At 43.7% G+C, this 101,743-nt stretch overlaps 1 protein-coding gene and 1 pseudogene across 2 annotated transcripts in view; one reads left to right on the top strand and one right to left on the bottom strand.

Moving 5' to 3' along the window:
• LOC148506519 (uncharacterized) overlaps positions 1-2,863 on the bottom strand; it is a 42,666-nt gene extending 39,803 nt beyond the window's left edge. For both annotated transcript variants that reach the window (XM_088446534.1, XM_088446535.1), the window contains exon 1: positions 2,826-2,863. The gene's annotated coding sequence lies outside the window, so the exon portion shown is untranslated. The remainder of the gene's footprint in view (positions 1-2,825) is intronic.
• A 21,228-nt stretch (positions 2,864-24,091) lies between these two features.
• LOC148506518 (major histocompatibility complex class I-related protein 1-like) lies at positions 24,092-99,619 on the top strand (annotated as a pseudogene).
• Positions 99,620-101,743: the final 2,124 nt, after the last annotated feature.

The following is a 101,743-nucleotide window of genomic DNA, read 5'->3' as shown; positions in this document are numbered from 1 at the left end:
TAGGGATACGTTCAATATCCCAACAACGGGGATGGCAGCAGTCAAAATACAGATGCCGGAATCCTGGAACTTGTCAGAATCCATGCGCCGGCATCCTGAAGGAAGTAGCGGGGTTAGGGGCAGGTTTAGGGTTAGGCACTAGGGGGAGGGTTAGGTTTAGGCACTGGGGAGGGGGAGATTAGAATTAGGCACTGGGGAGGGGGAGATTAGGATTAGGCACCAGAGAGGGAAGGTTAGGGGTAGGGTTAAGGGTTAGGATACTTACCACTAGGCATCGGGATTGTAACCTGGCTAGGATGCCGGTGTCGGTATTCTAACCGCCGGCATCTCATCCCCATTGGAACTTACAGTCTATATTTCGTAACACATATAAGACAGACTATAGAAACTAGGCACCAACATGGTCTTGCGCCCAGAGTTAGCAGTATGCAATAAGGCAGACTGAAACGTTACACAGCCAGAAAGGAAAATATCCTCATATAAAACTGCTCCACAAATTCAGAGACCTAATGAAACTAGACGAGGCTGAAATCCATGGGGAAGCAAGGAAACCACTCTCCTAACTATACAATGACTCAATACAGGAGATATGACATGGAATGTACTGGTGAAAGCACATAAATGAGGACATGTGGGACTACTGTTTCCAAATGGTGTTAGGGAAAAATTGGATTCTAGCAAATGTTTTGTACCTGTGTGTGCACCGAATTTCATAGATGAATTCAGCCAGATAACAAAGGCATATACAACGCCAAACATCCTTCCTCCCTCTCACCTCTTTGTCTGTCTGTAATCACCCAGTGTTTTATTACGGTTATAGTCCTAATGTTAAAGCACAACGGAAGATGCTGGCTTTATAAATAAAGGGAGAGAAACATATAAATCCTTAAACCCAATGTTTCATGTGTGAATGTTGCTGGATGTCCCATTAAGGTGCCTACAGACATAGCGATGTGATCACAATCCCACAATGTGTACGATTTCCCCCGAACTCTCCCCAGGCAGCTCCCCGCCAGGCGTGGTCACGATCTGGAGTAAAAAATGTCCAATCTGACTTAAGATCTACAGTGCATCGTGTCCCAGATTGGCAAATCTGCCCTACAGCACGGCAGACCTGAAGATGCGATGTACGAGCGGGGACGCGCATTGGCATCGTGATCGTGAGTAGAAACTCACGATTTGGGCATATTTTACACGATTTGTCTTAACGATTCGTCAAAATCAGGCAATAATTATGTGTGTGGGCAGCTTTACTCTGCATTTTCTTCAGTTAAGGATTAGCCAAATGACAGCTAGTGTAACAGGCCAGTGTGGTTATACCAGTCTGAGCTCTGACACAACTGGGAACTTGCTATTAGGGCTCGACCCACATTGGGGCAAAACATCAGTGCAACGGCACAGCGATTCAACCCACCTCCCCACCAGATCTCACCCTAGACTCGCACATTTTTGTACGCAGCCAAAATATGTGCAAGTCTGGAAGTACCATAAGTGGTGCATAGAACTGCCCTTACTCGCATGGAAGTACCATAAACGGTGCATAGAACCGCCCTAAGCAGCTCGCAGCTAATGGGATCAATCCTTAAAAGTATTTTTTCTAACATTGTAAATATTCCAAGTACATGGAAAAAGACAAACTTAAACTGGATACACACCATCCAATATAGATCGTCCCGACATGGACCGGAACAATATATACCGTACATATCGTATGTGTGTGCCCTATCCGTTATTCCTGACTGTTGTTTACTGTATCGTCCCATCTGTGCTGCACATGGGAGGATTCAATGAACAATGCGGTGGTTACAAGTACAGCGCTTGCGATTAATCCTTACATCGCACCATTGTGTGTACCCAGCTTTAAGGCCCCCATACACGGTGCCATATACCAGCCGATCCAACGGATTGGATCGATATCGCTACTATATCGTACCGTATGTGGGTATATCGGCCAGTGCACGCTTCCGTGGGACCGGACATCGCTCCTCCAGATCCTACTGCAGGCTCACTTTATCTGGGGATAGGATGTACGATTCCATGCAGCTCTATGAGGGTGCCGGCATATCGGGCGGTCGCCCCCCCCCCCCCCCCCCCCCCCCCGATTGCTCCGTGTGTGGGGATCGCCCGATATGTCGGCTGTCGGGTCACAAGGTGCATATCGCACCGTGTATGGGGGCCTTTAGTCTGTGGCTCTCCAGCTGTTGCTGAACTACAAGCCTCAGCATGCCCAGAAAGGCTGACAGAGCATGCTGAGACAGTGTTTTTTTGTCTCTTTTTGGGGTGTACGCAGTACCCACATCTTGGTGTAATCTTTAAATCTTTTAACCAGTTCCAGAGTAAGGAAGAAATCAGTGAAACCATTTCAGAAATTAATAAAATAAGTATAGGAATCTTTTTCTATAGACTAAAAAAAGCCCTGCTGAGACTTGTAGTTCCACAGCAGCAGAATATCCAGTAATATATTAGTGACTTCTATTCTCTTCCTGCACAATCCACAGAGATAGATAGATGGGTGGGTAAGTAGGTACAGGGCATGCACAAGGGGCAGCAGCAGCATCCTCCCCACGTCACACACACTCAGCTCATCATGTACAATAGAGCAATCTCAGCCCTGGAGTTGGCTACTCCCGGCTCCCGGCTGGGGCTCCTGCATTGTTTGCAGCTGCTGGCAGACCCCCCCTCCCGGCAGGAGCAGCCAGCACATGGCGGACACCAGGCAGCGGTGACACTATGAGGGAGGATGCATGCGGCGCACATACACAGCCTTATACACACAGACACACATACACAGCATTTTATGTACCAGAGCACAGAGGCCACATTACCTTTATTCTGCTGTTGCCACTGATGAGGGCATCACGTGACCAAGGAGAGCCGCAGTTGGCTGACCGTTATGTGACGTCATCCTCCGCCGCTGTGACCCCTGGGAGCGGTAGTGTCAGCGGCAGAGGAGTGTGCAAGCTCAGGCGGGCAGCGGGACTGCAACTCCCAGGGCGCCCAGCGAGTAGCGTGGTCAGGTGACCGCCCCAGCCAATCAGCGCCGAGGACTGGTGCTGCCGGCGCGCGCATGTCCTCCTGTCCTGATGCCCTATTAATCCCAGTCACACAACACGCAGTGCCAGTCACACAGCACACAGTGCCATACATAGACAGGGGGGCAGCAGCTGTGACTGAGAGAGTGGTTACGCGTATTATTGTGGAATGCAGAAGCTCACAGCAGGGGTGGGAGTGTAGTGTACATTTAGCCCCATCTGTCCTGTTTAGCTACATATCCCCCATAGCACCATAGTGTAACCTCTCAGGGACAAGCACAAGATTGTAAAATGAGGCTTTTACTTTGTGTTCTATGTATTACGAGGGGTGTGCAATAACTTCCCGGATGCAAAAATAGTAATATAGATACAAAGTGAACTTTAAACATCTTTTTATAGCATTCGCCAGACGAGTCTGTGCAAAGTTGCATGCGCTCAAACCACGGCGGTGAAGCAGCTGGACCAGTCCAAAGCAAGTATGTCGTCTACACGCTGGCTGAATGTCTCCTCAGCAGCTTCCGGTGACTCAAAACAAATCCCAGGCATCTTGGGCTTGATTTGTGGGAACACGAAGAAGTGATGGGGGGCCAGGTCTGGACTGTACGGTGGATGACCCAGCTCCTGGATCCGTTCATGGGAAAGAAGATCCACCAGTTACCTGGACTTGAGGGCTGGTGCATTGTCGTTATGGAGAAGTGTACCACGAGCGCCAGTTCTTGGACGGCGCCTGGAAATGGCTTCCAGCACTTGTGGCAGGCATTCATTGAGTACCAGTCCCCACTTACTGTGCGCTGCTGTACGAGCGGTACAGTAGCTACATGACCAGTCTTGGCTACAAAAACAACCACCATCTGCTTGGCCACACTGCGCTCACATAGGTACTTCTGTTGTAGTGCAACTCCAACTGTGGTCTACTGGTCCGACTGTTGTTTGATCTTGGAGTCAAAACTGTAGATTGGATCCATTGCCACTGATGATCTCCCAGGCAAAGTTTGAGCAACCATCATCAAACCTGACCAGCATGTTGCAGCACCAAGTCCCCCAAGCCTCCTTCTGCTCTCAAGTCAGCTGAGTGGGCACCCAGCGTGGTGTATCGAGTGGACAGATCCCAATGAGATGCCTAGCTCCTCTAACTGGGCCACAGTCATCTTGGCATCCACGTCAACTATGCCCTGCACAGCAGCAACATTATTCTCGGTGATAGCAGACACATGTCAGCCACATTGCTCCTAGTCTTCCAGGGACCATATGTGTGTCACGATTCTGGGTAATGTTTCCAAAACTAGGCCCTGCTTATCTGTTCGGCCGCTTGTCAAACGCCAGCGTGCTCTGGCGGTCAGGTGATCTGATTCAGGCCAATCTTGTACAGTCAGGTGCTCAGCTGACACTTCCAGCAAGTCTACCCATGGATATAGAGCTTCTAAGTCAGCAGGGCCTGGGTTGCCAGTGCCATGAGTTACATAGCTCTGCGTCTGAGCTTTGTATCTGTGCTCTCTTGTACTCCCAGACAGGTCCAGTGGATCCTGACTGCTGCTCTGAATCTGGTCGCGATTCTTCTGGTGTTACCTCTGTCTTGGCCTCGGTGCAAGTCCTAAATTCCTCAACCACCGGTGCAAGTCCGATATTCCTCAACCATCGGTGCAAGTCCGATATTCCTCAACCATCGGTTTAAGTCCGATATTCCACAGTCATCAGTCACCCATCTAGTGGTAGCCCAGGTGACCCAGTCAGGGAGACGCGACCGGCCCATCGGGCGCAGCTGAGCCCTTATTCATTTGCGGGATTCTCTGGTGAAGACCACCGGTGGGGTAAGACTCCGTGCCCCTACTCTGGGTCTTTGCCAACACCTAGGTGCTAGTTTCAGTTCCCCATTGTATCCTCTTAGTATTCACCTTTGTGGACCAGCTGAAAGTATTTTATTTGATCCAAAGGAATTACATCAAGCCTTCCAGCTTCTCACATTCAGACAGCCAGATTGTGTCTACTCTACCAATGCATTGCACATGCAGAAACTACACCCCTCATACAATGACAGCGCCAGTCGTTACAATCTCAGTCTGTGGAAACTGTCTTGAGCAGTTGAGTGCTATCCTTAGTTCCTGCCTTGCTGTACCCACCCAGCTGTAGATTTCTTCTCAGGACTCTATGGGCTAATCACTAGGTAACAGGGATCACTGCACAAACAGGCTGATTGGCACTGCAATGGTGTAAATGGGCAATTTAGTCATTTATATACATCTTTCAACATCACTTAGGTGTCTGTTCATGCCTCACCAGTAAAAAGCCCTGTTTCATTAAGCACTTCCTAAGACGGGTCTTTTCACTGCTTCCTCATATTCAAAAAGGGGAGAGCAATTCAGAGAACATCATGTTTCCGTTTCACTTCTCCAATTCATTAAGCCATCTGGAAATGGCGTAATGAGCTGAAGCTTACCTCGGTAGGGGGAGAGGAGCAGTGAAGTTTGCTGCTCCTCCTTTGCTCTGCCCCTTGTGTCCAGTTGTCGTGATCGCGAAGGGGCTGTTTATCGGAGGAGGTCGCCGGACAGGTAAGTATTACTGAATGGCTATAAAACATTACTATATATAGCATCGATATGATGCAATATATAGTGATATTTTCTGGCAGCCATTTTGTAATGTACATGAACAGAGGGCCTGATTCAGACCCGGTCGCAAGCACTGAGCGCTCGCAACCGGATTGATGTTTGCCCACTGGGCATGTGCACGACGGAGCCAGCTCCATTGTGCGCATGCGCGAGACCCGGCTAGCGACAGGTGCTCCATCGCTCCGGGTCTCGCACCAAAGGGGACGAGCTGTCGATGGTGATTGACAGCTCGCCCCATTTGGTAGGCAGGCAGGGGGGGTGGCTGGCCAAACGGAGGCGTTCCCGAAGGAACGCCTGCCGTTTGGGGGCGGCCACACTGACATGTCAGTGGGAGAGATTCCGGCTCTATTAGAGCCAGAAGCTCTCTGGGGCTTGCGGCCACGAGACCCTACCACAAGGGTGTCGTCGCAAGCGTGATGGTCTTGACCATCGCAGCCAGGAGGCCGAACAAAAAAAAACGCCCTGATTCAGAGCGAGCTCTCATTCAGAGCGTCCGTCTCTGAATCAGGCCTAGAGCCCTTAGTTACATGTGGCAGTGTTATCTCTCATGTCGTAAGGGTTGACACTCGCTCTGGACATTTCCCAGGATACATTTGCTGTCACACTATCATACTCACACCACCAGCTGCCCGCTGCATGTCACCACATTCTTGGATGTCACTTGGGAGAAGGTTTTTTGAGGGGAAAGAGCCCTAACATCAAACAACTTCTTTATGACACCTACGGGGACCCAGTGAAATAACATCTAAAGGCTGGCATGATTTTGGTAAAAAATGATGTTACAGATGTGTCACTTGCAGAGAAATGAATACTGGTCCTTTAACCATCCAGGGTGTGCGGTGCACACGGACCCAGACCCACACCGCGCATCCTGCACCCATATCATTAGAATGCTTATATCTCTGGAGTCCCGCTTCAACCAGTTCTGCAGACTAATGACGGGAAAAATGGTGCAGTGGTTATTTTTCCAGTGTTCTTGCGCATGCGCAGTAGTGAAGTCCTCGGGAATAAGATTGCACATGCCATGTTCCCGGAGACCTGCGCATGCGCAGTAGACAAAGCCTCAAACCATTCCTCAATAATTTTTACAATGTGGCAGGGCACTTTATTATGCTGCAAGAGGCCACTGCCATCAGGGAAGGGTTGGGATGCCGGTGGTCAGAATACTGACAGCGTCATACCGACAGTCAGAATCCCAGTGCCCAAATGTAAGTTGCCTAACCCGTCCCCTAACCCTAACTCACCTTTCCTGCATCCTAACCCAAACATTCCCCCCACCCCCGTGCATCCTATCCCTCCCCCTAGTGCCTAACCCTACTACTTACCTTCGAGATGCCGGCGGTCGGATTCTGGTCCTGGGATTCCGACTTCTTTCGGTATTCTGGCGCCGGTATTCTGAGCACCAGGATGTCAACTACATCCCTTAGGGAATACCGCTGCCATGAAGGGGTGCTCTTGGTCTGCAACATTGTTTAAGCAGGTAGTACGTGTCAGAGTAACATCCACATGAATGCCAGGACCTAAGGTTTCCCAGCAGAGCATTGCCCAGAGTATTTATACAGCTAAGTGAGTGACCGATAATTACAGGAGCATGGAATGACCCCGAAACCAGCTGGGAATTACTGGTATCTATAACTTTAATAAATTCCATGATTAATTACATGAATCCTGATTAATACACTATTATTTTTATTTTGCACTATTCACAATCTTTTGCACCCTATAAAGAAACAGCTAACAAAAGACCTGTCAGTAGAAGGACTGAGGGCCTCATTCAGAGGCGGTTGTAGGATGCAAGTGGTCGTTCTGAAACAGGGCGGCCGCTTGCATCCTGAACGGCCGCCTCCATGTCGGTCGTTAGGCTGTGGGTTAACACCCACAGCTGTAACGACCGCTAAGGGTGATGGTCGCGATGGAAAAGACTATCGCGACCATCGGGGCTTACGACGAGACCCTAAGGTAGGGTCTCGTCAACCTTAAGCCCAGGGAGCTTCCTGCTCTGTTTGAGCAGGAAGCTCCCCACTGACATCACTGATGATGCCAGTAGGGCCACCCCTGAACGGCAAGCGTTCCGACAGGAACGCCTCCGTTTGGCCGGGGACGCCCCCGGCCCACCCAGCAAACGGAGCGAGCTGTCACTCAACATCGACAGCTCGCCCCATCTGCTACGAGACCCCTAACGACGGATCACCCGTCGTTAGCCGGGTCTCGCGCATGCGCACGACAGAGCCGGCTCCGTCGTGCGCATGCGCACTGGATCAACATCGACCCGGTTGCGAGCTCGTAGAGCTAACGACCGGATCTGAATTAGCTCCTGAATAACTTGTTCATAGTATTAAACCTTGGATGACATATCGCAACAGTTTTTCCCTTATATAACTGGTGTCAAGAGCTGCACCTTTGTCTTATGAAATACAACAGTTTACTTTCATTATCTCTTTAGTAAAGGGCACTAAGAATGGTGACTTCATAAGCAAAGTAAATCTCCCATATTTCTCACTGCAACAATCCCATCACATTACTTTTCTAGTTAACACATTTGTTCAAACAAAGTTAGTCTGCCCAATACGTTAATTTTCTGGAATTTTAATTTCACTATTTTTTTTAATTTTTTTTTATAAAAATTGTTAGTATTATAAATATGAATGTAACCTGATGATTGTAACTATAATCCCTTACATAAAACACTGGCAAGATCTCACATGTCAACAGAATGATAATGTTCTCCATGTGCTCTGCGGGATAAAATGAATGGTTCTGTCCAGTGGTGGGCAGTAAGATTACTGTGTATATGACGGTCACCAAGAGCCCGCCAGTGTATTCTAATAGCAGATGTGCGCCGACCCCCGTGTTTTGTTTTTAGTTCTATTTCATCATCGTGTTTTACATGCAACCGAAAACATGAGTTCGGTTTTTAAATCCGAGTTCCAATTGACTGCAGAACTGAACTGGGACTTGTGGTCTGATTTTGAGCCGGACGCTATTTGCGCTCGCTCGTTCATAAAAAGGGGTTGGCTATTTAAATTGAGCGTTCGCTCTTTTCGGTCTGTTGACGCCTCCATGTCTGAACGAGCGAACAAAACATGCGGTCGTAATTTTGATAAAAACGCCTCCTGGCCGCTCGCATCATACGTCATGTCCGCTATTTATTAGATTAATCGAGTACATCAAAAGGCGTATGAACTGCTCGCTATTCTTGTGGTTGCATTTTCCTACCGCAATCATGCGAGCAGTTCTGGCTAAAAGACACCCAACTGACGTGGTCGATGACGCTGCTTTGTTAATTATGCACACACTTAAAATGCCCGTTTTGACCTTTTGGCACGCCAGCGTTCAGATCTCCACTCCCCGTTTTCAAGCACCTTCCCCTGTTACCACCCACATATGCCTCATTCTGTCACTCAAATTAGCAGGTATTCGCTATTTTGCGAGCACACAATTTTCAGCCGCACTGACTGGTTCGCACATGCATATTACAACCCGTACGCATGCGCAGTTGTGCGAACATCGCTCAGAGCGAACGAGCGGCCGCTTACGAGCGGCTCTGAATCAGGCCCTTGGTTCCACTCGGAACCACAAAATGATTTAGAACTTTGACTCCATTTAATTCGGAACCCCTAAGTACAGGTGTGTTCGTATTTCAGGAAAACCAAACCGTACATCTCTATTTCTAATGATTTGTTTTATGACAAAGATGGGTGAGCTTCCTAAATGGAAAATATTATTCTGAAAAAATACTTTCAGAATAATATTTTCCATTTAGGAAGCTCACCCATCTTTGCGGAAATGGGGCATTTGTCACTGTAATATATTGTTTCGCTGTGACACTTTGGGGAATTTATAGTTGGAGTGTTGAGTAATCTGACAGGTGGTTTCTTAGTTATGTGATTACACTTCACCTCACTAGGGGGAATATTTATCAGCCCTTCTATAAAGGACTAGTAGAGATATTGGCCCTCATTTAGAGGCGGTCGCAAGAAGCGACCGCTCGCTCTGAATGAGGGAGGCCGCTTGCTTTTTCTAGTGCGGCCTCCTGGTCACTAGCTAAGCTGTGGGTTACCACCCACAGCTTAGCGACCGACCAGGTCGGGGCTTGCGACGAGACCCTAAGGTTGGGTCTCGGTAACAGCAAGCCCCAGGGAGCTTCCTGCTCTGATCGAGCAGGAAGCTTCCCACTGACATCACTGCTGATGTCAATGCGGCCGCCGTTTGTGAAACCACCGCCCCGCCTACAAAACGGACCGAGCTGTCGATCAACATCGACAGCCGGCCCTTTTGTAGTGAGCTCCAGAGCGTGACAGTTTGTCCCTCGCTCCGGGGCTTGCGCATGTGCAGTGCGGCAGCTGCGCGTGCGCAGGACCAAAACATCGACCCGGTTGCGAGCACTCAGTGCTTGCGACCGGGTCTGAATGAGGTCCATTGTCCATAGTACCTATTTACATTATAGTGTAACCCCCTTTCCTCTCTATAAAGGGACCCTAGGTCTAGGGTGCACCCACCCTAATATTATCAATGCCTCCACCCAAGTATCAGTAGTAGGTATGGGTCTACTTGGGAAGACCCAGAATAAGGTACTTAGGTTAATGAGGGGTATTTGTGTTTCCCGGCTAATTACTAATTAGATTTTACACTTTTAAATATAGTTTTATCGCCTTTATATGAGCATAGATGAGAACATGCATTTATTACAGAATTATGAAATTCAAAAGTCAGGCGTCTGCCACAGGTTGGTAATAACTCTGGAGAAAATACAGTATAACAAATTATATATGTTTTATATATTGTAATAAAACAGATTAACTTTACCAGCATACATATATACCTAAAAAACAGTTGGTACTAAATGACCAAAGTTAAGTACTCTACACACTGTGCTTTGTTCAATATTACATCACTATTAACTCTACTACCTTACCCTTTGTCATAAATATACTGTTCTTCTAACTATAAAATACTCTATAGTCAGATGGTGGAGAGGTAGCTCCCTTAAAAACACAGGGGTCTATGGGCCTGATTCAGAGCTGAACGCTCTGAGCAGAATGCTCGCTCTGAATCAGGGCCCTCCTACCTGAAAATGGAGCGGCCTCCTGGCCGCTCGCATAGCTGTGGGTGACCACCCACAGCATATGCGAGCGGCCAAAAAGATGGTCGCGATGGTCTTTGACCATCGCGACCATCGGGCTTGCGACGAGACCCTGCGGTAGGGTCTCGCTTCCGCAAGCCCAGGAGTGATTTTGGGCTAAAATCACTCCCACTGACATCATTACTGATGTCAGTGGGGCCGGCTTCAGACGGTAGGCGTTCCCACATCGACCCGCTTGCGAGCGTCATTTGCTCGCGAGTGGGTCTGAATGACCCCCTATGTAAAAAGCCGTGGAGAGAGATAAAGTACCAAACAATCAGCTCCTAACTGTCACTTTACAGGCTGTGTTTGAAAAATGACAGCTAGGAGCTGATTGGTTGGTACTTTATCTCCATCCACTTTATCTCTCTCCAAGGCTTAGTACATTGGGCCTGATTCACTACCGATCGCAACTGCGATTGCAATAGCGATTACGCACGTGTCTCACTGCGAAGATATGCTAATCCACTGCGATCGCTATGCCGTCACAGCACAACATAAGGATGCCCACTTTACCTTACACACATCCGTAATGTTCAAGACTGCAAAAACATCGGTAACATCGAGTACCATCGCAGCCTCACGCACACCTGCACAGGCTCTGACCTTACTCAGGAATTGCTAACCTTATCACATGCTATGAGTCCTCAAGCTGCGTATGGCATCGCAGTGGCTAATTTATGCACACTGCTGCAATGGCGTTCATACGCACTGGCACGCCTGCGTTTTTCCGACCACCCCCACGTCACCACCCCCAAACGGTGCTTCCTGTCAATCATTCTGTGATGAGTCTGCGTAGTCACTGCAATTACAGTCCCGGTCGCAGTGGAGTGTTCACGACTACTTGGGCTGGCGCGCGGGGTAATCCCCGCTAATTTTATTGCTCCAGCGTGGCAATTAGCAGCGGGGTAAACCCCGTGGCCAGCAGCGGCTCCTGCTCTCTTACCTGAGGGGGCTGCTGCCGCTGATGGCTTGGGTCCCGGTGCCTGCTCAGTTAATCTAGCAGGCGTCGGGACCTGCTCATGAGCGGCGGTGGCGCCCTGCATGTGCACGCCTAACACCAGCTTCTCGGGGCTGCATTGTTTGCAGCCCCAAGAAGCCCTGTAGGGCTGCCCGAAAAGCAGAGCAGCGGTTTCCACTGGAAGCCTCTCTCTCTGCTTATGGCAGCTCGGACTGGCAGTCCTAGGGGGAGGAGACACCTCCCCATGGTTGCCTGTCTTCAGCGTGACTGGCAGGTGGCACTTCCAATGGGAAGCCACCTCCAGTCACAGTGAAGCCAGTGCAGTCACGGACTGCACTGGCTCACTGAACAGTGGAGGATTTTACTGGGGGGGCTGCATTGAATATCCCCGTAGATTTCTGTTATTTCTCAATAATATGTAGTTAAATATATGAATATTTGTCCTGAAAGACTGTCAGAAACTATAGAGTATCTAAGTATAGTTGTGGGCAGCACATACGGTGTAATTGTTAGCATTACTGCCTCACAGCACTGAGGTCGTGGGTTCAATTCCCACTATGGCCCTAACTGTGTGGAGTTTGTATGTTCTACCTGTGCTTGCCTGGGTTTCCTCCCACACTCCAGGTTAATTGGCTCCCAACAAAATTAACCCTAGTGTGTATGTGTGTGTGCATGTGATGGGGAATATAGAGTGTAAACTCTACTGGGGCAGGGACTGATGTGAATGGCCAAATATTCTCTGTAAATCGCTGCGTAATATGTGTGCGCTATATAAATAACTGATAATAAATAGTGATACTGTATGAAGTGAATGCCTCTGTGGAGGTGCAGTGTTCTGCCTACAGACCTCTCAGCCCTCTTCTATCCCTTGAGCTGCTACTGTGACTGCTACTTCACCTTCTCCAGCCTGAGGCACCTCTTACAGGCCACTCCGAACGCCAGCACCACTTTTAGCTGCCCCTGCCACGGTTACTGCCAATCATCCGCTTCTAGGCATGGTGAGTACTGCTGCCCTGCTCTCCAGCTTCACAGCTCCTGATATGACAGGCTCCCGGCTCCCTCTCTGGCCCGTCAATAGGTCAGCTGCCGTACAGGACACATGGGGGTGAGCACTCAAGGAATTCTTTAGGGATGGGCATTGACCATTGATGATTCATAATCATTGATGGTTTATGGCTGAAGTCGAATGCTTTTGGCATTGATGGGGAAGAACCAGATGGTTTCCCTCCATCGATGTCTAAGCATAACCAAATGTTTTTTTTGTTTTTTTTACAAGGTGCCGGGACATGGAGCATAGCTCCGCCCCATACACTTGTGAAGCCCCACCCCCCGGTTCTGATTGGCCCAGTCAGTCAAAAAACAGGGATGACCATCGGCTGGTGAAACCATCTATGGTCATCCATAGAATCATGTGTTGCCAGTGGCGTATCTATCATGGGTGCAGTATGTGCAGGGTACACGGGCCCCCGAGTCCAGGGGGGCCCCGCACCGCACACACTGCACCCATATTTTATTTAAACTTACCTGTCTGAGGTCCCGCGTCGAGTGTCACTGCTGCTCAGAACACCGGAAAAATGGCCGCCGCGACCATTTTCCGGTGTTCTGCACATGCGCAGTAGACTCCGGGCACTAGAGTGTGCCCGGAGTCTACTGAGCATGCACAGAACGCCGGAAAATGGCCACCGCGGCAATTTTCCCGGCGTTCTGCGCATACGCAGTAGACTCCGGGCACACTCTAGTGCCCGGAGTCTACTAATACTCCGGTGGCTGGCCAGCTGCATCAGTCGGCTGCCAGCCACCAGGGAGAGAGGAGGGGGCCCCGCACGAGGAGTGCACACGGGCCCCCTCCTCTCTTAAAATGCCCGTTTGTTGCCATCGATGGTTACTTGCTGTTTTGCCATCGATGGTAACCATTGATGGTAACACCACCGATGGCCAGTGTTGCCAACTTTAAAATGACAAACAATCAACCGATAAGTAAAAAACAAGCCCAAATCAATCCAAAAAAGCCCCAAAAGAAGCCCAACTTAATGTGGGGGTACATGAGTGGGGGTAATTTAATTAAAACCACAAACTTTATTGTTTTTTGTTAATTTTATTAAAATACATATAACAATTTATACAATCTGCTAAAAAGGCCAAACAAATGTTAATAAAATTAAGATTGATAGCTTTGGAATGTATACAGGGGGTGTATGTATAATGGGTGCAGGGTGTGTGGGGCACACAGACCCTGGATACAGGGGGGCCCCACACCGCACACCCCGCACGCATAATGTACTTACCTCTTCGGAGTCCCACGTCGGCGAAGGGGGTCTGGCGCTGTAAAAAAACATCTGGAAAATGACTGCGGCGGCCATTTTCCCGTTGTTTGGGCACAACAAGGAAAATGGCCGCCATGGCCATTTTCCCGGTGACCTGCGCATGCGTTATAGACTCTGGGCACACTCTAGTGCCCAAAGTCTATAACTCCGGCGCTGGCCGTGCACAGCTCAGTACGCTTCCGGCTGCCGAACGGAGACTGCACACGGACCCCCTCCTCACTAGAAACGCCCCTGAGTGTATACCCAATTTCTTAGTAGACACAAGCGCAGACATATCAACTTTTTTTCTACATTAGCATTAGGGCTGTCTGGTATAAGAGAAAAAAAAAGACACATTGGAAAATGTAACTTCTATTGATCATTTACAACGATGTAACTAGATATGCCGAGAGATAGATAATACAGAGACAGATAAAAATAAATCGGTGGGTGAAGAATATAAGTAACATGTGTCTGTGACTGCTCAGTGTGATCTCAGGTGCTTCTAATACTGCCCATCCACGAGGCGATTAAACCTAGCGATGGAGCTATAACGACGGTCATTATCGCTCCATCGCTTGGTAATCACCTGCAAATCAGGCAGTAAAAGGTTAAAAACGACCAGCGAGGCCCGGCGCCCGCTGGTCGTTTTTAACATCAATCATCGCCCGAACATGACGGTCAACCTGACGACCACCGTCAGGTTGCCATGTTCGGGGATGATTGATCTGCATACACTGAACGTCTGAACGTTCAGTGTATGCACTTCACCCCACGGGAGACGACGGCGTCGTAATCGTGCCATCGTCCCCCACATCGTCAAGTGGCTGGGCAGCATTATACTGCTGCTGGATGGATTTCTATTCTCTTCTGTCTCTCCAAGTCTCGTATTAGTTAGACGCTATAAACACACTTCTATGACTTTGTGAACAATCACAAGTCACAACTCCTACCTGACCTCCACTGCAGTCTGCACGGTGTCTGGGGAGCAGCAGGAGATAACATAATTACTGAATGACTTATTGCTGCTGACCGGAGGAGCTGATGATTCATCCACAACAAACACCTTACAGTAAGCCCAAAATAAAGCAACCTACAAAAAACAAGCCCAAAAGCAAGTGACAAGCAACTTAGGGAAAAAACAAGCCCAATTCCACTTGTTATAAGCAGACTTGGCAACTATGCCGATGGCCATCCCTAGAATACTTGCCAGTCTGCTGGGAGCTCCTTTTATACCTTTCTGTCCCTGCCCTTCTTTCCCTGACAGGAACCCAATCACTCCCAGCCAGATCACTCCACCCCTTCTTCAAATCTATAGTTTATTATGTGTATCCCATACACTGGGGCATCCTCACCACAGAGAAAAAAAGTACCACATATAACTATATGTAAATACATGAAATACACAAGCCTACACATAAATTACCTCATACATAAGGAATACACACTTTTTAACACCACTTACCACATGAGTTTTAGTTCACAAGTTTTTACCTCATAAATTGTACATACATGTATCTGTATATACCAAACACTTCCAATTTACACTGCCAGTATAGATCCAAACATATTCCACCTCAGGGAAGTGTACAGTTATGAATTATACATACATTTTTTTATATGGTTTTTTAAATGTATGTATTTAAATTGTCACCTCATATATAAATTTAGTAATACAGTATTTCCTTTAGCCATTAATCAGGGTTACAATAGCATACCTCTCAACAATTGCATCTTCTCATTTGAGACTTCCGAAAAGAGAGCAAGGTCTGACAGTAAAGGGGGCGTAACCTGTCAGTAATGGGGGCATGGCATGGCAGCACGCCCTGTTTGCATCACTCAGGGGCGTGCCCAGCACTCTCCGAGTTGCTGGGCTGTCCCCTGGTTTCCCCCATCATATTTCCTATAAAATGAAAGCTAGAATCAGATTGCCTCTAAGGGGTATATTTACTAAAGTGCGGGTTTTAAGAAGTGGAGAAGTTGCCCATAGGAACCCATCAGATTCTAGCTATTATCTTCTACAAGGTACTAGATAAATGTTAAGTAGAATCTGATGGGTTGCTATGGGCAACTTCTCCAATTTTATTTTTTTTTAAACGCACTTTAGTAAATATACCCCTAGCAATCTGTAATCAGGGATCAGTGACACATTCACTTGATGTTAAAAAAAATATCCTCCTCCAATCTGCTCCCATCATTCTCTCTGACATACCTCCTAGCTGCGGGATGTAGATTGAATCCCGGTGGTCGGGATGCCGGCACTCAGAATGCTGGTGCCGGTATCTCAACACCAGTCAGATCCCGGCGCCGGGATCCTTATCGCCAATGGTAAGTATTGGTGTTAGGGGGAGGATTAGGGTACGGTTTAGGGGTAAGAATTAGCCATTAGGGGGCGGGTTAGGGTTAGGCTGTTTAGGTTTAGGCTGTGGGAGGGTTAGGTTTAGGGGTAGGGTTAGGGTACCTACTGGATGGTGTTTGTATTTTAAACCAGTCGGGATGCCAGCATCGGGATTCACCACGCCGGGATATTGAGCGCCGACATCCTGTACCCAAGCCTTAGCTGCTGGGCAGGTTGGTACAATGAAATTGATATCTTGATGGCAGAAGAGAGCCCTGAAATTAATTCTGTCCTGCTAAAATTGAGATGGTCGGGAGGTATGTACTTCCTCTATGATCACGTGATCTCGGTGAAAAAGAGCTAATAGTTTAAAATATTTGAAATTAAGTTGTGATTGCAGGGCAGGCAAATACTGTTGCCACACACATCAAACTGCAGCCCACGGACAGACACTGCAGCCCACGGACAGACACTGCAGCCCACGGACAGACACTGCACACACCTTCTGTCCTTTTACACCACAAACAGTGCTCGAAGTGTGCCGGTATAAAATGGTATGATATACCGGCACTTCCAGCACTGAGCCACCTGCCGCCGAGAGGCAACGACGCTGCTTTCTCCATATGCCGAGCACCTGTAGAGATTGCGTTACCAGCGGGCACCCGGCGTGTGGCTCCCTCCCTGCAGCTGGAGACGGAGCTCACTCCTGACTCCCTCTCCCACCGTGCAGAGTGAGGAGCTGTCAGATGGCGGCGGGCGTAGGTGCAGGGCTTCAGGTAAGTGTTTTTTGTGTGTTTGTCTTTGTGTGTCTTTATCTGAATGTAAGGTGCACTGCTACTACTACTATGGGCACTACTACTACTATGGGCACTACTACTGCAGGCACTACTACTACTGTGGGCACTACTACAAGGGGCTCTACACTTACTGTGGGCACTACTACAAGGGACTCTACTACTATGGGCACTACTGCAAGGGACACTACTACAAGGGGCTCTACTACAAAGTGCAGTATTATTATTGTGGCCAATGTATTGGGGGCACTAATACAAGTGGGCAATGAATAGGTGGCACTACTACAATGGGCACTATTACTGTGGGCAATGTATAGTCGGCTCTATTACAAGGAGAACTACTACTGTGGGCAATATATAGGGGGCACTACTATTGTGGGCCATGCATGGGGGCACCACTAGAAGGGGCACTACTATTATTCTAGGCAATGTATGGGGGGGCACTACTATTGTGGGCAATGTATAGTGGGCACTACTACTATTGTGGGCAATGTCTAGGGGGCACTACAATGGGCACTACTACTCTGGGCAATGTATAAAGGACACTACTACTGTGGACATTGCATAGGCGCCTTCGGTGTGCACATAAGTGAAACCTTGGATTTTCCACACCCCCACTTCAAAATTCACACTTTGACCACTGACCACAAACAGGTTGATAACATTGATTGCACGTAGATACATAGTAAATGCAAATAGGATGTCCTCTCATTTCATGTTCTCTCAAGGTATGGGAACATTTACAGTACATATATTTCTGTGAATGTTATTAGTAGCTCTTTAGCCATTGTGTGGGTCCTTTAATTGGATAAAACACATGAAGCATCAGGAGATTTAAATTGAACGTACAATTTATTTTGTTTGTCTCTCTTTTTTTTTTAATTCAATTAATTTTTATTGATTATATAAACGATTACAAACATAAAATTAAATTGACAGTGCTGAATTGTTATAAAAAAACAACAACAATATATTGACATCTGTTGATTCACAGTAAAGTTATATATTTTTTCCCAAAGAGAACATGGACGTGGTCTCATATTTTGTTATAGTTGAAACATCAACATAAGATATATAGAAAAAAAACAATTTCTGAGAGGATCAAACATGGTCATTTGCATTTGATTACAATCAAACCAGCCTCAGGTACATATGTCATTAGAATCTCAGATAAACATCATACATAGAAAAAGTTATTATATCGGACATTTGACACTTATCATCGAGACTCAATAAGCAATCACTAATCACCGACAGACTGTTAATTAACACGACGAGCATGTGTCGATTCAAGCCACCTAGACCATATTTTAAGGTATTTTCCGATTTCCTGGCTATAAATACATATTTTTCGTGTGAAACTACTTTATTTACCAACGATAGCCATGTGTTAATGCACGGGCCACGAGGTGCCATCCATTCCCTCGCTATGCACACCTTAGCGAGCATACACATATTGTTAAGAAATAGAGTCATCTTCAATATTAGCCAGAACACAGGACACCGGAGTGAGGACATCGTGTGGTATACCTGTATCTGATATAATACATTTTTGCCAAAAAGTGTTAATCTTTGGACATTGCCATATAAGGTGTCAAAAATTTCCCTCTGTTGAGTTACATTTGGGACATTGGTTTGCCCTACCCCCAATTGCGTATAATCTAGTAGGTGTCATATATACTCTATGAAGTATAAACAGCTGTATCTGTTGAAATCGAGCAGATACTGTGGCATTGCGCAGACTGGCCAAGGCCACACTCCATGCCTCGTCAGAGAGTGCACCAACATCATTTACCCATTTTTGTCTGATATGCGCTAGGTCTGATACATGATGCCCGTTCAATAATTTATTATATAGAATAGAAATCAGGCGGCAAGAACCTACAGACTTCATCATTGTTTTGAGCGGTGAGTCACGGAGAAGCAGAGGAGCCCCTCTGAATTGAGCATTAAGTGCATGTCTAAATTGAAGGAATCTGTAAAAGTATTCCCCAGGGACTTTAAACTCAGCTTGAATTTGCAAAGATTTCAAATATCCTTCTTGATATAATTGTCCGATAGATGTCACTCCCCATTTCCCCCATACTTCCCCAGCTTGCAGCTCAGAAAGCTCAGTAAATGCCCTTGTGTGAGGTAACGGGGTATCTGGATCTAATCCCTCCACCTTTAAAATCCACGAGGCCAATCTCCAAATCATTACAGCTTGTTTAAAGAGAGGAATTTTGACAATTATCAAGCTATCGCTAAGGATTAGTTGAATTGGAGACAAATCTGTGCCACTCCCGGCCATAATATGGTTGAGCATTGAATCTGCCTGTAGTACTTGAATCACTCCCATAAATGAGCCAATTGCGTGGCATAGTAGTACAATTTGAATTAGGGCAGTGCCAGACCACCTGAATCTCTACATCTAATCAGTGTGTCAGTTTTGATTTGAACTCTCCCATTAGACCAAATTAAAGAGGAAAGCAGGCCATCGATCTGTTTGAATATTCGCTGTGGAATATATATTGGGGAATGGTGTAAAACATACAGTAGTTTGGGTTGCACGACCATTTTAACTATGTTTACCCGGCCTGTCATAGTAAGTGGTAATTTGCCCCAAACAGAGACTCGAGTTTTGATAAACTCCAGCTGAGGGTTGATAGTAAGGGCCAGATACCGTGAGGGATCCTTTGCAATCCAGATCCCAAGGTATTTAAAAGAATTTACCCAATGTAACGAGAAACGTATAAGTGGATCAGCTGGGCCAGGATCTACAAATGGAAGCACGTAGGATTTGTCCCAGTTTACACATAGACCGGAGTATCTACCGAATGTATCTATAGTACTCAAGACATGTGGGATGGAAACTGTATATTTTGAAATGAACAATAAAATATCATCTGCGTATAGCGCAATCTTATCTACTTTAGTTCCCACGGTAAGTCCTATTATATGAAGGCATGCTCTAGTCTTGCACGCCAAGGGTTCAATGGCAAGGGTGAACAAGATAGGAGACAGGGGACAGCTTTGTCTAGTACTTCGGAACAGTGGAAACCGGGAAGCGACAAATCCATTTACCGCAACTCTTGCCACTGGAGCCGAGTACAGTAATTTAACCCATTTTATATATCCCGGACCAATTCCAAATCCCTCCAGTGTCTCCCACAAGTATTCCCACTCCACCGAGTCAAACGACTTAGCAGCGTCAAGAGACATTATGACGGATGTTGAGTCATCACCTTGGAGCACTTGCAAATGGGTAAACAGGCGTCTGAGATTAATGGCAGTTGATTTGCCAGGCATAAAGCCCGTTTGATCCGGGTGAACTAGTTGTAGTATAACTTTGTTAATTCTAGTAGCTAGAATTTGCTATTATCTTTACGTCAGTGGGTAATAATGATATGGGCCTGTATGAATCTGTACATGTGGCATCCTTACCAGGCTTGGGTAGAACAATTATAAGAGCTTCTGACATAGAGTCAGGGAGTTTGTTATATTCATATTTTTGGTTAAAGAGTTTAATCAAACAAGGCAAATACAAGGCTTTATGTTTCTTATATAACTCAAGAGGGATCCCATCCACCCCTGGAGCTTTTTGACGGTGGGGAAGGAGTTAATGGCCAGCTCAATCTCCTCTTCGGTTATGGGGGATTCTAAAAGATCACGGTCTTCTGGACTAAGTCTTGGAAGAGATATATCTGTCAAGTAATTACGAATATCTTGTACCCCATCTTTCAAACGAGAACTATACAATTGACGGTAGTATTTTGTAAATTCTTTGGCTTGTTTGTCTCCCTTTAATAAAATGTTCATTATTACATCCTAAAAGTTGATCAAATGTTTATCTTGTGCCTGAAGCACTACAAGAGACTGGATTTCACCTGTGGCCCAGTACATTCTCAATGCACAATACACGCGTCTCCTGACTGACAAACAGGTATAGCAGCAGGGCGGTGGGTCCCTTAATTGTGGACAGAAAGGGAAAGAAGTTCCTGACGCCTGAAGAGTACATTCATCTCACTCCAGGTGCCCTAAAGGCATTAATCGCACTAAAGGTGCACACACACTAAACAACTCACAAACGATGCAATGTCGTTTACCATTTCCCTTGAACTCCCCGGCAGCTCCCTGGCAGTCCTGGACAAACAATATCGTGCATAAAGTGTTCATTTTGACTAGCGATCTACTAACGACCTATCGTGCGTCCTTAGCAATTTCCAGTGCATTGTTAAAGAGATTGCCAGATCTCACCTGTAGCAGGTAAGATCTGAAGATACGATTAACGTCCCGCGGGACCGCGCACTGGAATCATTATCGTTCATGGAGACTGCACAATTTGCACAAATTTGAATGATTTATCGTTATGATGCATATCCCAAAGTGTTCTGTGTATTTCAGCAAGCAAATCAAACAGGTTTATTAGTAAGACAAATAACATTTATGCAGTTTATGCTGGTGTCAATAAAAGCCTAAGGTAAGCCGCCCTCATAAACACTGGTACAAGTGAAAGTATTTATATAAATAAGATATATTTTTATTTAAATTAGGGACTTTTTTCCATGTGGTTTGCATATACGGTAGGTAATTAAGAGTTACAGTAAAACACACCCAGACTGTGAAATGGAGGATTAAGTTCTTATAAACCAGCTCTGCTAGAAGGAAACCTGGGGTCAATACAAACGGACATTGGGCCTAATTCAGCACGGATCACAGATGCGATTACGCATGCAGATGGATGATTTTCGCGTTCTGCGCATTCGTATGCTTCGCAGTGTGCGAATGCACCACTGTGATCGCAGGCACCACGCAGACCCATCGCAACGTGATTGACAGGTAGTGAGCGTTTGGGGGTGGTGACAGGGGGGTAGTCAGCGAAACGCAGGCGTGTCACCATTACAGGGGCGTGCATAAACTTAGCTGCACGCAGCCTGAGCGCTCGCTGCATGCAGGAAGGTTAGTAATTCCAGAGTAAGGTCTGATTTTGTGTTATTGTGCTTGAGGCTCCGATGTTACTCGATGTTCCCGATGTTTTTCGCAGCTTTTCCTACAGGATTTTTAAAGTTGCAACAGGGAAAGTAGCAGGGCGATATGTTTGCTGCACACTTATTTTATTTTTACAGGGTCGCAGATCCTTCGATAATCGGCCATCTGAGTAACCCTTTGGTCGCACAGAATGGCCACGGGAGCTGAGACTCTGGCGCCATCTTTTCTGCATGCAGGATCACAGATGATGGCAGCTACACGCGGTCATGACGCCCCCGTATTTTTGCCGTCACTCCCTGTTACCTCCCAGAAATAATGATATATTCTTTTGAAGAAAATGTGGCACATTTAGAGACATTTATATACATAATTGTGATTTTAATACATTCGTGTTTTATTACTCGTAACCGTCCATCATATAAAGTTAATTACTTTGTAAAGTATAGCGCTGGTACACTTTATATTTGGAGTCTATTGACCTTTTTTAAGGGCTGACAACCCTTATTTTCAGCTGCTTTTGGCAGCGCGTTAGACTTTCTATAAATATTGACTCACCCATCCAGAGTCCCACATTGGTTTGCGGCATGTAACTTACCACTTACGATTTTCGCACACAAAGAGTTATCCTCCACTTCCACTATAGGATGAGGAATGGGAAACAGCCCTGGAATATCCCCATAAGGCTACCGCGTCTATCCGGTTTCAGCAGATCCAGTTATTTCTTTTACACAGAACGTTCGCCTGGTGTGCTTCAGAGGCTGAAAATCTGACCTTGTGTGGTACTAGCTCAGGGACCTTCTGGCATTTACTTTGGGAGTGTTCTGTGGTCCAGTTATTCTGGTCTCAGGTGAAATCTGCGATGTCTGATACTGGTATTCCCATCGCGGTTTTTACACCAAAATTCTGTACTCTGGGAGCAAGGGAGGATGATGAATTGGACCGTTACAGTGTTCAATATGCTACTAAGTTATGTGCACTAGCCAAAGTCCGCTTGGCCTGCTACTGTTCTTCTGGTGCAATCTTCCCAGCGTGGGTTGCATTGGTAAATGTTACATTATGTATATCTTTCTGCTGTTTTCCTGGTTTTGATGTCTGCAGTCAGGTGTTATTCCCCGTGTTCTCTTATTCTGTTGTGTTCTGTTCCATTGTATTTACTTTCATTTTGTACAACAGGGTGTTTGGTATTTGTACTGGGCTTAATTGCTTTAAGACCTATTGATCTCTTAGACCATATATACATATAAACGGGGGCAGATTGGGCCACCGGGAGATCGGGACAGTTCCCGCTGGGCCGACTGAAATGTATCCCTGCCCCCCTCCCCAGGGCCGTCCGCTAGTACTCAGTGTCCTGGGGCCGGGCTGCATGTAAACAAGCGCAGGCTCAGTGTCTGACTAACACTGGCCGCGCTGGAAGCACCATGGCAGGCTACATTTCTCTGCAGAGCTTAAGTTCAGAGGGCTGCTGACTGCCGCGTAAGCCCTGTCTGCTGAGTTGGCCGGGGGGGGATGGCGGACTCCACTCTGTGTATTGAAGCAAGTACACAGTCCCGTCCCCTGCCTAGACACTGTGCAATGAGAGCAGCAGGAGCACATAGGATGTGTGCATTGTGCAGGGATCTGTGTGACAGGAAGGGGAGGAACCAGGCAGTATCTGGGCGGAAGAGTATAAACCCCTTCAGTAGCTGTACCTGGAAGTGACGTGAGTGAGGGCGGAAGTGGATGTTTTTGCCCACACTTTCCAGGAAAATAAGAAATTTGGCCACTTGCCGGGTCGCTTCTCTCACCACAGTGCAGGCACGGTGGCCCGCTTCGCTCGCCACAGGAATATATTCCCCCTCTATGCCCACTTGGATGGTAGGAAATGACGTTGAACACTGGCTGATGATGTCATCGCACACAAATGGAAGGGGATTTATCTCATTCCGTATCTGGGCCCGGGGTCAGAGCCAGCTTCAGCTGCAACACACACAGAGGGAATGAATCTTCTCTTCAATTACGACATCCTGGCAGCATCTTGTGTGGCTGGTGAGTACAGCAGGTGACTGTCACTGCTGTTATAAAGGGGCTGTGTTGCTATATAGGGGATGTAGTGTTATGTAGGGGGATCTGTGTTATATTGGGGTCTGTGTTGTTATATGGAGGGATGTAGTGTTATGGGAGTCTGGTATATGGGGGGCTTTGTTGTTATATAGGGGGCTTTGTTGTTATATAGGGGGTTGTGGTATATTTAGAGTAGAACTGGATTTTACTGTATAGGGGTTGCATCTGTATATAGGGAGCTTTGATGTTATATAGAGCTGTGCGTCAGTATACAGGGGCTTTGGTGTTATATAGAGCTGTGTGTCAGGTAAAGGGGCTGCGGTGTTATATAGAGCTATGTGTCAATATATAGGGGCTGTGGTATTATATAGAGCTGTGTGTTGGTGTATACAGGCTGTAGTAAGTGTATAAGTGTATATCACTAAGGGGACCCCCATGCTGTATGTCTGTGCTTTCTCCTATAGTTTCCTATCAGGGGAATTTTATCGCACCCTAACTCCGATCTAAAGTGACGGGAGACCGGGATGCTATATTCAATTGTTTTTGGGCGATTATGCATATCGCACATGTCGTGCCTAAATAGATAGGGTGTAGCCACGTAAAATGACTAAACCCATCTGTAGACCTGCTTTGGGCGGCCAAACTGCTAACTTATCGCATATTCCTGTTCACCTGCCGGGAGACTGTGTGAAGAAATGTGTTCTCCTGCGGCTATACGTGCCCCAAACAGAGAAACAGTTGCAACCCCCATTATGTGGTAATGTTATTGTGCTGTAACTATGTGCTGTGCCTTGAGTTCGGAATTGTTAGATACACAGGGGCAATATCCTGTGCTCCTCTCAGTGGCCTATCAAAACTAGGTCACCTTTCGCAATTGGAGCTCAGATTGGGCAGCGTTTGGAGGTGCTGCGCGTGCGCAGAGGATCATTGTATGGTGTTAATGAAATGGTTGAGGGGGATCTGCTGCGCATGCCCAGCCGCCGCAGCTCCTGTCATGGTCCTTTGCTGATACCTGAGAGTCACTCCTCACAATACGCAGGCCTGCTGAGAGCAGCGGCGGGCCCGGGTAATAGGGGGCATGGCCTAATCGGGGGAGGCATGGCCATGCCCTCTTCCCGAGAAAAAAAAAAGCTGCTCGCTGGGGAGGGGGGCGCTGTGAGCCCCCTCAGCCCGGCGCAGATTAGTGTGATCGCTCCCCCCCACAGGCATAGTCAGGGCCGCAACTAGGGGGGGCTGAGGGGTCATGTGCACTGGGCGCCATCCTCCAGCGGCACCGGCCACACACTTCTCTGTGCCGGAGGTCTGCAGATAGAGACCTCCGGCAGTGGTGTGCGCCGGACATTGAACATCGGCGGAAGAGCCCGCCCTCCCTCCTTCCCTCGGAAGTTAGGGTAAGCGCTCAGGGGGGGAGGAGGGGGCGGAGAGGGAGTGAGGGGGCGGCAGTGCTGCACAGGGCGCACTGCCGTCTAGCTACGGCGCTGGCATAGTAGACTGCTGTGGCTGCTGCTCAGCAGCCACGTGCAGTCTCCCACTGCAGCTCAGTACACACTGTGTTCTGGACTGCTGTGAGGGGGGGGGGCGGCATCGGACCCGGGCCCCCGCCGTGCCCCTCAGGAAGCCCGGGCCCATGTAATCTGTACCCGCTCAGCCCCCTCTTGGCGCCCCTGACAATACGCCTCCAGCAAGGAGGTGAGGGGCAAATTCTCTGCTAAACTGTTCTGACTGCATCAGAGAATTAATAATGGTTTTAAAAATGAGTATTTCAGTGTCTTGGGGAATTTGCTGCATTGCACAGACACCACCAGAGCACTGTTAAAATGAGGTGAGCGTTAATGTTTTTTCCCCTTAAGATACTGTAGGTGTACTGAAAAAATAGATGTACATTCTAAATTCCAAGATTGCTTTATTGTTTTGGTGCAGCTATCCTGGAGCCCAGAAGGGAACAAATGTGTTCTACTGTTGTCTCGGGCGTGCTGCTGACCGTGGTAGCGTACAGGGCTGGTGCAAGTTTTGATGGTGCGACCAATGTTGGTGGTTAAAGATGCTCTAAGCATAATTGCAGAGTCTGTAGATGCTGTACATGGGCATCTCAGTACTTGCACATTTGGACACACGGCTGTACACAATGGAAGGGGTTTATAATGACTGCAACTGCATCCGACTCAGTATAGGGCAATAAGAATAGGGAGTATCCCGCCTACTCCACAGATCCACACCCCCAGGGCTGCTTCCAGAAACTTCCCGGGCTGGTTTTCCATCCCAATCTGCCCCTGCATATAAATAAAGTATATATACAATTGTATGTATTATCTATAAAGAAAAAAAAAAAAAAAACAGTATGGTTATAGGATCAACGAAAATCAAGCTCCACGGTTTCATTGAGGTCCCCTGGATGCAGACTACTAAGTCTGTGCATCCAGAATACCTACCTAACGTACAGTTCACGATCTTCTCGTCAGGGGGATGTATTCAATACCAGTAATAATGAATTAAGCATAATTTGAATACTGTTTGTTTTGTTTTAATATTAATATTTTGATGGTTTCTCTTGTGATGCCTAATGTGCTTTTATAGTGATTACATTTGTTTCATAGATTGATTGTATATTGTGCATTCTAGTTCCACTAGTTCTGTATCCTTTGTTATCTGCTGACACCTACCACCAGACATTAGATTTTATTGGGGCACATAGTTCTTCATAGAGAGACTTTAAGCCCCTCCCCCATCTTTTACATTCATTGCTATATAAAAATATCTCTTCCCCACAGGTCGTCTGAACCAGTGGGGGAGGGATATTTTTATTTATTTTTTACTGACTTATTTTATCCTGTACCTCTGGCTTCTAGGTGTCATTATCGATACATCTTTTTGCCTTTATTCCATAACTGAAAAAATACTATTAGAAATGCCATTTATACATAGGACCACAAGGACAGAACACAAAATACATTGATGAAACATAAACATCCAACACAGATGGATTTAGTGCATATGTGGGTTTTATTTCTGAATAGAATGACATACTGTACTTCCTTAGGATCTGGCGACAACTGTAAAAGGCGTTTGGAAACCTAATGCTACCTAAGGATTTTCTGTCCGCTGTGTGAAGACTATATGCATGCATTTCATTGCTCATTGGCTTACTTATTCAAACTGCAATTACTAAGAGGCATTTCATAATTTACCTGAACCCGTGGGATAATTGCGAGTTATGCACCTTATCTTCTATATTAAGATGGGACTTTTCCTGGCATTACCTGGCATCTGGAGGCACACCCTTAATCTGATGGATTGCACCACACAGAGGGTGGGAGAAGTGATGCCAGCCTTAGGATACACCAGTTTTATCATAGATCAGAAGCATCGGAGCTCTATGCAGAGTATGCAGCTACTTGAAGATGGAGATATATAGATTGTTTAGCGTTCTTATGTTTTTCCTATTACCTTCCTATGTTTTTGCAGGTAAGGCCACAGAGCTAACACTCAATGCATTTTATTAACTCTTCTGCACTTGCTGTGGTTTCAGTTTGTTTAGATTTACCAATCAGATTTTAACTTTGATCAGTCTAAGCTAATGCAAATTAGCTAAATGTAAGAAAGCCTGATTGGTTGCTATTGGTTACAACAAAAAGGTTTTCTGCTTGCACCATGTTAAATAAGCATTACTTAAGTACATATATTTCTTCTTTAGATTGTAGTCACACCTTCCAAATGTTGTCATAAGATTGAAATGTAATATTATGGAAACAACCTGCTATATGATTGGTTGTTACGGGAGACAGGACATTGTTACTTTTTGCATTCTGTTATCAGTGTTTAACAAACCCTGTCCAGCGCATGTTTTCTATACCACATGTGGATCAATGAAAATGTAAACAGTCCCAGAAAAGAGAACTCCTCCTGGGGAATTCTTGTGAAAAATATTTTAAAACGTAACTTTTATTAACTTACTGTAGGACTTACAGGACAAACAACAAAAACACATTTAGAAGTACCATATGGGCCCTAGGCAATAATGATATGAAAAATTGGTTTGCCCCATTCCACTTTATCCCTCCTAGTGAACAGGATACAACAGCTGCATTTCAGCGGGGTTACTTACTATGTATCAAGTTCTAAAACCCGGCACTTCCCAGTGTGTTAATGCCTGAAATTTAATTTGGAAAAATATGACTAGTAAAAGTCTTATATTTCAGGCATAAACATAGTGTGAGGCGCCGGTTTTAGAGCTTGACACTTAGTAAATAAACCCCTAGGTCTCTTAGGCAACACCTCATCAATCATAACCATGTCTGGTAATCAGGGGCTGGCTGGCAACTTTTAGCCTGGGGGGCAAATGCATGCAGGTGGCCCTGGCAGAAGAGTAGCGGGTAGCCAGGGTGCCCGGAGCACGTGCCTGCTTAGGCGCCCCCCCCCCCCTCAAGTGTTCCAGGGAGGAGGCGGGTCCATATGGAATTAATGTAAAGTAAAAATAAAGATATGGGGCAGCCCCCTGTAGTGGTGCCCATGTGCAGTGCCCCATGTGCCCCAGGAGAGGACCCCCTTATACAGGCCACCAGTAGTAATCCTCCTATGCAGTGCCCCTTATACAGTGCCCCCAGTAGTGGTCCCCCCTGTGCAGTGCCCCTTGTGCCCCCAGTAGTAAGGCCCCTATATAGTGCCCCCAGTAGTGGTACCCCCTATGCAGTGCCCCCAGTAGTAGTCCTCCCCTTGTAGTGCCCCCAGTAGTAGTCCCCCCCTTGTAGTGCCCCCAGCAGTAGTCCCCCCTTTGTAATGCCCCCAGTAGTAATCCCCCTTGTAGAGCCCCCAGTAGTGCTCTCCCCCTTGTAGTGCCCCCATTAGTAGTCCCCCCTTGTAGTGCCCCCAGCAGTAGTCCCCCCCTTGTAGTGCCCTCAGTAGTGCTCTCCCCCTTGTAGTGCCCCCAGTAGCAGCCCCCCCTTGTAGTTCCCCCAGTAGCAGCCCCCCCTTGTAGTGCCCCCAGTAGTGCTCTCCCCCCTGTAGTGCCCCCAGTAGTGCTCTCCCCCTTGTAGTGCTCCCAGTAGTATTCTCCCCCTTGTAATGTCCCCAGTAGCATTCTCCCCCTTGTAATGTCCCCAGTAGTGCTCTCCCCCTTGTAGTGCCCCCAGTAGTAGTCCCCCCCTTGTAATGTCCCCAGTAGTAATCCCCCCTTGTAATGCCCCCAGTAGTAATTCCCCTTGTAGTGTCCTCAGTAGTGCTCTCCCCCTTGTAATGCCCCCAGTAGTGTTCTCCCTCTTGTAGTGTCCCCAGTAGTAGTCCCCCCCCCTTGTAGTGCCCCCAGTAGTGGTCCCCCCCTCCCACAGTACACACATGTAATAAATAAAAAAACACACTTACCTGAATCCCCGCTCCCGCCGCCACCATCTGCTCCTCCGTCTGTCCTTCCCGGGCCCGGCCGCTCTGCATAATGGGAGAGACGTCATATGACGTCATGACGTCTCTCCCATTACCCACTGCAGGAGCCGGAAGATGGAGCGGCTCTGGCAGTGGGCGCAGCAGCAGTCAGTGAGAGTCTGACAGACTCTCATTGGCTGCGATTCAAAACAAACACGCAGCTGCTGGAGCCGGCGACTGTGTGTTTGTAACTGTGTAGCGCTGACCGAACTCCATCTGGTCAGCGCTACACACGCGGTGCAGCTATGTCACAGAGACACAGACTGTCTGCGGCCCGCCACTGCTGGTAATCAATGCATATGTGGTAGACATTTGATACAATTTTATAATTAACAATAATATATATGAAAAAAGGCATAGTACAAATGGAAAGTATATATAGTATGCATACTAGATTTCTACTTTTAACCGTGTGTCAAAAGACAGTGAACGGTTAATGAGAGTGCCTTCTTGCACGCAAAATAATTTATAAACTGATTCTGTATCTGCTGTTAACCCAAACTGTGTCTCTAAGATAGGGAGACCCCCTGTAGGGTTAATGAGAGTGCAGAAGAGGTAGAGTGTGTGGAGAAGATGACTGTTGGTGAAAGTGGTTCTATAAAACAACGAGGAGAAAAGGCAAAGAGTGCCTCAGAAAAAGTGTTCTCTTTTCTCAGACTGTTAATCTATTACTATAACTCTAAGGGGCATATCCAATTACCCGCGGGACTTCTCCCGCGAGTAATTGAGGCATGAAAGTCCCACGGCGCGGGGTTCAGCTATTCAATAAAATAGCTTTTTCCCCGCGCTGTTAAATCGGCTCTCGCGCGCGGGAACACACTGTTTCCGCGAGAAATGCGGAAACAGTGTGTTATTGCCTCTCCCGAGGTCGATTAGGACGGCTTCATGCAGATTTTACCTCGCACCTACATGAGGTGCGAGGTAAAGCCCGATAGCGGGGACTCGTGCGCGGGGTCTCGGGGACACCCGCGTGTGCAATCCCCGCTAATTGAATTCTGACCAGCGCGATAATTAGCCGCGGGGTAAACACGCGGCTAATTGGATATGCCCCTAAGTGAGCACCACCAACCATCCTTTCTGCATTCTGTTCAGCCTGCATGTGACATGCCCCCGAAACGTTTTGTGCCGACACTCCCAGTCACCTCCCCCAAATGCTTCCTGACTACCAATCACACTGCAAGTAAATAGTCGCTACAAGCGACTCGGTAATGTACTTTGACACGCGCAGATTGCCGATTATCAACTTGCGAGGCCCCTAGATTGTAAGCTCCACTGGGGCTGGGACTGAGGTGAATGGCTGAGATATTCTCTGCAAAGCGCTATGGAATATGTGCGCTCCCCCTCCTCTCTGCGCCCCTGAGCATGATACATACATCACACAGCTGGACTTATGTCCATCGTTTACAGCCCATAAAACGACTTACCAATGCCGTAGCAAAGAAAACAGAAGGCGTGAGGACTTTGGGGTCGATTCAGACCCAGACGCTAAGCTGCGATCGCTCGCATCCAAAAGGGGCCGGTAATGCAAATTCCCTCTCTCTGGTGTAAGGACGCCCTTTATGTCTTAGAGAGCGACGGCAGTGAGTGCACGCTGGAGTTTAAAGATGCCCACCTTTCTTTCTTAACACACGTCAGCAGTCGCGGGCTGGGCCAGGGGGCAGGGTGCCATGTGCCCCCCGGGCCGCAGCGTCATGAGGGCCGAGGGCCGCGGGCAGTCTGTGTCACTGTGACACAGACTGCATCGCGTGTGTAGTGCTGACCGGGCGGAGTTCGGTCAGCGCTACACAGCACAAACAGCTGTGTGTTTGCTGTAATCAGCAGCCGCTGAGAGTCTGTCAGACTCTCATCGGCTGCCGCTGCTCCCACTGCGGGAGCCATCTTCCGGCTCCCGCAGTGGGTAATGGGAGAGCCGTCGTCATGACGACGTCTCTCCCATAATGCAAAGCGGCCAGAGGAGCCGGTGGAAGCGTCGGGACCAGGAGCGGGAGTTTCAGGTAAGTGTTTTTTTTTTTTTATTAAGTCTCCCTCTACTGGGGGGGGGGGGGGGATTACTATGGGGGCACTACCAGGGGGGATTACTATGGGGCACTACCAGGGGGGGATTACTACTGGGGGCACTACCAGGGGGGTGGATTACTACTGGGGGCACTACAAGGGGGGGACTACTACTACTGGGGGCACTACAAGGGGGGGACTACTACTACTGGGGGAACTACAAGGGGGGGCTACTACTGGGGGCACTACAAGGGGAGGGGACTACTACTAGGGGCACTGCATAGGGGGAGGGGACTACTACTAGGGGCACTACATAGGGGGAGGGGACTACCACTGGGGGCACTGCGAGGGACCACTGCTGGGGGCTCTATATAAAGGGCAATACTGAGGGTACTGCATAGGGGGGAGACTACAACTGGGGCCACTATTTTAGGGACATTGCATAAGGGTTACCACTACTGGGGGCACTGCATGGGGAGGTGGACTGCTACTGGGGGCACTGCATAGGGGGTACCACTATTGGGGGCACTATATAAGGGGCTTACTACTGGGGGCACTGCATAGGGGGGGATCACTACTGGGGGCACTACTGGAGGCATGCATAAGGGTGTTATCTCTTGTGGCACTCGGGGGCACTGCATATGGGCACTACGACAGGGGGCTGCCCAATATCTTTATTTTTACCTTACATTAATCCCGTATGGACCCGCCTCCTCCCTGAAACACTTGAGGGAGGTGCAGCGCCGTAGCACGCACGTTCTTCGGGTACCCTAGCTACACGCTACTCCTCTGCCAGGGCCGCCTGCATGCATTTGCCCCCCAGGCTAAAAGTTGCCAGCCAGCCCCTGCACGTCGGGCAAAATTTACTAAGTGGCGGGTTCTAAACCCCGCAGTTTGGTGGCGGTTAGACGGCAGGTTCTCTTCTGTTCTAAACCCCGGGGGTTTGGTGGCGGTTTTGCAGCAGTTTCTAAATGTTAGCCCTTTTCTATTCTATTCTAAATGTGTTTTGACTGCGGTTTGGTGGCAGTTTTGCTATCTGAGGATTTACTAAGGCCAAAACCGCTGCAAAACTGCTGTAACATCGAGAGCCATCGGAGCTGCACGCAGCTCTTGAGGTAGACCTCACCCCACCGCAAGCACTGCGATCACTACAGGCTGAAAAACAACCAAGTGATGTGTACAATGGCGCTTCCTTGCTAATTATGGACACCCATTAAATGCCGTTTTGCCGCCTGCGTTTGCACATCCACTCCTCCGTCTTCCAGGACCTTCCCCTGTTATCACCCACAAACGCACTCAAACTAGCGCTCAGTCTTGGTGCTACGAGCGCACAAATCCTGATCGCAGTGACTGGCATGCGCACGCACACTGCAATGCGTACACATGCACAGACGAGCGACTATCGGCCATAGCGTGCGTCCGCCGCTTAGCGAACGGGTCTGAATCAGGCCCATTGCTCTCTGCAGCTTACAGTCTAAAGGAGATGAGGGAAACGTGGCATAACACAGAAGTGCTATATGTGATCGGTATAATAGTTACATCTGACCAGTGTATTATAATGATGTACATGCCCAGAAAGTCAATATTTAAGCACAGAAATAAAACCCATAGATAAAAGGTTTAAAATATAAAACAAGTAATGGTCCGCCTAGTTTTTTTTATTAAAATGTGAGTGGAATATTTTGTTCCGGTGAGCAGAATTGTTGGCACTGCAGTGATTAGCGCTGAGCAAAATACGATCCACGTGGTTTGTAGTTGTGTAAAATTCTATGTGTGACTTTATCTGTGATGTCCCTCTAAGTTTTGTTCATCAAACTATACTTTAAGTGTACACATACATATTCTAACTAGGTATACGTACACCATGCAAATAGTTAACTAGCCAATATGTCTTACTGAGCCAAAGACCACCAGGCAGATAAAAAAACAGCTTGCCTATAAGAATCTTACTTAATATCATTATCCTACCTGCAATTTAGTAGCGACAGGAAGACGTGCAACTTTTTTTTTTTTTTATAAACTCTTTTTATTGAGCAAATCACAAAAAAAACCCAGTACATTCCAACATTCAAGAATAAAGTACAGCACATAACATACTTTTATAATGGGATCTGCACTATTTCAGAACCATAATATAATATAAGATTTTCTCAGTATAAGAAAATAGGGAATATAGAAGCAAGAGAAATATCTTGCAGCAACGGTGTGGCAATCCGTTTGAAAATAGAAAAAAAAAATAAAGAGTAAAAAGGAAAAGAAAGACTTTAAGAAAGACAAAGAAGAATAAGAGGAGAAGAGGATGGGTGGACTCCATATAGAATCACTCTCTTTCAATCTAAACATAATAGAGAAAAAAGATATAAGAGAAGAATTTAATTGTTAAATGGAGAGGAAATATTTTGGTATGTCATCCAAGGGGACCATATTTTATCAAATGTTTTGGATGTATTACGTAATAAAGTTGTCATGTATTCCATCTTGTATATATACCAGATACGTGATAATATTGCCTGCATTGGAGAGGGGTGAGGGTCTTTCCAATCCGCTGCAATTTGGCAGGTCATAGCAGATACTATATGTCGGAATAACCTATTCTGAAATCGGGATAGAGAAGGTGGATTCAAGGGAAGTAAAAAATGCCAAGGATCAGAGGGAATCGTAATCTCGAAGAGGCGCGAGAGTAGATCGAGAACCTCCTGCCATATACTAGCGCAACTTTTATTTTTTTACTGACGGATGTCAATTTTCCCATGCAGCGTATAGGGAATATTGGGCCTGATTCATTACCGATCGCAACTGCGATTACGCACGCAATCGGCCATTTGTTGCATTCTGCACATGCGTATACATTGCAGTGCGTGAACTAACTATTGCGATCGGGACTGCGATCGCAGAGGTTACGCAGACTCATCGCAGAGTGACAGGAAGTGCCGCTTGTGGGTGGTGACAGGGGGGAGGGGGGTTGACAGGTGTGCCAGTGCATTCACACTGCGTTGCAGGGGCGTACAAAAATTAGCCACTGCGATAGCCAACACAGTCTGAGGTCTCATAACGTGCGTAGTTGTTAGAAATTTCTGAGTAAGGTCAGAGCTTGTGCAAGGGTGCGTGAGGCTGCAATGGTACTGATGGTTTCGCTATTCTGCTAAGTATTATGGATGTGTGCAATGTAAAGTGGGCGTCCTTATGTAGTGCTGAGTTTGCATTGCGATCACAATGGATTAGCATGCTATCACAGTTGAACTGCATAAGCGATCTGTAGTAAATCAGACCCATTGATAAGAAATACTTTTTGACCTTTATGTGATATGAAACACCTTAATCATTACCGTTCTGTGTGTTTCATGTTCCCTCTTGTGCAGACAGCCACTCTCATTATTTTTTTGTGACCATCACCAATGATTTTACGTCTGATTTCCCCTCATACTACACGACAAGGGCGATAGATGACATCACTCTATACTGGTATGACAGCGACAATAAAATAGTGGAGCGCAGAGTTCCATGGTTCAGAAGCACGTTTTTCAATTTGCTGTTCGCAAGTCTCAATCAGTTGTACCTACAGAACTTTCAGCAACACTTCTTACAGTCTGTAATGGACCATCTAAACGAAACAGAGGGTAAGTAACCTTTATGTAATACACAACACTAATAACCTGGTCATTAACAAAACGCCAAAGTCAATTAATATATCTGAATTATTAGAAGCGTTAAGGATCAACTAAATCTCCGCCACCAAGGGGCATAGGAACAGGTAACATGGCAGTCACACTGGTGACAGGCCACAAGAAAATGGAGACTTGGGCACTGTTAGTCAGTGACAGTGGAAGTGCAGGAATACTTGACACACACCGCACCACCACTACCGTCTCCCCTACTTTGACTTGACATAACTCTGTGGACGTGCCAAATTCTCTGATCATAGAGATATCGCTATTGCTGTAATATAATGATCTGCAGGTTTCCAGAATCTCTACAGATGAGTACAGGTTCTACTGCAGGGTTAGGCCACATTTTTCTCTTTGGGTGTTAGACGATCAACATTACAAGCCAAATATATATAAATCAAAACTTAGACAAAGGCTTTTTGGCTCGTGCATGGGCCTGAAACTGCAGTAGGGTGCCTGCAATGTAAATTGAAAGACCTAGGCATTGTGAAATGAGGGCTTCCCAGATGAAGATGAACTACATCTTATGTTGAAGATGATGAACTACCGGTGTCATCTGAATATATAGATACAAATTGAGTATACTGTATACTTTGTATGTTAATTGTTTGTTACTTGTAAATAAAGTATGTTAATTTGAACTCACTCAATTGGTTATGCGTGTAACTATTAATTTCAATCAGAATGAAACCCACCATTATGCAAGAAACAACCTTCCACCATTTCTTCACCCTCTGCTAATGTGGGAATGAGCAGTACAAGTAATGATGCTGACATAGAAATTGAGGATGTGTTATGATCACCAGAATGATCCTGTGTAAGACCTCTAGAGTCACACTGGCGAGGTATTGAAAAAAAAAAAGCCCCCTGTTGTTACCTTAGAGCTAAACACGCTTACCGGTACTTAGGTTGACAACTGGTCTTATGCTAGGGACAGTAGAGGCTTACACAGTAGTTCAGGTGATTTCAAGGAGTATGTTCATCTAGTGGCTAGACTGGAGACATATTCAAATGGACACTAAAGGTAACCAGGTGCAACTTTTTGTGGAGTGGGGTACAGCACCTCCCAGTTACATCACTTCGTTCATAAAAAGTTTTTGGCAAAATCTGAAAATATCTGCTAAATTAACAACAAGCAGTCCAGCATCAGTTAGCTCCCATCTCCCAACACCTGCAATCTCCACTGCCAACACCTTCATCATGAATCATTAATGATCGAAGCTACAGCTACAGTAGTCCTGCATCCAATTTGCTAAGGCCAACTGAGTCCTCTCCTATCCAGAATTCATCAGAAGAATTCATGAGTACAAGGCCTGCTGCATCTGCTGCTGGGGTGGACCTTCATCCCAGAAGGGGACCAAAAGTAGTAGTAGCTTAAAAAAACCAATTGACTGTTAAACAATCCTTTGCAAAAGGAAGCAAGTATGACAGCTGTCACCCAGTTGCACAGTGTATCACTGAAACCATGACGGCTATACTAGTATTAGATCTGTGTCCAGTATCCACCATCAATGCATCTGGTTTTAGATAGTTAATTGAGGTCCTGTGTCCCCGCTACCAAATTCTATCTTGGTTCCATCTTACAATTCCTTGTCTGTACCAGGACTTAAAAAATATAATTATAATTCTTGGCATACAAAATGCCATTGTACCCACTGTTCACTTAACTACAGATATGTGGACAATTGGTACTGGGCAAACAATATATTACATGACTGTGACAGCCCACTGGGTGGGTGTATCGCCTTCAGCAACAGTAGGAGTAGGTAACACAAATTGCCAGCTCATTCCCAGACAGGCTACCCTCTGTATCACCAGCTTCACTAAGAGGCATACCGGTGTCAACTTGTTAGAAAAATGAAGGGATGACATAGCGAAATGTCTTACCCGCTAGGAATCTTCCCAGGATTTGTCAATTCTGATAACAGCACAAATATTGTGAGATCATTTCAGGTGGGTGAATTTGAACACATCCCTTGTTTTGCTTATGCAATCAACTTGGTGGTGCATATTTTTTTTTTTAAATGACGGGTGTACAGGAGATACTGTCTGTGGGCAAAATAATTTCGGGACATTTTCTCTATTCAGCAACTGCATGTAGAAGATTGCAACGGTTGCAAGAAGAGTTCAATTTTCCATGCCACCAACTGAAACAAGAGGTAGAAAGAAGGTGGAATTCCACACGTTGTATGCTTTAGTTAATGGAGGAACAGCAACAACCCATGCAAACCTAGTCAACAAGTCATGACATAGGGAGAGGAGGGGGAATGTACCAGCCCAGCATGTGGAGAATACTTTCTGTGTTGTGCAAGGTGCTGAAAGTATTCAAAGTAGTCATCTGTGAAGTGAGTTCAGACTCTGCCAGCTTGATGTCAGCTCAAGTGGCACATGCCACAATGACATTGCATCCTTCAGTTTCTCCCGCAACTGCAGCTGCCAGGAAAACCAAGAAACCCACTGGTGATGTGGATGAGTCAACACAACATTTTGATATCTGGTCAGGTCTAAAAGAATTGCTCAAAATTAGTGACACCTCTATCGTAACGCATCTAATACAGTCACCATCCATAGAATGGTGGAGGATCACACAGTCCTTTTGTCTACTGGCAGGAAAAAAGGGCAATTTGGAGGCCCTTGTACAAACTGACTATGTTTTACTTTAGTTGCCCGCCCTCCAGGGTGTACACGGAAATAATTTTCAACACAGCAGGGAACGTTGTCAGCTATTGGTGTAGGAGGCTACTTCCTCAAAATTTGGAAAGATGATGTTCATCAAAATTAACTATAAATTCCATGAGGAAAACCTTTACCAGCAATTACATAAAAGTACAGGGACTTCTGTAGGAATCGGTATGAAATACCGCCGGCCGCATGGCCGGTGGTTCGATTCCCGGCGGCGCCTGGCCGACAACAGCAGAGATCCTTGCAGCGGAAGCCCGACAGCGCTGGAAATCCCGATCGTGGAAAGGTAAGTATTCTCTAACCTAACCTAACCCCCTACCCCTAACCCTCCTTAGGGGTGCCTAACCCTAACCTCCCCCCCAAGTGCCTAACCTTAATCCACCCCTTCCCCGCTGCCTAAACCTAAGTCCCCCCCGGGGGTGCCTAACCCTAACCCTCCCTCCCCCTAGCCTAACCCTCCTGGGGGGGTGCCCAACCCTAAGTCCCCCCTGGGTGCCCTAAACCTAACCCTCCCCCCCCCCCCGCGGGTGTCCGCTCGCGGCGCCCGGCATCCCTTTGATCGGGATTCCGGGCTCCGGTCTCCCGGCGTCGGGGAAATGTTAGGCATCTACATCTAGATGCCCGGCATTTCATCCCTCGCCGGAATATGACAGTCAGGAAGCCAGCTGCCGGTATTAAGGCAGCCGGCTTCCCGATTGTATACCCTTCTGCAATGGTGGATTCCAGTGGGGATGAGTTAATATTGTGAGAAGATGATGTTAACACCTATAAGGGTGAGGAGGAACATAAGCATGATGACATCTTGCCACTGTAGAGAAGAGATCAATAACAGCACTGTTAGCTTACTTAAGCCGATCATTAACAACATTGTTACCTGTCCTAAGCCCATTGCTAGCTTGTTTTGTGGTGACCCAATCTAACAACCCACTTCAGCCACAAAAGTGGCAGTCACTGTTGCTGAAATGATTGGTTTGTTAAATTGTGCAAGTCCTTTTTAATATACCACATAATGGTGGGTGGGTTGGCCCATGGACAATTCCGTCTTGCATTTTTTTACTTTGCATTATGCAGTGTTTGGGACATTGGAGACTGTCTTTTTGCATAGACAAGAAACATTTTTATAGTTTATTAAACTGCCATCATGTCTGCCACTGCAGAGTGGTAATGTTTCATAGGGGTGCTTTATTCTTTTAAACTGCTGTGCTTTTGTGCTGCTGCTCTGTCGCTTAGTTTAGGCAGACAGCTCGCTGCAGTCTTTGGCCTACAGTATATTGGTGAAAAAGTGGAAACAATATTGAGAGCTGTGAGGTGGTGAAAATTGACTGGAAATTGACTTGAAATGAATGTTATTGAGGTTAATAATACTGTAGGAACAAAAACAGGCCCAAATTATGTTATTTTAGCTGTTTTTATATATTTAAAAAAAAAAAACAGATCCAAATCCAATACATGTGAGGGTGGTTTTGGCAAAACCAAAATACAACGATAAATTACAACCAAAATACTGGGCTCGGCGCACATCTCTATTTATAATCCTCTTGTTTATTGCACCTCCTCCCCCTCCTCTGTTACTGTGTAATTTTTTTTAATTATTACTTTTCCAGCCTCCAGCATATAATTACTTTAATGGGTCATATCCACTACTCCCACTGAAAGGAGATTTCCACTGGGCGTTTTAACTTTCATTCTCATGAGGAATTACATCTCCCCCTCCACCCATGAAGAGCACAGTGGAGTGCATGTCATGGGGGACTGATGAGCACTTGCAGAGTAACCAGTGTCATTGACAAATGGCCCCTCCTCCTGACTGACTGAGTAACCAGTGTCATTGCCAAATGGCCCCTCCCCCTGACTGAGTAACCAATGTCATTGACAAATGGCCCCTCCCCCTGACTGACAGAGTAACCAGTGTCATTGACAAATGGCCCCTCCTCCTGACTGACTGAGTAACCAGGGCCATTGCCAAATGGCCCCTCCCCCTGCCTGAGTAACCAGTGTCATTGCCAAATGGCCCCTCCCCCTGACTGAGTAACCAGTGTCATTGACAAATGGCCCCTCCTCCTGACTGACTGAGAAACCAGGGCCATTGCCAAATGGCCCCTCCCCCTGCCTGAGTAACCAGTGTCATTGCCAAATGGCCCCTCCCCCTGCCTGAGTAACCAGTGTCATTGCCAAATGGCCCCTCCCCCTGCCTGAGTAACCAGTGTCATTGCCAAATGGCCCCTCCCCCTGCCTGAGTAACCAGTGTCATTGCATGTTCTGGCTTGTAGGATACCACATACTGCAGCTAATAGAAGGATGCACAGCCTATGACAATGGCACAACTGAGACCGTGGCCAGTTACCATTATGATGGGAACCCATTTATGTCTTTCAATGTGACGGCCGCAAAATGGACGGCGGACACAGATGAAGCCCAGTACTTTGCTGAGCAGATGAATGAAAACACGAATGAAACAGAGGAAACACGGAATATTTTATTGAAGTTGTGTGGAATACACAACTTCAATAAAATATTCCGTGTTTCCTCTGTTTCATTCGTGTTTTCATTCATACACATACAGGCGCTGCTGTTATTAGGAAAACGCACGTTTAATAGGAAAGGTAAGTCCACGCTAATACACAGTACACTGTACCCTCTGTACAGCTCTGTGTGTATCTCTCTCTCTCTCTCGCTCTCTCTCTCTCTATAGAACATATACAGAAAAGCACAGACTAGAGTACAGTAACTTTCCCTGTAACTCCTACTATTAGGTCGTACAGCTTCTCACCTTCTTCTGCATCATAGTTTCTTTCTTTAGCTCTTACTACTACTCTGTGTAACCTCTGCTAAGTAATTCACTTATTACTCCACATAACATCTCCCTATAACACCTATTACTCTATGTGACCTCCCCCTAATATACATCCTATTACTCTATATAACCTGTCCCTATAACAGCTCCTATAACCTCTATCTATAACATCTCTTATTACTCCACATATCTCCCTATAGCACCTATTACTCTATGTGACCTCCCTCTAATATACCTCCTATTACTCTATATAACCTGTCCCTATAACAGCTCATATTCCTCTCTATATAACCTCTATCTATAACACCTCCTATTACTCCACATATCTCCCTATAACAACTATTACTCTATGTGACCTCCCCCTAAAATACATCCTATTACTCCATATAACCTGTCCCTATAACAGCTCCTATTCCTCTCTATATAATCTAACATCATGGGGCTTATGTAATATCCTGCGAGATGTAGGGATAAGCGCGATCCAGCAAGTCTGCTGGTATTTTTAAAGTGACAATAATTTACTTTAAAAGACAAACCAGGTTGATTGCCGCTTTAAAAGTACAGTATGAACAGACTCGCTGCAATGTCACCTGTGACTTCATCTTGCAGGCTATTACAAAACCCCTATAACTTTATACATAGGCTATGGGCTCTCCTTCCTTATGCTTACCTGTTCTATATACATGGGCTATGGGCTCTCCTTCCTTATAGCTTACCTGTACTATATACATAGGCTATGGGCTCTCCTTCCTTATGCTTACCTGTACTATATACGTAGGCTATGGGCCCTCCTTCCTTATGCTTACCTGTACTATATACATAGGCTATGGGCTCTCCTTCCTTATGCTCACTTGTACTATATACGTAGGCTATGCGCTCTCCTTCCTTATGCTTACCTGTTCTATATACATAGGCTATGGGCTCTCCTTCCTTATGCTTACCTGTACTATATACATAGGCTATGGGCTCTCCTTCCTTATGCTCACTTGTACTATATACGTAGGCTATGGGCTCTCCTTCCTTATGCTTTCCTGTACTATATACATAGGCTATGGGCTCTCCTTCCTTATGCTCACTTGTACTATATACATAGGCTATGGGCTCTCCTTCCTTATGCTCACTTGTACTATATATGTAGGCTATGGGCTCTCCTTCCTTATGCTTACCTGTACTATATACATAGGCTATGGCTCTCCTTCCTTATGCTTACCTGTACTAATACATAGGCTATGGGCTCTCCTTCCTTAAGCTTACCTGTACTATATACATAGACTATGGGCCCTCCTTCCTTATGCTTACCTGTACTATATACATAGGCTATGGGCTCTCCTTCCTTATGCTCACTTGTACTATATACGTAGGCTATGGGCTCTCCTTCCTTATGCTTACCTGTACTATATACATATCCTATGGGCTCTGCTTCCTTATGCTTACCTGTACTATATACATAGGCTATGAGCTCTCATTCCTTATGCTTACCTGTACTATATACATAGGCTATGGGCTTTCCTTACTTAATCTTACCTGTACTATATACATAGGCTATGGGCTCTCCTTCCTTATGCTTACCTATACTATATACATAGGCTATGGGCTCTCCTTCCTTAAGCTTACCTGTACTATATACATAGACTATTGGCTCTCCTTCCTTATGCTCACTTGTACTATATACGTAGGCTATGGGCTCTAAGGTATCCTACCTATCCATATACCTCTAAAGTCGCTGTTTAGCGTTGCACATGATAAGAATTGTAGACCAACCCAAGTGTGGGTCTAAAGCACAATAAGTTATATTATTCAACAAAAAGAAATAATACACACTTTGATCTAGACAATGAGCGCAGGTACAATTATCTTACAAGGTTACAGCCAAATACATAAGCTTGCGCCCTGATACCAGGTCCCAGCCGATCAATCCAGACATCTGCGGTCAGCAAACAGGTAACGACTGCTGACCTAGCCATTGCGCAAACATATATACTCTTCCAAGATGTATCAACACAATGGGGACAGACAAACACTGTTTCATTTTCTTCTTGTTCCAGCTTGATCTTCTCATTGGACAGTTCATATAGTGTCATTAGGGGGATGGCTTGGTCTTGAAGCTGTTTCTTTGTGTAGTCTCAGAGACTCTCCTTCCTTATGCTTACCTGTACTATATACATAGGCTATGGGCTCTCCTTCCTTATGCTTACCTGTACTATATACATAGGCTATGGGCTCTCCTTCCTTATGCTTACCTGTACTATATACATAGGCTATGGGCTCTCCTTCCTTATGCTCACTTGTACTATATTCGTAGGCTATGGGCTCTCCTTCCTTATGCTTACCTGTACTATATACATAGGCTATGGGCTCTCCTTCCTTATGCTTACCTGTACTATATACGTAGGCTATGGGCTCTCCTTCCTTATGCTTACCTGTACTATATACATAGGGTATGGGCTCTCCTTCCTTAGGCTTACCTGTACTATATACGTAGTTACGATACTGAATTTGAACCTCTATACACTCCTTCCTATACCTTCTAATATCCTGCCTATACCTTCTAAGGATGACGCTAATTTGCGTAATCAGTTATACAGCAAATAAAGACTCCAGGTCTAGAACTTGTGGTTCCAAAACACAAAGTATTATTCAAGTAAAAGTACAGTCAGTTACACACTTTTGATCCAAACACAATTCAGTGCAAAGGAATTATACAGACCAAAGTACAGTATACATACGCAGCGCTTCTGGTCCAGATGTATGCATCACAAGAAACCCCTTGTCAATCAGCATTCAGCAAGAAGACTAAGACCCAGGGTTGGAGCACACATATTTATACCCCCCAGAAATAGACAACACAATAGAGAAGTTTGTTGCTGATGCCATTGGTCCTCAAGGGGGATGCATCTGTTACAGAGCATTTAACAGGTTAACTCAAATAGACACAACCCAGCCTCCAACAACTGGGGGTCTTGGGTTTCCCGCCTCATGCAACATCCTAACAGTTGTTCATATAATGTACATTTTGTTGCTTGAAGTCTCTGCGGTCCATAAGTTGAGAATGCATGATGCGATCTCCACACCGATGGTACCGGAATACTGTTGAAAGAGTACGCATCAGTACAATACCAATCACGGCTTACTTATGTATAAAACCTTAGTTACCAAATAATCTTTATTTCACAGCATTTATGCTAAATTAACAAACTTAAATCTTATACTTTAAAGCTTATTAAACCTTTTATGTGAATATGTAATGCGTAAGTATGCGCGGTGTGATGTAAAGATGCTAGTTAACTTGGGGCAGATGCGTGCGCATGAAGCTAATAAACAGCGTTTTCATACAGGATCTTATGCATTCGCTAATATGCGACTAGTTAACAGCGCAATTGTGCGTATTAATGTGTGTATGAGAAATGGTGCACTTAAATCTCACTTAAACTAAGTGAACACCTAGCAGTGTGGAATGCTGAGCCTTATAGTTCCATGACTTGCTCATGCCCCAGCAGCCCCCACCCTTTTCAGGCTCCAAAATACTGTTCTTTGTTCTCCCAGGGCCTGTGTAGATGCAAATTAGCACAGCTACAAGACCCAAACCTCAGATAACACTCTTGGCTTTGAAGGTATTTTATTGTAGGAAGCCTGCTAATGTAAGGTGCTACAAACGACCCTCTTGCTGTATTCGAGCAGGGCCACCTGGAGTGAGAGCAGACGATATGTCCATGAAGCTTGTCTTCACAAGCTAGTTGTCACGTGGCCATTTGCTCTGTTTAGCTAATGCAATCCAATTTTGACATACTATACAGCCATTTCTGAAATATATCCTTTAGGGGAATTATAATAATATACACACTTTATCCAGAGCACCCAAACTACGTAAAGTCATGAAATGGGCTTTTGATGAATCGCCGTAACTTATGGCGACGGTCACAGATGCAATCGCATGATGCTAATAGTAATATCGCCACATGTACTAAAGTGTGAGTTTATCTAAAATGGCGCTTAGGCGGCCATTCGCAAAATGGCGTCTTGCGGTCTCATTTTAAACTGATCTTGTCTCAACCAATTATCCAGCTTCGACAGTAGGCTATGGGCTCTCCTTCCTTATGCTTACCTGTTCTATATACATAGGCTATGGGCTCTCCTTCCTTATGCTTACCTGTACTATATACGTAGGCTATGGGCTCTCCTTCCTTATTCTTACCTGTACTATATACGTAGGCTATGGGCTCTCCTTCCTTATGCTTACCTGTACTATATACGTAGGCTATGGGCTCTCCTTCCTTATGCTTGCCTGTACTATATACATAGGCCATGGGCTCTCCTTTCTTATGCTTTCCTGTACTATATACATAGGCCATGGGGTCTCCTTCCTTATGCTTACCTGTACAATATGCATACGCTATGGGCTCTCCTTCCTTATGCTTACCTGTTCTATATACGTAGGCTATGGGCTCTCCTTCCTTATGCATACCTGTACTATATACGTAGGCTATGGGCTTTCCTTCCTTATGCTTACCTGTACTATCTACGTAGGCTATGGGCTCTCCTTCCTTATGCTTACCTGTTTTATATACATAGTCCATGGGCTCTCCTTCCTTATGCTTACCTGTTCTATATACATAGGCCATGGGCTCTCCTTCCTTATGCTTACCTGTTCTATATACATAGGCTATGGGCTCTCCTTCCTTATGCTTACCTGTACTAATACATAGACTATGGGCTCTCCTAGTCCTTCCTTATGCTCACTTGTACTATATACGTAGGCTATGGGCTCTAAGGAATCCTACCTATCCATATACCTCTGAAGTCGCTCTTTAGCGTTGCACACGATAAGAATTGTAGACCAGCCCAAGTGTGGTTCCAAAGCACAAAAAGTTATATTATTCAACAAAAAGAAATAATACAAGCTTTGATCTAGACAATGAGCGCAGGTACAATTATCATACAAGGTTGCAGCCAAATACATACGCTTATGCCCTGATACCAGGTCCCAGCCGATCAATCCAGACGTCTGCGGTTAGCAAACAGGTAACGACTGCTGACCTAGCCATTGCGCAAACATATATACTCTTCCAAGATGTGTCAACACAATGGGGACAGACAAACGCTGTTTCATTGGTTCTTGTTCCAGCTTGATCTTCTCATTGGACAGTTCATATAGTTTCATTAGGGGGATGGCTTGGTCTTGGAGCTGTTTCTTTGTGTAGTCTCAGAGACTCTCCTTCCTTATGCTTACCTGTACTATATATGTATCCTATGGGCTCTGCTTCCTTATACTTACCTGTACTATATACGTAAGCTATGGGTTCTCCTTTCTTATGCTTACCTGTACTATATACATAGGCAATGGGCTCTCCTTACTTATGCTTACCTGTACTATATACATAGGCTATGGGCTCTCCATCCTTATGCTTACCTTTACTACAGTATAAACATAGGCTATGGGCTCTCCTTCCTAATGCTTACCTGTACTATATACATGGGCTATGGGCTCTTCTTCCTAATGTTTACATGTACTATATACATGGGCTATGGGCTCTCCTTCCTTATGCTTACCTGTACTATATGCATAGGCTATGGGCTCTCCTTCCTTATGCTTACCTGTACTATATACATAGGCTATGGGTTCTCCTTCCTTATGCTTACCTGTACTATATACATAGGCTATGGGCTCTCCTTCCTAATGCTTACCTGTACTATATACATGGGCTATGGCCTCTCCTTCCCTATGCTAACCTGTACTATATATGTAGGCTATGGGCTCTCCTTCCTATTGCTTACCTGTAGTATATACATAGGCTATGGGCTCTGCTTCTTAATGCTTACCTGTACTACAGTATATATATAGGCTATGCGCTCTCTTTCCTAATGCTTGCCTGTACTATATAAGTAGGATATGGGCTCTCCTTCCTTATGCTTACCTATACTATATACATGGGCTATGGGCTCTCCTTCCTTATGCTTACCTGTACTATATACATAGGCTATGGGCTCTCCTTCCTTATGCTTACCTGTTGTATATACATAGGCTATGGGCTCTGCTACTTGATGCTTACCTGTAGTATATACATAGGCTATGGGCTCTGCTTCTTAATGCTTACCTGTACTATATACATAGGCTATGGGCTCTCCTTCCTAATGCTTATCTGTACTATATACTTAGGCTATGGGCTCTCCTTCCTTATGATCACTTGTACTATATACGTAGGCTATGGGCTCTCCTTCCTTATACTTTCCTGTACTATATACATAGGCTATGGGCTCTCCTTCCTTATGCTCACTTGTACTATATACGTAGGCTATGGGCTCTCCTTCCTTATGCATACCTGTACTATATACATAGGCTATGGGCTCTCCTTCCTAATGCTTATCTGTACTATATACTTAGGCTATGGGCTCTCCTTCCTTATGCTCACTTGTACTATATACGTAGGCTATGGGCTCTCCTTCCTTATGCTTACCTGTACTATATACATAGACTATTGGCTCTCCTTCCTTATGCTCACTTGTACTATATACATAGGCTATGGGCTATAAAGAATCCTACCTATCCATATACCTCTAAAGTCGCTGTTTAGCGTTGCATACGATAAGAATTGTAGACCAGCCCAAGTGTGGGTCCAAAGCACAAAAAGTTAAATTATTCAACAAAAAGATATAATACACGCTTTGATCTAGACAATGAGCGCATGTACAATTATCATACAAGCTTACAGCAAAATACATACGCTTGTGCCCTGATACCAGGTCCCAGCCGATCAATCCAGACGTCTGCGGTTAGCAAACAGGTAACGACTGCTGACCTAGCCATTGCGCAAACATATATACTCTTCCAAGATGTGTCAACACAATGGGGACAGACAAACGCTGTTTCATTGGTTCTTGTTCCAGCTTGATCTTCTCATTGGACAGTTCATATAGTTTCATTAGGGGGATGGCTTGGTCTTGGAGCTGTTTCTTTGTGTAGTCTCAGAGACTCTCCTTCCTTATGCTTACCTGTACTATATATGTATCGTATGGGCTCTGCTTCCTTATACTTACCTGTACTATATACGTAAGCTATGGGTTCTCCTTTCTTATGCTTACCTGTACTATATACATAGGCAATGGGCTCTCCTTACTTATGCTTACCTGTACTATATACATAGGCTATGGGCTCTCCATCCTTATGCTTACCTTTACTACAGTATAAACATAGGCTATGGGCTCTCCTTCCTAATGCTTACCTGTTCTCTATACATAGACCACGGGCTCTCCTTCCTTATGCTTCACTGTTCTATATACATAGGCTATGGGCTCTCCTTCCTTATGCTTACCTGCACTATATACATGGGCTATGGGCTCTCCTTCCTAATGCTTACCTGTACTATATACATGGGCTATGGGCTCTTCTTCCTAATGTTTACATGTACTATATACATGGGCTATGGGCTCTCCTTCCTTATGCTTACCTGTACTATATGCATAGGCTATGGGCTCTCCTTCCTTATGCTTACCTGTACTATATACATAGGCTATGGGTTCTCCTTCCTTATGCTTACCTGTACTATATACATAGGCTATGGGCTCTCCTTCCTAATGCTTACCTGTACTATATACATGGGCTATGGCCTCTCCTTCCCTATGCTAACCTGTACTATATATGTAGGCTATGGGCTCTCCTTCCTAATGCTTACCTGTAGTATATACATAGGCTATGGGCTCTCCTTCCTAATGCTTACCTGTACTATATACATGGGCTATGCGCTCTCTTTCCTAATGCTTGCCTGTACTATATAAGTAGGATATGGGCTCTCCTTCCTTATGCTTACCTATACTATATACATGGGCTATGGGCTCTCCTTCCTTATGCTTACCTGTACTATATACATAGGCTATGGGCTCTCCTTCCTTATGCTTACCTGTTGTATATACATAGGCTATGGGCTCTGCTACTTGATGCTTACCTGTAGTATATACATAGGCTATGGGCTCTGCTTCTTAATGCTTACCTGTACTATATACATAGGCTATGGGCTCTCCTTCCTAATGCTTATCTGTACTATATACTTAGGCTATGGGCTCTCCTTCCTTATGATCACTTGTACTATATACGTAGGCTATGGGCTCTCCTTCCTTATACTTTCCTGTACTATATACATAGGCTATGGGCTCTCCTTCCTTATGCTCACTTGTACTATATACGTAGGCTATGGGCTCTCCTTCCTTATGCATACCTGTACTATATACATAGGCTATGGGCTCTCCTTCCTAATGCTTATCTGTACTATATACTTAGGCTATGGGCTCTCCTTCCTTATGCTCACTTGTACTATATACGTAGGCTATGGGCTCTCCTTCCTTATGCTTACCTGTACTATATACATAGGCTATGGGCTCTCCTTCCTTATGCTTACCTGTACTATATACATAAGCTATGGGTTCTCCTTCCTTATGCTCACTTGTACTATATACATAGGCTTAGGGCTCTCCTTCCTTATGCTTACCTGTTCTATATATTTAGTCTATGGGCTCTCCTTCCTTATGCTATCCTGCACTATATACATAGGCTATGGGCTCTCCTTCCTAATGCTTACCTGTACTATATACATGGGCTATGGGCTCTCCTTCCTTATGCTTACCTATACTATATGCATAGGCTATGGGCTCTCCTTCCTAATGCTTACCTGTACTATATGCATAGGCTATGGGCTCTCCTTCCTTATGCTTACCTGTTCTATATATTTAGCCTATGGGCTCTCCTTCCTTATGCTTACCTGTACTATATACATGGGCTATGGGCTCTCCTTCCTAATGCTCACTTGTACTATATACGTAGGCTATGGGCTCTCCTTCCTTATGCTTACCTGTACTATATACATAGGATATGGGCTCTCCTTCCTTATGCTATCCTGCACTATATACATAGGCTATGGGCTCTCCTTCCTAATGCTTACCTATACTATATACATAGGCTATGGGCTCTCCTTCCTTATGCTTACCTGTACTATATACATAAGCTATGGGTTCTCCTTCCTTATGCTCACTTGTACTATATACATAGGCTTAGGGCTCTCCTTCCTTATGCTTACCTGTTCTATATATTTAGTCTATGGGCTCTCCTTCCTTATGGTATCCTGTACTATATACATGGGCTATGGGCTCTCCTTCCTAATGCTTACATGTACTATATACATGGGCTATGGGCTCTCCTTCCTTATGCTTACCTGTACTATACACAAAGGCTATGGGCTCTCCTTCCTTATGCTTACCTGTACTATATACATGGGCTATGGGCTCTCCTTCCTAATGCTTACATGTACTATATACATGGGCTATGGGCTCTCCTTCCTTATGCTTACCTGTACTATACACATAGGCTATGGGTTCTTCTTCCTTATGCTTACCTGTACTATATACATAGGCTCTGGCCTCTCCTTCCTTATGCTTACCTGTACTATATACATAGGCTATGGGCTCTCCTTCCTAATGCTTACCTGTACTATAACGTAGGCTATGGGCTCTCCTTCCTTATGCTTACCTGTACTATATACATAGGCTGTGGGCTCTCCTTCCTAATACTTACCTGTACTATATACATAGGCTATGGCCTCTCCTTCCTCATGCTTACCTGTACTATATGCATAGGCTATGGGCTCTCTCTCCTTATGCTAACCTGTACTATATACATACAAGCTATGGGCTCTCCATCCTTATGCTTACCTGTAGTATATACATAGGCTATGGGCTCTGCTTCTTAATGCTTACCTGTACTATATACATAGGCTATGGGCTCTCCATCCTTATGCTTACCTGTACTACAGTATATACATAGGCTATGCGCTCTCTTTCTTAATGCTTGCCTGTACTATATAAGTAGGGTATGGGCTCTCCTTCCTTATGCTTACCTGTTCCATATACATAGGCTATGGGCTCTACTTCCTTATGCTTACCTGTACTATATATGTAGGCAATGGGCTCTACTTCCTTATGCTCACTTGTACTATATATGTAGGCTATGGGCTCTCCTTCCTTATGCTTACCTATACTATATACGTAGGCTATGGGCTCTCCTTCCTTATGCTTACCTGTACTATATACGTACGCTATGGGCTCTCCTTCCTTATGCTTACCTGTACTATATACGTAATATATGGGCCGTCCTTCCTTATGTTTACCTGTTCTATATATACGTAAGCTATGGGTTCTCCTTCCTTATGCTTTCCTGCACTATATACATGGGCTATGGGCTCTCCTTCCTCATGCTTACCTATACTATATACATGGGCTATGGGCTCTCCTTCCTTATGCTTACCTGTACTATATACATAGGCTATCGGCTCTCCTGCCTAATGCTTACCTGTACTATATACATAGGCTATGGGCTCTCCTTCCTTATGCTTACCTGTTGTATATGCATAGGCTATGGGCTCTGCTTCTTGATGCTTACCTGTAGTATATACATAGGCTATGGGCTCTGCTTCTTAATGCTTACCTGTACTATATACATAGGCTATGGGCTCTCCTTCCTAATGCTCACTTGTACTATATACGTAGGCTATGGGCTCTCCTTCCTTATGCTTACCTGTACTATATACATAGGATATGGGCTCTCCTTCCTTATGCTTACCTGTTCTATATACAGAGGCTATGGGCCCTCCTTCTTTATACTTACCTGTACTATATACATAAGCTATGGGTTCTCCTTCCTTATGCTCACTTGTACTATACACATAGGCTTAGGGCTCTCCTTCCTTATGCTTACCTGTACTATATACATAGTCTATGGGCCCCTCCTTCCTTATACTTACCTGTACTATATACGTAGGCTATGGGCTCTCCTTCCTTTTGCTTACCTGTTCTATATACATAGGCTATGGGCTCTCCTTCCTTACGCTCACTTGTACTATATACGTAGGCTATGGGCTCTCCTTCCTAATGCTTTCCTGTACTATATACATAGGCTATGGGCTCTCCTTCCTTATGCTCACTTGTACTATATACGTAGGCTATGGGCTCTCCTTCCTTATGCTTAACTGTACTATATACATAGGCTATGGGGTCTCCTTCCTTATGCTTACCTGTAGTATATACATAGGCTATGGGCTCTGCTTCTTAATGCTTACCTGTACTGTATACATAGGCTATGGGCTCTCCTTCCTTATGCTTACCTGTAGTATATACATAGGCTATGGGCTCTCCTTCCTAATGCTTACCTGTGCTATATACGTCTGCTATGGGCTCTCCATCCTTATGCTTACCTGTTCTATATACATACTGTAGGCTATGGTCTCTTCTTCCTTATGCTCACTTGTACTATATAGGTAGGCTATGGGCTCTCCTTCCTTATGCTTTCCTGTACTATATACATCGGCTATGGGCTCTCCTTCCTAATGCTTACCTGTACTATATACGTCGGCTATGGGCTCTCCTTCCTTATGCTTACCTGTTCTATATACATATTGTAGGCTATGAGCTCTTCTTCCTCATGCTCACTTGTACTATATACATAGGCTTAGGGCTCCTTCCTTATGCTTTCCTGTACTATAGACATAGGCTATGGGCTCTCCTTCCTTATGTGTATCTGTACTATATACATAGGCTATGGGCTCTCCTTCCTTTTGCTTACCTGTACTATATACATAGGCTATGGGCTCTCCTTCCTTAAGCTTACCTGTACTATATACATAGGCTATGGGCTTTCCTTCCTTATTCTTACCTGTACTATATACATAGGCTATGGGCTCTCCTTCCTCATGCTCACATGTACTATATACGTAGGCTATGGGCTCTCCTTCCTTATGCTTACCTGTACTATATACATAGGCTATGGGCTCTCCTTCCTTTTGCTTACCTGTACTATATACATAGGCTATGGGCTCTCCTTCCTTAAGCTTACCTGTACTATATACATAGGCTATGGGCTTTCCTTCCTTAATCTTACCTGTACTATATACATAGGCTATGGGCTCTCCTTCCTTATGCTCACATGTACTATATACGTAGGCTATGGGCTCTCCTTCCTTATGCTTACCTGTACTATATACATAGGCTATGGGCTCTCCTTCCTTATGCTTACGTGTACTATATACTTAGGCTAAGGGCTTTCCTTCCTTAAGCTTACCTGTACTATATACATAGGCTATGGGCTCTCCTTCCTTATGCTTACCTGTACTAATACATAGGCTATGGGCTCTCCTTCCTTATGCTCACTTGTACTATATACGTAGGCTATGGGCTCTAAGGTATCCTACCTATCCATATACCTCTAAAATCGCTGTTTGGCATTGCACACAATAAGAATTGTAGACCAGCCCAAGTGTGGGTCCAAAGTACAAAAAGTTAAATTATTCAACAAAAAGAAATAATACACGCTTTGATCTAGACAATGAGCGCATGTACAATTATCATACAAGGTTACAGCCAAATACATACGCTTGCGCCCTGATACCAGGTTCCAGCCGGTCAATACAGACGTCTGCGGTCAGCAAACAGGTAACGACTGCTGACCTAGCCATTGCGCAAACATATATACTCTTCCAAGATGTATCAACACAATGGGGACAGACAAACACTGTTTCGTTGGTTCTTGTTCCAGCTTGATCTTCTCATTGCACAGTTCATATAGTGTCATTAGGGGGATGGCTTGGTCTTGGAGCTGTTTCTTTGTGTAGTCTCAGAGACTCTCCTTCCTTATGCTTACCTGTACTATATACATAGGCTATGGGCTCTCCTTCCTTATGCTTACCTGTACTATATACATATGCTTAGGGCTCTCCTTCCTTATGCTTACCTGTACTATATACATAGGCTATGGGCTCTCCTTCCTTATGCTTACCTGTACTATATACTTAGGCTATGGGCTCTCCTTCCTTATGCTTACCTGTACTATATACATAGGCTATGGGCTCTCCTTTCTTATGCTTACCTGTACTATATACATAGGCTATGGGCTCTCCTTCCTTATGCTTACCTGTACTTTATACATAGGCTATGGGCTCTCCTTCCTTACGCTTACTTGTTCTATATACATAGGCTATGGGCCCTCCTTCCGTATGCTTACCTGTACTATATACATAAGCTATGGGCTCTCCTTCCTTATGCTTACCTGTACTATATACATAGGCTATGGGCTCTCCTTCCTTATGCTTACTTGTTCTATATACATAGGCTATGGGCCCTCCTTCCTTATGCTTACCTGTACTATATACATAAGCTATGGGTTCTCCTTCCTTATGCTTACCTGTACTATATACGTAGGCTATGGGCCCTCCTTCCTTATGCTTACCTGTACTATATACGTATCGTATGGGCTCTGCTTCCTTTTGCTTACCTGTACTATATATGTAATCTATGGGCTCTCCTTCTGTTCTATATACGTAGGCTATGGGCTCTCCTTCCTTATGCTTACCTGTACTATATACGTATCGTTTGGGCTCTCCTTCCTTATGCTTACCTGTACTATATACATAGGCCATGGGCTCTCCTTTCATATGCTTACCTGTACTATATACATAGGCAATGGGCTCTCCTTCCTTATGCTTACCTGTTCTATATACATAGGCTATGGGCTTTCCTTCCTTAATCTAACCTGTACTATATACATAGGCTATGGGCTCACCTTCCTAATGCTTACCTGTACTATATACATAGGCTTTGGGCTCTCCATCCTTATGCTTACCTGTAATATATACATATGCTATGGGCTCTCCTTCCTTAAGCTTACCTGTACTATATACATAGACTATGGGCTCTCCTTCCTTATGCTCACTTGTACTATATACGTAGGCTATGGGCTCTAAGGAATCCTACTTATCCATATACCTCTAAAGTCGCTGTTTAGCGTTGTATACGATAAGAATTGTCGACCAGCCCAAGTGTGGGTCCAAAGCACAAAAAGTTATATTATTCAACAAAAAGAAATAATACAAGCTTTGATCTAGACAATGAGCGCAGGTACAATTATCATACAAGGTTACAGCCAAATACATACGCTTATGCCCTGATACCAGGTCCCAGCCGATCAATCCAGACGTCTGCGGTTAGCAAACAGGTAACGACTGCTGACCTAGCCATTGCGCAAACATATATACTCTTCCAAGATGTATCAACACAATGGGGACAGACAAACACTGTTTCATTGGTTCTTGTTCCAGCTTGATCTTCTCATTGGACAGTTCATATAGTGTCATTAGGGGGATGGCTTGGTCTTGGAGCTGTTTCTTTGTGTAGTCTCAGAGTCTCTCCTTGCTAATGCTTACCTGTACTACATAAGTAGGCTATAGGCTCTCCTTCCTTAGGCTTACCTGTACTATATACATAGGCTATGGGCTCTCCTTCCTTATGCTTACCTGTACTATATACATAGGCTATGGGTTCTCCTTCCTTATGCTTACCTGTACTATATACGTAGGCTATGGGCCCTCTTTCCTTATGCTTACCTGTTCTATATACATAGGCTATGGGCTCTCCTTCCTTATGCTTACCTGTACTATATACATATCCTATGGGCTCTGCTTCCTTATGCTTACCTGTACTATATACGTAAACTATGGGCTCTCCTTCCTTATGCTTACCTGTTCTCTATACGTAGGCTATGGGCTCTCCTTCCTTATGCGCACCTGTACTATATACATAGGCCATGGGCTCTCCTTTCTTATGCTTACCTGTACTATATACATAGGCCATGGGCGCTCCTTCCTTATGCTTACCTGTTCTATATACATAGGTTATGGGCTCTCCTTCCTTAAGCTTACCTGTACTATATACATAGGCTATGGGCTTTCCTTCCTTAATCTAACCTGTACTATATACATAGGCTATGGGCTCTCCTTCCTTAAGCTTACCTGTACTATATACATAGGCTATGGGCTCTCCTTCCTTATGCTTACCTATACTATATACATATGCTATGGGCTTTCCTTCCTTAAGATTACCTGTACTATATACATAGACTATTGGCTCTCCTTCCTTATGCTCACTTGTACTATATACGTAGGCTATGGGCTCTAAGGTATCCTTCCTATCCATATACCTCTAAAGTCGCTGTTTAGCGTTGCACACGATAAGAATTGTAGACCAGCCCAAGTGTTTGTCCAAAGCACAAAAAGTTAAATTATTCAACAAAAAGAAATAATACACGCTTTGATCTAGACAATGAGCGCAGGTACAATTATCATACAAGGTTACAGCCAAATATATACGCTTGTGCCCTGATACCAGGTCCCAGCCGATCAATCCAGACATCTGCGGTCAGCAAACTGGTAACGACTGCTGACCTAGCCATTGCGCAATCATATATACTCTTCCAAGATGTATCAACACAATGGGAACAGACAAACACTGTTTCATTGGTTCTTGTTCCAGCTTGATCTTTTCTTTGTACAGTTCATTTAGTGTCATTAGGGGGATGGCTTGGTCTTGGAGCTGTTTCTTTGTGTAGTCTCAGAGACTCTCCTTCCTTATGCTTACCTCTATTATATACATATGCTATGGGCTCTCCTTCCTTATGCTTACCTGTTCTATATACATAGGCTATGGGCTCTCCTTCCTTATGCTTACCTGTACTATATACATAGGCTATGTGCTCTCCTTCCTTATGATTACCTGTACTATATACATAGGCTATGGGCTCTCCTTCCTTATGCTTACCTATACTATATATGTAGGCTATAGGCTCTCCTTCCTTATGCTTACCTGTACTATATACGTAGGCTATGGGATTTCCTTCCTTATGCTTACCTGTACTATATACATAGTCTATGGGCTCTCCTTCCTTATGTTTACCTGTACTATATACATAGGCTATGGGCTCTCCTTCCTTATGCTTATCTGTTCTATATACATAGGCTATGGGCCCTCCTTCCTTATGCTTACCTGAACTATATACATAGGCTTTTGGCTCTCCTTGCTTATGCTTACCTGTACTATATACTTAGGCTATGGGCTCTCCTTCCTTATGCTTACCTATACTATCTACGTAGGCTATCTGCTCTCCTTCCTTATGCTTACCTGTACTATATACGTAGGCTATGGGCTTTCCTTCCTTATGCTTACCTGTGCTATATACATAGTCTATGGGCTCTCCTTCCTTATGTTTACCTGTACTATATACATAGGCTATGTGCTCTCCTTCCTTATGCTTACCTGTACTATATACGTAGGCTATGGGTTTCCTTCCTTATGCTTACCTGTACTATATACGTAGGCTATGGGCTTTCCTTCCTTATGCTTACCTGTACTATATACATAGTCTATGGGCTCTCCTTCCTTATGCTTACCTATACTATATACGTAGGCTATGTGCTCTCCTTCCTTATGCTTACCTGTACTATATACGTAGGCTATGGGCTTTCCTTACTTATGCTTACCTGTACTATATACATAGGCTATGGGCTCTAATTCCTTATGCTTACCTCTACTATATATATAAGCTATGGGTTCTCCTTCATTATGCTTACCTGTACTATATACGTAGGCTATGGGCCCTCCTTCCTTATGCTTACCTGTTCTATATACGTAGGCTGTGGGCTCTCCTTCCTTATGCTTACCTGTACTATATACATATCCTGTGGGCTCTGCTTCCTTATGCTTACCTGTACTATATACATAGGCTATGAGCTCTCATTCCTTAAGCTTACCTGTACTATATACATAGGCTATGGGCTTTCCTTACTTAATCTTACCTGTACTATATACATAGGCTATGGGCTCTCCTTCCTTATGCTTACCTATACTATATACATAGGCTATGGGCTCTCCTTCCTTAAGCTTACCTGTACTATTTACATAGACTATTGGCTCTCCTTCCTTATGCACACTTGTACTATATACGTAGGCTATGGGCTCTAAGGTATCCTACCTATCCATATACCTCTAAGGTCGCTGTTTAGCGTTGCATACGATAAGAATTGTAGACCAGCCCAAGTGTGGGTTCAAAGCACAAAAAGTTAAATTATTCAACAAAATGAAATAATACACGCTTTGATCTAGACAATGAGCGCAGGTACAATTATCATACAAGGTTACAGCCAAATACATACGTTTGCGCCCTGATACCAGGTCCCAGCCGATCAATGCAGACGTCTGCGGTCAGCAAACAGGTAACGACTGCTGACCTAGCCATTGCGCAAACATATATACTCTTCCAAGATGTATCAACACAATGGGGACAGACAAACACTGTTTCATTGGTTCTTGTTCCAGCTTGATCTTCTCATTGGACAGTTCATATAGAGTCATTAGGGGGATGGCTTGGTCTTGGAGCTGTTTCTTTGTGTAGTCTCAGAGTCTCTCCTTCCTAATGCTTACCTGTACTACATACATACATAGGCTATGGGCTCTCCTTCCTTAGGCTTACCTGTACTATATACATAGGCTATGGGCTCTCCTTCCTTATGCTTACCTGTACTATATACATAGGCTATGGGCTCTCCTTCCTTATGCTTACCTGTACTATATACATACGCTATGGGCTCTCCTTCCTTATGCTTATCTGTTCTATATACATAGGCTATGGGCCCTCCTTCCTTATGCTTACCTGTACTATATACATAGGCTATTGGCTTTCCTTGCTTATGCTTACCTGTACTATATACTAAGGCTATGGGCTCTCCTTCCTTATGCTTACCTGTACTATATACTTAGGCTTTTGGCTCTCCTTGCTTATGCTTACCTGTACGATATACGTAGGCTATGGGCACTCCTTCCTTATGCTTACCTATACTATAAACGTAGGCTATGTGCTCTCCTTCCTTATGCTTACCTGTACTATATACGTAGGCTATGGGCTTTCCTTCCTTATGCTTACCTGTGCTATATACATTGTCTATGGGCTCTCCTTCCTTATGCTTACCTGTACTATATACATAGGCTATGGGCTCTCCTTCCTTATGCTTACCTCTACTATATACATAAGCTATGGGTTCTCCTTCATTATGCTTACCTGTACTATATACGTAGGCTATGGGCTCTCCTTCCTTATGCTTACCTGTACTATATACATATCCTATGGGCTCTGCTTCCTTATGCTTACCTGTACTATATACATAGGCTATGAGCTCTCATTCCTTAAGCTTACCTGTACTATATATATAGGCTATGGGCTTTCCTTACTTAATCTTTCCTGTACTATATACGTAGGCTATGGGCTCTCCTTCCTTATACACACTTGTACTATATACGTAGGCTATGGGCTCTCCTTCCTTATGCTTACCTGTACTATATACATAGGCTATGGGCTCTCCTTCCTTATGTTTACCTATACTATATATGTAGGCTATGGGCTCTCCTTCCTTATGCGTACCTGTACTATAAACGTAGGCTATGGAATTTCCTTCCTTATGCTTACCTGTACTATATACATAGTCTATGGGCTCTCCTTCCTTATGTTTACCTGTACTATATACATAGACTATGGGCTCTCCTTCCTTATGCTAACCTGTACTATATACTAAGGCTATGGGCTCTCCTTCCTTATGCTTACCTGTACTATATACATAGGCTACTGGCTCTCCTTGCTTATGCTTACCTGTACTATATACGTAGGCTATAGGCTCTCCTTCCTTATGAATACCTATACTATATACGTAGGCTATGTGCTCTCCTTCCTTATGCTTACCTGTACTATATACGTAGGCTATGGGCTTTCCTTCCTTATGCTTACCTGTGCTATATACATAGTCTATGGGCTCTCCTTCCTTATGCTTACCTGTACTATATACATAGGCTATGGGCTCTCCTTCCTTATGCTTACCTCTACTATATACATAAGCTATGGGTTCTCCTTCATTATGCTTACCTGTACTATATACGTAGGCTATGGGCTCTCCTTCCTTATTCTTACCTGTACTATATACATATCCTATGGGCTCTGCTTCCTTATACTTACCTGTACTATATACATAGGCTATGAGCTCTCATTCCTTAAGCTTACCTGTACTATATATATAGGCTATGGGCTTTCCTTACTTAATCTTACCTGTACTATATACATAGGCTATGGGCTCTCCTTCATTATACACACTTGTACTATATACGTAGGCTATGGGCTCTCCTTCCTTATGCTTTCCTGTACTATATACATAGGCTATGGGCTCTCCTTCCTTATGTTTACCTATACTATATACATAGGCTAGGGGCTTTCCTTCCTTAAGCTTACCTGTACTATATACATAGACTATTGGCTCTCCTTCCTTATGCACACTTGTACTATATACGTAGGCTATGGGCTCTAAGGTATCCTTCCTATCCATATACCTCTAAAGTCGCTGTTTAGCGTTGCACATGATAAGAATTGTAGACCAGCCCAAGTGTGGGTCCAAAGCACAAAAAGTTAAATTATTCAACAAAAAGAAATAATACATGCTTTGATCTAGACAATGAGCGCAGGTACAATTATCATACAAGGTTACAGCCAAATACATACGCTTGCGCCCTGATACCAGGTCCCAGCCGATCAATCCAGACATCTGCGGTCAGCAAACAGGTAACGACTGCTGACCTAGCCATTGCGCAAACATATATACTCTTCCAAGATGTATCAACACAATGGGGACAGACAAACACTGTTTCATTGGTTCTTGTTCCAGCTTGATCTTCTCATTGGACAGTTCATATAGTGTCATTAGGGGGATGGCTTGGTCTTGGGGCTGTTTCTTTGTGTTGTCTCAGAGTCTCTCCTTCCTAATGCTTACCTGTACTACATACATAGGCTATAGGCTCTCCTTCCTTAGGCTTACCTGTACTATATACATAGGCTATGGGCTCTCCTTCCTTATGCTTACCTGTACTATATACATAGGCTATGGGTTCTCCTTCCTTATGCTTACCTGTACTATATACGTAGGCTATGGGCCCTCTTTCCTTATGCTTTCCTGTACTATATACATAGGCTATGGGCTCTCCTTCCTTATGCTTACCTATACTATATACATAGGCTAGGGGCTTTCCTTCCTTAAGCTTACCTGTACTATTTACATAGACTATTGGCTCTCCTTCCTTATGCACACTTGTACTATATACGTAGGCTATGGGCTCTAAGGTATCCTACCTATCCATATACCTCTAAGGTCGCTGTTTAGCGTTGCATACGATAAGAATTGTAGACCAGCCCAAGTGTGGGTCCAAAGCACAAAAAGTTAAATTATTCAACAAAATGAAATAATACACGCTTTGATCTAGACAATGAGCGCAGGTACAATTATCATACAAGGTTACAGCCAAATACATACGTTTGCGCCCTGATACCAGGTCCCAGCCGATCAATGCAGACGTCTGCGGTCAGCAAACAGGTAACGACTGCTGACCTAGCCATTGCGCAAACATATATACTCTTCCAAGATGTATCAACACAATGGGGACAGACAAACACTGTTTCATTGGTTCTTGTTCCAGCTTGATCTTCTCATTGGACAGTTCATATAGAGTCATTAGGGGGATGGCTTGGTCTTGGAGCTGTTTCTTTGTGTAGTCTCAGAGTCTCTCCTTCCTAATGCTTACCTGTACTACATACATACATAGGCTATGGGCTCTCCTTTTTTAGGCTTACCTGTACTATATACATAGGCTATGGGCTCTCCTTCCTTATGCTTACCTGTACTATATACATAGGCTATGGGCTCTCCTTCCTTATGCTTACCTGTACTATATACATACGCTATGGGCTCTCCTTCCTTATGCTTATCTGTTCTATATACATAGGCTATGGGCCCTCCTTCCTTATGCTTACCTGTACTATATACATAGGCTATTGGCTTTCCTTGCTTATGCTTACCTGTACTATATACTAAGGCTATGGGCTCTCCTTCCTTATGCTTACCTGTACTATATACTTAGGCTTTTGGCTCTCCTTGCTTATGCTTACCTGTACGATATACGTAGGCTATGGGCACTCCTTCCTTATGCTTACCTATACTATAAACGTAGGCTATGTGCTCTCCTTCCTTATGCTTACCTGTACTATATACGTAGGCTATGGGCTTTCCTTCCTTATGCTTACCTGTGCTATATACATTGTCTATGGGCTCTCCTTCCTTATGCTTACCTGTACTATATACATAGGCTATGGGCTCTCCTTCCTTATGCTTACCTCTACTATATACATAAGCTATGGGTTCTCCTTCATTATGCTTACCTGTACTATATACGTAGGCTATGGGCTCTCCTTCCTTATGCTTACCTGTACTATATACATATCCTATGGGCTCTGCTTCCTTATGCTTACCTGTACTATATACATAGGCTATGAGCTCTCATTCCTTAAGCTTACCTGTACTATATATATAGGCTATGGGCTTTCCTTACTTAATCTTTCCTGTACTATATACGTAGGCTATGGGCTCTCCTTCCTTATACACACTTGTACTATATACGTAGGCTATGGGCTCTCCTTCCTTATGCTTACCTGTACTATATACATAGGCTATGGGCTCTCCTTCCTTATGTTTACCTATACTATATATGTAGGCTATGGGCTCTCCTTCCTTATGCGTACCTGTACTATAAACGTAGGCTATGGAATTTCCTTCCTTATGCTTACCTGTACTATATACATAGTCTATGGGCTCTCCTTCCTTATGTTTACCTGTACTATATACATAGACTATGGGCTCTCCTTCCTTATGCTAACCTGTACTATATACTAAGGCTATGGGCTCTCCTTCCTTATGCTTACCTGTACTATATACATAGGCTATTGGCTCTCCTTGCTTATGCTTACCTGTACTATATACGTAGGCTATAGGCTCTCCTTCCTTAAGAATACCTATACTATATACGTAGGCTATGTGCTCTCCTTCCTTATGCTTACCTGTACTATATACGTAGGCTATGGGCTTTCCTTCCTTATGCTTACCTGTGCTATATACATAGTCTATGGGCTCTCCTTCCTTATGCTTACCTGTACTATATACATAGGCTATGGGCTCTCCTTCCTTATGCTTACCTCTACTATATACATAAGCTATGGGTTCTCCTTCATTATGCTTACCTGTACTATATACGTAGGCTATGGGCTCTCCTTCCTTATTCTTACCTGTACTATATACATATCCTATGGGCTCTGCTTCCTTATACTTACCTGTACTATATACATAGGCTATGAGCTCTCATTCCTTAAGCTTACCTGTACTATATATATAGGCTATGGGCTTTCCTTACTTAATCTTACCTGTACTATATACATAGGCTATGGGCTCTCCTTCATTATACACACTTGTACTATATACGTAGGCTATGGGCTCTCCTTCCTTATGCTTTCCTGTACTATATACATAGGCTATGGGCTCTCCTTCCTTATGTTTACCTATACTATATACATAGGCTAGGGGCTTTCCTTCCTTAAGCTTACCTGTACTATATACATAGACTATTGGCTCTCCTTCCTTATGCACACTTGTACTATATACGTAGGCTATGGGCTCTAAGGTATCCTTCCTATCCATATACCTCTAAAGTCGCTGTTTAGCGTTGCACATGATAAGAATTGTAGACCAGCCCAAGTGTGGGTCCAAAGCACAAAAAGTTAAATTATTCAACAAAAAGAAATAATACATGCTTTGATCTAGACAATGAGCGCAGGTACAATTATCATACAAGGTTACAGCCAAATACATACGCTTGCGCCCTGATACCAGGTCCCAGCCGATCAATCCAGACATCTGCGGTCAGCAAACAGGTAACGACTGCTGACCTAGCCATTGCGCAAACATATATACTCTTCCAAGATGTATCAACACAATGGGGACAGACAAACACTGTTTCATTGGTTCTTGTTCCAGCTTGATCTTCTCATTGGACAGTTCATATAGTGTCATTAGGGGGATGGCTTGGTCTTGGGGCTGTTTCTTTGTGTTGTCTCAGAGTCTCTCCTTCCTAATGCTTACCTGTACTACATACATAGGCTATAGGCTCTCCTTCCTTAGGCTTACCTGTACTATATACATAGGCTATGGGCTCTCCTTCCTTATGCTTACCTGTACTATATACATAGGCTATGGGTTCTCCTTCCTTATGCTTACCTGTACTATATACGTAGGCTATGGGCCCTCTTTCCTTATGCTTACCTGTTCTATATACGTAGGCTATGGGCTCTCCTTCCTTATGCTTACCTGTACTATATACATATCCTATGGATTCTGCTTCCTTATGCTTACCTGTACTATATACATAGGCTACGAGCTCTCATTCCTTAAGCTTACCTGTACTATATATATAGGCTATGGGCTTTCCTTCCTTAATCTTACCTACTATATACATAGGCTATGGGCTCTCCTTCCTTATACACACTTGTACTATATACGTAGGCTATGGGCTCTCCTTCCTTATGCTTACCTGTACTATATACATAGGCTATTGGCTCTCCTTCCTTATGCTTACCTATACTATATATGTAGGCTATGGGCTCTCCTTCCTTATGCTTACCTGTACTATATACGTAGGCTATGGGATTTCCTTCCTTATGCTTACCTGTACTATATACATAGTCTATGGGCTCTCCTTCCTTATGTTTACCTGTACTATATACATAGGCTATGGGCTCTCCTTCCTTATGCTTATCTGTTCTATATACATAGGCTATGGGCCCTCCTTCCTTATGCTTACCTGTACTATATACGTAGGCTATGGGCTCTCCTTCCTTATGCTTACCTGTACTATATACATATCCTATGGGCTCTGCTTCCTTATGCTTACCTGTACTATATACATAGGCTATTGGCTCTCCTTGCTTATGCTTACATGTACTATATACTAAGGCTATGGGCTCTCCTTCCTTCTGCTTACCTGTACTATATACATAGGCTATTGGCTCTCCTTGCTTATGCTTACCTGTACTATATACGTAGGCTATTGGCTCTCCTTGCTTATGCTTACCTGTACTATATACATAAGCTATTGGCTCTCCTTGCTTATGCTTACCTGTACTATATACTAAGGCTATGGGCTCTCCTTCCTTATGCTTACCTGTACTTTATACATAGGCTATTGGTTCTCCTTGCTTATGCTTACCTGTACTATATACGTAGGCTATGGGCTCTCCTTCCTTATGCTTACCTATACTATATATGTAGGCAATGTGCTCTCCTTCCTTATGCTTACCTGTGCTATATACATAGTCTATGGGCTCTCCTTCCTTATAATTACCTGTACTATATACATAGGCTATGGGCTCTCCTTCCTTATGCTTACCTCTACTATATACATAAGCTATGGGTTCTCCTTCATTATGCTTACCTGTACTATATACGTAGGCTATGGGCTCTCCTTCCTTATGCTTACCTGTACTATATACATATCCTATGGGCTGTGCTTCCTTATGCTTAACTGTACTATATACATAGGCTATGAGCTCTCATTCCTTAAGCTTACCTGTACTATATATATAGGCTATGGGCTTTCCTTACTTAATCTTACCTGTACTATATACATAGGCTATGGGCTCTCCTTCATTATACACACTTGTACTATATACGTAGGCTATGGGCTCTCCTTCCTTATGCTTTCCTGTACTATATACATAGGCTATGGGCTCTCCTTCCTTATGCTTACCTATACTATATACATAGGCTAGGGGCTTTCCTTCCTTAAGCTTACCTGTACTATATACATAGACTATTGGCTCTCCTTCCTTATGCACACTTGTACTATATACGTAGGCTATGGGCTCTAAGGTATCCTTCCTATCCATATACCTCTAAAGTCGCTGTTTAGCGTTGCACATGATAAGAATTGTAGACCAGCCCAAGTGTGGGTCCAAAGCACAAAAAGTTAAATTATTCAACGAAAATAAATAATACACGCTTTGATCTAGACAATGAGCGCAGGTACAATTATCATACAAGGTTACAGCCAAATACATACGCTTGCGCCCTGATACCAGGTCCCAGCCGATCAATCCAGACATCTGCGGTCAGCAAACAGGTAACGACTGCTGACCTAGCCATTGCGCAAACATATATACTCTTCCAAGATGTATCAACACAATGGGGACAGACAAACACTGTTTCATTGGTTCTTGTTCCAGCTTGATCTTCTCATTGGACAGTTCATATAGTGTCATTAGGGGGATGGCTTGGTCTTGGGGCTGTTTCTTTGTGTTGTCTCAGAGTCTCTCCTTCCTAATGCTTACCTGTTCTACATACATAGGCTATAGGCTCTCCTTCCTTAGGCTTACCTGTACTATATACATAGGCTATGGGCTCTCCTTCCTTATGCTTACCTGTACTATATACATAGGCTATGGGTTCTCCTTCCTTATGCTTACCTGTACTATATACGTAGGCTATGGGCCCTCTTTCCTTATGCTTACCTGTTCTATATACGTAGGCTATGGGCGCTCCTTCCTTATGCTTACCTGTACTATATACATATCCTATGGATTCTGCTTCCTTATGCTTACCTGTACTATATACATAGGCTACGAGCTCTCATTCCTTAAGCTTACCTGTACTATATATATAGGCTATGGGCTTTCCTTCCTTAATCTTACCTACTATATACATAGGCTATGGGCTCTCCTTCCTTATACACACTTGTACTATATACGTAGGCTATGGGCTCTCCTTCCTTATGCTTACCTGTACTATATACATAGGCTATGGGCTCTCCTTCCTTATGCTTACCTATACTATATATGTAGGCTATGGGCTCTTCTTCCTTATGCTTACCTGTACTATATACGTAGGCTATGGGATTTCCTTCCTTATGCTTACCTGTACTATATACATAGTCTATGGGCTCTCCTTCCTTATGTTTACCTGTACTATATACATAGGCTATGGGCTCTCCTTCCTTATGCTTATCTGTTCTATATACATAGGCTATGGGCCCTCCTTCCTTATGCTTACCTGTACTATATACGTAGGCTATGGGCTCTCCTTCCTTATGCTTACCTGTACTATATACATATCCTATGGGCTCTGCTTCCTTATGCTTACCTGTACTATATACATAGGCTATTGGCTCTCCTTGCTTATGCTTACATGTACTATATACTAAGGCTATGGGCTCTCCTTCCTTCTGCTTACCTGTACTATATACATAGGCTATTGGCTCTCCTTGCTTATGCTTACCTGTACTATATACGTAGGCTATTGGCTCTCCTTGCTTATGCTTACCTGTACTATATACATAAGCTATTGGCTCTCCTTGCTTATGCTTACCTGTACTATATACTAAGGCTATGGGCTCTCCTTCCTTATGCTTACCTGTACTTTATACATAGGCTATTGGTTCTCCTTGCTTATGCTTACCTGTACTATATACGTAGGCTATGGGCTCTCCTTCCTTATGCTTACCTATACTATATATGTAGGCAATGTGCTCTCCTTCCTTATGCTTACCTGTGCTATATACATAGTCTATGGGCTCTCCTTCCTTATGCTTACCTGTACTATATACATAGGCTATGGGCTCTCCTTCCTTATGCTTACCTCTACTATATACATAAGCTATGGGTTCTCCTTCATTATGCTTACCTGTACTATATACGTAGGCTATGGGCTCTCCTTCCTTATGCTTACCTGTACTATATACATATCCTATGGGCTGTGCTTCCTTATGCTTAACTGTACTATATACATAGGCTATGAGCTCTCATTCCTTAAGCTTACCTGTACTATATATATAGGCTATGGGCTTTCCTTACTTAATCTTACCTGTACTATATACATAGGCTATGGGCTCTCCTTCATTATACACACTTGTACTATATACGTAGGCTATGGGCTCTCCTTCCTTATGCTTTCCTGTACTATATACATAGGCTATGGGCTCTCCTTCCTTATGCTTACCTATACTATATACATAGGCTAGGGGCTTTCCTTCCTTAAGCTTACCTGTACTATATACATAGACTATTGGCTCTCCTTCCTTATGCACACTTGTACTATATACGTAGGCTATGGGCTCTAAGGTATCCTTCCTATCCATATACCTCTAAAGTCGCTGTTTAGCGTTGCACATGATAAGAATTGTAGACCAGCCCAAGTGTGGGTCCAAAGCACAAAAAGTTAAATTATTCAACGAAAATAAATAATACACGCTTTGATCTAGACAATGAGCGAAGGTACAATTATCATACAAGGTTACAGCCAAATACATACGCTTGCGCCCTGATACCAGGTCCCAGCCGATCAATCCAGACATCTGCGGTCAGCAAACAGGTAACGACTGCTGACCTAGCCATTGCGCAAACATATATACTCTTCCAAGATGAATCAACACAATGGGGACAGACAAACACTGTTTCATTGGTTCTTGTTCCAGCTTGATCTTCTCATTGGACAATTCATATAGTGTCATTAGGGGGATGGCTTGGTCTTGGAGCTGTTTCTTTGTGTAGTCTCAGAGTCTCTCCTTCCTAATGCTTACCTGTACTACATACATAGGCTATAGGCTCTCCTTCCTTAGTCTTACCTGTACTATATACATAGGCTATGGGCTCTCCTTCCTTATGCTTACCTGTACTGTATACATAGGCTTTGGGTTCTCCTTCCTTATGCTTACCTGTACTATATACGTAGGCTATGGGCCCTCCTTCCTTATTCTTACCTGTTCTATATACGTAGGCTATGGGCTCTCCTTCCTTATGCTTACCTGTACTATATACATATCCTATGGGCTCTGCTTCCTTATGCTTACCTGTACTATATACGTAAACTATGGGCTCTCCTTCCTTATGCTTACCTGTACTATATACGTAGGCTATGGGCTCTCCTTCCTTATGCGCACCTGTACTATATACATAGGCCATGGGCTCTCCTTTCTTATGCTTACCTGTACTATATACATAGCCCAATGGCTCTCCTTCCTTATGCTTACCTGTTCTATATACATAGGTTATGGGCTCTCCTTCCTTAATCTAACCTGTACTATATACATAGGCTATGGGCTCTCCTTCCTTAAGCTTACCTGTACTATATACATAGGCTATGGGCTCTCCTTCCTTATGCTTACCTATACTATATACATAGGCTATGGGCTCTCCTTCCTTAAGATTACCTGTACTATATACATAGACTATTGGCTCTCCTTCCTCATGCTCACTTGTACTATATACGTAGGCTATGGGCTCTAAGGTATCCTACCTATCCATATACCTCTAAAGTCGCTGTTTAGCGTTGTATACGATAAGAATTGTCGACCAGCCCAAGTGTGGGTCCAAAGCACAAAAAGTTAAATTATTCATCAAATTGAAATAATACACGCTTTGATCTAGACAATGAGCGCAGGTACAATTATCATACAAGGTTACAGCCAAATACATACGTTAGCGCCCTGATAGCAGGTCCCAGCCGATCAATGCAGACGTCTGCGGTCAGCAAACTGGTAACGACTGCTGACCTAGCCATTGCGCAAACATATATACTCTTCCAAGATGTATCAACACAATGGGGACAGACAAACACTGTTTCATTGGTTCTTGTTCCAGCTTGATCTTCTCATTGGACAGTTCATATAGTGTCATTAGGGGGATGGCTTGGTCTTGAAGCTGTTTCTTTGTGTAGTCTCAGAGACTCTCCTTCCTTATGCTTACCTCTATTATATACATATGCTATGGGCTCTCCTTCCTTATGCTTACCTGTTCTATATACATAGGCTATGGGCTCTCCTTCCTTATGCTTACCTGTACTATATACATAGGCTATGGGCTCTCCTTCCTTATGCTTACCTGTACTATATACATAGGTTATGGGCTCTCCTTCCTTATGCTTACCTGTACTATATACATAGGCTATGGACTCTCCTTCCTTATGCTTACCTGTACTATATACATAGGCTGTGGGCTCTCCTTCCTTATGCTTACTTGTTCTATTTACATTGGCTATGGGCCCTCCTTCCTTATGCTTACCTGTACTATATACATAAGCTATGGGTTCTCCTTCCTTATGCTTACCTGTACTATATACGTAGGCTATGGGCCCTCCTTCCTTATGCTTACCTGTTCTATATACGTAGTCTATGGGCTCTCCTTCCTTATGCTTACCTGTACTATATACATATCCTATGGGCTCTGCTTCCTTATGCTTACCTGTACTATATACGTAAACTATGGGCTCTCCTTCCTTATGCTTACCTGTACTATATACGTAGGCTATGGGCTCTCCTTCCTTATGCGCACCTGTACTATATACATAGGCCATGGGCTCTCCTTTCTTCTGCTTACCTGTACTATATACATAGGCCATGGGCTCTGCTTCCTTATGCTTACCTGTTCTATATACATAGGTTATGGGCTCTCCTTCCTTAAGCTTGCCTGTACTATATACATAGGCTATGGGCTTTCCTTCCTTAATCTAACCTGTACTATATACATAGGCTATGGGCTTTCCTTCCTTTAGCTTACCTGTACTATATACATAGGCTATGGGCTCTCCTTCCTTATGCTTACCTATACTATATACATAGGCTATGGGCTCTCCTTCCTTAAGCTTACCTGTACTATATACATAGACTTTTGGCTCTCCTTCCTTTTGCTCACTTGTACTATATACATAGGCTATGAGCTCTCCTTCCTTATGCTTATCTGTTCTATATACATAGGCTATGGGCCCTCCTTCCTTATGCTTACCTGTACTATATACGTAGGCTATGGGCTCTCCTTCCTTATGCTTACCTATACTATATGCGTAGTCTATGTGCTCTCCTTCCTTATGCTTACCTGTACTATATACGTAGGCTATGGGCTTGCCTTCCTTATGCTTACCTGTGCTATATACATAGTCTATGGGCTCTCCTTCCTTATGCTTACCTGTACTATATACATAGGCTATGGGCTCTCCTTCCTTATGCTTACCTCTACTATATACATAAGCTATGGGTTCTCCTTCATTATGCTTACCTGTACTTTATACGTAGGCTATGGGCCCTCCTTCCTTATGCTTACCTGTTCTATATACGTAGGCTATGGGCTCTCCTTCCTTATGCTTACCTGTACTATATACATATCCTATGGGCTCTGCTTCCTTATGCTTACCTGTACTATATACATAGGCTATGAGCTCTCATTCCTTATGCTTACCTGTACTATATACATAGGCTATGGGCTTTCCTTCCTTAATCTTACCTGTACTATATACATAGGCTATGGGCTCTCCTTCCTTATGCTTACCTATACTATATACATAGGCTATGGGCTCTCCTTCCTTAAGCTTACCTGTACTATATACGTAGGCTATGGGCTCTCCTTCGTTATGCTTTCCTGTACTATATACATAGACTATTGGCTCTCCTTCCTTATGCACACTTGTACTATATACGTAGGCTATGGGCTCTAAGGTATCCTACCTATCCATATACCTCTAAGGTCGCTGTTTAGCGTTGCATACGATAAGAATTGTAGACCAGCCCAAGTGTGGGTCCAAAGCACAAAAAGTTTAATTATTCAACAAAAAGAAATAATACACGCTTTGATCTAGACAATGAGCGCAGGTACAATTATCATACAAGGTTACAGCCAAATACATACGTTTGCGCCCTGATACCAGGTCCCTGCCGATCAATGCAGACGTCTGCGGTCAGCAAACAGGTAACGACTGCTGACCTAGCCATTGCGCAAACATATATACTCTTCCAAGATGTATCAACACAATGGGGACAGACAAACACTGTTTCATTGGTTCTTGTTCCAGCTTGATCTTCTCATAGGGCACTTCATATAGTGTCATTAGGGGGATGGCTTGGTCTTGGAGCTGTTTCTTTGTGTAGTCTCAGAGTCTCTCCTTCCTTATGCTTACCTGTACTACATAGATACATAGGCTATGGGCTCTCCTTCCTTAGGCTTACCTGTACTATATACATAGGCTATGGGCTCTCCTTCCTTATGCTTACCTGTACTATATACATAGGCTATGGGCTCTCCTTCCTTATGCTTACCTGTACTCTATACATACGCTATGGGCTCTCCTTCCTTATGCTTATCTGTTCTATATACATAGGCTATGGGCCCTCCTTCCTTATGCTTACCTGTACTATATACATAGGCTATTGGCTCTCCTTGCTTATGCTTACCTGTACTATATACATAGGATATGGGCTTTCCTTCCTTAATCTAACCTGTACTATATACATATCCTATGGGCTCTGCTTCCTTATGCTTACCTGTACTATATACGTAAACTATGGGCTCTCCATCCTTATGCGCACCTGTACTATATACATAAGCCATGGGCTCTCCTTTCTTATGCTTACCTGTACTATATACATAGGCCATGGGCTCTGCTTCCTTATGCTTTCCTGTTCTATATACATAGGTTATGGGCTCCCCTTCCTTAAGCTTACCTGTACTATATACATAGGATATGGGCTTTCCTTCCTTAATCTAACCTGTACTATATACATAGGCTATGGGCTCTCCTTCCATAAGCTTACCTGTACTATATACATAGGCTATGGGCTCTCCTTCCTTATGATTACCTATACTATATACATAGGCTATGGGCTCTCCTTCCTTAAGCTTACCTGTACTATATACATAGACTATTGGCTCTCCTTCCTTATGCTCACTTGTACTATATACATAGGCTATGGGCTATAAAGAATCCTACCTATCCATATACCTCTAAAGTCGCTGTTTAGCGTTGCATACGATAAGAATTGTAGACCAGCCCAAGTGTGGGTCCAAAGCACAAAAAGTTAAATTATTCAACAAAAAGATATAATACACGCTTTGATCTAGACAATGAGCGCAGGTACAATTATCATACAAGCTTACAGCCAAATACATACGTTTGCGCCCTGATACCAGGTCCCAGCCGATCAATCCACACGTCTGCGGTCAGCATACAGGTAACGACTGCTGACCTAGCCATTGTGCAAACATATATACTCTTCCATGATGTATCAACACAATGGGGACAGACAAACACTGTTTCATTGGTTCTTGTTCCAGCTTGATCTTCTCATTGGACAGTTCATATAGTGTCATTAGGGGGATGGCTTGGTCTTGCAGCTGTTTCCTTGTGTAGTCTCAGAGACTCTCGTTCCTTATGCTTACCTGTACTATATACATAGGCTATGGGCTCTCCTTCCTTATGCTTACCTGTACTATATACATAGGCTATTGGCTCTCCTTCCTTATGCTTACCTGTACTATATACATAGGCTATGGGCTCTCCTTCCTTATGCTTACCTGTACTATATACATAGGCTATTGGCTCTCCTTCCTTATGCTTACCTGTACTATATACATAGGCTATTGCCTCTCCTTGCTTATGCTTACCTGTACTATATACATGGGCTATGGGCTCTCCTTCCTAATGCTTACCTGTACTACATACATAGTCTATGGGCTCTCCTTCCTTATTCTTACCTGTACTATATACGTCATCTATGGGCTTTCCTTCCTTATGCTTACCTGTTCTATATACCTAGGCTATGGGCCCTCCTTCCTTAAGCTTACCTGTACTATATACATAAGCTATGGGTTCTCCTTCCTTATGCTTACCTGTACTATATACGTAGGCTATGGGCCCTCCTTCCTTATGCTTACCTGTTCTATATACGTAGGCTATGGGCTCTCCTTCCTTATGCTTACCTGTACTATATACATATCCTATGGCCTCTGCTTCCTTATGCTTACCTGTACTATATACGTAAGCTATGGGCTCTCCTTCCTTATGCTTACCTGTACTATATACATATGCTTTGGGCTCTCCTTCCTTATGCGCACCAGTACTATATACATAGGCCATGGGCTTTCCTTTCTTATGCTTACCTGTACTATATACATAGACTATGAGCTCTCCTTCCTTATGCTTTCCTGCACTATATACATAGGCTATGGGCTCTCCTTCCTAATGCTTACCTTTACTATATACATGGGCTATGGGCTCTCCTTCCTAATGCTTACCTGTACTATATACATGGGCTATGGGCTCTCCTTCCTTATGCTTACCTGTACTATATGCATAGGCTAAGGGCTCTCCTTCCTTATGCTTACCTGGACTATATACATAGGCTATGGGTTCTCCTTCCTTATGCTTACCTGTATTATATACATATGCCATGGGCTCTCCTTCCTTATGCTTACCTGTACTATTTACATAGGCTATGGGCTCTCCTTCCTTATGCTTACCTGTACTATATGCATAGGCTATGGGCTCTCCTTCCTTATGCTTACCTGGACTATATACATAGGCTATGCGTTCTCCTTCCTTATGCTTACCTGTATTATATACATAGGCCATGTGCTCTCCTTCCTTAAGCTTACCTGTACTATATACATAGACTATTGTCTTTTCTTCCTTATGCTCACTTGTTCTATATACGTAGGCTATGGATTCTCCTTCCTTATGCTTACCTGTATTATATACATGGGCCTTGGGCTCTCCTTCCTTATGCTTACCTGTATTATTTTCATAGGCTATGGGATCTCCTTCCTTATGCTTACCTGTACTATATGCATAGGCTATGGGCTCTCCTTCCTAATGCTTACCTGTATTATATACATGGGCTATGGTCTCTCCTTCCTTATGCTTACCTGTACAATATGCATAGGCTATGGGTTCTCCTTCCTTATGCTTACCTGGACTATATACATAGGCTATGGGCTCTCCTTCCTAATGCTTACCTGTACTATATACATAGGCTATGGGCTCTCCATCCTTATGCTTACCTGTACTATATACATAGGCTAGTAGCTCTCCTTCGTTATGCCTACCTGTATTATATACATAGGCTATGGGCTCTTCTTCCTTAAGCTTACCTGTACTATATACATAGACTATTGGCTCTCCTTCCTTAAGCTTACCTGTACTATATACATAGACTATTGGCTCTCCTTCCTTATGCTCACTTGTACTATATACGTAGGCTATGGGCTCTAAGGAATTCTACTTATCCATATACGTCTAAAGTCGCTGTTTAGCGTTCCACACGATAAGAATTGTAGACCAGCCCAAGTGTGTGTCCAAAGCACAAAAAGTTTATTATTCAACAAAAAGAAATAATACACGCTTTGATCTAGACAATGAGCGCAGGTACAATTATCATACAAGGTTACAGCCAAATACATACGCTTGCGCCCTGATACCAGGTCCCAGCCGATCAATCCAGACGTCTGCGGTCAGCAAACAGGTAACGACTGCTGACCTAGCCATTGCGCAAACATATATACTCTTCCAAGATGTATCAACACAATGGGGACAGACAAACACTGTTTCATTGGTTCTTGTTCCAGCTTGATCTTCTCATTGGACAGTTCATTTAGTGTCATTAGGGGATGGCTTGGTCTTGGAGCTGTTTCTTTGTGTAGTCTCAGAGACTCTCCTTCCTTATGCTTACCTCTATTATATACATATGCTATGGGTTCTCCTTCATTATGCTTACCTGTACTATATACGTAGGCTATGGGCTCTCCTTCCTTATGCTTACCTGTACTATATACATATCCTATGGGCTGTGCTTCCTTATGCTTAACTGTACTATATACATAGGCTATGAGCTCTCATTCCTTAAGCTTACCTGTACTATATATATAGGCTATGGGCTTTCCTTACTTAATCTTACCTGTACTATATACATACGCTATGGGCTCTCCTTCATTATACACACTTGTACTATATACGTAGGCTATGGGCTCTCCTTCCTTATGCTTTCCTGTACTATATACATAGGCTATGGGCTCTCCTTCCTTATGCTTACCTATACTATATACATAGGCTAGGGGCTTTCCTTCCTTAAGCTTACCTGTACTATATACATAGACTATTGGCTCTCCTTCCTTATGCACACTTGTACTATATACGTAGGCTATGGGCTCTAAGGTATCCTTCCTATCCATATACCTCTAAAGTCGCTGTTTAGCGTTGCACATGATAAGAATTGTAGACCAGCCCAAGTGTGGGTCCAAAGCACAAAAAGTTAAATTATTCAACAAAAAGAAATAATACACGCTTTGATCTAGACAAAGAGCGCAGGTACAATTATCATACAAGGTTACAGCCAAATACATACGCTTGCGCCCTGATACCAGGTCCCAGCCGATCAATCCAGACATCTGCGGTCAGCAAACAGGTAACGACTGCTGACCTAGCCATTGCGCAAACATATATACTCTTCCAAGATGTATCAACACAATGGGGACAGACAAACACTGTTTCATTGGTTCTTGTTCCAGCTTGATCTTCTCATTGGACAGTTCATATAGTGTCATTAGGGGGATGGCTTGGTCTTGGAGCTGTTTCTTTGTGTAGTCTCAGAGTCTCTCCTTCCTAATGCTTACCTGTACTACATACATAGGCTATAGGCTCTCCTTCCTTAGGCTTACCTAAACTATATACATAGGCTATGGGCTCTCCTTGCTTATGCTTACCTGTACTGTATACATAGGCTATGGGTTCTCCTTCCTTATGCTTACCTGTACTATATACGTAGGCTATGGGCCCTCCTTCCTTATTCTTACCTGTTCTATATACGTAGGCTATGGGCTCTCCTTCCTTATGCTTACCTGTACTATATACATATCCTATGGGCTCTGCTTCCTTATGCTTACCTGTACTATATACGTAAACTATGGGCTCTCCTTCCTTATGCTTACCTGTACTATATACGTAGGCTATGGGCTCTCCTTCCTTATGCGCACCTGTACTATATACATAGGCCATGGGCTCTCCTTTCTTCTGCTTACCTGTACTATATACATAGCCCAATGGCTCTCCTTCCTTATGCTTACCTGTTCTATATACATAGGTTATGGGCTCTCCTTCCTTAAGCTTGCCTGTACTATATACATAGGCTATGGGCTTTCCTTCCTTAATCTAACCTGTACTATATACATAGGCTATGGGCTCTCCTTCCTTAAGCTTACCTGTACTATATACATAGGCTATGGGCTCTCCTTCCTTATGCTTACCTATACTATATACATAGGCTATGGGCTCTCCTTCCTTAAGATTACCTGTATTATATACATAGACTATTGGCTCTCCTTCCTTATGCTGACCTATACTATATACGTAGGCTATGTGCTCACCTTCCTTATGCTTACCTGTACTATATACGTAGGCTATGGGCTCTCCTTCCTTATGCTGACCTATACTATATACATAGTCTATGGGCTCTCCTTCCTTATGCTTACCTGTACTATATACATAGGCTATGGGCTCTCCTTCCTTATGCTTACCTCTACTATATATATAAGCTATGGGTTCTCCTTCATTATGCTTACCTGTACTATATACGTAGGCTATGGGCCCTCCTTCCTTACGCTTACTTGTTCTATATACGTAGGCTATGGGCTCTCCTTCCTTATGCTTACCTGTACTATATACATATCCTATGGGCTCTGCTTCCTTATGCTTACCTGTACTATATACATAGGCTATGAGCTCTCATTCCTTAAGCTTACCTGTACTATATACATAGGCTATGGGCTTTCCTTACTTAATCTTACCTGTGCTATATACATAGGCTATGGCCTCTCCTTCCTTATGCTTACCTATACTATATACATAGGCTATGGGCTCTCCTTTCTTAAGCTTACCTGTATTATATACATAGACTATTGGCTCTCCTTCCTTATGCACACTTGTACTATATACGTAGGCTATGGGCTCTAAGGTATCCTTCCTATCCATATACCTCTAAAGTCGCTGTTTAGCGTTGCATACGATAAGAATTGTAGACCAGCCCAAGTGTGGGTCCAAAGCACAAAAGGTTAAATTATTCATCAAATTGAAATAATACACGCTTTGATCTAGACAATGAGCGCAGGTACAATTATCATACAAGGTTACAGCCAAATACATACGTTTGCGCCCTGATAGCAGGTCCCAGCCGATCAATGCAGACGTCTGCGGTCAGCAAACAGGTAACGACTGCTGACCTAGCCATTGCGCAAACATATATACTCTTCCAAGATATAGCAACACAATGGGGACAGACAAACACTGTTTCATTGGTTCTTGTTCCAGCTTGATCTTCTCATTGGACAGTTCATATAGTGTCATTAGGGGGATGGCTTGGTCTTGGAGCTGTTTCTTTGTGTAGTCTCAGAGACTCTCCTTCCTTATGCTTACCTCTATTATATACATATGCTATGGGCTCTCCTTCCTTATGCTTACCTGTTCTATATACATAGGCTATGGGCTCTCCTTCCTAATGCTTACCTGTTCTATATACATAGGCTATTGGCTCTCCTTCCTTATGCTTACCTGTACTATATACATAGGCTATGGGCTCTCCTTCCTTATGATTACCTGTACTATATACATAGGCTATGGGCTCTCCTTCCTTATGCTTACCTGTACTATACATAGGTTATGGGCTCTCCTTCCTTATGCTTACCTGTACTATATACATAGGCTATGGACTCTCCTTCCTTATGCTTACCTGTACTATATACGTAGGCTGTGGGCTCTCCTTCCTTATGCTTACTTGTTCTATATACATAGGCTATGGGCCCTCCTTCCTTATGCTTACCTGTACTATATACTTAAGCTATGGGTTCTCCTTCCTTATGCTTACCTGTACTATATACGTAGGATATGGGCCCTCCTTCCTTATGCTTACTTGTTCTATATACATAGGCTATGGGCTTTCCTTACTTAATCTTACCTGTACTATATACATAGGCTATGGGCTCTCCTTCCTTATGCTTACCTGTACTATATACTTAGACTTTTGGCTCTCCTTCCTTCTGCTCACTTGTACTACATACATAGGCTATGGGCTCTCCTTCCTTATGCTTATCTGTTCTATATACATAGGCTATGGGCCCTCCTTCCTTATGCTTACCTGTACTATATACATAGGCTATTGGCTCTCCTTGCTTATGCTTACCTGTACTATATACGTAGGCTATGGGCTCTCCTTCCTTATGCTTACCTATACTATATGCGTAGGCTATGTGCTCTCCTTCCTTATGCTTACCTGTACTATATACGTAGGCTATGGGCTTGCCTTCCTTATGCTTACCTGTGCTATATACATAGTCTATGGGCTCTCCTTCCTTATGCTTACCTGTACTATATACAAAGGCTATGGGCTCTCCTTCCTTATGCTTACCTCTACTATATACATAAGCTATGGGTTCTCCTTCATTATGCTTACCTGTACTATATACATATCCTATGGGCTCTGCTTCCTTATGCTTACCTGTACTATATACATAGGCTATGAGCTCTCATTCCTTAAGCTTACCTGTACTATATACATAGGCTATGGGCTTTCCTTACTTAATCTTACCTGTACTATATACATAGGCTATGGGCTCTCCTTCCTTATGCTTACCTATACTATATACATAGGCTATGGGCTCTCCTTCCTTAAGCTTACCTGTATTATATACATAGGCCATGTGCTCTCCTTCCTTAAGCTTACCTGTACTATATACATAGACTATTGTCTTTTCTTCCTTATGCTCACTTGTTCTATATACGTAGGCTATGGGTTCTCCTTCCTTATGCTTACCTGTATTATATAAATGGGCCTTGGGCTCTCCTTCCTTATGCTTACCTGTATTATTTTCATAGGCTATGGGATCTCCTTCCTTATGCTTACCTGTACTATATGCATAGGCTATGGGCTCTCCTTCCTAATGCTTACCTGTATTATATACATGGGCTATGGTCTCTCCTTCCTTATGCTTACCTGTACAATATGCATAGGCTATGGGTTCACCTTCCTTATGCTTACCTGGACTATATACATAGGCTATGGGCTCTCCTTCCTAATGCTTACCTGTACTATATACATAGGCTATGGGCTCTCCATCCTTATGCTTACCTGTACTATATACATAGGCTAGTAGCTCTCCTTCGTTATGCCTACCTGTATTATATACATAGGCTATGGGCTCTTCTTCCTTAAGCTTACCTGTACTATATACATAGACTATTGGCTCTCCTTCCTTAAGCTTACCTGTACTATATACATAGACTATTGGCTCTCCTTCCTTATGCTCACTTGTACTATATACGTAGGCTATGGGCTCTAAGGAATTCTACTTATCCATATACGTCTAAAGTCGCTGTTTAGCGTTCCACACGATAAGAATTGTAGACCAGCCCAAGTGTGTGTCCAAAGCACAAAAAGTTTATTATTCAACAAAAAGAAATAATACACGCTTTGATCTAGACAATGAGCGCAGGTACAATTATCATACAAGGTTACAGCCAAATACATACGCTTGCGCCCTGATACCAGGTCCCAGCCGATCAATCCAGACGTCTGCGGTCAGCAAACAGGTAACGACTGCTGACCTAGCCATTGCGCAAACATATATACTCTTCCAAGATGTATCAACACAATGGGGACAGACAAACACTGTTTCATTGGTTCTTGTTCCAGCTTGATCTTCTCATTGGACAGTTCATATAGTGTCATTAGTGGGATTGCTTCGTCTTGGAGCTGTTTCTTTGTGTAGTCTCAGAGACTCTCCTTCCTTATACTTACCTGTACTATATACATAGGCTATGGGCTCTCCTTCCTTATGCTTACCTGTACTATATACATAGGCTATGGGCTCTCCTTCCTTATGCTTACCTGTTCTATATACATAGGCTATGGGCCCTCCTTCCTTATGCTTACCTGTACTATATACATAAGCTATGGGTTCTCCTTCCTTTTGCTTACCTGTACTATATACGTAGGCTATGGGCTCTGCTTCCTTATTCTTACCTGTACTATATACGTAAGCTTTGTGCTCTCCTTCCGTATGCTTACCTATACTATATACGTAGGCTATGGGCTCTCCTTCCTTATGCTTACCTGTACTATATACATAAGCCATGGGCTTTCGTTTCTTATGCTTACCTGTACTATATACATAGGCCATGGGCTCTCCTTCCTTACGCTTACCTGTTTTATATACATAGTCCATGGGCTGTCCTTCCTTACGCTTTCCTTTTCTATATACATAGGCCATGGGCTGTCCTTCCTTATGCTTACCTGTTCTATATACATAGGCTATGAGCTCTCCTTCCTTATGCTTTCCTACACTATATAGATTGGCTATGGGCTCTCCTTCCTAATGCTTACCTGTACTATATACATGGGCTATGGGCTCTCCTTCCTTATATCTACCTGTATTATATACATAGGCTATGGGCTCTCCTTCCTTAAGCTTGCCTGTACTATATACATAGACTATTGGCTCTCCTTCCTTATGCTCACTTGTACTATATACGTAGGCTATGGGCTCTAAGGAATTCTACTTATCCATCTACCTCTAAAGTCGCTGTTTAGCGTTGCACACGATAAGAATTGTAGACCAGCCCAAGTGTGGGTCCAAAGCACAAAAAGTTATATTATTCAACAAAAAGAAATAATACACGCTTTGATCTAGACAATGAGCGCAGGTACAATTATCATACAAGGTTACAGCCAAATACATACGCCTGTGCCCTGATACCAGGTCCCAGCCGATCAATCCAGACGTCTGCGGTCAGCAAACAGGTAACGACTGCTGACCTAGCCATTGCGCAAACATATATACTCTTCCAAGATGTATCAACACAATGGGGACAGACAAACACTGTTTCATTGGTTCTTGTTCCAGCTTGATCTTCTCATTGGACAGTTCATTTAGTGTCATTAGGGGATGGCTTGGTCTTGGAGCTGTTTCTTTGTGTAGTCTCAGAGACTCTCCTTCCTTATGCTTACCTCTATTATATACATATGCTATGGGTTCTCCTTCATTATGCTTACCTGTTCTATATACGTAGGCTATGGGCTCTCCTTCCTTATGCTTACCTGTACTATATACATATCCTATGGGCTGTGCTTCCTTATGCTTAACTGTACTATATACATAGGCTATGAGCTCTCATTCCTTAAGCTTACCTGTACTATATATATAGGCTATGGGCTTTCCTTACTTAATCTTACCTGTACTATATACATAGGCTATGGGCTCTCCTTCATTATACACACTTGTACTATATACGTAGGCTATGGGCTCTCCTTCCTTATGCTTTCCTGTACTATATACATAGGCTATGGGCTCTCCTTCCTTATGCTTACCTATACTATATACATAGGCTAGGGGCTTTCCTTCCTTAAGCTTACCTGTACTATATACATAGACTATTGGCTCTCCTTCCTTATGCACACTTGTACTATATACGTAGGCTATGGGCTCTAAGGTATCCTTCCTATCCATATACCTCTAAAGTCGCTGTTTAGCGTTGCACATGATAAGAATTGTAGACCAGCCCAAGTGTGGGTCCAAAGCACAAAAAGTTAAATTATTCAACAAAAAGAAATAATACACGCTTTGATCTAGACAAAGAGCGCAGGTACAATTATCATACAAGGTTACAGCCAAATACATACGCTTGCGCCCTGATACCAGGTCCCAGCCGATCAATCCAGACATCTGCGGTCAGCAAACAGGTAACGACTGCTGACCTAGCCATTGCGCAAACATATATACTCTTCCAAGATGTATCAACACAATGGGGACAGACAAACACTGTTTCATTGGTTCTTGTTCCAGCTTGATCTTCTCATTGGACAATTCATATAGTGTCATTAGGGGGATGGCTTGGTCTTGGAGCTGTTTCTTTGTGTAGTCTCAGAGTCTCTCCTTCCTAATGCTTACCTGTACTACATACATAGGCTATAGGCTCTCCTTCCTTAGGCTTACCTAAACTATATACATAGGCTATGGGCTCTCCTTGCTTATGCTTACCTGTACTGTATACATAGGCTATGGGTTCTCCTTCCTTATGCTTACCTGTACTATATACGTAGGCTATGGGCCCTCCTTCCTTATTCTTACCTGTTCTATATACGTAGGCTATGGGCTCTCCTTCCTTATGCTTACCTGTACTATATACATATCCTATGGGCTCTGCTTCCTTATGCTTACCTGTACTATATACATAAACTATGGGCTCTCCTTCCTTATGCTTACCTGTACTATATACGTAGGCTATGGGCTCTCCTTCCTTATGCGCACCTGTACTATATACATAGGCCATGGGCTCTCCTTTCTTCTGCTTACCTGTACTATATACATAGCCCAATGGCTCTCCTTCCTTATGCTTACCTGTTCTATATACATAGGTTATGGGCTCTCCTTCCTTAAGCTTGCCTGTACTATATACATAGGCTATGGGCTTTCCTTCCTTAATCTAACCTGTACTATATACATAGGCTATGGGCTCTCCTTCCTTAAGCTTACCTGTACTATATACATAGGCTATGGGCTCTCCTTCCTTATGCTTACCTATACTATATACATAGGCTATGGGCTCTCCTTCCTTAAGATTACCTGTATTATATACATAGACTATTGGCTCTCCTTCCTTATGCTGACCTATACTATATACGTAGGCTATGTGCTCACCTTCCTTATGCTTACCTGTACTATATACGTAGGCTATGGGCTCTCCTTCCTTATGCTGACCTATACTATATACATAGTCTATGGGCTCTCCTTCCTTATGCTTACCTGTACTATATACATAGGCTATGGGCTCTCCTTCCTTATGCTTACCTCTACTATATATATAAGCTATGGGTTCTCCTTCATTATGCTTACCTGTACTATATACGTAGGCTATGGGCCCTCCTTCCTTATGCTTACTTGTTCTATATACGTAGGCTATGGGCTCTCCTTCCTTATGCTTACCTGTACTATATACATATCCTATGGGCTCTGCTTCCTTATGCTTACCTGTACTATATACATAGGCTATGAGCTCTCATTCCTTAAGCTTACCTGTACTATATACATAGGCTATGGGCTTTCCTTACTTAATCTTACCTGTGCTATATACATAGGCTATGGCCTCTCCTTCCTTATGCTTACCTATACTATATACATAGGCTATGGGCTCTCCTTTCTTAAGCTTACCTGTATTATATACATAGACTATTGGCTCTCCTTCCTTATGCACACTTGTACTATATACGTAGGCTATGGGCTCTAAGGTATCCTTCCTATCCATATACCTCTAAAGTCGCTGTTTAGCGTTGCATACGATAAGAATTGTAGACCAGCCCAAGTGTGGGTCCAAAGCACAAAAGGTTAAATTATTCATCAAATTGAAATAATACACGCTTTGATCTAGACAATGAGCGCAGGTACAATTATCATACAAGGTTACAGCCAAATACATACGTTTGCGCCCTGATAGCAGGTCCCAGCCGATCAATGCAGACGTCTGCGGTCAGCAAACAGGTAACGACTGCTGACCTAGCCATTGCGCAAACATATATACTCTTCCAAGATATAGCAACACAATGGGGACAGACAAACACTGTTTCATTGGTTCTTGTTCCAGCTTGATCTTCTCATTGGACAGTTCATATAGTGTCATTAGGGGGATGGCTTGGTCTTGGAGCTGTTTCTTTGTGTAGTCTCAGAGACTCTCCTTCCTTATGCTTACCTCTATTATATACATATGCTATGGGCTCTCCTTCCTTATGCTTACCTGTTCTATATACATAGGCTATGGGCTCTCCTTCCTAATGCTTACCTGTTCTATATACATAGGCTATTGGCTCTCCTTCCTTATGCTTACCTGTACTATATACATAGGCTATGGGCTCTCCTTCCTTATGATTACCTGTACTATATACATAGGCTATGGGCTCTCCTTCCTTATGCTTACCTGTACTATAGATAGGTTATGGGCTCTCCTTCCTTATGCTTACCTGTACTATATACATAGGCTATGGACTCTCCTTCCTTATGCTTACCTGTACTATATACATAGGCTGTGGGCTCTCCTTCCTTATGCTTACTTGTTCTATATACATAGGCTATGGGCCCTCCTTCCTTATGCTTACCTGTACTATATACTTAAGCTATGGGTTCTCCTTCCTTATGCTTACCTGTACTATATACGTAGGATATGGGCCCTCCTTCCTTATGCTTACTTGTTCTATATACATAGGCTATGGGCTTTCCTTACTTAATCTTACCTGTACTATATACATAGGCTATGGGCTCTCCTTCCTTATGCTTACCTGTACTATATACTTAGACTTTTGGCTCTCCTTCCTTCTGCTCACTTGTACTACATACATAGGCTATGGGCTCTCCTTCCTTATGCTTATCTGTTCTATATACATAGGCTATGGGCCCTCCTTCCTTATGCTTACCTGTACTATATACATAGGCTATTGGCTCTCCTTGCTTATGCTTACCTGTACTATATACGTAGGCTATGGGCTCTCCTTCCTTATGCTTACCTATACTATATGCGTAGGCTATGTGCTCTCCTTCCTTATGCTTACCTGTACTATATACGTAGGCTATGGGCTTGCCTTCCTTATGCTTACCTGTGCTATATACATAGTCTATGGGCTCTCCTTCCTTATGCTTACCTGTACTATATACAAAGGCTATGGGCTCTCCTTCCTTATGCTTACCTCTACTATATACATAAGCTATGGGTTCTCCTTCATTATGCTTACCTGTACTATATACATATCCTATGGGCTCTGCTTCCTTATGCTTACCTGTACTATATACATAGGCTATGAGCTCTCATTCCTTAAGCTTACCTGTACTATATACATAGGCTATGGGCTTTCCTTACTTAATCTTACCTGTACTATATACATAGGCTATGGGCTCTCCTTCCTTATGCTTACCTTAACTATATACATAGGCTATGGGCTCTCCTTCCTTAAGCTTACCTGTACTATATACATAGACTATTGGCTCTCCTTCCTTATGCTCACTTGTACTATATACGTAGGCTATGGGCTCTAAGGTATCCTACCTATCCATATACCTCTAAAGTCGCTGTTTAGCGTTGCATACGATAAGAATTGGAGACCAGCCCAAGTGTGGGTCCAAAGCACAAAAAGTTAAATTATTCAACAAAAAGAAATAATACACGCTTTGATCTAGACAATGAGCGCAGGTACAATTATCATACAAGGTTACAGCCAAATACATACGTTTGCGCCCTGATACCAGGTCCCAGCCGATCAATGCAGAAGTCTGCGGTCAGCAAACAGGTAACGACTGCTGACCTTGCCATTGCGCAAACATATATACTCTTCCAAGATGTATCAACACAATGGGGACAGACAAACACTGTTTCATTGGTTCTTGTTCCAGCTTGATCTTCTCATTAGACACTTCATATAGTGTCATTAGGGGGATGGCTTGGTCTTGGAGCTGTTTCTTTGTGTAGTCTCAGAGTCTCTCCTTCCTAATGCTTACCTTTACTACATACATAGGCTATGGGCTCTCCTTCCTTATGCTTACCTGTACTATATACATAGGCTATGGGCTCTCGTTCCTTATGCTTACTTGTTCTATATACATAGGCTATGGGCCCTCCTTCCTTATGCTTACCTGTACTATATACATAAGCTATGGGTTCTCCTTCCTTATGCTTACCTGTACTATATACGTAGGTTATGGGCCCTCCTTCCTTATGCTTACCTGTTCTATATACGTAGGCTATGGGCTCTCCTTCCTTATGCTTACCTGTACTATATACATATCCTATGGGCTCTGCTTCCTTATGCTTACCTGTACTATATACGTAAACTATGGGCTCTCCTTCCTTATGTGCACCTGTACTATATACATATGCCATGGGCTCTGCTTCCTTATGCTTTCCTGTTCTATATACATAGGTTATGGGCTCTCCTTCCTTAAGCTTACCTGTACTATATACATAGGCTATGGGCTTTCCTTCCTTAATCTAACCTGTACTATATACATAGGCTATGGGCTCTCCTTCCTTAAGCTTACCTGTACTATATACATAGGCTATGGGCTCTCCTTCCTTATGATTACCTATACTATATACTTAGGCTATGGGCTCTCCTTCCTTAAGCTTACCTGTACTATATACATAGACTATTGGCTCTTCCTCCTTATGCTCACTTGTACTATATACATAGGCTATGGGCTATAAAGAATCCTACCTATCCATATACCTCTAAAGTCGCTGTTTAGCGTTGCATACGATAAGAATTGTAGACCAGCCCAAGTGTGGGTCCAAAGCACAAAAAGTTAAATTATTCAACAAAAAGATATAATACACGCTTTGATCTAGACAATGAGCGCATGTACAATTATCATACAAGCTTACAGCAAAATACATACGCTTGTGCCCTGATACCAGGTCCCAGCCGATCAATCCACATGTCTGCGGTCAGCAAACAGGTAACGACTGCTGACCTAGCCATTGTGCAAACATATATACTCTTCCATGATGTATCAACACAATGGGGACAGACAAACACTGTTTCATTGGTTCTTGTTCCAGCTTGATCTTCTCATTGGACAGTTCATATAGTGTCATTTGGGGGATGGCTTGGTCTTGCAGCTGTTTCCTTGTGTAGTCTCAGAGACTCTCGTTCCTTATGCTTACCTGTACTATATACATAGGCTATGGGCTCTCCTTCCTTATGCTTACCTGTACTATATACATAGGCTATTGGCTCTCCTTCCTTATGCTTACCTGTACTATATACATAGGCTATGGGCTCTCCTTCCTTATGCTTACCTATACTATATACGTAGGCTATGGGCTCTCTTTCCTTATGCTTACCTGTACTATATACGTAGGCTATGGGATTTCCTTCCTTATGCTTACCTGTACTATATACATAGTCTATGGGCTCTCCTTCCTTACGCTTACTTGTTCTATATACATTGTCTATGGGCCCTCCTTCCTTATGCTTACCTGTACTATATACATAAGCTATGGGCTCTCCTTCCTTATGCCTACCTATATACTCTTCCAAGATGTATCAACTCAATGGGGACAGACAAACACTGTTTCATTGGTTCTTGTTCCAGCTTGATCTTCTCATTGGACAGTTCATATAGTGTCATTAGTGGGATGGCTTCGTCTTGGAGCTGTTTCTTTGTGTAGTCTCAGAGACTCTCCTTCCTTATGCTTACCTGTACTATATACATAGACTATGGGCTCTCCTTCCTTATGCTTTCCTGTTCTACATACATAGGCTATGGGCCCTCCTTCCTTATGCTTACCTGTACTATATACATAAGCTATGGGTTCTCCTTCCTTTTGCTTACCTGTACTATATACATAGGCTATGGGCTCTCCTTCCTTATGCTTACCTGTACTATATACATAGGCTATGGGTTCTCCTTCCTTATGCTTACCTGTTCTATATACATAGGCTATGGGCTCTCCTTCCTTATGCTTACCTGTACTATATACATAAACTATGGGTTCTCCTTCCTTTTGCTTACCTGTACTATATACATAGGCTATGGGCCCTCCTTCCTTATGCTTACCTGTACTATATACGTAGGCTATGGGCTCTGCTTCCTTATGCTTACCTGTACTATATACATAAGCTATGGGCTCTCCTTCCTTATGCTTACCTATACTATATACGTAGGCTATGGGCTCTCCTTTCTTATGCTTACCTTTACTATATACATAGGCCATGGGCTTTCCTTTCTTATGCTTACCTGTACTATTTACATAGGCTATGGGATCTCCTTACTTATGCTTACCTGTACTATATACATAGGCTATGGCCTCTACTTCCTTATGCTTACCTGTACTATATACATAGGCTATGGGTTCTCCTTCCTTATGCTTACCTGTTCTATATACATAGGCTATGGGCCCTCCTTCCTTATGCTTACCTGTACTATATACATAGGCTATGGGCTCTCCTTCCTTATGCTTACCTGTACTATATACATAGGCTATGGGTTCTCCTTCCATATGCTTACCTGTTCTATATACATAGGCTATGGGCTCTCCTTCCTTATGCTTACCTGTACTATATACATAGGCTATGGGTTCTCCTTCCTTATGCTTACCTGTTCTATATACATAGGCTATGGGCTCTCCTTCCTTATGCTTACCTGTACTATATACATAAGCTATGGGCTCTCCTTCCTTATGCCTACCTGTACTATATACATAGGCTTTGGGCTCTCGTTCCTTATGCTTACTTGTTCTATATACATAGGCTATGGGCCCGCCTTCCTTATGCTTACCTGTACTATATACAAAAGCTATGGGTTCTCCTTCCTTATGCTTACCTGTACTATATACGTAGGCTATGGGCCCTCCTTCCTTATGCTTACCTGTTCTATATACGTAGGCTATGGGCTCTCCTTCGTTATGCTTTCCTGTACTATATACATAAGCTATGGGTTCTCCTTCCTTATGCTTACCTGTTCTATATACGTAGGCTATGGGCTCTCCTTCCTTATGCTTACCTGTACTATATACATATCCTATGGGCTCTGCTTCCTTATGCTTACCTGTACTATATACATAAGCTATGGGCTCTCCTTCCTTATGCTTACCTGTACTATATACGTAGGCTTTGGGCTCTCCTTCCTTATGCGCACCTGTACTATATACATAGGCCATGGGCTTTCCTTTCTTATGCTTACCTGTACTATATACATAGACCATAGGCTCTCCTTCCTTATGCTAACCTGTTCTATATACATAGACTATGAGCTCTCCTTCCTTATGCTTTCCTGCACTATATACATAGGCTATGGGCTCTCCTTCCTAATGCTTACCTTTACTATATACATGGGCTATGTGCTCTCCTCCCTTATGCTTACCTGTATTATATGCATAGGCTATGGGCTCTCCTTCCTTATGCATACCTGGACTATATACATAGGCTATGGGCTCTCCTTCCTAATGCTTACTTGGACTATATACATAGGCTATGGACTCTCCTTCCTTATGCTTACCTGTACTATATACATAGGCTATGCGCTCTCCTTCCTTAAGCTTACCTGTACTATATACATAGACCATAGGCTCTCCTTCCTTATGCTAACCTGTTCTATATACATAGACTATGAGCTCTCCTTCCTTATGCTTACCTGTACTATATGCATAGGCTATGGGCTCTCCTTCCTTATGCTTACTTGTACTATATACATAGGCTATGGGCTCTCCTTCCTAATGCTTACCTGTACTATATACATGGGCTGTGGGCTCTCCTTCCTTATGCTTACCTGTACTATATGCATAGGCTATGGGCTCTCCTTCCCTATGCTTACCTGGACTATATACATAGGCTTTGGCTCTCCTTCCTAATGCTTACCTGGACTATATACATAGGCTATGGGCTCTCCTTCCTTATGCTTACCTGTACTATATACATAGGCTATGGGCTCTCCTTCCTTAAGCTTACCTGTACTATATACATAGACTATTGTCTGTTCTTCCTTATGCTCACTTGTTCTATATACGTAGGCTATGGGTTCTCCTTCCTTATGCTTACCTGTATTATATACATAGGCCATCGGCTCTCCTTCCTTATGCTTACCTGTACTATTTACATAGGCTATGGGATCTCCTTACTTATGCTTACCTGTACTATATGCATAGGCTATGGGTTCTCCTTCCTTATGCTTACCTGTATTATATACATAGGCTATGGGCTCTCCTTCCTAATGCTTACCTATACTATATACATGGGCTATGGTCTCTCTTTCCTTATGCTTACCTGTACTATATGCATAGGCTATGGGTATTCCTTCCATATGCTTACCTGGACTATATACATAGGCTATGGGCTCTCATTCCTAATGCTTACCTGTACTATATACATAGGCTCTCCATCCTTATGCTTACCTGTACTATATACATAGGCTTGTGGCTCTCCTTCCTTATGCCTGCCTGTATTATATACATAGGCTATGGGCTCTCCTTCCTTAAGCTTACCTGTACTATATACATAGACTATTGGCTCTCCTTCCTTATGCTCACTTGTACTATATACGTAGGCTATGGGCTCTAAGGAATTCTACTTATCCATATACGTCTAAAGTCGCTGTTTAGCGTTCCACACGATAAGAATTGTAGACCAGCCCAAGTGTGGGTCCAAAGCACAAAAAGTTTATTATTCAACAAAAAGAAATAATACACGCTTTGATCTAGACAATGAGCGCAGGTACAATTATCATACAAGGTTACAGCCAAATACATACGCTTGTGCCCTGATACCAGGTCCCAGCCGATCAATCCAGATGTCTGCGGTCAGCAAACAGGTAACGACTGCTGACCTAGCCATTGCGCAAACATATATACTCTTCCAAGATGTATCAACTCAATGGGGACAGACAAACACTGTTTCATTGGTTCTTGTTCCAGCTTGATCTTCTCATTGGACAGTTCATATAGTGTCATTAGTGGGATGGCTTCGTCTTGGAGCTGTTTCTTTGTGTAGTCTCAGAGACTCTCCTTCCTTATGCTTACCTGTACTATATACATAGGCTTTGGGTTCTCCTTCCTTATGCTTTCCTGTTCTATATACATAGGCTATGGGCCCTCCTTCCTTATGCTTACCTGTACTATATACATAAGCTATGGGTTCTCCTTCCTTTTGCTTACCTGTACTATATACATAGGCTATGGGCCCTCCTTCCTTATGCTTACCTGTACTACATACATAGGCTATGGGCTCTCCTTCCTTAGGCTTACCTGTACTATATACATAGGCTATGGGCTCTCCTTCCTTATGCTTACCTGTACTATATACATAGGCTATGGGCTCTCCTTCCTTATGCTTACCTGTACTATATACATAGGCTATGGGTTCTCCTTCCTTATGCTTACCTGTTCTATATACATAGGCTATGGGCCCTCCTTCCTTATGCTTACCTGTACTATATACATAGGCTATGGGCTCTCCTTCCTTATGCTTACCTGTACTATATACATAGGCTATGGGTTCTCCTTCCTTATGCTTACCTGTTCTATATACATAGGCTATGGGCTCTCCTTCCTTATGCTTACCTGTACTATATACATAGGCTATGGGTTCTCCTTCCTTATGCTTACCTGTTCTATATACATAGGCTATGGGCTCTCCTTCCTTATGCTTACCTGTACTATATACATAAGCTATGGGTTCTCCTTCCTTTTGCTTACCTGTACTATATACATAGGCTATGGGCCCTCCTTCCTTATGCTTACCTGTACTATATACGTAGGCTATGGGCTCTGCTTCCTTATGCTTACCTGTACTATATACATAAGCTATGGGCTCTCCTTCCTTATGCTTACCTATACTATATACGTAGGCTATGGGCTCTCCTTTCTTATGCTTACCTTTACTATATACATAGGCCATGGGCTTTCCTTTCTTATGCTTACCTGTACTATATACATAGGCCATGGGCTCTCCTTCCTTACGCTTACCTGTTCTATATACATAGGCCATGGGCTGTCCTTCCTTATGCTTACCTGTTCTATATACATAGGCTATGAGCTCTCCTTCCTTATGCTTTCCTGCACTATATAGATTGGCTATGGGCTCTCCTTCCTAATGCTTACCTGTACTATATACATGGGCTTTGGGCTCTCTTTCCTTATATCTACCTGTATTATATACATAGGCTATGGGCTCTCCTTCCTTAGGCTTACCTGTACTATACACATAGACTATTGGCTCTCCTTCCTTATGCTCACTTGTACTATATACGTAGGCTACGGGCTCTAAGGAATTCTACTTTTCCATCTACTTCTAAAGTCGCTGTTTAGCGTTGCACACGATAAGAATTGTAGACCAGCCCAAGTGTGGGTCCAAAGCACAAAAAGTTATATTATTCAACAAAAAGAAATAATACATGCTTTGATCTAGACAATGAGCGCAGGTACAATTACCATACAAGGTTACAGCCAAATACATACGCTTGTGCCCTGATACCAGGTCCCAGCCGTTGAATCCAGACGTCTGCGGTCAGCAAACAGGTAACGACTACTGACCTAGCCATTGCGCAAACATATATACTCTTCCAAAATGTATCAACACAATGGGGACAGACAAACACTGTTTCATTGGTCATTAGGGGGATGGCTTGGTCTTGGAGCTATTTCTTTGTGTAGTCTCAGAGACTCTCCTTCCTTATGCTTACCTGTACTATATACATAGGCTATGGGCTCTCCTTCCTTATGCTTACCTATACTATATACATAGGCTATGGGCTCTCCTTCCTTATGCTTACCTGTACTATATGCATAGGTTATTGGCTCTCCTTCCTAATGCGCATCTGTACTATATACGTAGGCTATGGGCTCTCCTTCCTTATGCTTACCTGTACTATATACATAGGCTATGGGTCTCCTTCCTTATGCTTACCTGTACTATATACATAGGCTATGGGCTCTCCTTCCTTAAGCTTACCTGTACTATATACATAGACTATTGGCTCTCCTTCCTTAAGCTTACCTGTACTATATACATAGACTATTGGCTCTCCTTCCTTATGCTCACTTGTACTATATACGTAGGCTATGGGCTCTAAGGTATCCTACCTATCCATATACCTCTAAAGTCACTGTTTAGCGTTGCACACGGTAAGAATTGTAGACCAGCCCTAGTTTGGTCCAAAGCGCAAAAAGGTAAATTATTCAACAAAAAGAAATAATACACGCTTTGATCTAGACAATGAGCACAGGTACAATTATCATACAAGGTTACAGCCAAATACATACGCTTGTGCCCTGATACCAGGTCCAAGCCGATCAATCCAGACGTCTGCGGTCAGCAAACAGGTAACGACTGCTGACCTAGCCATTGCGCAAACATATATACTCTTCCAAGATGTATCAACACAATGGGAACTGACAAACAATGTTTCATTGGTTCTTGTTCCAGCTTGAACTTCTCATTGGACAGTTCATATAGTGTCATTAGGGGGATGGCTTGGTCTTGGAGCTGTTTCTTTGTGTAGTCTCAGAGACTCTCCTTCCTTATGCTTTCCTGTACTATATACATAGGCTATGGGCTCTCCTTCCGTATAGCTTACTTGTAGTTTATAAAACACAATCAGAAACCTCCACTATTATGGTTTTTAAATCTTTATTTTATGCCCACAGAACAGCCCATTGTGAGAGTGACACAGTTTCCTGATACTAATGGCAGTAGTAGACTGTATTGTCGGGCGTACGGACACTATCCCAAGGACATCGCCATGATGTGGTAGAGGAATGGGCAGAAGATGCCAGAGGAGGTGATGGACACAGTGACCCTGCCACTCCCTGATTACGTGTATCTAACCTCTTTGTCTGTCACCATCACCCCACTGACTGGTGACACTTACACCTGCAGGGTCTCCCACAGCAGCCTGACGTCAGCATATGTACATGACTGGAGTAAGTGGGATGTGTCTGTTTATACTAAGAATAATCTGGGACTGTATCAGGGAGAAATAGAGGTAACCTGATCCTCCAGCATTATCATTCCTTATTACCCTGGTTCCCACAGCTCGCAGAGGGAAGAGCCCGTGTTTCTCACAGCAGGGCTGGTAGTCTTTAGGAGGGGGAAGGCAGTACTACATATTTCTGGCCTCCTCTTCTGCTGGGTTCCAGGCCAGTGCTGGTTAGTCTGGACTGGATCCCACTATGACACGGGGACCCCATGCTGCGTTTTCACTGGTTAATAATAGGAAGCAGCCCAGCAGGGGGACCCAATACTCATCCCATTTCAGTGGGAGCCTGCCCAGGCTGTGTAATATTGGGTCTGTCAGGAATTTAGGAGGAGGGGTGAACACTGTCTGGTTTTATTTAAATATTTACTGTACAAAGGTTCTTCCATTTATCAATAGCTCATCAATGTCATGGGAACTCTTATCTACAGGGAATGAATTGGCCCCATTGAAAATTTGAGGGAGGGCCCAGCTGAGCCAGGCCACCCCCTGACACACCCATTCTGTTGCTATTGGAGCCAGAGGAGAGGACGGGCGGTAATGATGGACCAACCTCCCAAGGTCCCCGCTCTGATCTTAGGAGCTTACACAGGGGCAGTTGCAGCATAGTGAAGACTTACCAGCCCCTGTGTATGCTCCTAAGGGCAGAGCGGGGACCCTCGGGAGGGTGGTCCATCATTACCGCCCGTACTCTCCTATGGCTCCCATAGCGGTCGCACCCCCAGTAGTATCGGCTGCTCCGCCACTGGGCTTTATACATGTAGCAAACATACTGGGAACTCCATCGAAGCAAATGGGCTACTGAAATGAATGGAAAAAGCTCTCAGACGGCACGCAGTCACTACGTTGGCGGTTTAGATGACGACATTTACAATGTCGACAGCAGAATGTCGACACTGAGGATCTTGACATAGTGAAACTGTTGACATCATTAATGTCGACACCTGCAAAATGACTACACTGACAGAATGTCGATCTCGGAAATGATGTTATGGTCATAGGGTTAGAGTTGCCATTAGGGTTAGTGTTAGGGCTAGGGGACAGAAGGAGAAGAAATATTAGAAAAAAAAGGGAGACGCCCAGGGCCTGTACCCAACACAAACAATACACTGATATAATAGATAATATTTTTATATAAAAAATGGTTTATGGATTAAACCTTACTGATAAAAATGATATATAACTGTATAATTAGATGCACAAGAACATGAACCTGTAGTACAATAGGAACACAACACATCTGCCATGTCTAGGGGGCCAATTATCATTAACTATGCAGCATATTCTCCGAAAACTCCCGTTTTCGGGGGACAGCCGCAAATATTACGTATCCACCAGATGTATTATGGAGGGAACGCAGTTGATATCGGTCTCTCCATTTCCGGCAGCAGCCGCGACCCCCATAGGGTTCTATAGGGGATGTGATGCTGTCAGGTTACCAAGCTCAGAAATGCCAAGCAGTCCGGAGCTAGGCCCCTGCAGCTAATGCCATCTAAAGATGGTGTTGTGCCGCTGTAGCCTACGGGCTACACATCACAGATCTAGCCGGGAGAGAGTTCTGGTGGAACCTTGACTGGCCCCGAGGCAGCATTTATCATGGATTACTGCTCATACTCTTCAGAGGTGCGAACATAAATCCACATTAAGTGCTGCCTCGGGGCTAGTTACTAAGAATATTTGTGATTGTATAAGAAGCACAATGGAGACTCCTAATGGGATTAGTATAGGATAGTTCGTGTCCTTCCCCTGCACATCCTCTATTCCCTCAGCCTCCAGCCCAAGAACTTACTATTCTCACCCTACCTAATGGTACAATCTGCCCTATGTTATACAGTCCTGTACCAGGTACCAAAGCTCTATAGCAGTGGAAGACAACCTGGAGGTCTTCAGATGTTGTGGTTATACTGTCAGTGCATGCTGGGATTTGTAGTTACACACAAACTGCAGAGTCACAAATTGCCTCAGCCTTGATTAGAACATTGGTGCAAGACAAGTCCATTCAATGTTTCACAGCAAAATCTTGATAGAGGATTTAATTTCATGTGTGCTGTGTGCACATAGAGACAGATTAATGGATGCAGCTGATCTCTCTGTCACATTACTAATTGTACCTGTATGTTCTTTATGCAGAATTCTCAGATGATCCCCCGCGTGGTCCCTCTAATGGGGCAGTGATTGCTATCTGCCTGGCCGTCATCTTACTACTGGGTATCATGGTATTTGGCTCTGTGTCGCTGGTACAGAGGATAAGACACTGACATTCTACAACAAATACACTGGAGATATAATACTTAAGTGCTCCCTATATACTTATAGCCATATATCCATAAAGATGTCTCCATATAATTGTCTTGTCACTTTCTTTCAAAATCTTCTTGTCCGTCAGTAATCATAGAAAAAAGGAAAAAGATACATACTGTATGTGTAGAATTGCAACTAAACCACAATTTCAATATTAAGTTGAATCTGAGTGGTGTGGAGAATCCTGTATTCCCACTTTATAGTGGAGAAACGTACTATACTCACTTAAAGTATGTATGGTAGCAAATATATAAAGGTAAAGTATCTTTAAATGGATATCCTCAAATCCACACCAAACGTGTCATACACAAAGTGTAAGGAGGAAGAGGGAAAACATACCCACTCACAATGATTTTAGAGCAGGATAAAACTCATAAAGGTTTCTTTACACATCCAAATAGGAATAGATATAAGCGTACCCAACTCACACATATTAGCAGCAGATCACTCTTATAAAGGTTTATTTTTTCCAATCCTTTTGGTATATTCACAGCAAGGATCCAAGTTTTTGGTAAATCAAATAAAAAACTTACAATATAAAATCTAAGAATCAAACTGAAGAATAAAAGCAAGGAAAAGTCCAAAATTTCAGGTACAGATTATACACAGGAGCTTAATCCATAAAAAAAAACAGTCCGGAACAATCTCTAGGATTTAGTCCAGTACCTTATAAATTGGGAGTATCTGTAATCAATTTTCCTCCAATGATGCAAAGTCCTTAAAAACCACCAACGCGTTTCGATTAAAATCTTTGTCAAGGTGTAACAAGGAATGCATCTTACCGTCTATATATACCAGGGGAAGTAGGAAGCATATAGCCATATAGGCGAGACCCGGAGATGACATCACCAGAGGCATATTTGATCCAATCTGGATTTTAACCAACTATATACAATGTTCTTTTTCAATGAAACCTGGTGGTCTGGGTATAGTAAAGACACTTACAGCTCAAACCGCCCGCTCCAATGGTGTTTGGGCTTTCCATCATACATCGCTCCGCAGCACCGGAGCTCACCGAAAGTTGTCATCCCCGGACGTTCCGGCATGCGTTCCACTGCAGTGGAACACAAACATTAGTGTTAGCAGCTGTAAATCCCACCCGCTTATCCTTCTATCTTAACATATCTGGGAATTCTAATGTCTTTTATAGACAGACTTTCTGATGTGCACATAAAGAGGTAATTTTGATTTTATCTTATAGAACATAAATACATATGTATATTCATTTTTATCAATGCTCCCCCTAGTGGAAGACATGAATCAATTAAAAATATCAATATTTCATAAATACACAAAAGCCTAATAATAAGAACATTTTATAGTACATGATGATAAAATAGAATTTTTTCAAAAAGCCTTCCGACAATAAATAAATAATAAATTAAAAGCATACTAGCAAAATGTATTTAAAATGCTAAAATCCATATAAATAAAGTTAAAGGAACCATTTATCTCAAAGTCGGCATTCAGACCTCCTGGTATAAGCGTATCCAATTTTAATATCCACCGTATCTCTGCTTTAGTGAGATTTCCCTCTAGATCTCTATCTTTCCAATTTGGCTTTACATTTTGTATGCCAATAAATCTTAAGGTGCCCATACACTAGGTGATTTAATTGAGAGATTGAACTATAAAGATATCGCTTAAAAATCGTTAAGAAAAATGTCTAAAACGACCAGCGATGCGTCAGCTTCAGCTTGTTTGCAGATGATTGATGTGCCTACACTGAGCGACTGAATGTTCAGTGTAGGCACATCACAGACGGAGAAACAACTGCACGATTACAATGTCGTAATCGTGCTCTCGTTTCTCTGTCTGCTAGTGGATGGACACCTTTACAAGGTCTTTACTTGAACATTTATTGGTTGTTTTAAAATGATTAGATACTGTGTGTGTATTTAGACCCTTTTTAATGTTCCGTAAATGTTTCAAGGGCCTTGTCTTTAGGGATCTTGATGTACGACCTATATATACAAGGAGACATCTACATTCCAGTAAATAAACAACATTGGTCGTATGGCAGGCTATAAACCCCTCGATTATATTTTCTTTCCCCTTAACTATAAAACTTACAAATTTAGTCTCAGCTGAGGGCATGGTTTTACATGCCATACAATCTCCACATCTGTGGAATCCTCTTGTACGTATAGGATTAAGGCCCTCATTCAGAGGCGGTCGCAAGAAGCGATCGCTCTCTCTGAATGAGGGCGGCCGCTTGATCTTTAAGTGCGGCCTCCTGGTCGCTAGCTAAGCTGTGGGTTGTCACCCACAGCTTAGCGACCGACCAGGGTGATGGTCGCGATGGTCAAGACCATCGCGACCATCGGGGTTTGCGACAAGACTATAAGGTTGGGTCTCGGCAACCGCTAGCCCCAGGGAGCTTCCTGCTCTGATCGAGCAGGAAGCTCCCCACTGACATCACTGCTGTCAGTGACACCGCCCACAAAACGGCAGGCGTTCGCTTGGGAACGCCTCCATTTGTGTAAAGCCTACAAAACAGGGCGAGCTGTCGATCTACATCGACAGCCACCCCTTTTGTAGTGAGCTCCGGAGCGAGAGAAATTCTCTCGCTCCGGGGCTTGCGCACGTGCAGTGCGGCCGCTGCGCGTGCACAGGGCCTTAACATCGAGCCGGTTGCGAGCACTCAGCGCTTGCGACCGGGTCTGAATGAGGTTCTGAGTGTCTCGCAGGGAAGTGCACTTCTTACCAAAGTATTTTTTAAATTTGGTGCTTTACGGTAGATAAAAATTGGTTTAGCTGGCATTGTATCTTTTAAAATTGGATCTTTCAAAAGGATCCCCCAATATTTTAAAATAATTTTCTCCAGGTTTTTTTTTATTTTATAATCATATAATTTTATTGGGGTATCAAGAAACAGAAAAAAAAACAGTGCAGTCCCCAAGGGGGATTAAGGAACAAAATAAACAGTAAATATTCATCATACAAATAGATAGGTAACAAGTATAATGATATACTGATATTGAAAATGAACTTTTCCTTTTTTCCCTCTTTTTTCTTTGTAATTCCTTAAGAAAGTAGCACAGAACAAAGAAACTAAATATCAAGAGAAGAAAAATAAAAAAAGAATAAAAAAAAAAAATATAAAGAGAGAAAAATAAAATAAAATAATAATAATTGAGTAAGAAAGTAAATAAATAGATACAAATTAAAAATTTTGAAATTATGTAGAAGAGAAAAAAAAAAAAAATTAAATAAATAAAAATCAGGGAGTGGAGAGGAAGAGGAAGAGAGCGAGCTGGGGGGATAGAATAAAGAATTTGAGAGGGAGAGAGAAAAGAGAAAGAAAAGAGCAGAGGGCAAATAATTATGAGAGACCAGGAGGGGTCACACCTTGGGAGCCATACCAGGGAGACCAGATTGCGTTAAACTTGTCCACTGTGTTGTGTTGAAGGCTTGTGATATATTCCATTTTGGCCACAAACCAGACGCGGTTGAGAAACTGTTGACAAGTAGGAGGGAGTGGTTGTTTCCAAGAGCTAGCAATCTGATACTTGGCGGCACAGGAGATGTGTAGGGCCAACTTATTCTCATGGTTGGAAAGTTGACAGATCGGGGCACACAGGAGCAACGAAGCAGCAGTAAGAGGGGAGGCATAGGGAATAATTGACAATATAGTAGATTGGACCATGGACCAGTAAGGGACAATATATGGACAGGACCACCAAATATGGTAGAAAGAGCCGACTTGTCCACATTGTCTCCAACAAAGGTTAGAAGAATTAGGGTATATTTGGTGAAGACGCTCCGGGACAAGATACCAACGAGTGTACACCTTATAAGAGTTTTCCTTAATGGAGACACTAATTGAGCATTTCGATATATTAAGGCGTATAGCCTCCCAAGTGTCTTCTCCCAGAGAGGTACCCAAGTCTATCTCCCAACAACACTCATGGGTCTCTAGGGGCGGGCTATCCTGATCTAGTATAGAATGATAGATCAGAGAAATTAAGCCCTTTTCCGCGGGTCTATAAATACAAAGGCGTTCCATAGCCGTGGGTTTTCGTAAAGCGTCAAGAGAAGAGAGGGACGAATGGACAAAGTGGCGAATCTGGAGATATTGGTAGAAACAGGACTGCGGTAAAGAATGTATCTCCCATAACTCAGTAAAAGAATGGGGGGCAAAATTGCCCAGGATGTGATGGAAGCGGGTGATGCCAACTGCAGACCATGTAGAGATCATATGGGGCGAGTGGCCAGGGAGAAAAGAAGGGTGAAACCAGAGAGGTGTCTGAGGCGAGGGGTGAGTAGACAGAGAGAACTTAGTATCGAGAGAGTCCCATACAGATAAAGTAAGAGAAACTGATGGGACCAACGAGATAGAGAGAGGTCTGAGTTTTCTGGGGAGCCACGGTAGGTTTGAGACCGATGGGGTTTTGTGAGTGCTGATTCAAGATCAACCCATCGTTTGGTTCCCTTTGGAGAGTGCCAGGAGACTAATTTACTAAGTCTAGAGGCTTGGTAGTATTTGGATAACGAGGGGAGACCTAGGCCGCCAGCTGAAGTGGTCTTGAAAAGGACTGCTCTACGTATACAAGGTCTTCTGTAATTCCAGATAAATTTACCATAACTTGCCTGTAAAGAAGATAGAACGCAGAGAGGGACTGCCACAGGAAGGGTTTGGAAAAGGTAGAGGAGTTTGAGAAGGACATTCATTTTAATCACGGCTATACGGCCTGTCCAAGAGATAAATAGAGAGCGCCAATGAAAAAGGTCTTGTTCTATGGCTCTACACAGAGGGAGATAGTTTGCCTTGTAGAGACCATGATAAGATTTTGTCAGGTTGACACCTAGATATTTAATAGATTCCAAACGCCAGTTAAAATTGAAATTAAGACGGAGGAGCTCTAGAGACGACCTCGGAATATGGAGGGGTAAAGCTTCTGATTTGTCGTTGTTGATTTTATAACCGGATAATTGTCCATAAAGGGAGATTTCTTGGAATAGATTTGGGAGGGAAATCAAGGGGTTGGTGAGAGTAAGGAGGCCATCGTCGGCAAATAGAGAGATTTTATACGAGGAGTCGCCTACTTGAATGCCAGAAATGTCTGGATTCCCTTGGATCTTACAGGCCAGGGGTTCAATAATTTGAGCGAAAATCAGCGGGGATAGAGGACACCCCTGCCTAGTGCCATTTGAGATGGGGAAGGAGTCAGAAAGAAGACCCCCTGCAAGAACCGAAGTAGATGGGTTATGATAAAGGGCCCTAATGGCCTGGAGAAATCTACCATGAAAACCGAAGCCAAGAAGAGTATTAATCATAAAGGGCCAAGAGACCCTATCAAAGGCCTTTTCGGCATCAAGAGCAAGAAGGAGAGAGGGAAGTTTAATAGAGTTTACATGATGTATAAGATCCACTGTACGCCTAGTGTTATCGAGGGCTTGTCGGGAGGGGACGAAACCTACCTGGTCCGGATGAATAAGAGAAGAGAGAATGGGGTTTAGTCTATTTGCCAAAATTTTTGCAAAAAGTTTGAGATCCGTATTTAGAAGGGAAATTGGTTGATAGTTAGTTACCAAATGGGGGTCCTTACCCGGTTTCGGGATAACTGTTATTTTAGCCCTGGTAGTATCAGTGGGAAAAAAGTTACCTTCAAAAATTTGATTAAAAGAGTTTGTGAGATGGGGGATTAGAGAGCTC

This window comes from Taudactylus pleione, unplaced genomic scaffold, assembly GCF_031769625.1.
Source record: "Taudactylus pleione unplaced genomic scaffold, aTauple2 ptg000400l, whole genome shotgun sequence".
In the NCBI taxonomy this organism is placed as follows: domain Eukaryota; kingdom Metazoa; phylum Chordata; class Amphibia; order Anura; family Myobatrachidae; genus Taudactylus; species Taudactylus pleione.
The sequence above is the reverse complement of the archived record's forward strand: the minus strand, read 5'-3'. Positions and strand labels throughout refer to the sequence as shown.